Source organism: Cibotium barometz, chromosome 11, assembly GCF_041138505.1.
Source record: "Cibotium barometz isolate CiBa-2024 chromosome 11, ASM4113850v1, whole genome shotgun sequence".
Classification (NCBI taxonomy): domain Eukaryota; kingdom Viridiplantae; phylum Streptophyta; class Polypodiopsida; order Cyatheales; family Cibotiaceae; genus Cibotium; species Cibotium barometz.
Genome location: NC_141056.1, coordinates 30,857,281 through 31,001,459, shown reverse-complemented (window position 1 = coordinate 31,001,459; position 144,179 = coordinate 30,857,281). Strand labels below are relative to the sequence as shown.

The following is a 144,179-nucleotide window of genomic DNA, read 5'->3' as shown; positions in this document are numbered from 1 at the left end:
AATATACAAGTGAATAGGGTGTGTGCGGGAACAAGCGCTTGGCAAGAGGCTGTAAAAGAGAATTTGTAAATGTGAGAGAACCTGTGAAAAGGTGAAAAGTATCTACTGCGAGAGAATAAAGGGTAGCATGAGGAGATTTAGGAGGTGTGGAGATATTCTGGGAGAGGTGGAGAGAATCAAGCAAAAGAGGTGGAGTGAATCAAGGAGAAATTAGTGGGATTGGATGCTTGGATGTAAACTCTATAAATTGAGGCATTGGCCTAATAAGAATTTGCTATTCATGAAATACATAAACTAAAAGCATTAAAAAAAACCATTAATTTGGCCTCCAATTAAACGAGCATAGATTAATCTTGGATTAAGGAAAAGCTTTATGAGAAGCTTCGTTTGGGTTGAGAATAGGTCATGAGAATGACCATTCTTTGAGTGAGAGAGAGAAATTACATAAAAACTATTAAAATTAAGCATAAATAAAAATTTATGTAATTCTTCACTACCATTCATCAATTAACTTCAATAGCATTCAAAAACCATTCTAATTAAGCTTCTCAAGCTTGAGAGGGGTTGAGAAGAGAGAAACATTGAGAATTTATGGAAAAAGATCAAAATTCACACTTTACCGTACAAACTGCTTGATTCTTTGTTCACGGTAGAGGCCCCCAACCAATCAATTGGTTTGGTATGCTGATGGAGCCACCAATGGAGATTGAAGTCAATTTGGAGAGAATTTTAGAGAATAGTAAAAGTTATCATTATTTCAGCATAGTTCTGGTATAGTAAAATTCTCCTATTTTTTTACAAATACTCGGGTTCTATTTATAGGAGAGGGAGGCTCTAACCAAGACCAACTGATTTCTAGAATTTTCTAGATTTCAGTTTGGTTGAATTTGGACCAGATTTGGACCTAGTTTGGTTCCTTTTTGATTTGGTTTGATCCAAGAGAGAGGAGAGATAAAAATATCACATTTTTTTTTGAGCTTAAAACTCATTCAAGCATGTGAAATAGGTGCCTCCTTGAAGGGACTCCCCTTCCTTACACATGTGTCAAAATGGAATCATTATACTCAAAATATCTCATTTTTTTTAGTAATACTCATAGTTTTTTACTAATAAACCTTGTACATAGTCAACTCTTCATCTTATTTGGGCATTTACTCGTTTTTGGGTATTTTTCTTTTACAAATTGGATTTATCTCCTCCCCACACATGGATTGATCTTATTGGCCCATAGGAACCTTAATTGGACCATAATCCAAAAATTTCTGAAAATCTAGACCCTTAGGCTAAGGTCCTTCATACCCATTTCTAATTAATTCCAATTGTACATTGGAAAGTTCTTTTTGAATTTCTGTTTCAGGGGAATTCATTTTAGACACTAGGAGGATTTTTATATCCAAAAATATCTCAATTTGGACTGTCTCTCTCTAGATAATTTCTCTCTCTAGGTCAAAATAGGATAAAACAGAATCTAAATTCTTTTATTTCAGAGAGGGGAATAATTATAAGATCAGAAGGGGAGATTCTTACACCTGCACACCTCAAAAAGCTGGAGGGAGGAATCTTACATCTGCATCTGTGGGGGCTAGTTGAGGGAAGAGATGAATGCCCAGATGTGAGAGAGAAAAATGAGTGGACATAAGATGAAGAGTGGACTAAGGACCAAAGGAAATACCAAAAAAATGAATTTTTGACACCTCTCAAAGTGGGATCCCCCTCATGAAGTAGGCACCTTTTTCCCATCATTACTTTTGAAATTTAAATCAATAAAGTTAGATATTTCATCTCTCCTCTCTCCTAATTCAAAGCTGGATCCAAAAAGTGAACTAAACTGACCCAAAAATAGTCAAAAATTGACCAAACTGATCTGGAAAATTCTAGAATTAGTTTGCTTGGTTAGAAGCTCACTTTTTCCTATAAATAGAAGCCTTCCCCTCTGTAGAAGCTTAATAGTGTTTTATGCACTGTTACTCTACTCCTCCCCAGAACCAAAAACAGTGAATTTATTGATAATTCATTAGTTTTTGGCCATTTCCTCTTCAAAAGAATTGGTGGCCACTCTTCTTGCAAACAAGAGTAGATCCCTCAAACCATCAAGCCAAAGGAAAGCTCACAAAAATTCATGTAAGCTAGAAATCCTTCTTTTTTTTATTTCATTTAATAGTTTTCTAATTTTTATTTTCTTTAAAATAAAAAATGATGTTATGCCTTGTTGGAAAGGCTTTCCCCCTTTCTTCATTCTTGAATTTAGCCTTTCTTTATCTTAGATATGTAATCAAATTGTTAGAATTAAACTTTTCATATTGTTTCTCTTTAAAAAGTGGAATTTGATTAGTTTAGAATGCTTTAAACCATTTGGGATAATTTCTAAGTAACTTGAGAATGAAAAAATTTGAGAAATGGTCAGCCACAGAAAGGAGGTTATGGCAAAATTTTCTTAAATTTTGTGAAATAAGTTTTATCTTTTTATTATTCAAAAAGAGTAATCCCCATCGTTTGTGTATTCTACAAGTGTTATTTTTATTCTATGCATAGAAAAATGTATATTAGAAATATTTTTATTATAAAAGTGTTATTTTCATTAGAATTAATTTCTATGCATAGAAAGATGCATATTGGAGAATTTTTTTTTCATTCTAAAAGTGTTACTTTCATCAAAATTGGTTTTTAGGCATAAATAGATGCATAAAGAATTTTTTTAATTATAAAAGTGTTACTTTCATCAAGATGGATTTTTATGCACAAATAGATGCATAAAAGATTTTTTTTAAATTAAAGAATTTTTTTAATTATAAAAGTGTTACTTTCATCAAAATGGATTTTTATGCATAAATAGATGCATAAAAGGATTTTTTATTATAAAAGTGTTACTTTCATCAAAATGGATTTTTATGCATAAATAGATGCATAAAAGAATTTTTTTTATTATAAAAGTGTTACTTTCATCAAAATTGATTTTTTATGCATAAGGAGATGCATAAAAGAATTTTTTTATTATAAAAGTGTTACTTTCATCAAAATTGATTTTTATGCATAAAAGAATTTTATTATTATAAAAGTGTTACTTTCATCAAAATTGATTTTATGCATAAATAGATGCATAAAAGGATTTTCTTTTATATAAAAGTGTTATTTCCATAGAAGCTGGTTTTTATGCATAAATAGATGCATACAGAATTTTTATATCAAAATAAGAGTTCTCTTTAATCCTATGTTTAAATCCCATGAATATTGATAAATGAATAAGTAAATACTCTGTGAGAGAAAATTCTACCGTTTCATATTCTCTAGGATGGTAATGAGAAAACTCAGAAAAATTATCGAAGTCGGAATTTTAGATAAATGATTAATTTATTCCTCATAGGAATTCGTGATTAGTTTTGAATTCAGTTAAGCAAATACTCAATGAATGAAATTCAGTAAAGTAGTAATTAAAATATTACCCTTCGAGAAAGATAGTTCAAGGAGAACCTTTCCAGACTCAAACCCTGAATCAGACTATGACCAAGACATAACCAGTTTCAAGAAAAGATGATGTGACCAGTTCAGGAAAATTCACTCAAATCACCGACCAAATCTGAAATCAAGTTAAGACCCTTTGATTCGGATCTGAGGATCAAGGTTACAGAATTCATGAAATTCTGTTGGAATTCAGACCTACGATCTAGAAGTATTGGGATACGGATTTAAGATATACTCATTATATTCAAAAGAAAATCAAAAATAAAAACTTGCATAGAAACCTTGTTTTCTATAAGGACTGTCTTACGCCAGAATGCTGGAGGGAGCATTTGGTATATGTGTTTTTCTAAGGGAAGTTCGGTTGCAATAGCTGGCGGGGAGTGTTCAAAGGATGGCTCACACAGCAAAAACCTACCCAGGTCTTGACCAGCCTTCGTATGGTGAAAAATGGTGTGCTTTCGGTACGATATGTAAGGGCCGACGAAGCGGTCCCTGACGTGCCTAGACATCTAAGGAGGATCCTCGAGGGTTTTGACCAGGCGATGCACGGGCTTGCGGTGCTTAGGACACCCATGCGTATGTCTTGGAAGATATATATTATATGATGGACTAATGTTTTTTGTAATCTGTTACTGGATCTCGTTGGCTGGCTAGCTGGTCTCAACGGAAAGTCCAGAGTGATACTGTTTTTTTTGTGAGAAACAAGGATTGAATGGAAATTTTGAGTTATGACATCTATAACCAATAATTGTTTGTCAATGGATTGTTTTATAAGTTAAAGTTTAAAGAGGAGTGTGTGCGTATCTGTATTCTAAAGCAAAAGTTAAGAAAGGCGTTCAATTATGGGTGGGTGAGAAATTGTGTAGTTCTACCAATTCCAGTGGTTAGGCGGTGGCTAACCCATGGGCCGGATGGTAGGCTGGAATCAGTAGAGTTTTAATAATAAAATTGATTAATAGGAATACGTTTAGAACTCGAGTAGTTAAATAAAAGCATGAAGACTTCTCTAATGAATGAATCAATGGCTGTGCCTGATTCAATTAGGGAAAAAGCATTGATCCCTTCAAGTTAAGTCTGTAATAGTTTCCCTTCTATCTGGTTTATTCAGATGAAGGTTAGTTCAGTATCTTGACTTCATTAGAAAAATTCGTTAAGAAAATAAAAAATAGTGGAATCGTCCCCATTTTCCGGGCATGGGAAATTTTCCCGGTTTTGGTTTTCGGAATGACCACCAGCTTAGTCTTGTGCCCAGACATTCGAGGGCGAGGCCCCGAGTGGGAAACCCTTCCCTCGCGCGCATGAGGGAGCTGCTTCCGCTGCTGCCAGCTATTGGGAATACTTTGATGTAATTGGCTATAATTAGAGAAGCAAGATGGCTCTCGTCAGGTTAAAAATTGTGGAAACGGCCAGGGTCGCTTGGAGGAATCACTGCGAGACTAACCGTCTCGACCGGAATACCCAGACCTCGACCGATCTTAAAGCTTACCTCAGAAAGCTTACCTCAGAAAGAGGTTTTGACCTCGGAGCTTCCTAACCATGCCAGTGGTGTAAGTGTGGGGCCTATCCCCCAGGCGGGTCATCAGTGGCCACCGCCTCACTAGACGAGCTCGATATCTCAACACTCCCCCTCGAGCTTAACTCCATCTCATGTACACCAAGAGAAGCCCTGAATCTGCAGAGCTTCTCTGTACCCAATGCTTTGGTGAAGATGTCAGCTACCTGATCCTCTGTGCTTACATAAACAAGGTCAAGGTCTCCTGCCAAGACTTTCTCTCTGACAAAGTGATAGTGGATCTCTATATGCTTCGTACGAGCATGAAAGACTGGGTTCCTGGCCAACTGTATATTGCTAATGTTGTCACAAAAAATGACAACTTGTCTATCCCCACTGATAGACCCAAATCTGCAAGTAGCTTTCTCAACCAAGCTACTTCACATGCTGCCATAGCAGCTCCTCTGTACTCAGCCTCTGTACTCGATAGAGCAACCGTAGGCTGCTTCTTGCTGCTCCAAGTCACAGCAGCACTCCCCAAAGAAAACATGAAGCCACTGGTAGATCTTCTATCTGAGATACTACCAGCCCAATCAGCATCTGTGTACCCATGTACACATATCTTTGTCCCAGTCTCATAGAATAGTCCACAATGCAAAGTAGACCTCACATACCTCAGTATGCGTCTCACTACATCCAAATGTGGTTTCCGTGGAACCTGCATAAACTGACTCACCAACCCAATAGCATAGCTCAAATCTGGTCTGGTGATCGTCATGTAGATCAAACTTCCTACTATGCGCCTATACATAGTAGGATCCTCCAAGATCTCTCCTGAATTTGCACTCAACTTGCCATTCTGATCTAATGGCACGGAAATAGGCTTACAGCCTGTCATACCATACTTGGACAACATGTCCAAGCCATACTGTCTCTGCAGTAATCCAATACCATGTGGTGACCTAATCACCTCAATGCCCAAGAAATATCTGAGCTCCCCCAGATCCTTCATCTCGAACTTCTGTCTAAGCAAGATCTTTACATCAAGGATCTCTGCATCATGGTCCCCCGTAATGATCAAGTCATCTACATAAATGACAACAAGTATAACTCCTCTATCACCATGTCTCACATACAGCGAGAAATCTGCATTGGCTACATGAAAACCAATAGTGACAAGATATTCAGAAATCTTGTCAGACCATGCTCTTGGTGCTTGTTTTAAGCCATACAAGGCTTTCTTCAACCTGCAAACATGCTCGGGGTGACCCAAATCCTCATAACCAGGTGGCTGCAACATATACACCTCTTCTTGCAAATCCCCATGCAAGAATGCATTCTTTACATCCATCTGATGTAAAGACCATTGCTTTGACGCAGCCACTGCTATCACAATTCTCACCGTTGCCATCTTGGCAACGGGCTGAAAGTTTCCTCATAATCAATCCCATATGTCTGCGCATATCCTTTGGCTACCAATCTAGCCTTGTACCTGTTTATGCTTCCATCACTGTTATGTTTAACTTTGTACACCCACTTGCATCCAATGGCTTTCTTGCCTTCTGGCAATTGCACTAAATCCAAGTTTCATTTCCATATAGTGCATCCATCTCCTCATCCATAGCTTTCTCCCAACACACATTTCCAACAGCCTCATCAATGCATGTGGGCTCAACAACCTGCACAACCTTTGCCATATATGCATAGTGATGTGCCACATAACCATCATATGTAAATCTCTGCACAAGGTTCTTCACTCTCCCTGATCTTCGCAGCTTTTCATTCATGGCTTCCATAGCCTTCTTTACACCAGGTGTTCTCATAGCTGGGATCCCAAGCTCCTCATCAAGGCTCATATCTGAGCCACTAGACTCTCCATCAACATGAGAATGCCCTGCAGAAATGTCAGGCATACCAAGGGGCTCAATCACTTTCTCTTTTCCTTTACGTGATGTACTAATCACATTTACAGGACTGGTATTATGACGCAGCCTGCCACTCCATGGTCTATCAACAGATCCACTAGATGAGGACTCTCCTGGTCCACTCAAAGACTGTGATTGCTGACCTGCATTCTGTGCAACCACACTTCCACTCACATCAGCCCCAACAGCTTCTTTTTCAGCAGCATACCAGCTGCTCATCTCATCAAAGACAACATCCCTGCTTACCCTCAACTCACATGTAGCAGGGTTATAACACCTGTATCCCTTTTGCTCAAGGGAATATCCAATAAACACACATTTTTCAGCTTTCGGATCCAGCTTAGTTCTCAGCTCATCTGGCACATGCACATATGCAATGCATCCAAAGACTTTCAGATGAGACAAATCTGGTTTTTTGCCAGTAAACCTCTCCTCTGGAGTCACATCATGTATGGCTACAGTTGGAGTCCTGTTCATGATGTATACTACTGTAGAAACAGCCTCAGCCCAATAGCAATGCGGCATATTCTTCTCTTCCATCAATGCTCGCGCAATCTCAGCAATGTGCCTGTTTTTTCGCTCAGCAACACCATTTTGCTGCGGAGTATATCTGCATGTAAACTGTCTCCGAATACCATTCTTCTTCAAAAATTCAGAGAACTCATTGGAGAAGTATTCTCCCCCTCCATCTGACCTTAGGCACTTGACATATTTCCCTGTTTGCTTTTCAACCAAAACTCTAAAATTCTGAAAGTGAGTGAACACCTCACTCTTCTCTTTCATGAAATATACCCACACTTTCCTTGTGTGGTCATCAATGAAAGTCACATAATACCTGCAACCTCCCATAGATATGGTCTTCGTAGGATCCCATACATCTGAATGCACAACATCTAGTGCATTTTTGCTCACATATCTGTTACGTGGAAATGCATGCTTTGTTTGCTTCCCAAATTGGCATGCTTCACATATTTTCTGCATACCTTCCACTTTAAATTTTGGCAGCCCTGTCACAATTCCTTTTGTCTGCATAGACTTCAATCTTTGCACATTTACATGTCCAATTCTTTTATGCCATATGTCTGTGTCTGCAACAACACCTGAACCATTTGCAAACATCGCAGCACAGCACTCATTTCAGGCATGTCTACATTCAATGTAAACATTCTGCCCACTCTGTTGCCTTTTGCAACCAACCTGCACTTGTCTTTAAAATCTTCAACATAATACCCATTAGGGTTAAACCGAACCTGCAAACCCTGCTCAATCATCTGGCCAACTGAAACTAGATTCTTTGTTATGTTTGGTACATGAAGTACATCTGCAAGGTACTTCACTTTGCCATCCTGCATAGACAATGGCACATCTCCAACATGGGCAATTGGATGAGCAGTGTCATCCCCTGTTTCCACAAAACCTGGTCTTTCTGGGTTTTTCATCTCCTTGAACCACTCCCCATGATGTCATGTGGTTCGAAGCGCCTAAATCCACATACCATACATTATCTTTTTGTGCTGCATCAACATTTTCAGACATGGCATTCACGACATGCTGCATAACAAACAACCTTTCATTGTCCTCATTATTTCTGCTTGAGGAGGATGCATAGTTGTTTTGCTGCACTTTCCCATTTTGCATGTCAGCCTACTTCTTATAACATTCTGCCTGTACATGTCCAGGCTTACCACAATAATAGCATTCACGTGCATCATTATATTGCCTTTGCCAATTTCCACGACCTCTTTGACTCCCCCTGCCTCTAAATTTGCCTCTTCTACCTGTGTGTTGTTGTTGTTGTTGATTTTGGGACTGTTGTTGTTGCTGCTGATGCTGGCCATAATTCTGATTACCTGTTCGGCCACCTCCTTGACCGCGTCCACGGCCTCCTCTACTCGTCCTCTTCTTGAACTCGTGTAGAAGGCCTGTTGCTCTGAACTGTTTTTTCTTTGTGAAGACTGTTGGTCTTCACCCAAGTTATTCTCTTCGATAATCAGCATAGACACCAAATCTGTAAAGTTGGGAATGTTTTCCCGAGTCTGAATAGACGTCTTGAACACCTTGTATTGTGGCCCGAGACCACGTAGACAGACCTCCACCTTATCATCATCATCTACTGACACACCAATAGATGCAAGGGATTCCACAATACCCTTTATCTTCAATGCATAGTCATTCACAGACATGCTCTTTTTCTCCACAGTATGAAGTTCATTCTTCAACTGTATCTTACGTGCCTTGGTATTTGTTTCATAGAGCTTTACCAAGGTGTCCCACGCCTCCTTGGGGGACTTGGCATCCTGAATGTTCCCAATCATAGTGTCCTGTATACTAATGGATAGCCAATACATAACCTTCCTGGCTCCTTGGTTCCGGTCTTTAAACTCTTTCACATCTGCAGCAGTCAGATTTATATCCGGTATCTCCGGTGCCTCTTCATGCTCACCTTCTATGTAGTCCCAATAGCCTTTTCCCATCAGGAAATTCGTCAACCTGAACCTCCAAGCATGGAAGTTATTCTTATCCAGCTTCTCAACCACAATCTGTGTTATGCCATCATTAGACATCTTGCCAAACACACAATTTTACCAGAAACTGCACTCTGGTTTTTCCTGCACAAACTGCTGTATTTTTGCACAGCGGTACTGTAGTACTCTCAAATGTCACAACCAGTGACTTCAATGTGCATACATACACCCAATGGCAACTGTAGACCTCTTTGCAGCACCCACAGTGTCTGCACAGTCAATCTGTCTTCCTGCAGTTCTTAAAACAGAGTTCTGCAGAGAATCGATGACTTACTCGCAGTGCTCGAAATCGCCTGCTTTCTGAAAAACGGAGGTCCAGACACGCCCAAAACGCGTTTTCGGCCTGAAAATCGTAGTCTGATAGGACTGTATAGTTGCCCTATAGGTTTACTCCCGCGAAGAAAGCTCCTCAATCAGAGACCGTTTGCCGGTGCCTCTCGTAGAGTTCTCGACAAGGGTGTAGTCACCAACACAAATAGGGAAGAGTAGTTGAAGCTCTTACCCTCGTACCGCTTCCTGTGGTTCTCTTGCTTGCAACTCAACCCTTAGCACGAACCAGGCTCTGATGCCATGAAATGATGCAGGGGGGAAGAGAGCTTGAGCTCTTGCAAGCACACACACATACTCAAAAAACCCTAATAGAGAACACACAAGTTGAGAGGCTGAAATCTTCTTCTTCTCTACACAACACTCAACACACCATATACAAGAATAAGAGTACACATAATATGAAAGGTACTCAACCAATACATACACGGGTTCTCTATAGTGTGAACCCGACTAAATGAGCTGGCGCTATAACTATGCCAGTCTCTAGAATGGCTGTCACATAGCCTGTCATCCCACTGGCCGCATATCACCCAAGATCTCACCAACCATGCCAGTGGTGTAAGTGTGGGGCCTATCCCCCAGGCGGGTCATCAGTGGCCACCGCCTCACTAGACGAGCTCGATATCTCAACAGGTTTTTCCCTGGGAGGTGCACTCATGCAAGAAGGTCATGTAGTGGCCTATGAATCTCGAAAACTCAGAACGCATGAGAGGAATTATGCTGTCCATGACCTGGAACTACTTTCAGTAGTATATGCCCTGAAGTTATGGAGACATTACCTATTGGGTCAAAGATTCACTTTGATGACAGATCATCAGAGCTTAAAGTGGATCTTCACTCAGAAGGATCTCAACATGCGCCAAAGAAGGTGGATGCAGACCCTGCAGGAATTTGATTTTGAAATCCAGTACCGCCCAGGCAAAGAAAATGTGGTAGCAGATGCCCTTAGCAGAAAAGCCTCCTTGCTTGTATTATTGTAGTGTCAAATCCTTTGATTATTGAAGCAAGAGAGAAGATCATGCAGGATAGATTCTTTGGCCCTATTGCTACCCTACTTATGCAGGAAAGCAAAACTCCACAGGAGTTGAACCGAGTTCAAGGGTATAGCCTGGATGATGGAATTATGTATTATAATTGCAGGCTATGCATTCCCAATGATGAGGGAACTAAGGGTCAAATTCTAAATGAAGCCCATGACAGCCTTATTGCAGGACATCCAGGTTTCATCAAAACCTACATGTCTGTGAAGAAAAGCTTCTTTTGGCCTGTACTAAAAAAGGATGTACTTAATCATGTACGTCGATATCTGACATGTTAGAAAGTCAAAGCCGAGAGAGTAAAAATGCCTGGGAAGTTACATCCATTAGACATCTCCCATATGAAGTGGGAATGCATCAGCATGGATTTTATTACTAGATTACCTTCAGTGCAATCAAGTTACAACTCCATCTTCATGGTAGTTGATAGACCAACCAAAGTTGCCCATCTGATTCCAATAAAAGAAACATACACTGTAGTGAATGTGGCCAGAGTGTTCCTCAAGGAAATCTTCAGATTGCATGGCCTACCCAGAAGAATAGTAAGTGATCGAGACCCCAAATTCACGTCAAGATTTTGGACTGCATTGTTTGAAGCAGTAGGAACCTTCTTGGATCTCAGCATAGCTTACCACCCCAAGACACCAACGGTCAAACAAAAAGGGTAAACCAAGTAATCGAAGATATACTTCGGTCATGCTGTGCCAGGGAACCCAAGAAGTGGCTAAGTTATCTGCACCTAGTCGAGTTCACCTTCAAGTTCACCTTCAATGCTTCTTATCACCGAAGTATTGGGATGAGCCCTTTCAAAGCTCTGTATGGACAAGATTGCTTAACTCCATTAACTTGGTCTGACCCATTGATTAGGGTCGAGATGTCCAGACAGATGCTTGATGACATGGAGCAGTAGATGCAGTCAATTCGCAAAGATATAAAAGTTGCCCAAGATAGACAGAAACTGTATGCAGATAAGAAGAGGACAGACAGAAAATTCAAAGAAGCAGATATGGTCTTCATTCGAGTACGCCCCAAAAGAAGTTCTCTATCTCTTGGGAAGTACAAGAAGTTATCCCCCAGATATTGTGGGCCATATTTGATTACAAAGAAAGTAGGTGACTTAGCCTACGAACTTCTTTTGCCTCCTCATCTCAAAGTACATAATGTATTTCATGTCAGTCTACTTAAAAAGTATGTACCAAGCCCGAATCATGTGCTTGATGATGAAATCTTAACTTCTTCAACCCAAGGGCAGTTGGAACTCCAACCTGAAGAAATCCTTGATGTTCGAGAGAAGGTTCTCAAGAATAGAATTTTGAGAGAATTATTGGTTAAATGGAAGTTCTATCCTTTTAAAGATGCCACCTAGGAGAAAGAAGCCGAACTGTTGTAGGATTAGCTCCAGTTTTTCACGAGATGAGGACATCTGGCGTTTTTCAAGTGAGAGAATGTAAGATTCCTCCCCAGCCTCTCAAGAAGTCCAGTATCTTCCCTTGTAATCAAATCCCTCTTCAAAAATATAAAAGATCTTGTTTCTACCTGTTTTGGTCTAGAGAGCGAAAATCTTCTAGAGAGAGATGATTCAATTTCTAAATATTTTTGGATGAAAAAATATCTCATCTTATTAAAATACATTCCCCCAAAACAGAAGTTCAAAAAGAATTTCAGAAGGTGCATTAGATATAAATTATAATATGTTCAAAAGGCCTTATCCTAAGGGTCCAGATTTTTTGAAAATTTTAAATTAAGGTTCCTATGGACCAAGAATATTAATCCAAATGTAGGTAGGAGGTAAATTGAAGAAATAAAAAAAATCCCCCAAAAATGAGTAAATACTCACATAAGATGAAGAGTGGGGACTAAGGACCAAAGGAAATACTAAAAAAATAAAATTTTGACACCTCAGAGTGGGGATTTCCCCTCATGAAGTAGGCACCTTTTTCCCATCATTGCTTTTGAATTTTAAATCAGTAAAATTAGATATTTCATCTCTCCTCTCTCCTAATTCAAAACTGGATCCAAAAAGTAAACTAAACTGACCCAAAAATGGTAAAAAATTGACCAAACTGATCTGGAAAATTCTAGAATCAGTTTGCTTGGTTAGAAGCTCACTTTTTCCTATAAATAGAATCCTCCCCCTTTGTAGAAGCTTAATAGTGTTTTATGCACTGTTACTCTACTCCTCCCAAGAGCCAAAAAAAAGTGAATTTATTGATAATTCATTAGTTTTTGACCATTTCCTCTTCAAAAGAATTGTTGGCCACTCTTGTTGCAAACAAGAGTAGATCCCTCAAACCATCAAGCCAAAGGAAAGCTCACAAAAATTCATGTAAGCTAGAAATCTTACTTTTTATTTATTCTTTTTTAATGGTTTTCTAATTTTTGTTTTCTTTAAAATGAAAAATGATGTTATGCCTTGTTGGAAAGGCTTTCCCCCTTTATTTATTCTTGAATTTAGCCTTTCTTTATCCTAGATATGTAATCAAATTGTTAGAATTAAACTTTTCATATTGTTTCTCTTTAAAAAGTGGAATTTGATTAGTTTAGAATGCTTTAAACCATTTGGGATAATTTCTAAGTAACTTGAGAATGAAAAAAAATTGAAAAATGGTCAGCCATACAAAGGAGGTTATGGCAAAATTTTCTTAAATTATGTGAAATAAGTTTTATCTTTTATTATTCAAAAAGAGTAATCCCCACCGTTTGTGTATTCTAAAAGTGTTATTTTCATTCTATGCATAGAAAAATGCATATTAGAAATACTTTTATTATAAAAGTGTTATTTCCATTAGAATTAATTTCTATGCATAGAAAGATGCATATTGGAGAATTTTTCTTATTCTACAAGTGTTACTTTCATCAAAATTGATTTTTATGCATAAAAGATTTGTTTTAAATTATAAAAGTGTTACTTTCATCAAAATAGATTTTTATGCATAAATAGATGCATAAAAGAATTTGTTTTTATTATAAAAGTGTTACTTTCATCAAAATTAATTTTTATGCATAAATAGATGCATAAAAGAATTTTTTTAATTATAAAAGTGTTACTTTCATAAAAATATATTTTTATACATAAATAGATGCATAAAAGATTAAAAGTGTTACTTTCATCAAAATGGATTTTTATGCATAAATAGATGCATAATTTTTTTTAAATTATAAAAGTGTTACTTTCATCAAAATTGATTTTCATGCATAAATAGATACATAAAAGAATTTTTTTATTATAAAAGTGTTACTTTCTTCAAAATTAATTTTTATGCATAAATAGATGCATAAAAGATTTTTTTAATTATAAAAGTGTTACTTTCATCAAAATTGATTTTTATGCATAAATAGATGCATAAAAGAATTTTTTTATTATAAAAGTGTTACTTTCATCAAAATTGATTTTTATGCATAAAAGAATTTTTTTATTATAAAAGTGTTACATTCATCAAAATTGATTTTTATGCATAAATAGATGCATAAAAGGATTTTCTTTTATATAAAAGTGTTATTTCCATAGAAGCTGGATTTTATGCATAAATAGATGCATACAGAATTTTTATATCAAAATAAGAGTTCTCTTTAATCCTATGTTTAAATCCCATGAATATTGGTAAATGAATAAGTAAATACTCTGTGAGAGAAAATTCTACCGTTTTATATTCTCTAGGATGGTAATGAGAAAACTCAGAAAAACTATTGAAGTCGTAATTTTAGATAAATGATTAATTTATTCCTCATAGGAATTCGTGATTAGTTTTGAATTCAGTTAAGCAAATACTCAATGAATGAAATTCAGTAAAGTAGTAATTGAAATATTACCCTTTGAGAAAAAAGATAGTTCAGGGAGAACCTTTCCAGACTCAAACGCTGAATCAGACTATGACCAAGACATAACTCCTTCGTCAGTTTCAAGAAAAGACAATGTGACCAGTTCATGAAAATTCACTCAAATCACCCACCGAATCTGAAATCAAGTTAAGACCCTTTGATTCGAATCTGAGGATCAAGGTTACAGAATTCATGAAATTCTGTTGGAATTCAGACCTGCAATCTAGAAGTATTGGGATACGGATTTAAGATATACTCATTATATTCAAAAGAAAATAAAAAATGAAAACTTGCATAGAAACCTTGTTTTCTTGAAGGATTGTCTTACGCCAGAATGCTGGAGGGAGCATTTGGTATATGTGTTTTTCTAAGGGAAGTTCGGTTGTAAATAACAACTGGCAGGGAGTGTTCAAAGGATGGCTCACGAGGCAAAAACTTGCCCAGGTCTTGACCAGCCTCGGTATGGTGAAAAATGGTGTGCTTCTGGTGTACGATGGGCAAGGGCCGACGAAGCTGTCCCTGAGTGAAGTGCCAGGACACCTAAGGAGGATCTTGGAGGGTTCTGACCAGGCGATGCACGGGCTCGCGGTGCTTAGGACACCCATGCGTATGTCGTGGAAGATATATATTATATGATGGACCAATGTTTATTGTAATCTATTACTGGATCTCATTGCTGGCTAGCTGGTCTCAACGGAGAGTCCAGAGTGATACTGGATTGAATGGAAATTTTGAGTTATGACATCTGTAACCAATAATTGTTTGTCAATGGATTGTTTTATAAGTTAAAGTTTGACGAGGAGTGCGTGCGTATCTCTATTCTAAAGCAAAAGCTAAGAAAGGCATTCAATTATGGGTGGGTGAGTACTTGTGTGGTTCTACCAATTCCAGTGGTTGGGCAAATCTCCTCATGCTACCCTTTATTCTCTCCCAGTAGATACTTCTCACCTTTTCACAGGTTCTCTCACATTTATAGATTCTCTTTTATAGCCTCTTGCCAAGGGCTTGTTCCCGCACACACCCTATTCACTTGTATATTTCAACACCTCCCCTCAAGTGAATACTCCTCGCACACCTGGACCCTATACCAAGTTTCCCTCTTACTTGGTAGTCCACGACCAGTGCCTCAAGTCCCGAGACTCATAGTCCTTGACACACACACTCTCTCTCTCTATGTGTCCAAGGCTACTACAAGTGCCTGTGACCTTGACTAAAGTGCTCACACATACATTTACCACATGGCCTACATCATCGGTGGCTCAAAGGTGGTTTTACTCTTTTAGGGCAGGTTACATTGGGTTGTGGGGTCTCTCTCTCTCTCTCTCTCTCTCTCTCTCTCTCTCTCTCTCTCTCTCTCTCTCTCTTAGAAAAGATGATCTGACTCCACTTCCTTAGGAGCCTCCATGAAGTTTGCCGATATCGTTCCTTCTCCACTAGGTTTGTTGTAGCAGTCTCTTGCCATGTGTCGTGGCTTTCCACAGTTGTGGCAAGTGAAGGTCCTTCCTCCTACTCTGCCTCTTCATCGTCCTCCTCCTCGAGAGAATCCTCCTCGGGTGAAGAATGCTTTTTCTTCTCCTGCTGTTGAGTCCAGCCATTTCTTCTCTTTGCCTTTGGTCTCTTGCTCTAGTACAGCTCCTTCTATCTCATGTAGCTTCAATTCAGGTACATTCTTTAGTGTTGCTACAATGTTTTCATATTCACCTTTGTCCACACTCTTCAGAAGCACTGCTAGTGCCTCATCATCTTCTACCTTTTTGCCAATAGCAGCCAGTTGTTGCTTAATGCTTTTATGTTTGTTTAAGTGTGTGATTAAAGGTTCACTTTCCTTCATATCCAATTTGTAAAATTGCTTTAACAGATTTATCTTTAAATTTTTAGCTTGTGTGCCAAATAATTTATTGAGTTCATCCCATGCATCTTTTGCCCACTGTATCCCTGTGATGTGATGAATGATTTTATCATTTAAACTGAGTGCGATAAGTCCCAATGCCTTTTCATTCCTGCTCTTCCACTCATTTTCCCCTCTCACCTCTGGGCATTCATCTCTTCCCTCAACTACCCCCACAAATTTTTCCTCATGAGCAAATACATGGTTTTTGTCTGCCATATATAAAACTGCTCCCCATTAAATTTGGCTATCTCTTGTGCCGTACTCATGATGATGTGAAGGGGGTCTTACCTCTTGATCTAGTTTCAAGATTCAAGGGCAGTGTCTACCCTTTTACAACTCAATCTGGTGTTTAGGTGATGATTACAACAGATAGCATAATTTGACTAGAAATTAAACTAAGGGTAACAAATCTGTACGGAATGGTTGGAGTGTCAAACCATCTTCGAATTATAAGCTCAAGTTATAGGGATCTGTATCAGATACCTAATGGTTAATTTGAAACCTCAATTGCACCAAAAAATAGTGATTAGTGCTAATTAATCACCTATTTACAAATTAATCATCTGTTTTGTGTGCAAAAAACAGAGTATATGGGGAGTCCAGATCTGAGGCCTTAGAGTTCAAATGAGCTCAAATCCTTTCAAGGCCATTTAAAGCAACTATTCTAGTAGGGAGGATTAGCCAAGAAACACAAGATTTGACCAAACATTGAGAATGCTTAATCTCTGTTTTACCAAAGTCACTTGCAGATTTGATGAAGAGCTTGGATCTCACTTCCAAGCATCCAATCCTACTGATTTCTCCTTGATTCACTCCACCTCTTTTGCTTGATTCTCTCCACCTCTCCCAGAATATCTCCACACCTCCTAAATCTCCTCATGCTACCCTTTATTCTCTCCCAGTAGATACTTCTCACCTTTTCACAGGTTCTCTCACATTTACAGATTCTCTTTTACAGCCTCTTTCCCAAGGGCTTGTTCCCGCACACATTCTATTCACTTGTATATTTCAACACCTCCCCTCAAGTGAATACTCCTAGCACACCTAGACCCTATACCAAGTTTCCCTCTTACTTGATAGTTAGTGACCAGTGCCTCAAGTCCCTAGACTCATAGTCCTTGACACACACTCTCTCTCTCTCTATGTGTCCAAGGCTACTACAAGTGCCCGTGACCTTGACTAAAGTGCTCACACATACATTTACCATATGGCCTACATCATCGGTGGCTTAGAGGTGGTTTTACTCTGTTGGGATAGGTTACATTGGGTTGTGGGGTTTCTCTCTCTCTCTCTCTCTCTCTCTCTCTCTCTCTCTCTCTCTCTCTGAAAGGATGATCTGACTCCACTTCCTTAGGAGCCTCCATGAATTTTTCGGATGTCATTCCTTCTCCACTGGGTTTGTTGTAGCAGTCTCTTGCCATGTGTCCTGGCTTTCCACAGTTGTGGGGCAAGTGAAGGTCCTTCCTCCTACTCTGCCTCTTCCTCGTCCTCATCCTCGAGAGAATCCTCCTTGGGTGAAGAATGCTTTTTCTTCTCCTGCTGTTGAGTCCAGCCATTTCTTCTCTTTGCCTCTGGTCTCTTGCTCTAGTAGAGCTCCTTCTATCTCATGTAGCTTCAATTCAGGTACATTCTTTAGTGTTGCTACAATGTTTTCATATTCATCTTTGTCCACACTCTTCAGAAGCACTGCTAGTGCCTCATCATCTTCTACCCAATTAATGCTTTTATATTTGTTCAAGTGTGTGATTAAAGGTTCACTTTCTTTTATATCCAATTTATAGAATTGCATTAATAGATTTATCTTTGAATTTTTAGCTTGTGTGCCAAATAATTTATTGAGTTCATCCCATGCATCTTTTGCCCACTATATCCCTGTGATGTGATGAATGATTTCATCATTTAAACTGAGTGCGATAAGTCCCAATGCTTTTTCATTCCTGCTTTTCGCCGATTTGTAGGCACCATTTTTTTTGAGAAAAAATGAGAGCTTGTCTTCTTCTCCAGTTGCAATGGGTCTAATTCCTCTTAGTCCCAGGGGTTTTCAAGCATGCTCTACAAGCTGGGGAAGTCAGAATTTGATTTGATCAAGTCTACAGTGAGATCCAAGCTCTTCATCAAATCTGCAGGTGACTTTGGTAAAACAGAGATTAAGCATTCAATGTTTCGTCAAATCTTGTGTTTCTTGGCTTAATCCTCTACTAGACTAATTGCTATTGATGGCCTTAAAAGAATTTGAGCTCATTTGAACTCTAAGGCCTCAGATCTGGGCTCCTCTATTTTCTGCACACAATTGTAAAAGGGTAGACACTGCCCTTGAATCTTGAAACTGGATCAAGAGGTAAGACCCCCTTCACATCATCATGATTACATCACAATAGATAGCCAAATTAAATGGGGAGCAATTTTACACATGGCAGACAAAAACCATGTATCTGCTGTGATGAGGAAAAATCTGTGGGGGCTAGTTGAGGGAAGAGATGAATGCCCAGAGGTGAGAGGGGAAAATGAGTGGAAGAGCAGGAATGAAAAAGCATTGGGACTTATTGTAGTCAATTTAAACGAGGAAATCATTCATCACATCACAAGCAAAAGATGCATGGGATGAACTCAATAAATTATTCAGCACACAAGCTAAAAATTCAAAGATAAATCTGTTAATGCAATTCTACAAATTGGATATGAAGGAAAGTGAACCTTTAATCACACACTTGAACAAATATAAAAGCATTAAGCAACAACTGGCAGCTATTGGCAAAAAGGTAGAAGATGATGAGGCACTAGCAGTGCTTCTGCTGAAGAGTGTGGACACAAAGGTGAATATGAAAATATTGTAGCAACACTAAAGAATGTACCTGAATTGAAGCTACACGAGATAGAAGGAGCTCTACTAGAGCAGAGGCAAAGAGAAGAAATGGCTCGACTCAACAGCAGGAGAAGAAAAAGCATTCTTCACCCAAGGAGGATTCTCTCGAGGACGAGAACGAGGAAGAGGCAGAGTAGGAGGAAGGACCTTCACCTGCCACAACTGTGGAAAGCCAGGACACATGGCAAGAGACTGCTACAGCAAACCCAGTGGAGAAGGAATGACATTAGCAAACTTCATGGAGGCTCCTAAGGAAGTAGAGTCGGATCATCTTTTCTGAGAGAGAGAGAGAGAGAGAGAAACCCCACAACCCAATGTAACCTGCCCCAATGAAGTAAAACCACCTCTTAGCACCGATAATGTAGGCCATGTGGTAGATGTATGTGTGAGCACTTTAGTCAAGGTCATGGGCACTTATAGTAGCCTTGGACACATAGAGACAGTGTCAAGGACTATGCGTTTAGGGACTTGAGGCACTGGTCGCGGACTATCAAGTAAGAGGGAAACTTGGTATAGGGTCCAGGTGTGCTAGGAGTATTCACTTGAGGGGAGGTGTTGAAATATACAAGTAAATAGGGTGTGTGCGGGAACAAGCCCTTGGCTAGAGGCTGTAAAAGAGAACGTGTAAATGTGAGAGAACTTGTAAAAAGGTGAGAAGAATCTACTGGGAGAGTATAAAGGGTAGCATGAAGAGATTTAGGAGGTGTGGAGATATTTTGGGAGAGGTGGAGAGAATCAAGCAAAAGAGGTGGAGTGAATGAGAAGAATCTACTGGGAGAGAATAAAGGGTAGCATGAGGAGATTTAGGAGGTGTGGAGATATTTTGGGAGAGGTGGAGTGAATCAAGAAAAAGAGGTGGAGTGAATCAAGGAGAAATCAGTAGGATTAGATGCTTGGATGTAAACTCTATAAATTGAGGCATTGGCCTAATGAGAATTTGCTGGTTTTTGATTATCCATGCCTACATTAAGCTATTAAATAATTACTCACTAATCACGTATCATCTAATCTCTTTGTTAATGATGTTGATTCTAGCATTTGATCCACCATAGCTCATCACATTGCTGTAATTTTAACAGCTAGTCCGTGACCAGTGCCTTAAGTCCCTAGACTCATAGTCCTTGATACTCTCTCTCTCTATATGTGTCTAAGGCTACTACAAGTGCCCATGACCTTGACTAAAGTGCTCACACATACATTTACCACATGGCCTACATCATCGGTGGCTTAGAGGTAGTTTTACTCTGTTGGGGCAAGTTACATTGGGTTGTGGGTTCTCTCTCTCTCTCTCTCTCTCTCTCTCTCTCTCTCTCTCTCTCTGAAAAGATGATCTAACTCCACTTCCTTAGGAGCCTCCATGAAGTTTGCCCTGGTCGCGGACTATCAAGTAAGAGGGAAACTTGGTATAGGGTCCAGGTGTGCTAGGAGTATTCACTTGAGGGGAGGTGTTGAAATATACAAGTGAATAGGGTGTGTGCGGGAACAAGCCCTTGGTAAGAGGCTGTAAAAGAGAATCTATAAATGTGAGAGAACCTGTGAAAAGGTGAGAAGTATCTCCTGGGAGAGAATAAAGGGTAGAATGAGGAGATTTAGAAGGTGTGGAGATATTCTGGGAGAGAATCAAGCAAAAGAGGTGGAGTGAATCAAGGAGAAATCAGTGGGATTGGATGCTTGGATGTAAACTCTATAAATTGAGGCATTCGCCTAATGAGAATTTGCTGGTTTTTGATTGTCCATGCCAATTGCTCACTAATCACATCTTAATTATCATCTAATCTCTTTGTTAATGATGTTGATTCTAACATTTGATCCACCATAGCTCATCACATTGCTGCAAATTTAACATTGTATCAAAGCCTAGCCTAGAATCCATCAATCTTATGAGCCCATTATCTTACTAATCACTTAGCTAATTAGGATTAGTAGATAATTAAGATTTTTACCTCTTTTTCAACAAGCTCTCTGCACCCCCAGCTAGTGGAGGAGCTCTTTCTCCCTTCATACATGAAATTGGCCCAAACCACTTTAGCCGCACATAGCCACAACCCTTGTGCTTCAGCCCATCAAGACAAACAAGCGAACCGCCAACACAAGCAGCATAATTTTGCATTTTTTTCAGTGCCTCTTTTTCTAAAAAAATGGAGATCTTGTATTCCACATATGCAATGGGTCTAATTCCTCTTGGCCCTAGGGGTTTTCAAGGGTGCTCTACAAGCTGGTGAAGATAGATTTTGATTTGATCAAGTCTAGAGTGAGATCCATGCTCTTCATCAAATCTGCAGGTGACTTTGGTAAAACAGAGACTAAGCATACAATGTTTGGTCAAATCTTGTGTTTCTTGGTTGAATCCTCTACTAGAATAATTGCTATTGATGGCGTTGAAAGGATTTGAGCTCATTTGAACTCTAAGGCCTCAGATCTGGACTCCCCGCATACTCTATTTTCTCCACACAAAATAGAGGATTAATTTGCAAATCAGTGATTAATCAGCACTAATCACTATTTTTTGGTGCAAATTATGAGGTTCAAATTAACCATTAGTATCTGATACAAATCCTTATAACTTCAAATTGGAATTCAGAGATGGTTTGACACTCCAACCATTCTGCATAGATTTGTTACCCTTAGTTTAATGTAATTTCTGGTAAAATTATGCTGATAAATCTGTTGATGTAATCATCACCTAAACACAAAATTGAGTTGTAAAAGTGTAGACACTGCCCTTGAATCTTGAAACTGGATCAAGAGGTAAGACCCCCTTCACATCATCATGAGTACGGCACAAGAGATAGCCAACTTTAATGGGGAGCAGTTTTATATATGACAGACAAAAACCATGTATCTGCTCATGAGGAAAAATCTATGGGGGCTAGTTGAGGGAAGAGATGAATGCCCAGAGGTGAGAGGGGAAAATGAGTGGAAGAGTAGGAATGAAAAAGCATTGGGACTTATCGCACTCAGTTTAAATGATGAAATCATTCATCACATCAGAGGGATACAATGGGCAAAAGATGAATGGGATGAACTCAATAAATTATTTGGCACACAAGCAAAAAATTCAAAGATAAATCTATTAATCCAATTCTACAAATTGGATATGAAGGAAAGTGAACCTTTAATCACACGCTTGAACAAATATAAAAGCTTTAATCTTCTCCTGCTCTTGACCACCCATTTCTTTTCTTTGCCTCTGGTCTCTTGCTCTAGTAGAGCTCCTTCTATCTCATGTAGCTTCAATTCAGGTACATTCTTTAGTGTTGCTACAATGTTTTCATATTCACCTTTGTCCACACTCTTCAGAAGCACTGCTAGTGACTCATCATCTTCTACCATTTTTCCAATAGCTGCCAGTTATATTTGTTCAAGTGTGTGATTAAAGGTTCACTTTCCTTCATATCCAATTTGTAGAACTGCATTAACAGATTTATCTTTCCCTCTCACCTTTGGGCATTCATCTCTTCCCTCAACTAGCCCACACAGATTTTTCCTCCTCAGAGCAGATACACGGTTTTTGTCTGCCATGTGTAAAACTGCTCCCCATTAAATTTGGCTATCTCTTGTGCTGTACTCATGATGATGTGAAGGGGGTCTTACCTCTTAATCTAATTTCAAGATTCAAGGACAGTGTCTACCCTTTTACAACTCAATCTGGTGTTTAAGAAATGATTACAACAGATTTATCAGCATAAAATCACCAAAAATTACATTAAATCAAGGGTAACCAATTTGTACGAAATGGTTGGAGTATCAAACCATCTCCAAATTGCAATCTGAAGTTATAGGGATCTATATCAGATACCTAATGGTTAATTTGAACCCTCAATTGCATCAAAATACAGTGATTAGTATTGATTAATCACTGATTAGCAAATTAATCTTCTGTTTTGTGTGCAGAAAACAGAGTATGCGTGGAGCCTAGATCTGAGGCCTTAGAGTTCAAATAAGCTCAAATTCTTTCAAGGCCATCAATAGAAATTAGTCTAGTAGAGGATTAAGCCAACAAACACAAGATTTTACCAAACATTGAATGCTTAATCTCTGTTTTACCAAAGTCACCTGCAGATTTGATGAAGAGCTTGGATCTCACTGTAGACTTGATCAAATCAAATTCTGACTTCACCAGCTTGAAGAGCATGCTTTAAAACCCCTGGGGTTAAGAGGAATTAGACCCATTGCAACTAGAGAAGAAGACAAGATCTCATTTTTCCTTAAAAAAACGGTGCCTGCAAATCAGCAAAAATCAGGAGCTTTGGTAGGCGGTTTGCTGTGTTGACTTGATGGGCTAGAGCACAACTGAGTTAGCTATGTTGGGCCAAAAGCATTTCCCCTAATGTTTCTCCTAGAGGGAGATCAAGCCCCTCCACTGGCTGGCGGTACAGTGAGCTAGTTGAAAAAGAGGTGAAAATATTAATTTTCTACTAATCCTAATTAGCTAGGTGATTAGCAAGATAATGGGCTCACAAAATTGATGGGTTCTAGGCTAGGCTCTGATACCATGTTAATTTTCTACTAATCCTAATTAGCCAGGTGATTAGCAAGATAATGGGCTCACAAAATTGATGGATTCTAGGCTAGGCTCTAATACCATGTTAAAATTACAACAATGTGTGAGCTATGGTGGATCAAATGCTAGAATCAACATCATTAACAAAGAGATTAGATGATAATTAACACGTGATTAGTGAGTAATTAACACGTGATAGCTTAATGTAGGCATGGATAATAAAAAACCAGCAAATTCTCATTAGGCCAATGCCTCAATTTATAGAGTTTACATCTAAGCATCTAATCCCACTGATTTCTCCTTGATTCACTCCACCTCTTTTGCTTGATTCTCTCCACCTCTCCCAGAATATCTTCACACCTCCTAAATCTCCTCATGCTACCCTTTATTCTCTCCTAGTAGATTCTTCTCACCTTTTTATAGGTTCTCTCACATTTACACATTCTCTTTTACAGCCTCTAGCCAAGGGCTTGTTCCCGCACACACCCTATTCACTTGTATATTTCAACACTATCAAGTAAGAGGGAAACTTGGTATAGGGTCCAGGTGTGCTAGGAGTATTCACTTTAGGGGAGGTGTTGAAATATACAAGTGAATAGGGTGTGTGCAGGAACAAGCCCTTGGCAAGAGGTTGTAAAAGAGAATCTGTAAATGTAAGGTGAGAAGTATCTACTGGGAGAGAAAAAAGGGTAGCATGAGGAGGCTTAGGAGGTGTGGAGATATTCTGGGAGAATAAAGGGTAGCATGAGGTTTAGGAGGTGTGGAGATATTCTGGGAGAGGTGGAGAGAATCAAGCAAAAGAGGTGGAGTGAATCAAGGAGAAATCAGTGGGATTGGATGCTTGGATGTAAACTCTATAAATTGAGGCATTGGCCTAATGAGAATTTGCTGGTTTTTGATTATCCATGCCTACATTAAGCTATCAGTTAATTGCTCACTAATTAAAAACAAGGTATCTGCTCATGAGGAAAAATTTGTGGGGGCTAGTTGAGGGAAGAGATGAATGCCCAGAGGTGAGGGGAAAATAAGTGGAAGAGCAGGAATAAAAAAGCATTGGGACTTATCGCACTCAGTGTAAATGATGAAATCATTCATCACATCACAGGGATATAGTGGGCAAAAGATGCATGGGATGAACTCAATAAATTATTTGGCACACAAGCTAAAAATTCAAAGATAAATATGTTATGCAATTCTACAAATTGGATATGAAGGAAAGTGAACCTTTAATCACACACTTGAACAAATATAAAAGCATTAAGCAACAACTAGTAGCTACTACTGGCAAAGAGGTAGAAGATGATGAAGCATTAGTAATGCTTCTGAAGAGTGTGGACAAAGGTGAATATGAAAACATTGTAGCAACACTAAAGAATATACCTAAATTGAAGCTACATGAGATAGAAGGAGCTCTACTAGAGCAAGAGACCGGAGGTAAAGAGAAGAAATGGCTGGACTCAATAGCAGGAGAAGAAAAAGCATTCTTCACCCGAGGAGGATTCTCTCGAGGACGAGGACAAGGAAGAGGCAAAGTAGGAGGAAGGACCTTCACTTGCCACAACTGTGGAAAGCCAGGACACATGGCAAGAGACTGCTACAACAAACCCAGTGGAGAAGGAACGACATCGGCAAACTTCATGGAGGCTCCTAAGGAAGTGGAGTCAGATCATCTTTTCTGAGAGAGAGAGAGAGAGAGAGAGAGAGAGAGAGAGAGAGAGAGAAACCCCACAACCCAATGTAACCTACCCCAACAGAGTTAAACCACCTCTGAGCCACCGGATGATGATGTAGGCCATGTGGTAAATGTATGTGTGAGCAGTTTAGTCAAGGTCATAGGCACTTATAGTAGCCTTGGACACCTTGGCAAGAGGTTGTAAAAGAGAATCTGTAAATGTGAGAGAACCTGTGAAAAGGTGAGAAGTATCTACTGGGAGAGAATAAAGGGTAGCATGAGGAGATTTAGGAGGTGTGGAGATATTCTGGGAGAGGTAGAGAGAATCAAGTAAAAGAGGTGGAGTGAATCAAGGAGAAATTAGTGGGATTGGATGCTTGGATGTAAATCTGTATGCATCTATTTATGCATAAAATCCAACTTCTATGGAAATAACACTTTTATATAAAAGAAAATCCTTTTATGCATCTATTTATGCATAAAAATCAGTTTTGATGAAACTAACACTTTTATAATAAAAATTTTCTTTTATGCATCTATTTATGTATAAAAATCCATTTTGATGAAAGTAACACTTTTATAATTAAAAATTTTCTTTTATGCATAAAAATCAATATTGATGAAAAGTAGCACTTTTATAATAAAAAAATTCTTTTATGCATCTATTTATGCAGAAAAATCAATATTGGAGAAAGTAACACTTATATAATAAAAAAATCTTTTATGCATCTATTTATGCATAAAAATTAATATTGATGAAAGTAACACTTTTATAATTAAAAAAATCTTTTATGCATAAAAATCAATATTGATGAAAGTAACACTTTTATAATTAAAAAAAATCTTTTATGCATCTATTTATGCATAAAAATCAATATTGATAAAAGTAACACTTTTATAATTAAAAAAATTCTTTTATGCATCTATTTATGCATAAAAATCAATATTGATGAAAGTAACACTTTTATATTTAAAAAAATTCTTTTATGCATCTATTTATGCATAAAAATCCATTTTGATGAAAGTATTACTTTTATAATAAAAAAGTTCTTTTATGCATCTATTTATGCATAAACATCAATATTGATGAAAGTAACACTTTTATAATTTTAAAAAAATTCTTTTATGTATCTATTTATGCATAAAAATCAATATTGATGAAAGTAACTCTTTTATGATAAAAAAAAATTCTTTTATGCATCTATTTATGCATAAAATACAATATTGATGAAAGTAACACTTTTATAATAAAAAATTCTTTTATGCATCTATTTATGCATAAAAATCAATATTGATGAAAGTAACACTTTTATAATAATAAAAATTCTTTTATGCATAAAAATCAATATTGGTGAAAGTAACACCTTTATAATTAAAAAAAATATCCAATATGCATCTTTCTATGCATAGAATTTAAATCTAATGAAAATCACTCTTTTATAATAATAAAAAATAACCAATATGCATCTTTCTATGCATAGAATTTAAATCTAATGAAAATCACTCTTTATAATTAAAACAAATAACCAATATGCATCTTTCTATGCATAGAATTTAATTTTAATGGAAATAACACTTTTATAATAAAAATATTTCTACTATGCATTTTTTTATGCCTAGAATGAAAATAACACTTTTAGAATACACAAACGGTGGGGATTACTCTTTTTGAATAATAAAAGATAAAACGTATTTCACAAAATTTAAGAAAATTTTACCATAACCTCCTTTGTATGACTGACCATTTTTTAATTTTTATCCCCAAATGGTTTAAAGCATTCTAAACTAATCAAATTCCACTTTTAAAAGAGAAATAATATGAAAAGTTTAATTTCGACAATTAGATTACTTATCTAGGATAAAGAAAGGCTGAATTTAAGAATGAGAGAGGGGGAAAGCCTTTTCCAACAAGGCATAGCACCATTTTACATTTCAAAGAAAACAAAAATTAGAAAACCATTAAAAAGAATAAAGAAAAAGTAGGATTTCTAGCTTACATGAATTTCTGAGAGCTTTCCTTTGGCTTGATGGTTTGAGGGATCTACTCTTGTTTGCAAAACAGTGGCCACCAATTCTTTAGAAGAGGCAATGTTCAAAAACTAATGAATTATTAAGAAATTCATAGTTTTTGGCTCTAGGGAGGAGTAGAGTAACAATGCATAAAACACTAGTAAGTTTCTACAAAGGGGGAGGCTTCTATTTATAGGAAAAAGTGAGCTTCTAACCAAGCAAACTGATTCTAGAATTTTTTAGATCAGTTTGGTCAATTTTTGACCATTTTTGGGTCAGTTTAGCTTACTTTTTGGAACTAGATTTGAATTAAGAGAGAGGAGAGATGAAATATCTCAATATTTGAGAATTTAAAACTCCACCACACATGTGAAATAGGCGGCTCCTTCATGAGAGGGAATCCCCACTCTAAGGTGTTAAAAATTCATTTTTTTAGTATTTCCTTTGGTCCTTAGTCCACTCTTCATCTTATGTGAGTATTTACTCATTTTTGGGGGGATTTTCTTTATTTTTTATATTTATCTCCTCTCCCTACATTTGGATGAATCTGATTGGCCCCTCAGAACCTTAATTTAAATTTTTTTGAAAATCTAGACCCCTAGGATAAGGCCTTATAAATTGATTTTTAATGCACCTTCCGAAAATCTTTTTGAACTTCTGTTTAGGGGGATTTTATTTTAATAAGAAGAGATATTTTTCCATCCAAAAATATCTAAAATCTGAATAACCTCTCTCTAGAATATTTTCTCTCTCTCTAGGCAAAAACAGGTAGAAACAAGATCTTTTATAATTCTGAAGAGGGATTTGATTCACAAGGGAAGATACTGGACATCTTGAGGAGCTGGGGAGGAATCTTACACCTTGACACACTCTCTCTCTCTCTATGTGTCCAAGGCTACTACAAGTGCCCATGACCTTAACCAATAGATAATGATGGTCATTCATGAGTATCTTGAGTTTTTCACGCCCAAAAAAGTTGCTTCACTAAAGCCCATTATCTTGCTAATCACTTAGCTAATTAGGATTAGTAGATAATTAAGATTTTTTACCTCTTTTCCAACAAGCTCTTTGCACCCCCAGCTAGTGGAGGAGCTCTCTCTCCCTTCATACATAAAATTGGCCCAAACCACTTTAGCCACACATAGCCACAAGCCTTGTGCTTCAGCCCATCAAGACAAACAAGCAAACCGCCAATGCAAGTAGCAGAATTTTGCATTTTTTCTAGCACCTTTTTTTTCTGAAGAAAATGGAGATCTTGTATTCCACAGATGTAATGAGTCTAACTCCTCTTGGCCCTAGGGGTTTTCAAGGGTGCTCTACAAGCTGGTGAAGACAGATTTTGATTTGATCAAGTCTACAGTGAGATCCAAGATCTTCATCAAATCTACAGGTGACTTTGGTAAAAACAGAGATTAAGCATTCAATGTTTCATCAAATCTTGTGTTTCTTGGCTTAATCCTCTGGACTCCCCGCATACTCTGTTTTTTGCACACAAATTAGAGGATTAATTTGCAAATCAATGATGATTAATCAGTACTAATCACTATTTTTTCATGCATTGGCTGGACCAGGAGGGTTGGCTTGGCCTCCCGCCTTGTTACCGAGGGTGGGATTACCAAGGCTAGCTACCATAGGAAGAGGTGGAAGAGGATCCCTAGGTGGTTCATAGTTGAACCTCTTCTGACTATAACAACGTATTGAGAGAGGATTTTTGGATGGGCTGATTGGACTACCACGGGAGCGTGTATTGGGCATGCAGAGAGGACGCAACGCAGAGGGAAGGGTGAGCTAACAAGACTCCCAGTTTCAACAGTCCCACTAGATGTGCTAAATTTTAGTGTACCTATAGTAGCAGGGCTAATTGCCTAGCACACTAAGTGGTGGCTCTTCTTTGGATAGTATATCTGGAGTCCTTGATGCTGACAACGCAACACAGAAGACACTAAGAGCGGAACACAACACAAGAAGAGATAAGACTGCAAAAGGAACAAGAACACTTGCACTACTCCAAGAACACCGATACATGTCCTTCATTGTACTGTGCACACTTAGCAGAGGTCACAGTGAAGAGCACGACACAACTCAAGTTGATAAAACAAGTGACTGTAGAACATGGGGTACAAGTGGTATGAAGGACAAGCATGAAGGACGTCCTTCAAGTGATGGTGAGGGATGAAGGATTTCCTTTAAGAAGATGGTTGAGGGAAGAAGGATGTCCTCCGAGAGTGAAATGTTGGATGTCCTTAAGGATGAGTCGAGGAACTATATATGCCTGAGGCCGAGCGAGTGGCATCTCCTTTCTTTCGTAGATGCCATGAGGTGGCAACTTTTGGTAGAATCTCCTATCTCTGGGAGATGCCCGTTGGGTGTCAGTGTGGTGCCTTCAATGCTGGTGCATGCACCGCTTCTTCTAGATGGTTCCTTTAGGTTGACCCCCTCTAGTGGTATTACAGTGTTACGGTGCGACACTATTCATTAGGTGAATTTTGGACTCAACTTTGGGTCTTTTTTCTCTAGAGAGAGAGAGAGGCTTTCGATAGGAAGAGAGCCACTGTAACGGAACTTTTGATAATTAGATGTTTTTCATATATTCTTTATATGAATATATTGTTATTAAAGAAATACGAAATGCATTTGACCACACTTTATAATGGCATTTCTTTAATATATATGAAAAATAGAGTGTTGTCAGCTCATTTAATAAATCTCAGCTCATTTAATGAATGGTATCTAAAAATTTCCCTCGTTTAGCTCATTTAATAAAAGTGCTTTTTTCCTCTAAAAATTTGAAATGTTCTCTTCAAAGTTCCTATGTCATTTAATGAATGGATTAATGAATGGATTTCCCTCTAAAAATTTCACACGTTTTGGAGGTTATCTCTTTTGCCATCTCATCTTCTTCCATCTTCTTACATGTGCTTTTATTTTCTATTTGCTTCCATGGAAACCAGACGTCCTAGGCGTCCCTGCTCCTCTACTAGAGCTATTATAGTATACAACAGTTTTGAGATAATCAAAGGTGGATTCCTACCACAATCTCTATTGGTAGTTGGATTATGTTGTAGACTAGGAAGCAAAAAAAAACAAAGAATGAGTTCATCGACACTTACAAAGGCAGAGTTCAAGACTACAAACTCTCTGACACAAGTAGGAGCATTAAGGAAGTCCTTATACAACATGCCTACATGCGCTTAGAACTGCGTCTGCAATGTTTGCCTGATGGAATCCCACTCCATAGACCAAACTATAAGTAAATGTTTTTACATTACGTTTATGTAATGTGTTTCATTTCTATACTTATGCTTCTCTTGTATTCGTCTGTATAGATATATATCCTTCAAACTTGGTTGACTGCAGCCTATAGATCGTATTGTGGGAATGTTCAATGTTTTTCATGCATCTATTAGTGAGCAACTATACAAAGAAACATCCAGTAGGAGTTTTCTTTTATAATGAATTTTATACGACACCTCATAGTGTTATAGGTTATGGATCTTTGAAAGCATTACCAGTGCCTTCATTCGCGATAGTCCAGAATGGCCCATACCAACAACAGAAACAAGTGAGTGCTTTAGATTAAAGATATACCAAGACGTGCAAAGGTGTATAAGACCAAATGTAGCAAATCGTCATGTGAAAATCGTTGTCTTTATGCCATTGCATGTTTTTGTCGACTTCTTTTATGAGACGAAGAGGTAAAAAAAACATTGTCAATGTTTATTTGTAAATCAGAGAAATGTTTGGATTTCTTAGGTCAAAATTGGGATGTGAAACCTGCAAAATCCATAGGAAATCTATTGTCTGTAAATATATGATTGGCTCCCAGAATTTTATTTTGGCCTTTCATTATATGAGATGGCATTATGTCAATGGAAAACTTGTAGCAATTGATCAGGACTTGGAGGATGACATTGAAAATCCATTGATGTTAGTAGAGGTATGGTTTGAACATGAGCTCTTGACAGTATTCAATATAAGGTCAAAAATTTGACTGCGTCAAGTGAGAACAGACTTGGCAAATGAGGATGACCTACAAGTGCCTGATGTTTATGTGTTCAAGTGCAACGGCCATAAGGTATGTTATTCAATCTAACCTCGAAAAAGTATTCATTCCAAAACTACGCCATAATCATTATTACTTATATACATAATCATTATTACTTATATACATTACTTTGATTTTTGGAAATAGGTACCAAGGAGAAAAGAAAGGACCATTCAATGTAAAGACATTACAAGGAAGCAAGTTTTCATGGTGCAAATGACCATCACATAGAGATAAATGGAGATAAATGTATTTTTGACAGCATATAGTTACATCAATCATGACAACATTTTGTATTTCTTAGAGCAATAGAAACTAAGACAAATATTCTACATTTTCTTATTGGATGTTTAAAACATTGATAGCATGTTCTCATTTTTTCCTATGAAGCGTGCTATTGTGTGTGGGATGATTCTTGTTGTTGGGGCAGTGAGGCTTGTCGTTGAGGGGGTGCTTGCTCTTCCGGATGCTCTTGGGGTGGTTGCTCTTCCGGATGCTCTTGGGGTGCTTTCTCTTTGGGACGCTCTTGGGGTAGTTGCTCTTCCGGATGCTCTTGGGGTGGTTGCTCTTCCGGAAACAAACCTGCTCGGGGGTACTACCATGGCGGTGGTCCTGGTCGCTCGCGGCCGTGGTGGAGACACAAACGCAATAGGGATATTAGGCGGTCGCCAATCCTTTGTGCGTTAAGCCTTGCGTTGAGCCTTGTGTCACATGAATGACTAGCCTCTGTCACTTCTGTCACCTGTGATCTTAACTTTCTTCGTCAAAGGCGGGATTTCCAAAATTCCCTTCATTCTCTTGTCACTAAGTAGGGGGGCGGGCTCCAGTGCGTACGGTCATATGAACCTGAGCAATGGAATGAGTTCATGTCTTTTGGCATCACAGTGATTCTGTGATGCATGTTCGGCAAGGACATAGCTATCCTGAAAAAACACGACAAGCCAATCTTCCGCAGCCTCTTGCAAACATCCTAGGGCAGAGGCCTGCCAATGCATATTAATGCCAAAATGCTCGCATATGGACCGGACTACACGCTGGAATGGCAACTTCGAAACCGCGAAATGCATATGTTTCTCCACCTTCCTTAGTTCAAGAAGGACGGATCTATGTTAGTCGTATCTGCGTCTCCTCATTGAGCGCAGTGCAGACAATTTCTTTCCCGAACTAGCTTCTCTACCTAATTGAGGATCATCTGTAGATGAGAGTCTTGCAGTCTTCTTCATACATGCCATCTGAAAATAGTCATAATGTTACATGATAAGCTTCTCAATAAATACATAGGACAATAATACAAAAACTACTGAAAAAGTTAACTTGGATAACGAATTAGCTTCAAATCACTACAACGTGATATGGGTACTTCAGACAAAATCTACATCAACTCCTCGCGTTGTATTGATTTCTCAAAGAGACCCTTTCATTTGACAAAACAACACAAGAACAATACACCTAACAACACCTATGATGATAAAATCGGTCCAAATCACTACAACGCAATAGAGGCATATCAGACCTAATCGTCAAACCCTCAACGCGCTGTAGTGATTTCTTACACATAGCGTTTCATTTCACAAAGTAGGTCATGGAAATAAGTAATAGATAACATACACGACACAAAACAATGTAGAGGACAAGAAAGTATGTCCAAAACACTATAACGCGATATGGCTACATCAGAAAAAATCATAGTTCATTCTTCGTGTCGTGGTGACTTGTTAGACATTGCCTTTCGTTTGACCCAATATCTAATGAACGTAGGTAAAACATGATATATATGATTGAATATAACATTTAAGACCAAGAGTAATTGCTTGATAACTTACCAAAGAATTACGCAGGGAAAATGTTGAAGTGATGGACGCTTGCTTAATAAATCACAGAGATGGCGTAGATGAGAGACGGCGGAGGAATACATGCAGCTAACGGAGGCAGAATGAAACGGCGGCAAAAGACAAGGACACTTGACATTTACCGAGGAAGAGTACCACATTTACCAAGGACAAGCATGACACACATGCGAAAGAGCATGTCCACACGTGCCAAAGAGGATCTGGGGCCGTACTCATGATGATTATGATCAATCAAATTTTGACACGTGTCATCATATGTGCGCAGAGCACGCGGTGTGCCATCATGCATGTCTGCCACGTGTACAAACCGTTAGTTTCCGTGGATAAAGGTGACCAACATTCATTATTCGTTGCTTTTTGCTCTCGTGCAATTTTTCTCGCAATCATCACCTTCACCCTGCTTCTTGCTCTCCTACAGTCAGCTTCGTTTGGTTGCTTCTTGCTCTCCTAGTGAATTTTGCAGTATGTTTTTGAATATTTCCATGTTTTAATTTGGCTGAGGTTGTATAATTGTTTTATAAATATTCTATCAAAGATTGCCACTTTTAGATTTTTAAGAATTTAATTTATTTCTCCCAAATATTTCATCAAATCACTACAATGCGAAGAGGGATCTCGGTGAGAACTAACGTACCCATATCACATTGTAGTGATTTTGCCCACAATGGTAATTTGCTTGCATAAATTTCTTGAAAGCACTAAAACGCAAGAAGAGGTCTTGGTGCGAACTCTCTCAAGCATATCGCGTTATAGTGATTTATCCTACTGTCGTTCTTTTTTTACTTTTTAAAAGATTTCATCGTTTAGATTTTTAAGAAATTAATTTTTTTCTTACAAATAATTGATCAAATTACTACTGTGAGAAGAGGGGAGTCGGTGAGAACTCTCCCATCCATATCGCGTTATAGTGATTTGTCCTACTGTCGTCCTTGTAGTGATTTTTCTTACAATCGTCATTGCCTTTGAAATATTGCATCAAATCACTATAACGTGAAGAGAGGGCTACTTGGGAATTCTCCCACACGTATCGTGTTGCAGTGATTTTGGTACTTTTTTTTGCAATTTCATTTTCTTACTAATATTTCATCAAATTACTACAACGCGACTAGAGATGTCGGTGAGGTTTCTCCAATGCTTATCGCGTTATACTGATCTTGGCTAATCCTTTATTATCTTATACAGAACTTTTGTCGTCCTGACATATTTCCTGGCTTGTAGATGGAACCTTTTGGGATTGAGGTTGAGTCTCTAATGCTGGCCTTGAAGAAACCCCAAATGAAAAGTTGTTCGACTTCCTACATAAAGTTTGACAGCATCATCGCTATCTTGAAATCTCATGCATGTTTAATTTCAATTTCTCCATCGATGAAGACATGATTGTTTCTGCTCGTTCGTATCTTGAGGAGAAAGGGAAGCAATTTCAGCATAACACTTTGAGTGGTACAATCATGTTTGACGGCATCCAGTATGTGTACGTGTACGTGAATGATATTGTGCCTTCAACAACCTTGAGACAGAAGTTAAAGAGGGATGTTTTAAAGGTGCCAGATAATAAGAAGAAGACACATAGTAAGTGCCCCATTCACAATCACAAGTGTCATCTCGTTGCTTACCACTATGGATTTATTTGCTACCTGCATGTGCTGCTTGAGGATGAAGAAGTTGCAAATGAAAAAATTGAGGAGAAGCCAGAGGAATCTCCAAGAGTAGAAGATGAAGTTCAAGAGATTGCGGAGGAGATAAACTTGGCTGCAGAGAGAGGGACTTAAGTAAGCAGTTAGATATTGATGCGCTCAGAAGAGAAGACACCTTAGTGGTTACAGGTGACGAGCAGCCCTCTATGATAGAGAAAGCAGGGGACATTCCAACCCCACTACTCCCCACATTTCCTATTGGTAACAAAGAATATTAGTTAATTACAAATATTCAAGCTATCTTTGACATAAGGGAAGACTACTATCTGGCCATCATTGCACAAAATCTTGAGGAAGATGAAGATTTTGTGGATCCAGATTTGGATAAGTATCTCTTATTGGATTCAAATGTCAAGGATAGTGAGTTCCATTCTGCTGTGCCGACACATTATCCATGATGTAGAAGGATGCAAAAAGCTATGAATATAACCTTCCCACTGAAGGGGAATTTCAGGCTATTCAGCAAAGACTTAATATTTCACGCATGGGAAGAGGAGGGGCATCCTCATCGACGGTCCAAGACACTAACTCAACAATCAATATATGGATAAATGATTTACTTGTTAATGACGAAAATCAGGTATGTTTACTTGTTAACTACTTTTTATCGTGCTGGGTAGCTTATTCTATTTGTTGTGTTGGCTCATCGACAATATTGATTTGCAGCTAGTTGTGTTTGAGGATGAGTTTCTTGGTCGCGGAGCAAGCAAACACGTGGGAGGACTCGGAATGGACTCAGCACTGGGAGAGTACATAAACCGATTGAAGTTTCCACAATTCATTATATTCCACAAGAAATTCTCAAAAGACAATGCAAAATTTCCTTTGTTTGCAATCAAGACATTATCCAGATACCTTAGGGCATATCCCGTCAGGTGAAATGCAGACAAAGTCATGCTTTTGGAGAAGTTGTTAGCATTGCGAATCTTTGGACAGGGCCCTAGAGTCTATGCACTGAGTAAATATTACTTAGCCTATACTGCTTATGGATTGGCGTGTGGGATTAAGGATCCCAATATGCTAAGTGATTATAGCAAAAGGGAGCTTCTGAGATTCACAAAACCGAGGGTTCCTCCAGTTTGCCAGTTATAGGATGTTGCAGAGCCATCTTCAAAAAGGGCAAGGCTTCATGCACCCGAGGATGTTAGTGAGCAGGTTAAGGAGTAGTAGTATATTCCTATCTCTTGTAATAATATTCTCTCTCGTCGTGTAATGTCATGAATAGTTTTGTATATGATCATTTTTGAATTTGAAATGTTAATCATGGATCTATGGGTATCCAAATCTTCTCATTTCTTTGTTTTGTTACACGCCATTTTGCATGCTTAATACTTGCATTAGATCTCCTCCATATATCTTGTTTTCTTTCCTTATTCACAAGTTTTACTGCTTGATTAATTTGGGATGCTTTGAACTACTGCTTCTTTTTGGCTTTGTGTACAAGCTTCTTATATGTCCACTAATGTAATTCCTTTAAACTGTTAGCTTTTTCTGCTCCTCCACCATGTCTTGTATGATTGAAGTACCCGGAGCGTGCTTGATAATGTGTTTTCTCCATTCCCTGGGTTGACCATATTAATAAACTACCATACTTCTTTGCAAACCAAGGGGTATGATGGTATATAATATGCTTCAAGAGAATAAAAGAATACATTAGTATATTTTTTAATATACAGTATAAAAATTGGTTCAATGCATAATCAATCTAATACCATATAGTGGGTGATGTGTTGATCCATCCATGCATCAATCATTGATCTCTTGAACTCATCTAGCACTGTTTGAAATATCTCATGGTCCTCCTTCGTCCACACTTTCTTGTCACATAACTTAAACATAGTGTCTAGAGATTTTCACACCTTGGCTTTCCATGTTCTTGCTTGACCATTGTCTGCATGGTCTACTACTGCATTGTGAACGCACTTCCATCTGTTGTATTTTACGATCTGCAATGATCCTCTTCTTCTACGACCTTCTGGTGTTGGTTCAAATAGAAACCTTCTTGCTTTAACACCCCCAATGGAAGGTTTCTTAGGTACATTCTTCCCATCCTTAGACCTTTTTTCATCTTGTCAATTTTTGCATATCCACCATGCAAACCAATGTTTAATAGAACTTTCTCTAGTGCTTTGATGGATGTAACCTTTGCTGTATTGGGCTGTAGAGTCCATGCAAAACATATGTATAAAAACAAGAGTTTTTCAATGATTCTGCAAAGAGCATGCATTGTACAAATGTGGACACTTGACAATGGAATATCGAGAATTGGCTTGAAGTTTGGGTCTTTCAAAGTGCCTATCTGGTGCCTTCTTCCAATATCTCTTATCAAACACCTTTGTACTGCACATGCAATATAAGCAGGGAATTTTGAATTGGCAAGCTTTGACACATTGTGTATACATTTCAGAGTTTTAAGATCACCCACCAAATGCCACTTTTTCTCTACTCGCTGATTATCTCGGGTATCGATGTCTTATGAAAGACCCAATAATGCAGAACATCAAAATTCTGTGATTCTACCTCCAATACATAAGAAACATAGGAATGCAACACCCATTAGTGTTTTTTATATGTAATTCTTTTTTCACAAACATATCCGAGTCTAATAAATTTTACCTCAAACGATCCCAACGACAATATATTGTTTTCAGATTAAACACTAAACCATCTAGGATCATCTTTTAGAATAGATGTATCAAGTGCCCTGCTCATCGGTGTGATGGTAACCCTTTCTAACTTTCTCTCCTTCACAATTTGACACTCATCAAGCTTTAGCACAAATTTGAGGACACCATCACATTAGGAGTAACTTCAAACAACTGAACAGCATATGATTGTAAGGCCTCCAAGTCGTAGAAAATATTATCGTATCTATTGTAGACCACATCTCCTGTTGGTGCAGCATAGGTGTCTTCAATATGAAATGGGGTTCCTAGTGCTTGCAGTACCTCTTCGTTTACTTGTTTGCGTTTTTTTTTTCAAAGAAGGATTTAGCAATAATGATCCTTTCATACTAGAATCCTTCATCTTTTCTTGCAAAGTCTTATAAATGGCTGAGTACCCTCTGTGTGATATACGAGCCTCATCAGTATTGCCTGGATGTCCTATGGATTGAGTTGATTATCTTTGAAAAAGTCATCTATTTTCTTTTTTGAGACCTTCTTATATTTCTTCTCGTTCATCAGTGCTTCTGCATATACTGACAATCTAAAAGAAGACTTAAATGTACGCCAGAAGGTTCTGTCGTTGATTAATGATCTGATATCATATTGAAATGCAAAAATTGATATACATGAACGTATGCAATAATGATTGTTATTCATAAAATATCACAATAGAAACAATAAACCAATTAATAGAAAGGAGCTTACTTGATTGCATGTATTCTCTTCTTGATGCCACCACCTCCTAGCTTCATTTGCTCAATATCCCTTAGTTTTTTTTGTCATTTAATGGAGACCTAATGAGGTCTGCTTATGTCTTAATTCAGACATTTATTTTTCAAGCCCTGAAATGGTTTCCTTGTTGGTTAATAACTTTTGTACACAATGCTCCATGGTTTTCTTCAAATGAATGTTCTCCTTCTCAAACAAATCTCTTTCTAATTTAAGAACATTGCTTGTTGCTTCCAAATGATGTGTATATCCTAGGAGCCCATTATAGCCATCTCCAACAAAGTTAAGCAGAGATGTCGTATTCCTAAATGGGGGTGTGGAGTTTGTAAAAGGATTTTTTGGATATAACCTCCCATCAATCCATAAATCTATGTTTTTCTTCCCTTGCATCCTCAACATTTCTTTAGAAGCAGTACACAAAGTATTAGGTTTATTTCTCTTACTTAGAGGTTCATATTCATGTTCAAGCTCAATGTGCAAGTTGTAAATGTCTCTTTTCTCTGTATTCCTCCTTGCTCTTGATCCCTCTGCCATCCTCTTGATTCTCTCTGTGTTCTCCTTGCTCTTGATTAGTAGAAAAACCTGAATGAAAAGAGAAAGGTGCCAAAATAGTAAAAAGAAGTAAAGAGTCCAACTAATTTGCAAGGAAAACCTTGATTTTAAAGGTACCAATACCTGCAAACTTTGATATGTAATAACTTCGAAATTTGAGGTAAAGTTTCTTGTAGGGAGGGAAGTCGAAAACCTTCGAAATTTGAGGTGAAATTTCTTGCAAGGGAGGAAACTCGAACTATTTTTGGATGATCCTTAGTTCAAATTTTAAGAAATATTTTATTTCGACTTGTACGTAGAGATTTTGAGATATAAGCCATTAAACTTGGAGAATTGACCAATTCATTGTTCACATAGTACATATAGTGCATGAACAGATTGAAGACTTCGAGAACTGGCAATATTCTATCATTTTTATGTACATTTAAGAATAGAAATATATCTTCTATATCTCAAGAAAATGCCAAGGAAAAATACGCCAAAATCAATTTCACCTTATTTTTTTAGGCTTTTTAGATTCTCTCTCTCTAAGCTTAGTTGGTACTTCTTAGGGGCCCAAAGTTGAGTCCAAAATTTCCCTAATGACGATGTGAAATTATCATGGTGTAACATTGTTACAATGTCACAGTGTCGCGGTGTGGACACCTTTAGTGACTACATCTGTTGTTTGATGGAGCCTAAGGCTAGGTGGGTTTGGCTAAGTGTGGCTTGATATAGTACAATTGATTGGATTGCCATTTCCAACAATTAGTATGGATCTTCACATCAAAGGTTTTCTCTTTGGTAGTGCATAAGTTTGAATGGACTGTCATTAGTATTTAGATCAACTTCACATCAAAGGATTTATATTTGGTAGAGCGTAAATCTAAATGGAGTTAGATACGTGTGTTCTACTCAAGTTACAAAAAAATTAATATTTTTTTTAGTTTGAGTTTTTTTATCTCGACTCACAACCTCTAGACTCATGTCTGTCGTTGACTCACATCTGTAGGATCACGTGCGTGGGTTTATGCCTAGTGGACTTATCTTTTTTATATGAAATAGGCTTATACAAGTCTAGTGAGTTGGACTCATGTCATTCATGTTAGGATCACGTGTTGTGGATTCACAACTCTATGGACTCACTCCTGTTAGCTCACATCTAGTGGGCTTACGATTCACATCTGATTAGACTCGTGGACTTTTTTAAAAATGATATAAGCTTATGGTTTTTTTAATAAAATAGACTCATGGTTTTTAATATTTATAAAATATGCTTACTTTGCATGGATTTTGAGTAACATATTGGGGATCCGAGCCTATAATAGGATTGGTGAGAAATTATTAAGCAATAATTATACTTAATACTTCAAAATTATACTTAAATATAATTCTTAGATAATAATTCTACTTAATGCTCCAATAATTGTAAAAATATTTAAAAAAATGTTTGAATTTATTGTTGGTATAGTTTGTATGATAGGCATACCTACCTTTAGACTCATGTTTGTATACTCATGTCTCTAGACTCAAGCACACATATGCAAACTCAACCTCACAGCTCATGTCTTTTTTTGACAAAATTGTGGACTCATGTCGTCTCCCAACCCGAGAGATGGATGGTTTGGTATAGTTTTTAGAGTTTTTTGAGATTTTATGGACTTGATGTAGTGGTTAAAGCTCCTAATCCTAATTAATGATATTTATGCTTGTGATTGTGTTTTTTAATTGATTTTGATTGATTTTAGGTGTTTCTAATCGAGCAATTCCAACAATGCATAACCATCTATAAAATGCATGAATATGTTTTTGGAGTGAATTACACTCTTAATCGCAAATGCTAGGCTTTTTCTTAATTCAATACAACAAAATCAAAGCCTTTTCATGGGCTTCAAAATCATGTAAATCACCAAGGAAATCATGATTTTTCCCTTCCAAGTATGAAAGTAGAATGATTTAATACAAATGAACTTTAAAACAAAGTAAAACACAAGAATTCTTACACATCCAAATCTCCAAAACAATGTTTTTTAGCATGTGACCTCCTAATCAACATTGTGTGATATTGGATGATCCCAAAAGCTTGGAATGAATGAAAAAACAGAGCTTAGCCCTAGGCTAGTCTCTGTTGGTGGTGGCAAATATGTTTACATCGAGAGATTTCCTTAGTGTAATGAAACAAGTGTCATTTAGTCTTGTCTCGAGCCACACATGCAACTTCCTAATGTGGGTGTGCTAGCCGGTTTGTCATCACGTACTCACTTCTTTGTGACACCGAAATGCTCCATGGCTATGGGAGCAAAGGAAGAGCTCTTTTTGCCTAGATGGAGGTAAGAAGAGAATGGTCTTTGTGATGGTTCTCTTACAAGGGGTGGAATGGCATTCAAAAATTTTGGCCATTGTCTAAAATAAACCTTGCCATTTGGTGGGATTGAAGGAAGATTTTAAGCCTAATGCTTATGTCCACTCTTGCAAAGACGTCATTGGAAATGAGCAACTATGGTTCTGTTTCTGTTTCTGTTTTTGCATACAGCAACAATGTCCTGGTTTCATGCCAGTATTATAATTAAGCACTAAAGCATTTAAACCCATGTTTTCAACTGAATTTCACTTTTACAGTTGCGAAGTGCATCATCACGTTCCCCACGCGCCATCAGAGAGAATGCACTGAAAGCTCTGAAAAGCTTGACATACTGTGCCACACTTGAAAGCAAAATCAGGATAAATGAAGTTTGCATGAGTCCCATCACATGAGGCCAATGATCATCCAGCCAAATTTTTAAGGCCCTAAATTATTGCAGCATTAGAAAGTCCATAATTTCCACAACTTGGGGCTAAGATAGATTATGATAGACAGCCATCTCAGCCAACCACGGAGCGTGTAGCAAATTTTCTCATGGTCCATCTGCACTTGTTCCAATACTTGAAAGTTTTGCACTCACACCACTTGTTCCAATACTTGAAAGTCGTTCTAAGGAAAAGAAGACCATGTTACTATGATGCAATTACATCAGCATTTATGTGAAACCCCATAGGAAGCACTCATTTTTAGGAGCATAGAAACCCCTCTTCAATGGTTGTATAACTTGTTTGGTACCAGGCTAAGGTTCACCATCTTTTATAGAGACATTGGATGTTGCTACCACAACTTCGCTCTTTCCAAATAAGATGAGAGAGATTCAGCATGATACATAGAAGGCCCCATACATGTGAGTGGACCAAGTGTATTAGAGGCACCTTCAGGTGTCTGAACGACGCAAGGCCTTAATCCAATCCAGCTGAAGCTTAAAATCTCCTGGCCCAAGGACCGCACCTTCCAGTCCCCCATTCACAGACAGAGCTAAAGCCATACCACAAACACGAGCGCGGTTCATTTCATTCTTTATTTCAATTATTTTTCCTTTCATTGTAGGGAGGTAGCGTTCCAAAGGGATCTGTACATGAGAAGAACACCATGACATGAGCTTTTTTTTGTAATGATATAACAACAATGAAGCATTTGTGCATCGTAGGCAAAATGACTCTTACCATGACTTCAAACCATTCATCTTTGGGTGCGAATATCATTGATTGCCAAATGTTTGAATCCTCAAATGTTCCCCACCAAGATTCCGTGCGTAGCTGAGTAATATTAGATGGAGCGAGGAGATGTTATCACAGGGGGGAAAAAAAGGAACACCAAAACTGTTTACCTTTGATAACATCCAATATTGCAGCAATACATATGCTTGAAGTGACTATTTTTAGGTTTTCTTTAAGTATTTTATTGATCCCATCATGCTCTGGAGAATACTCCAGCTCCTACCAGCCAAAGAAACTGCTTGTAGAGGTTATAACCGGACTTTGCTATGTAACAATGAAAAGTGTACCTACACCTCTCCAAGTACCAAAAAGCTGTGCACGCCTGGAGAGGGGTGTGTGTGGCTCCGATGGAGTCGTCTGCGTGGGGTTAGGTATGTGTAAAACAGTTAGTAATTTGGTCTCATGATGTCAAGAGTAGAACCATTATTTTTTAGAGATTTCATGTACACGGCATTTATCTGACTAATTAGACTTTGGACAACTGGTTGAGAGGTGTAAAAACATTTTTTAACATGCTCAAAGATCTAGAAGGAACCATCTCTTAGCTGAGTGTTTCCAACACCAGGAAGGGAGCATAAGAATAGAAGCTCACATGGTGAACTCCTGTCTTGAAGATGGCAAGCATGAAAGCTTGCGAGGTTAGAAAGGGAAGTCAGAAAACACTGCATTAGAGAAAAAGACACTGGAAAACAGGATGACAATGTAAATGAAGGGAATTCACCTAGTCGGAAGCAATACTAACAGACTTACACATAATTCACCTCATGTACAAGACGGATAATAAACAAAGTATGGCTACACTTTAAGGCTCCAGCTTTATGTATATTTGTAATGATCATCCAACATTAAAAAGTTCAAAATTTTCAATCATATACATGCAATTAAAAATCTTTCACACTCAAGTGCAAGAAGACAAGCCTCAACCGGGGCTTGGGAAAGACAATTAATCTAAAAAATGCAGTCAATCTTTGCAGAAAATGAAAAACTGATGAAACATGCTTCTTACAGTTGAGACATAGCACCGTCCATCACCCTTTACGCGAAATGCAATCGTATCAAAAGGATCCAAGTCAAATCTTCCAGCCGTCTTTTCTCTTGAAGTAAAGCAACCAAACATAACCCGTTACTTTGAGTTGAAGTGAAGAAGATATATTTAGAAGAATGTCCTAACTTCTTCCTGAAAGTTTTCTGGACTTTGAAATCTACAATTTTGAAATGAAAATTCAAATTTCTCTATCAAGGACAACTGAAAGAGAGCATTTAATTGGTCCATGTCTATCTCTAGTTTCAAAGAAGCACACATTTCCTTCCCTCGCCGGCCCAGGTGTGAGAGAGAGATATGAAAGAAGAAAGATTTAAAAGAAGATTTTATTAACGTCTAACAAAAGACCACAAGAGTCTATGAGACAATGGCAGTTCATCAATCATTACATATGCCAAGTGACATAACATGAAAACCAAAAAAACCAAAACTTACAACTATAGATGACAAAGTAGTCATAGAAAGAATGCAAAACTTGAGCCTAGAGTATGCACGTGAGTAAGGGGTATCTTTATATATCCTTTGATGATGAGCCTCAGCCATAAGTACCTCTTTATTAAGGAAATGTGGTGTAACACATCTCCTAGATCCATCCGAAGCATCTTTATATATCCTTTGATGATGAGCCTCAGCCATAAGTACCTCTTTATTAAGGAAATGAGGTGTAACACATCTCCTAGATCCATCCGAAGCATCTGGCTCAGTATCATTCATACCCTCCGTGGACAGTGGGGGAAGCTTCAGGGTGGTTCAAACCACATGCGGAAGCATCGGGAGGCCTTCCTAAGGATATGGCGGCCCGGTCCCTTTCCCATTGACAACAGTGGTAGTGAGCCCACTTGGCAATATAGACCACCTGTGTGGTTGTTTCCCCCTCCCCCCATTGTATGAGATAGCCTTCTCCTCCTACAGCAGCCACCCGGTGGAGAAGAGAATCCTTCCCACTCATTATGTTTCTTGACTCTCGCTCCCCATGTAGAGACGAGTTTGTACTTAGCCATTGAGGCTGTTTTTTCTTGGTAACTAATAGAAGGATCCTTTTCCCAGAACAAAAAACACATCTCCTAGATATAACCATGTAGCCTTTGGTCATGAGCCTCACCAATGAGCCTCACCAATAAGTTCTTCTGGGTCGAGGATAGGCCGTGACGTAGTTGCATGTTGACTTGGAAACCTTATTTTGGGCCCCACGAGCGTTTGGTGCCTATCATTTAGGCAGCATCCTCTATCTTGCTTCAGGACTGCTGTGAAAAAAGGTCTCTAAGGGCGCATGTGAAAGATATTCTCAGATAGCCTAGGTTTGTACTGTTGCCCCACATTGACGTCCTCCTGAACTCACATTGGAAAAAGGAGGTAACGAGTGTCTATGACTGACGAGTGACATGAAATTGTGCCAAAGCCGCTAACCTCAAGAAGGAAGAGGCCAATGCATCGCTGATAAGAATACTGAATTTTCTGATAGAGGCCCAGAATTGGAATAAGCAATGATATCTACCTTGGATCTAATAGAAGACATGGCATTAAACAAGGTAGCGCTCCTCCATTTCACGCTCGCCCCACTTTCACCCATCTCACATAGCTGGAAAATGCTACAAGCACTTTGTGACTATGTATTATAGCTGCAACCCAAAGATGTGCAATATAGAAAGGTCAATGCCAAAAATTGCAAGTCCTGGCATCCGTTGCTCGCTGAAGCTCTCGCCTCCCCCCCCTGCTCGTGCCTTCGTCCCCCCCCCCCCCCCCCCCCCCCCCGTGCCGTGCCCGCCCCCCTTTCGCACCCGTCTGCCCCCCCGCCCCTTCCGCACCCGCCTGCCCCCCCCCCCCCCCCCCCCCCCCCGCGCCCGCCTGCCCCTTCACGCCCGTCTGCCTGCCTGCCCCCCTTTCGCGCCCGCCTGCTCCTGCCCCCTTCACGCCCGCCTGCCCGCCTGCCCTCGCCCTTCCCCCCCCCCCCCCCCCTTCGCGCCCTTCGCGCCCCGCTCCCGCTCCCGCTCCCCCTCGCCTCCCCCCCCCCCCCCCCCCCCCCTTTCATCCGCCCCTCCCCCCCTCGCTTTCGGTCTTTCCCTCCCCGCTCCGCGCTTCCCCCCGTCCCGCTTCGCCCTCGACTCAGCTTCAGACTCTGATGGAGGCCCCTCCCGCCCCACCTCAGAGGGACTCTTTCATAGCCCCCTCGCCCGCCCCTGAGGATACCCCCATCACGCTTTCTCTTTCACCAGAAGAGGAAGCGAGCCTCACCGCAGAGGTGGAACGCCTCCAGGCACATTCCACCATCTGCCGTATAGTTGGCACCCGCCCCAACAGAGGGGAGATCCGGGATCTTCTCCAGGCCCGCCTTCTTGCAGATGTGGGCAAGATCCTGGACGTTCAGTTACTGGGCCGCGGCCATTACCAGATTGAGTTTGAGACAGCCCAGAGCGTGGCCCAGGTCCTAGCCATGAGTCCCCTTGACATCAGGGGCGCTCGGGCCTTCTTCAGACATTGGCAGCATGGCTTCGACCCAGCAGCGGCCGAACAGGGAGAGCGCCTATTCCATGTCACAGTTTGCTTTCCTGGACTTCGCCGCAAGTACCTTCCGCTCCTCTCCAGGATAGGATCATTGGTGGGCTCGGTGCTTGAGACTGGCCCCACAGCAGCTTCAGTGGTGGCTAGAGCAGCGGGCCTGCCTTCAGTCAGAGTTTTGGTTCCTGACATCTCCTCCCTTCCGAAGGTCATTCAGTTACCTAGGATGGGGGGGGGGGGGATGGATTGATCAGAGAGTGGAGTTTTCGGGGCTCCCGAACCAGTGTTTTATATGCAGGCAGGTCGGTCCACCTGGCCAAAGCCTGCCCTCGCAGGAGACCCCAACCTTCACCGCAACAGCAGACCTCCGATGGCCCGTCCACAGATGCGGCTCGGCAGGTAGCCTCCGGGACACCTGTTCAGCCCACAGAGACCTCTGATTGGCAGCCTGGACAGGGGTGCCGTAGAGAGAGACAGCCACAGCAGCATGCCCCAAGACCGACGCAGCAGCAGACACAGCCTCAGCATCATTGGGTTCCAGTGAGGAACAGCTTTGCTCCCCTCCAGGAGGAGACCCCAGCGCAAACTACGGATCAGGAGATGCCAGCGCCCCCCCCTTCACCTCCACCCCCCCCTCCCCTGTCCCCCCCTCCCGCCCCGCTTCCACCTTCGCCTCCTCCCGTTCCCGCTCCCGCATTTTCAGCGTCTCCTTCCCCACCCCCTTCTCCCCCCCCTCCTCCCCCTCCACTCGCCTCAGCTCCCCGGGGGGCACTGGCAGTGCCCTGGCGCTCACCTACAGTCCGGCGAGCACTGAGCACCGACCTTGCTCGTGTACCGCAGAGGAGACCTACCATGCCGATTCGTGCTTCACGGATATCCTCTATCCGCAGTCGGCTGAGTAGTCTCAACACTAGACAGCACTCGGAGGCTTTCGACTACTCCTTTACACGCCTATTTGGAGCGGAGGGCCCCCATGAGCCAGCACCTATCAGAGTTCATGTGGTGATACTTCCGGCCCGAGGGGAGGAGGCACTTCAGTCAGCGGTGGCCTTCTCCTTCCCTCTTTGTGGCACTAGCAACCGGGAGTGGACTCTGGATCTTGCTATTAGTATTTTGCAAACACAGGCAGTTGAGTTTTCTCACCATGTGAGCGATAGGGAGATTACAGACATGGTAGGCCGACTCGGGAGTTGGCACATTTCTTTGATACCGGGAGTGCGGATGTCTCCAGGAATCGACACTTGGTGGTTCGCATAGAGCGAGACCCTGGCTATGTATGCATACATGAGGATTCTTTCTCCAAGCGGGAGGCAGTCGCTATGGGACACAGCCACTGGCGCCTGGTTCGAGACTCTTGCAGCACACCGGGTGGGCAAATTCGTAGTCGCTCGGATGGGGATTACTCTCCATCCAAGCCGCTTGCGAAGGCCCGCCGTATGGCTGAGACAGCCTCCACCTCAGCAGGTCATCCATGAGGATCATCTCATGAAATGTATGTGAGAAAGAAGAGATGAGAGAAAAGACAATGTACTCAAGAACTCATCAATGAACCACTAGCCAACTTGATTAGAAATAAACTACAATGCCTCATATATATAGGAAAGTTCCTCCACCCAAAAATGTGTGTAAATAGGAAAAAATGGAAATGAATGCTATAAATCCCAAAAATGCCTAGAGGCTAAAGAGTGTGCCACTAGCGTGACACCATCTGGAGATGACACCTATCCAACACCTCCTCTTCAAGTCCAGATGGGAGGACCAACGCCAACGCGCTGAAGAAGATAATCCAAGGTAGGTGGAGGAAGAGGCTTAGTAAACAAATCACCAACATTATCTTTCGTAGGACAATACTCAAGCTGAATGTGACCTTCAGAAATCCAATCACGAACAAAATGAAAATGAACATCAATGTGTTTGGATCGTCCTCGAATAACAGGATTTTTGGCTAAAGCAATAGCACTCTGTGAATCTGAGTAGATGAGTGTCAGAGTAGATGAACATCCAAGGTGATTCAGAATTTGCTGAAGCCAAAGTGCTTCAGAAGTGGCATCAAGATATGACTTGTACTCTGCTTCGGTCGATGAAGAAGAAGTAATTCGCTGCTTTTGACATTTCCAAGAAACAAGTCCTTTACCAAGCATAAAACAATAGCCTGACATGGAACGCCTAGTATCAATACACCCTGCCCAATCAGAATCTGAGTAACCAATAAGTGTATCTCCACCTGCATAAGAAATGCCATACTCAAGAGTTCCATGAAGATATCGAAGAACCCTCAAAGCTGCCTGCTAATGAGATCGACGAGACTGTGAAGAGAATTGGCTGAGAATACTCATAGCATAGGAGAGATCTGGCCGAGTGTTAACCAAATAAAGTAGAGAACCAATAAGTTGGCGATACTCTGTAGAATCAACCTAAGGAGAATCATCATCTTTGGATAATTTGGAATTAGGATCCATGGGACAAGTGAGTGATGCACAATCATGCATGCCATATTTCTCAAGCAACCTTAAAGTATACTTCTTTTGACAAAGAAAGATGCCAGAAGCAAATTGCCACACTTCTAAACCAAGAAAATAGTGGAGTAGTCCAAGATCAGTCATGGCAAATGATGTTGTGAGTTGAGTTTGAACCCATTTGAGTAGATCCAAATTAGAGCCAGTGAGTGTCAAATCATCCACATAAAGCACAAGAATGCATATATCATCATCCACAATAAGCACATAAAGATTAGGATCTGCATGAGTCCTCTCAAAATGTAGACTCTAGAGAAAGGAGAAAATTGTCAATCTTCTGATACCAAGCTCGAGGAGCTTGCTTAAGACCATAAAGAGCTTTCTGTAATAAATACACATCATGTTCATGACCCTGTGCAATAAAACCTTCAGGTTGTTCCACATAAACTTCCTCCTCTAAATCTCCATTCAAGAGGGCAGATTTAACATCCATTTGATATATAGGCCAGGCATAGTGAGAAGCAAGAGCAAAAACAACACGAATAGTAGAATATCTGGCAGTAGGAGCAAAAGTTTCATCAAAGTCTTCACCTTCTTTTTGAGCATAACCTTTAGCAACAAGGCGTGCCTTGTACTTATCAACAAGAGTACCATCAGAATGAAACTTGACTTTGAAAATCCACTTAACACCAATGACCTTTTTATGTGAAGGTCGTGGAACTAATTGCCATGTGTTATTAGATTCAATAGAAGAAATTTCTGCTTGCATTGCTTCACACCAATGTGGTAAGGAAAGAGCTTCCTTAACCGTTTCAGGCTCAAACACATCACCAATATGAGACATCAAGGCAATATTTACTGAAGGGAGTGTACGTAAGACAGTGTAGTAGATTGTTGAGCATCTGAAAGTGATATACCTGAATCCTGAAGTAGAGAGCGAACCCATTTTGGAGGACCAGAAGTCCGTGTAGAATCCAATGAAGTAGTAGGTGTCGCAATCGAAATGGATGAAGGGGATGAAGTAGGAACTGATGGTGTAGATGAGGATGAGACTGTAGGGAATGAGAGAGGCCCAAGCTCAAGAGATGGAAATGGATCTAAGAGAGATGTAGAAGGTGGTAACTCATCAAGACCAAAAACATGCTCATCAAAGATGGCATCACGTGAAAGAACAATATCCTCACGAGAAGGATCCCAAAAACGGAACCCTTTGGAGCGAGAAGCATATCCTGTGAATATCATAGGTTTGGACTTGGCATCAAGAGTCCTCCTCTTAGAAGAAGGCACATGCACATGAGCAACACAACCAAATACATGAAAATGAGAAACAGTAGGCTTGTGGCCTGTGAAAGCCTCCTCTGGAGTCATGCCGTCCATTGCTTTCGTAAGAGAGCGATTGAGAAGATAAACTGAAGTAGCTATAGCCTCACCCAAAAGGCGGAAGGTAGCTTCGCATGATGTAAGAGGGAGCGGGCCATTTCCTTCACCGTTCTATTCTTTCTTTCAACCACACCATTCTGCTGAGGAGTGTAGGGTATGGTGGTTTGTCATTGTATGCCTTTTGAAGCTAGAAAATCCTCAAATGCTATAAACTCGCCTCCATTGTCAGTCCTGAGAAAAGATACCTTTTGACTTGCTTGATTCTCCATTTAGGCAAGCCAAACCTTAAAATGAGAAAGAGCATCAGACTTCTTAGGTAAGAAATAAACCCATGATTTGCGAGAGAAGTCATCCACAAGAAGCATATAATACTTGGATCCACCAAGCGATTGTACTTCCATAGGTCCTGCAAGATCAGCATGAATAAGCTCAAGTATGCGTGTGGCCCTGTGAGTAGCCTTCTCTGGAAAAGAAGCCCGATGTTGCTTTCCTTGAGTACAAGAAGAACAAATATGATGGCGAGGTTTCTGAAGCTTTGGTAGACCTGTAACCATGTCATGTGAGACAAGATGTTGCAAAGTAGCAAGAGGAACATGGCCAAAGCGGAAATGCCATAGATCACTATCTTCATTAGAAACAAGTGCTTTAGGAGAAGCAAATAATTGATGAAGATGAGACTCATGTGGTGGCAACTGTGTTGTAAAAGAGCTTATATGATAAAGCCCAGCATTTTGATAACCATGTGCCACACAAGAAAGTGACGGTCTATCAATGATTTCAACCACTTCATCATCAAAGTAAACCCCAAGACCTTTAGAAGTAGCCTTAGAGATAGAAAATAATTTGGCAGACATCTTAGGCACATGCAAAACATCATGTAAGATAGCATCTCCAAAAGAAACATCACCAATACCAATCACTGGGAGAGACGAAGCATCACCAATGTGTACTGATGAAGAGATAGACTTATAGTTTTCCAATAAGGAAGAACTATTCGTCATGTGAGAGGTAGCACCACTGTCGGCAATCCACTCATCCACAGTATGCGTATCAAGATCGTTGATTACCATAAGTGATGTGTCACATGAAGAAGTAGAAGACATAGCAACATATGCAATCTTGGCGTTACCGTCTTCCGTCTTGTCTTTGTTTTTGTCGTGAGAAGATGTTGATGTAGAAGAACCCTTAGATTTGGATTCAAGTTCAGCTTTTACCTTCTTGGATGCCGCCTTCTTAGCAAAACAACGATCCTCCGTATGGCCACTACGACCACAGAAAGTGCACTCCTTGGAAGAATCCTTTGATTTGTCCTATCTTTAGCATTGGAATTAGAGCCTTTGCGTTGATCATTCCCCTTGCCTTTGCCTTTGCCCTTGCCTTGGCTTACAAAAGCCGAGTCCTTTTTGTTTTGCTTGCGAGTAAGGCACTTATCATGAAGAAGACCCATAGTCTCTTCAAAGGAAGGGAAAGGAACTCGAAGAAAGATGTTATCTTTGAACGATTCAAAAGAAGGCGGCAATTTACCAAGTAGCTTGTGGACCGGATTGCTTACCAATGTACCAAACTCTTCAAGTTGCCGCTTGATTCGATTGAATTCTCCAAGCTTCTCCACTATGTTGTCGGATTCAGAGATAGAAAGCTTATCCAAATCTTCTTCCAACTTAGCCATCTTAACCGTTGAAAGTCTTCCATATTGCATTTGTATAGCGTGCCATAATTGTTGAGCCGTACTCCTTGTAGAGAGAAATTGAGAGACAACCGATGTAGACATGCCATGCACAAGTAAAGCTTTGACACGTGCATCCATATAGATATTGAGAAGGCAACATATGAGGAGAAGTGATTATAGACCACACCCCGGCACTTTCCAAAAGAAGTTACATAAACAAGGACCAAGTGTGGTAGTTGTTTGGGATAAGCTTTTGTGAATCGGAAAGACTTGGAAGGCTCAAAGATTGAGTGAATGGGTTAAAGGGCTGATATGATTGAGAAGTAGTAGTGGAAGTAGTAGAAGAAGGAATCATAGTAGATGAAGTTGCCATAAAAGGCATAGATGATGTAGGGAGATATACCATAGAGGACATAGAAGTATGTGGATAGGAAGGCATAAAGGACAAAGAAGAAAGAGAGAAAGGATCCGTAGAAGATAATGGATATGACGGAAAAGAGAAAGTAGAGAAGAAGGAATTGCACCAACTTCCGTTGTAGTAGTTGCCGGTCCAACCGTCGTAGGAGATGTAGGATCCATAGTATCTTCAAGTTTGCCTTTGTTTTTTGGAGTAGAGGACTTCCGAGATCCCATAGGGAGAGGAGGGTGGGAAAACACAAGGGAAGAAGTGTCGTACCTCCAAAAACGCAGCGAATAGATGGGCTGTCCACCAAGGAAGTATCTCCAAAATATGCACAAAGATAGTGCGAAAAAACGCAGCCGATATATGAACCAATAGACTCCGTAGAAATCACCAAAAGAGGGCTGAGAATGTAGCCTTAGGTAGAAGGAGTATGGAGGAGTTGATTGTCCACAAAAACGCAAACACAAAGTGTGTAGCAAAGTGGAATTTTCAGCCAGTAGAAAGGTGTAGAAAAGAGGATGAATATATACCTCAAAACACCATGAAGAGGGCTGAAGTTGATGATGAAAACGCAGCCAAGAAATCTCTCTACAAGAAGCCTCCAAAAAAAAACGCTACCGCATGTAGGGAAAACTAGTTGGCAATGTTTTCACCGCAAGTAGAGTTGGAGGACTCGGATTGAAGCGCTTTAAAAACACACTTGTAGAGGATGGTAAGGGGCTGGTTTGAAGCCTCTTGCATCATTGAATGAGTGCAAGGATGATGAGTAAGGGCTTCTGCAAAAAAACGCAAGCAAAAATTCTGCATGCAGGCAGTCTGCGAAGAATAACTCAAAAACGGTGAGGAACTTGCGAAAACTTTCTTCTGTAAAGTTGTAGACCACGATGATTCCGGTAGGTCACGCGGGCACAATCCTCAAAAACGCATTCGTTTAGCAGAAAATCAAAGAATGAAAAACCGCAATTGAAAGCGGGGTTGTTGAAGAGGACTAGAGGTAGAGAGGAAGTGCGCCAAATGCCTAGAGGCTAAAGAGTGTGCCACTAGCGTGACACCATCTGGAGATGACACCTATCCAACAATCTACAGGGCCTTGGCGGCGCACACTATGTACGTTATCGTGGTTGCTTGAGGCAAGAGCTTCAGAGATGCCTGGTTGGGGGCAGTATTGATATTTTGATGTTGCAGGAGCACCATTTGAGTGAGGGCAGGATTCGGAGATATGGTTCGGTGATGCCTGGTAGATGGGACAATTTTTGGTCTGCAGGTTTTGGCCCCTTGGGAGGGCAGGGAGGAGTATGTATGGTCATTGCGGATGCATGGCGGCAGGCCATTGTGGATCGCACGGTCATTGTGCCTGGTAGAGCGCAGTATGTTATTCTGAGGATGCACGATGAGCACATTGGTGTGCTCAATGTCTATGTGCCCAATCATGCTAGTGCCAGAGCAGAGTTGTGGACCCTTGTTACAGATGCATTGCCCGAGGCCGCACATTGGTGTGTTGGGGGAGACTTCAACATGCTTGAGGACCCGGCCGATAGGGTGGGAGGCAGTCATGTTACAGTGCACGGCACGGAGCTTGCAGCTTGGAAGCGATTTTGTATAACACTGCGGATCACTGATGCATGGCAGCATGAGGCTTTCTCCTATTCTCGGGACAGTCTTAGTTTTTCTCGGTTGGATCGCCGACAAGGAGGGACTAATTTATCACGGATTGACGCTTCTATGTGGGCGACAGGGTCGGGGAGCGTGGTGGCTCCGTTGGCATTCTCGCTGGCACCTCTTTCTCAGACCATGCGCCAGTTATTTTGACTCTTGAGGAGAGGACACGGGAGACCAGCTTGCAGTTGAGGATCCCAGAGAGGATACTTACAGACCCCAGTCTTTTTGAGGACATTGAGAGGATATGGCAGGATAGCCAGAGCTCTGACCTAGATGCAGCAGGCCAGTGTGCCCAGGGGCTCATTGAGCTCAACTCTTTTTTGCACGCTACAGCCTTGATACGGCTAGGAGAGACACGAGAGCGGGAGCGTCGCTTGAGACGTAGCCTTGCTTCGCTTCAACGCCTTCAGGAGCAGCAACCCACATGTGAGTGGGTGGCGTCCCTGCTGAGCCAGGCACGTCAGGAGGTTCGAGAGGCAAAGGAGCAGAGACACGAGTTTTACTATCATCGCCAAGCCTCTCAGTGGACTCAGCTTGGTGATAGAGTGACTGGGAAGTTTTTTGAGATCACCGAACCCCGCCATGCTCGAGCAGGAGTACACCAGCTTACGAGGCAAGACGGATCGTTAACCACTGAGCCCGAGGAGATTAGAGCTATTGCCACTGAGTTCTACAGAGACTTGCTTTTAGCGGAGCCAGCCACGGAGGCACGTGATGCTTGCAGACAGACTGTGTGGACCCATGTGCAGAGGAGGGTCACAGATCGTATGCGCACAGCTTTGGGTGCGCCCCTTTCAGAGGATGAGCTTGTTGAGGCTTTGAGGACCCTCCCGCGTCATAGTTGCCCTGGGGAGGACGGTTTGACGCCTGCCCTTTTTATGCGCTGTTGGGACCTTTTGGGGACAGGCCTCCGCAGGGGTTTTCAGCATCTTTTGGACACTGGGGTGATGCCACGGAGCTTTTCAGAGGGCTTGATCTTTCTTATCCCCAAGGGGGAGGGAGTGTCAGATGATATTCGGTAGTGGAGGCCTATTACGATCCTCAAAACTGTTTACAAGGTCCTAGCCAAGGCCTTGAGTTTGAGGATCCAGCCCTTCCTTGGGGATTTGATTCATGCTACCCAGACAGGCTTTGCCAAGGAGGTGTCAAAAGGTACAATACTCCTAAAGCACATGCCTTTTATAGTCCCAAGGCCCATGTGCCCTAATCCCAAACGTAAATGCCCCTAAGTCCATGTGCCTAGGCCCATCCCGTGTGCATGTGCATCCTAAGAACACTTTGTTACAAACCATCCCCTCCCAACATGATTTCGTCTTCGAAATCAAAGGGTGGTCTTGCACAAAACAAATACGAAGGCTATATACAATGAACCAAATATAAGGAAAACTCATATGTCTATCCTCATGACCATAATGTAACATCCATGGAGTCCACCGAATGTAACCATAAACCATCACACTTGGTCGGAATGAAAAATGGTCCTGGCGCAAAAGAATCATCGTGTAGGCCAAGACAAAGGTGTGTAGTAAGTGTATCTGAATGTCGTGCCACATAATCATTCACCATACATCTCAAGTGGCATAGAATGCACCCAAAGATGAATATCCCAACTCCAAAGATCATAGGATCATGTAGACACCCATGGGAGCCAAATGAACTCATCTCGAAGTCAGCCTCATGTAGAATCAAATGGAAACCCACGCCATCTCCAACCCCTGTAGCTCTACTCGAAGACCTCATGCTCAGGGGTGGTTCGAGGCTTTGAACCTACGGTTGGGTGGTGAGTCACCAGCCACAATCTATAGCTGTCATGTGATGCGTACAATGTCTAGTCTATGAAACCTCGTTAGGGTTTCGGTTCTAGATTTATATAATCCTTGGGCGTGATCTATGGAGACTTTACATTGGTATCAGAGCATGAATCCAACAAGAAACCCGCAAAGCCTCAAGCGATCCAACATGGGAATACACTCTAGCGTCCCACACCACCAGAGCATGGATCCAACAAGAAACCCGCAAAGCCTCAAGCGATCCAACATGGGAATACACTCTAGTGTCCCACACCACCAGAGCACACCCCACATAAAACCCTCATTAAGGTGGAATGGCCAAATTTTCCTCCTACAACCCAACCTTGAAGCAACCAAATTTCTCTCTGAACACCAAGGTCAAACCTTAGGTCAACAGGAGGATCAATCTAATCCATGCAAAGTCAAGAATGAAAGATACCACCATGTTTACACCCGAATCCTTCTCCCTCGCTTCACTAGTCAACGCAACTGGCTGTCTGTAAGTCATCCAAAAATCTCAACCTAGGCATCTTGGATTATGATCGTCACCACAAGATTGCCTAACACGCATATTTAGTGTGCACAAGAAATATATGGAGTCAATGGAGGCACTAATTCAGTGAAGGCATTTGGTAGTAACAAGATGGAGTCAATCGGTGATGTCAACTTTGATCAGTGAAGCCACCGCGAGGGCTAGGATTTTACCTACCACTAGCAATAAGGCTAGAATATAAATCGAAGCGCGTTATCCAGGATCCCCCGAGGTGTTACAAGAAGTGGATGAGCTCAAGGGAAGCAACACGAGATAAGGATTATGTGGAGAGAGAGAAAGCCATGTAGCAAAAAGTTTGTCATGTACTTTAGCTAAAATAAAGGCTTACAAAATGCCTTTCTCCTCTCACACAATATTGAGAGAGAGTTGGCCCCTTTGTAGCTTCTAGGCTAGGGTTTGCTACACACAAATCTTATCTCAAACATGAGATGGTTTGCTACACACACACACACACACACACACACACACCTTATCTCTAACATGAGCATACAATTTCAACACTCCCCCTCAATGCTAACCATGGGACATGGCCACATGGAACATGGGAAGGCATTGGACATACTCATATACCAAAAACAAAGGAAAAAGCCTTTATAACATAGGCTTCCACAAGAATTGGCTTGTGAGTTACAATGTGTGCTTATTACAACACTCCTTTATCATAAGAGTCCATTAGGAGTAGAGGTATTGGATACAAAGTTCCCCGCCTCTTGTTTAGAAGCATGTTGTGGACACCTTGAAGTAGTGTGCCCTTGCTCTCCACACTTACTACATTTGACCTTATGGGGATACCTTTTGAAACATTGATCGGCCGTATGCCCCTTTTTGTTACAATAAGAGCATTTAAGGTTATGCTTCATGACAAGAGCCTCATTTGATGTAGGAGGAGAAGTCGATGTAGATCCTCCATTCTTCACCCGTAGTCATTGATCTTCTTCAAGGAGAGCCACCTCGATGCCTTCAAAGGTAGGGTTGGGACAGTGCTTTAGGGTGGTAACGAGATTGGAGAACTCATCGGGCATCGCCTTAAGAAGAACTGCCACGGTGTCCTCCTCTTCGATTCTTGCATCAATGCTTGCAAGTTGTCCCATTATGCTCTTCATGTTGCTTATAAAGCCTCCAAGGGACTCTCCACTCTTCATTTCAAGGCCAAAAAAATTCACCTTGAGAGAGATACAAGAGTGCTGGCCCTTTGCTCCATATAACTTTGCCATCTCATCCCACATTGCCTTAGCGGTTTTCATGTTGGCCACATGATGGATGAGCTTTTTGTCCATATTTAGAGCTATAATGGACTGAGCTCGTTCATCATCTACCACAACTTCGGAATCATTAAAATCCACCACCTTCATGCCTTTCACCAAAGGCCACAAACCCTTGCCCATGAGAGCATACCGCACTTGGACTTGCCAAGTGCGAAACCCTTCTCCATCAAACTTGTCAATGACATATATATCTTTCGACATGATGATGATGGGGAGATAGGAGAGATCTTACTACTTGCCTTATAGAATGGAAAGAGCAGTGTCTAGCTTCTTTACAAACCAGATGTCCCAGCACGAAAGAAGAAAAACAAGCTTAATGATTACAAAAGTAAATGCTTATGGCAAAACAATATGAAGAATTGCATATGAATAAGGCCTTAAATCCAATCAAGGCATGGGCATGTGAAAAAGGCTTTAGTCATTTTTATTAAGAAATTACCCTTAATGGATAAAGGTTACAACGAGTCCTGCTGCCATGTGGACGCCTGGGGTCGCCGCCTCTTCAACATACAACCAGCTGTGGGACAACAAATTTAGTGGACTCAGCAAGGAGATACAACAGAAGCAGGTCGGTGTCGTTTACAGAGACAATAGGCAGGTCGGTGCTATTGCAAAGACATTAGGCAAAGCAAAGCCTCAGACAGCGTGAGACAACAAGGACAAGGCGGTCGTGCGTTAGCTGGGAGCTGATGCCAAGAGAAGAGGGATACAGCATGGCTAGCGGGCAATGTACACACAGGCACCTGGCAGGGCAACAACACCTAGGCCAAGGCATCCTAGCATTGTTGCATATTGAGCAGCAAGAAAAAACAAGAAGCTGCCATGTTGCAGAATAACTGGCTGTGATACCATGTTACAAGAAGTGGATGAGCTCAAGGGAAGCAACACGAGATAAGGATTATGTGGAGATAAATGAAATGAAATGAAATCTATATTAACGTCTTCGAAAGGCCCAAATGACCTATGAGACCAAAAGTCACAAATAATCTGGTCAGATGAAGTATAAATGTCAGTGGTGTGTAACAGAAAAAAGTGAGAAAAGATCTAAAGATCTATAGATCTAGAGATCAAGAGTAACATGGGAAAATGGGAAACATGAGAAAACATGGGAAAGCTGGGAAGCTACTAAGAGGGGACGAAAGGGTCCACACAGAGACATCTCTGGGCACGTGAGGCTCATGAATGTGTGAGAGAGAGAGCCATGTAGCAAAAAGTTTATCATGTACTTTAGCTAGAATAAAGGCTTACAAAATGCCTTTCTCCTCTCACACAATATTGAGATAGAGTTGGCCCCTTTATAGCTTCTAGGCTAGGGTTTGCTATACACAAACACACAAACCTTATCTCAAACATGAGATGGTTTACTGAACACACACACACACCTTATCTCTAACATGAGCATACAATTTCAACAGGGAGGATAGCGTCGGCAGACCCAAGCTTGATGGGTGCTCCATGCCTTCGCCAACCGATGATCGTGGGGTTGTCAAGTGGTGTTAGGAGGCTTTGGGATTCAAGTTTGAATTCGCACACACATTGGTGGGTCCAAGAATGGCTTAATAGTTTTGACTTCAAAGACCCTAAGTCATGACACTTGTTTTCACATACTTTCTTGTACAACCCCTAATTAATAATTTTTATATTTTCGAGATTATTGCTGAGCTGTGATGGAATCTAGTTTGTTGCATGCTCTTACACTTCCACATGAGTGGATAGTTATTTTTAAAACGGAAAAGAGATCATGAACCCTAGTTTTACCATGAATCCTTGGTATTTAGAGAGAAAATTCAGTTGCTGCAAGATTGGGTTGTAGGGGGAAAAGTTGGCCATTCCACCTATGATCATGCTTAACGGAGGTTTTATGTGGGGTGTGCTCTTGTGGTACACGACACTAGAGTGTATTCCCACGTAGGATCTCTGGAGGCTTCATAGGTTTCTTGTCTAGGACACTCTATGCTTTGGCATAGTTAACCTCTCATAACTCTGAGGAGAGCTACTAGTCTGTGAGTGACAAGAAGATAAGGGACTTTTTTGGTTGTTTGAGCATTGGCATGTCACTCATAGGGTGACAAGTTTATACTCTCTCTCGTGATGGCCGAATGATATTGATGCATAAGGCAGCCTTGGAATTGTACATGAGAGACATGAGAAGTTTGGAACTTCTTGATCTTTAGACTGAATGTCTAGAACAGTTGACAGTTGGACCCTTGATACTCCAGGGTGGATGGTGTTCCACGGGATTAATTCCATTCTAGGACTTTAAAGTCATGTGGATTTCCCACGTGTTCAATGGGATGTAACCATGGTATTAGGAGTGGAATATGTTTTAGCCATTGTCCTTCAAGATCTCTATTAGTGGGATTGCGTGAACCTTTGGTAACCTTGAGTTCATTCCAATTTGGTGGGGTGAAAGGCCTATGTTGTCTTCAGGCTGTTCAAGGACATGGAACATATGCAAAAATTGATGGGGAGTTTTATGCTTGCCCTAAAGTAGACGTGAGTATCTACCGGTTATATGTGAAAACACAATCTCTGTTCAGTCTAAAGAGATCCTAGTGGGTAAGGATAATCTTGTTACTTCTTAGCAACTTGTTGAGGTTGAGGGCTTGTCCTATGTTCCACATGAACCCGAGAGGGTGATAGAATTTAGGGAAAGAGAACTTAGGAACAAGTTCATCCCCGAATATAAGATTAAGTGGAAAGATAGGAGGGAGGAGAACTCAACTTGGGAGTCAGCAACTAGTTTGAGTAAGCGCTTTCCTAATTTCATTTAAGAGTTAATGCTTGAAGGGAAGAAGCATGTTATGTACCTAGACACTAATCTACGGATTAGGGACCTATTCCAATGGGGTTATCGGGCCCTAGGATTAGGTATTAGCAGGCAAATGCTTGGCTAGAGTTCATCATTTGATAAAAAAGGCTTAATGACTATTTATAGCAAGTTAGCGATTTATGGCGGGCCTAGAGACACAATTGTGCGGATGCACCACTTATAAGGTCTGCTTGGACCAAGAGAGCCGACATGCTCATGCCGTGTGCATGGCGAGGCGTGTCGAAGGCCTTCGGGCAGGTTTCAGTGGTATGGGATGCTGGAGTTAGACATGGACCTATGGGATTGTGTAGGAGCCCTAGCCTTGGATCGGGGGAGATCGGCAAATGCCGGTTGTGATTGGGAGGTGAGCTACCCTACTACCTCATGACTTGGTTTGGTACTAATCATGTTTTCAGCTGTGATTAGGGCAGACCTTGGGAAGGACTTTACACCCACAGCCAGAAAGGGGACATATTTCCAATTTATCAATTTACGGTTGGCCATCAAAGGATGGCCGGCACAATGTGTGCGTTGCAGCCAACCCCCTGGAGTCACAATGGCACTGCTTTTGGGACTGTCCCAAAGCCCAATAGGTTTGGCAGAGGATTCTTCGCCTCTACATGACGGTGCGGCGTGCTCCGTACATTATCATATGGGGGCAATAGCCTGGGTAAGAGAGGCCGGGGTCGCCCTCTTCTACGACGAGGCAGCAAGAGGGCAAGCTTTGCGGCTGTCCTATTGTAGGATAGATGCAGTTCCTACTCCTGGCCTGTCTGAAGCGACCTGGTCTTCATGCACTTGTCAGAGATGCATATATGGAGGGCCCGTTGTAGAGCGAGGCCATCGAGGGCAGTCTCAACTCCCCCCCCCCACCCCCAAAGCTAAGTCCATCCGCTTTATTTGGACTGATATCATTCATACCCTCCGCGGCTAGTGGGGGATGCCTCAGGAAGGATCAGATCACACGCGTGAGGATTTTCTGCACACATGGCACCAGGGACAGCGAATTACAGGCCTTTTGTATGAGGTAGTTTCCCTCTGAGAGCGGCCAGCCATGGAGGGAACCACCCTCCCCAGCTATTCTCTTCGCCTCTTTTGAGGACCCTGAACATTTACATCTAGCCTTTGGCTACTTGATTCTTAAGTTATTTTTTCCGGGGGCAAGGGGGGGGAAGGGGGGGTGGGGGAAGAAGAAACAAAAAAAAATAGTATGATTGACACAAAACAATCAGATAATGGAGAAGAATTAGGACCTGAATTGTTCGCATACCCGAAAAACCACTACGCACAATCTTTCCATATCCAGGTTCCCTTAAATCTTCCGACAAACTGCCAGAAAAAGTAGCTGCAAAAGAGCAGAAACTAATTGATGCTGCTGATGAAGTTAACATACAGAAAAAAACAAGAAAAACTTTCCAAATGGAAGGCAAGCTACCAGTTGGATTGACATCACCATTCAAATCCAAACACGCACTAGAAAGACCTGCAAGCATTCCATGGTTATTAGTTTGGGGCCATTCTCTAAATCAGGTGTGGCATCAAGCTTGTCTTTCCTTTTTTATGGCTGTCCTGGAAATGTCAAGAATCATGTCATCACACATAAACGATAACATTAGAAGCTCGATTAGGGATAAAATTGTCCTTCGCAAAAAATCATCTTCATAGCTACTTTGTTACATGATGGGCAACCATTGTCTCATAGACCCTTGTGGTCCTTAGTTCAATAATACCATCTCTTCCTAGATTGGATTTTATGGAGTGCCACTTCTTTGATGTGTGCCTTGCTTTTTGAAATACTACCCTGATGCATCAACGCATCCCCTAGGTTAACCTAGTCCCAAGCTAGACCTATCAACTAGCCTTGGGCTCGGGATATAAGAATTATGGTTAGACTTAAGCATAAGAATTAGACCACATTGTGAGCCCTAATATATAAAGGGACAGGCCCCCAGAACGAGAAACAGTAGGCTGCGCACCAAAGCATGAATGAAGAGGCCAAAACCAACCCTAACAGCTAGGTTATGAGGTAGAGAGCAAGAGGCAAGAAGTAGAATCAATATGAGCTGAAATTGCATGTGTAGGAGACGGAATAAAGTTCTTGACAAGTGTTCTCCCTTGTGTGCTCAGACATGCTAGTTGACATGTGGTGGGCTGCCCAAACTCATACATGGCCACTGTTTGGGGCATTCCACATTTCATTAATGAAAAGGCCCCCAACTTATAAGTTGTCCACTCTGTTTATTGTTTGTCCTCGGATTTTTAGTGAAACGTGAACCTGCCTTGTTCACATTAGTTATAAAATAGCTGACTTTAATAAATGGACCAAAACCAATACTTAGCACTTGCAAAACACATTAGATACACTATGTCAAGCTCAAACGGGATTATGCACACACACGACTACAGGCTTCCAAGCATCCCCAGTCTCGTGGACATTGGAGAACAAGTTCACACGTGCAAAGCATATGCCAAACAGCATGCACAATGCAATTGTGTTTCGGGTAATCCAGCTCCTCAGGTATGAGACCCAGGTATGACACCCTCCCTGGAAGGGTGGCCAAATGACTCGTAGTCATTATTCATAAGATTGACGTGCACAATTATCCATACTTGTGAATACATCATGTCGATAATTAGTCAAGCATGGGATTCATGCACATACATAATTATCTATATTTGTGAATAATATAATTAGCCAAATTGGTGACAGGCATTTGCAATGTGCAGGGAGCATAGTTGACAAAAAACATCTTTCATACCTTAGCAAAACGTTTCAAATGTTTTTTGGAAGTTTTTTTTTTAGGTTTAAAAAAAACACCACTCTTGATAGCAACCCATGTTAACCCGCAAAAAAAAACGTACATGCTCACAACATGGCGCCATCCTCTCCTACAACGTACTACAACTGTTTTTTGCCTGAAATATGTGCCCCACATCAGCCCCAGGCCTTGTGCACCTTGCTTTTTAGGTCAGTGACCAGCTCTAAGCTGCAGGCTGCCTGCCTGCCTGGAATCAATTAAACTTTGCTATGTTGTAAAGGCTAAAGATATGCATGTTGTGGAACACTGTATGTTTTGACATTCTACACATCTTAGTGTATAAGAGCCAAATTTGGCATAATTTTGATTGACATGTAACCCCCCCTTCCCCTGGATATGAAACGTTTTTTATACTTCCCCAAACTGTATGGAACATTTTTTGAAACATTTCAAAAATGTTTTTGAGACGCATTTAAAAATTTATGCCAGCCACTATGGTAGGGCAGGGCCCAAGTTGGATGACGAATTTCAAAAACCTTCAACACGAGGACCCGCATCGAATAGCGGTGCAAAACAGGGCACGGCCCAAGTTGGAGCCGTTGTTCAACATTTTAAAAGATTAGGAATTCTTGCAAATAGAACAGTGTCCAAAGTGCCACACGAATGAGCTTGTGTGCAAAGGATGGTGGGGTTGGCCCCCTAACCTCAGCCTAAGGCCACATAGCTGCAGCCTCCACCATGAAGAAGACAAAGACCCAAGTAGCCTTTCACCTAGAAACCAATGAAGTTCAGCTGAATATTAGGTCAAAGATTTTGTGTTGGGTCCAAATCTCACCAAGCTTAATGTCCTAGCTAATTCACATCACAATCAAAGGGGGGAAATGGTGAAAAATATGGTCCTCCTGATGGTAACAGTTAGATAATTACATCACAAGAGAGGAGCATGTGGGAGAAAAGGGGTGTGGAAAAAGACAATGTATTTTGCTGGACAAAGGATTTGAAGAAAATGGATTTTTTAGCTCATTGGAATCTTGAAGAAGAAATTGCTCATTAAAAGGCGCTAAAGAGCTGCAGTCCTTTTTTGGGCTCGAGTACCTTGGGAGCAGGTTGAGTCTTTGCAAATCTTATTCCCTGAGGGGAGAGGTAGATATGTCTTTGCAAAAGAAGGAAATAAAATCTAGAGATACTTCACAATGGGCAGGTCTTGTTTGTGTGGATAAGGAACAAGTGGCACTTGCAAAATTTTCATCGGGCAAGGGCAATGAATTCCCAATCTCGGTGGGTAACAAAGTCTCTAGGTGATGCCTCAAGGAGGTGAAAAATAGAGGCAATCCTCACTAAGGACGCTTCCAAAGGAGTGCGTGTCTTTTGCTGCAATAAGAAAAGTGACAGCAAGTGACATGATTTCAAGAATTTTGATTGACACATTCTATGAGAGGACAAGTCTAGTAGAGAGGGAGAACTTTCTGTGCATTGTGAATGGAAGAGAAATGCAAAAATACAGGTTCTTAACTGGGTACAATTTTCTCTAGAACCAAAAAGTTAAAGGGGAAAAACTCTTTTCTTGATACATTCTTCTTGCTTAATTTGAGGATTTGGAAATAGCAGGTACGAGAATTTTCTTTGCTTGACATAAGAACCAAACCATCCACTAGTAACCCTTTTAGTCTTTAGGACAATCAACTTTCCAGGCCAAAGACAACCTCTTACCACCATGCTCTGAATCAGAGTATACGATCCACTTCTTCAAATCATCCTGACTTGCAAAGTTGAATAAAGTCAACTCCCGAGGCGGTTTTAAATCATCAAGGTTCCATGCTACAGCTGCACTAGAAAAAAATTAAATTGATTAGAATTGATATAATATCACTTTGTCATGTTTCAAATACAATGTTACATTTCAGCTCATGTTTTGGAAAGAAACAATGTTGTGCATTAATGCTCTAGCTAAGTTTTAAATTAGATAGGCCCTTGCTTGAGTGGCTATGGCACTCTGCTACTTAGAAGGGGCTGTGAGTTCAAACCATGACACTTATGCATGTACATGCGTACATACATATATATGTATGCAGGTATTATCCTATGTATGATGTATGTTTTAATTATATACATATGTATGTACTTACATACCTATATATGTATGTAGGTATGATCCTATGTATAATGTATGTTTTAATTATCTATATGTGTGTGTGTACATGCTTACGCACATGCACACATATACATGAAACAGAAAAATTACATAAAAACAAAAGGTAACCATAAAAGTTTTAAAAATTGAAAGCCTATTAAGAATTACTATATTCAAAGACCCAAACTAAGATCATGAGAATGTCCAATGAGAGCCGCCTTGTGAGTTGTTAATGACCATAATAGGCAATCAGACTGAGTTAATTATGTTAAAATTTCTAGATTTTAACACCAAATTAGTGTTGAAATCTATGCATTTAAACCACCAAAGTAGCTGATTTGTGACTCAAATCAATTAATTTACCAAGCTGCTCACAGAATTGGGCACATCCTTCAAAGATAAATGTTTAGAATGCAACCTGTGTGAAGGGCACAAGGAAAAGGTTTGTTCTATTGGTGTCATGCGATCCCAAATGTGCAGATGCCCTAGAATCAAGCTCTGCAAACCTTGATCTCCCATACATGAATGACCCTCGACCTACCCTTCTCTGTAGTCATCCTCACGGCTAGTTGGCTGTGGCCGAATGCTGATCGGCCAGCTGGAAAAACCCACCACTAGAATAAAAGTGCATAAGGTTGTCCACACATGGCTGGTCCATGGGCGTTTGGTCTGTACACACTTAGGCTGCCCAGGCCCCAAGCATGCCATACTCGCCCCCAGACACAGACACTGCCTAAGAGGTTGCTGCAGCAATGAGTAATGTCCATGTGCATCCAGGCTAAGGCATGCACATGACATCCCCTTCTACTAAACTTGCAGCAATCGGGCACATCCACTGGAATCATATACTCCCCAATGATGGGCTCATCACACCTGTCTGCGGGAACTAAAGTGACCATACATGAGGGATCAAAAAGCAACATACCAACTATCACATGTCCGGTGGAACATTGATCATGACTAAAAATGTTGTGAGCGTGTTTAACAAAGAGCCAGAAGTACAGAGAAGATTCACAAACACAAGCATTCACTAATAGTCCTAACGCTTATTTGTATTATGTACACTGAATGAGATACAACTGAATTATTCAAAGTACAAATGAAAATCAATTTTGTTGATCTAAGTCCGTGTTGCAAAAGAATCTATCTGGTCTCATGCACATGCCAGCTGCTAGATCTTCTCCTTGCCCCTTCAACTGCTTGTGGACTTGCATGATGCCTTGAGTCTTAATTCTTTTAGGCAAATTCATGTCCTGTCGGCCAGCCTTTTATGAGATTGAAGCGGTTTTGAAGCCTTCAAGCTTTGCTAATCACATCCATGGCTTCCAATTAAGAAGAGGGTTTAAAAATTGAAAAGGATTGAAGAAATTAAAGGCAAGTTGAAGAGTAGATGTTTTGGTGACCATTGGTCAATAACCAAAGGGCAAAGGAAGGTGAAAAACCATCTTGTAAATCCAATACCACTCAAAAACTGAAAACCACCTTGATACCACTGACACAAGGATCCCCATCTAGGAATTTACGGAAGACAATATCTCAAGAAAAATAATTATTCAACCATTCAACTTAAGCTATTGCTACAAATTCAACATGAATCAAGCTTTAGAAATCAAGCTATTGCTACAAATTCAACATGAATCAAGCTTTAGAAATCAACAAATGAAAATACTTAGCTCTTGTACGACACACAATCTTCCGCCCTCATATGTGTGGCCTAGAGACCATAGCCTCAATGTTTCAACGTACTAGGTTCCTTTGGGGGGCAACACATCTATAGTGGCAAGCACATGCATCCAATTTTCACTAAAATCCAGAGGTGGAAGCGACGCATACATTTCGGCCTCTTCCTCTTCTCGTGAATTCTCCTCAATTGGTTGGTAGACTTGTAAGGATGTGGTTCGCTATGTGGTGACCGAATCATTTCCAAACAATTGTCCTTCCATAGGGTGTGCCTTCCACATATGGAGATCCATTTTTAGAATCTGCGAATCCTTTCGAACATACACTTGATCTAACAGAGATGGACCAAATGGTGACACTGTCAGCAATTGATACGTCTTGTCGATACCAAGACGAGCTGCATAAGGAACCTCATGATGTTCCTTTACCAAGATTTTATGCATACTTGTGGTATGAGGGACACAAATGCGATCATGATAATAAAGTAATCCATCAATGAGAGAATATGTTAAATAAATCTTCAAATCAGAAGGACTAGACTGTGGAGTCATAATCACTCGAAAAGCATTTGCAAAGTCTCAATCGTCTGCATATTGACCAATAAAAGTTGTTGGAATATCGATTTGAACTATAGAAATAGCCATTGCTTAGACCTAAGGCATTCTGCTAAGAGCATCGGCAACCACATTTGAAAGATTAGGAACATATTCAATAGCCATATGGAAGTTCGCCAAATACTCCACCCATCTACCTAATCATGCATTCATAACTGGTTGAGTGAAAATATACTTAAAGAAATGATGATATGTCTTCACAATAGAATCTGCTCCCAAGAGATAATGTTTCCAGACTCAATAAGCATGAATAATTGCCAAGAACTACTTATCATATACTAGATAACGTGTTTGAATTGTTGAGTGCTTGTGAATGTTAAAAGCGATGGCTCAGCCTTGTTGTACAAGAACTTCTCCAATTGCAATGTCAAAAGCATCTGTCATGACTTCAAAAGGAAGATTGGGATCTGCAATTGCCATTACTAGGATTGTTGCCAAAGCAACCTTTAGCTTATCAAAGATGTGAGACGCATCATCTGTCCATCGAAAAGCGGATGCTGACTTTAAAACCTCTCTCAATGGTGCTGCAATCTCTAAAAACTTATTAACCTTTGCATGATAAAAATTGGCAAGACCCAAGGACGATCTAACATTATGAAAATTCTGCGACATCCGCCAATCCTTAATAACTTGCATCTTCTTAGGATCAACGGAAACACCATCAGTTGAAATAATGTGCCCCAAGATACTCTAGTGATGCCTTGAAAAAATCATTTTTCTGTGGATTGATAAAAAGTGCATTGTCGCGCAATATTTGAAAAACTTGATGTAGATGCCTCTTGTGCTCATCGATTGAAGCACTAAAAACCAAGACATCGTCGAGATAAATTATCACGAACTTGTCCAAAAATGGTCGAAAAAGGTCATTCATGAGACTCATAAAAGTTGCCGAGGCATTGGTTAACCCGAAAGGCATGACCAAATACTCATAATGTCCATACTTCATGCAGAAGGTAATTTTGTACTCATCACCTTCACAAATACGGATCTGATGATATCCGGACTTTAAATCAATCACTTTGGCATGAAGCAACTGATCAAATAATTCACCAATCCAAGGAAGAGGATATTTATTCTTGATAGTGAGTTTGTTGAGGACACAATAATCAATGCAAAGCCGCATTGACTTATCTTTCTTTTTCACGAGTAGAATTGGTGCACCAAAAGGACTCTTGTTGGGACGAATGTGATTCAGTAAAAGAGACTTGATAAAGAGCACGAGTATGTGGCGAATTGCCAGAAGTAGATCAATTGCATGACCCACTGGTTGTCCGAGAGGCAAAACTCGGGATAATTCAGCAAGAAAGAGATCCAAATGTGGGGCAAAGGAGGACTGAGCTAAATATGCCACTTTGGAATTATGGTAAGGCACCGTCTCCTCTATGGAATAAACCATTAAAAGTGTCGAAGAACAACCTGCCTTTCAAACCCACCGCTTTGCTTGTAGTGCGGACAAGATTGGTGCGGAGAGTTAATTGTGAACGCCTTGGAGATGGATGTCCATGCCATTTTTGACAAACTATAAGGTGTGGCTACGAAAACTGATGAGAGAGTCGTACTGATATAACAATTGCTGAGCCAAGATCATGTCGTATCTAGATATGGGCATAACCTCAAAGTCCATCTTATCACGATATTGGTGAATGCAAAAGGAAAGTCGAGGAGCCATGGTGTTGCACTTGAATCCAAACCCGTCTGCCAACTCTATCTCATAAGTGTGGGGGCTACGCGAGTGGTGCGTATTTTCAAACGCTGAACCATCGTCGTGGCCACAAAGTTGTGAGAACATCCACTGTCGATTAGAACACTAATTGGGCAACCAGAAATTGAGCCAATAATTGTCAACATGTGTGAACACCGAGGCCGGAATTGTAGAGGTAGCATGTGCTTGTTTCACTGAGGTAATTACACATGCCTATGCATGCTGAGAGAGGACCATAGCACGCTTGCCTTTGGAATTTCCCGAACACTAAACCTGGGACCCATCCGTCGAGGTGGAAGGTTCCACCGTTGGAGTTTTGCCGATTATTGGGAGACTTAGGGCACTCGAACCAACGATGGTTGCCCGAACAGATGCTACATAATCCTGATTTGTGTTGACCTTGAGGGGAAGTTTGAGAGTTTGGCTTAAAATGGCAAGGTTGGTCACGTCCAAAGTCACGGCCACGGTCTGATCTTTGTGGTTGAGAGGATTGTGGTCGCCATGAGTGATCGGAGGAGGAACCTTCTTGACGGCGAAACTTTTCTCAGAATTGAATCGATTTGAAGCACCGCCAAAGGAAGGGGTATTGAGACTTCTGTCGTAGGGGCTAGGACTTTTGCCTGGGGTTGAAAATGCTGGACGTCCTAGCTGAGGAGGAGGTCCCCAGGAGGTGTTGGTAAGATATGCTATGCGTTCCGCACATGCAATTGTTGATGTACTGTCAACGAGGTTGTACTTTTGCACGTCCACACAAAGATTGGGATTAAGACCTCCACAAAGGCATGTAGCCTATCATCAGGGGTTATGGAAGAGATCTCCAGTTCACACTAGTGAACTATGAGATATACGAGGCCAATGATCCAATTTGGGTCAAATGATGTAAACGAGATCATGCTTTGGAAATCTGCATTGGCAGGTATAAATTGCGTAAGGATGGCATGCTCAAACTTATCCCAAGTCGTGATGGACTTGCCATCAGTTAACCGTCATTGCCACCACAAAAGGGCAGTATCTTTGAGTAAGGAGGCCGCAAAAGTCACTTTCTTCCTGTCGGAGAGATTGAAGTTCTCAAAATACAAATGATGCTAGCATAGCCACCACTGATATAAACTACGTTTGTTGCGTTGGCCTTTGAATGCTTCAAGGGGTTTTATGTCCAACTTCTTAGAATGATTTGCATGAAGTAAACAATTAAGGACTTTACGTTCAACGTCATCTACCTCTGCGGGTATGTCATCGAGAACTAGAGTCGTTGCATCTCCATTATGAGTGTCACCAATGTCGACTGGAGTTGAGCTTGCATAGCCTCCATTTGGGATTGCATGTTCTGTTGCCAAGGGGAGAGAACTGGTGCATCTTCGAGAATCTGTTCTTCTTCCATGGTGACTGAATGTCATGGCCCTGTGAAAGTGGAACAGCATAAGTGTGGGCATGGTGGTCAGTGAGCAAGATAATTTTTTTTTTTTTAAAGATGCATACTTGGGTGTCCGGACAAAAAGGTAACAGGTGTGGACAACCCCAGGTGTGAAGGGGGACCAAGGTAATTAACTTTATAAGGTTTATAAACCTTGGGTGGCCCTTAGAAAGTTTAATAAACTTTAAAGGACCACTAAGATAATTATGGAGGGAGAGTTACTCTACTTTTAGAGAATACGCCTCCCTCTCCATCTCTCCCTCTCTTGCTTTTTGAAAGTGGCGAGTCGGCTGGCTGCATGGAGAGAACTACTGGGCTGGCTGCGCTGCGTGGAGGGAGACTGGTACAGGTCGCCTGCAGGGAAACCGTACACATGTGTGCTGCAGGTACAGTTCTATACGGACAGGTACAGGCGGGTACTGAACTGCTGTAGAGAAGCCGTACACACGTGTGCTGCAGGTATAGGTATAGGCGGGTACAATCAGTACAGTCCATCTGGTACAGGCGGCGCATCACATAGGCGGCTGCCTGCAGATTTGCTGACGCAGGCGGCTGCAGGTACAGTTTGGTACGGACAAGTACAGTTGGCTGATGCAGAATTGCTGACACAGGGGGCTGTGGGTACAGACTGGTACGGTCAGTCCGACTGGAGCAGAACTGTGCATAACAGTTGGCAGAACAGTTGGTATACACTGAACACTTCTTTCTCTCTCTCTCTTTCCACTGGCTAATGACTGCTTCATAGTTGTTTCTTCTGGCCCTTTGTGAGAGAAGGGGTGTGGCAGTTTGAAGGGTGGAAACAAAGTTGGACAATGGATTTGTTCTTTGGCTGAGTTTGAAGCCATGAACATGGAACAGCCAGATGCGTGCTCAAGGCTACCCTGTTGTATTGTCTTGGTTGATTAGAGGAGACCACAGTGTGTTGCTTCTATGGGACTCAGATCTGTATGTGAATCCTCTATGCTAAGAGGTCTTGAGGGCTGCCAGATTGGACATGCAGGTTTACTTTCCTTGACTGGCTTTGTTGTACTCAGTTAAACTTTTCCATTGAATTTAAATAAAGAAATACCGAGAGGGGCGCCAAGCTTTGGGGCCAACAGGTGTCGTTTTTCCTTTCTGTTCTGGAGCATTCTAGCTCTCATTCATTTGCTATTTGTTTCGACTACAAGTGGATAGGTGACTGCTAGTCTACCGCACTTTGGTTTCTACCAGAGGCCGGTTTCAAGGTTCCGTTGCCGGGACAATCATCAACTTAAGGGTGTGAGCTCGTGGTTGTCTCGAGGAAAGCCATTGCTGAAAAATTCAGCAACATGTCAGACACAGAAGATGAATATTTTTATGATGAAGAGGAAGAGCAAGAGGCCTCTCCTAAGAGAAATGAATCTGATGATATTCTTGCAAGAGAACCGGCTACAGAAGATGCACAATATGAGGATGTAACACAGGCAGAAGATATGCCTAGTAAAGAGGAAGATGATGCTCAGTTTAAAAATCGTTTGGCAAGGGTAATGGATGTGTTTATGCAACTCACTCAAAGTGAGAAGTTTGCTGAAGTTATGAGATCCCGTTCTCAGCCTGAGAAGAAGAAGAAAGTGCATTCTAGGAACCCACCTCAGGGCAATAGTGGTGCCTTCCCACAAGATCCTTCTTTTGGACAATTTCCGAACATGCAAAGCCCTTTTGGTGCAAACTCACAGAGTTCTTTTTTCAGACAGCCACCTATTCCACATCAGTCTATGCATCCAGGCTATTTTGGTGGTGGCTCTGCATTCCAATCTATGACTGGGGGTTACCCTCAGGGAGGCATGGGGATGCAAGGGAATTTTGGAGCTAATTTTTAGCCTGGTATGCAAGGGAATATGTATGGTGGTATGCAGCCCGGAATGCAAGGAAACATGTATGGGGGCATGCAGCCCGGAATGCAAGGAAACATGTATGGGGGCATGCAGCCCGGTATGCATAATGGTATGTTTGGAAACATGGGAGGAATGTATGGAATGCCAGGTGTGGGAACTGGCAATGTTGACCCTATGATGGGCATGAATGCTGGGGGTAGCAATCTTGTGAAGCCACTTCCTTACGATAATCTAACGCCTATGGGTAAGGCCAAGGATTATAAGGAAGAGGGAGCTCCAGTGAAATTTGACACGTTTAGCGGGACCAAAGATAAGCTAAAGGCACTTACCTTTTTACAGCAATTTGATGCTGCTTTTTTTGGTGGAAATTACACGGAATCCTCTAAGGTGAGAAAAGCTGCGACTTTTCTCAAGGGCAATGCATTGCAGTGGTGGTCCACTCTTCTTTTGCAAGGCATAGCACCATCTACTTGGATACAGTTTAAACAGGTGTTCTCTTCCGTGTGGCTCACATCTACTTTTGAGGTGGATGTAATGACAGCATGGCACAAGTTGGATGCATCGAAGTGTGAAAATCTTGAGGATTATAATAAGAAGTTTTGGGAAGCTTTACTCCCAGTTACTTCTTATCGTGCAGTGCCTTTGTCTGAGCAAGTGGAGTAGTATTGTTGTGGGCTGCCCAAGGAAGTGCGTGACTATTGCATAAAGACTCAAGTAACAAATATGTCACAGATGATAGAGAATGCTATGACGGCAAATGCGTTGCTCACTGGAGTCTCATCTGGATTTAAAGGAAGTAAAAGCTCAAGCAAGAAATCCGAAAAGTCAGGGCATGCATCGCGTGATGCAAAAGGGTCTATAGAGAAGTGGAATAAGAAGTTACCAATGCCCAAGAGAACTCCTGAGAAGAGACAGGCTTTGATGGATGCTCGGAAGTGCTTTTACTGTACTGAGGAGGGACATATGTCTTTTAATTGTCCCAAGCGTACGTCCCAAAAGGACACTAAAGGGGAGCCCAAGACTAAGAAACCAAAACCTTCTGCAGGGTTAGTTCCTGATCTTGTTGGGGAACAGCCAGGTGGTGAAGAGACTGAATTGTGCAGGGCATGGGGCAAAGTGAGAGATCAGAATGCCTTGATTTTCTTTGACACAGGTGCTAGAGCCAACTTTATCTCACCGGATTTGGCTGGCCGATTGGGGATCAATGCAGAGGAGATGGGGCCTTTATATGAGGCTAATATGGCTTGTCCTGGGTATGCAGAACCCGTTACCCCTATTATTGGGAACCTCAGGCTTCATGTGCAAGGTTATGTGGACAGTGAGGAGTTCTTTATCATGCCACTTGATGGGTGTGATGTGTTGTTGGGTATGCCATGGTGCCATAGAGTACATGCGGTGGTGGATACGTATAACAGGAAGATTACTTTAACTCATAGAGGGAAAGAGCATATTTTGGATGTAAAACTTAAAGGGAAATCTGCTCCTATTATATCAGCTTCGGCAATTTCATCGGTAATGAAAAAGCATCTTTCCGCGTACTTGGTTTTTGTAAAAGATGCAAAAGATGATGAATCTAAATCTAATTTGTCTATGTTAGATAAAGACAGGACTGATTTCTTACGTGAGTTCCAAGATTGTTTTTCCGAGTCATTGCCAGGAGAACTTCCTCCAGAAAGGCCAGAAGATCATGCTATTGATCCAATCCCAGGGAGTGCCCCACCAAATAGACCGCCGTACCGTGTTAGTGCAGCCCAACAAGAGGAAATTATGAGCCAAGTGTACAGGAGTTGTTAAAAAAGGGATTGATCCAACCTTGCTCACCTGTGCTCTTAGTGCAAAAGAAAGATGGTTCTTGGCGCATGTGTATAGATTACAAGGCGCTAAACAAGAACACCATCAAGAATCGATTTCCTATTCCGAGGATCGATGACATACTGGACCGCTTACAGGGCTCCACAGTCTTTAGTCGGATAGACTTGAAAAGCGGGTATCATCAGATACGCATTAGACCCGAGGATGTGCATAAGACAGCATTTCGAACCACTTTTGGGCTATATGAGTTCTTAGTTATGCCCTTTGGTTTGACAAATGCTCCTGCCACATTTAACAGGATGATGGACAGGATTTTCCGGCCTCATAGAGTGTTTGTGAGCACATTCTTTGATGATATGATTGTGCATTCACGCACAGAGGAGGAGCATAGGAAGCATTTGGCCATTGTGTTTGAAAAACTCCGAAAGCATAGACTGGTCATTAATGGCAAGAAGAGTGAGTTCTTCTTGGAAGAGATACACTTCTTAGGACATATCGTGTCTAAACATGAAGTCCGTATGGATCCTTCGAAAGTGGAAGCAATTCTCAATTAGCCAAATTTGAGGACCGTGCATGATGTACGCAGCTTTTTGGGATTGTGTTCCTATTACAGGCGGTACATACGGTATTTTGCTGAGATTGCTTCGCCCCTTCATGCTTTAACTAAGAAGGCAACTCCGTTTAGATGGGCTGATCGGGAAATTACAGCCTTTAGAAAGCTTAAAGAAAAGCTTACTTCGGATCCCGTATTGGTATTACCGGATCTCCGAAAGGCTTTTGTTGTCCAGTGTGATGCATGTGGAAACAGCATTGGGGCAGTTCTCATGCAGGAAGGACATGTGATAGCCTATGAGAGTCGTATATTACAGAATGCCGAGAAGCATTTGCAGGTTTATGAGAAAGAGATGTTGGCTGTAATTCATGCTCTTTCTACATGGAAACACTATTTACATGGGGCTGATTTCACTGTGCAGACAGATCATCAGACCTTGCGTTATTTCCTCACGCAAACTAAACTTTTTGAGAAGCATATAAGATGGGCAAACTTTTTGTCTATGTTCCACTTTCAGATTGTACATGTGAAAGGCAAAAAGAATGTTGTGGCAGATGCTTTGTCACGCAAGCCACAAGTCTCAGCAGTTTCACTTGCTTATCATCGTGAGCTTGATGAGATGAAAGAGCAGTATGCCCACAATGAGGATTTTGGAAGGCTCTATGATCAGATGTCTGAGGGTCAACAGCATGATCATTATACTCTCAGGGATGGTTTTTTGTTGATGCATGGTAGACTATGTGTTACCAGGCAGTTACGACTCAAAGTTATGATTGAAAGTCATGCTCCACCGTCTGCAGGTCATAGAGGTATTAACGCCACAGTAAAGGCAGTTGAGACTTTCTTTTATTGGCCGATCTTGAGAAGAGATGTTGATGCTTTTGTTAGGCAATGCATCATATGTTAGAAGGTGAAGTTTGACCGTCAAAAGACACCAGGGTTACTTCAGCCTTTACCTATTCCAGATAGACCATGGGAGAGCATTGCCATGGATTTTATATTTCATCTTCCGAGGACGCAAACGGGGAATGATGGCATTTGGACTATCATATGCAGGTTCAGTAAGCAGGCTCATTTTATTCCCGTCCGTAAAACGATCAAAGTTGATCATATGGTGAAGTTGTTCATGGCGAACATCTTCAAGTATCATGGCTTGCCTTCATCTATCATTAGTGACCGTGATCCACGGATGACGAGTTTATTTTGGAGAGGGTTGTTTGACAACATGGGTACAACTCTCAAGTTTTCATCATCATTTCATCCACAAACAGATGGTCAATCGAAAGAGGCAAATTCTACAATGTTAGATCTTCTTAAGTGTTATGTGTCAGAGCACAAGCAACAATGGGAAAAGTATCTTCCTTTGGTGGAGTTTGCTTATAACAACACCGTCCATACCTCAACGGGCAAGACGCCTTTTGAGATTGTGGAAGGAGGGAAGAAGGTACCACCTATTTTGCACACAAAGGATAAGATTTTTGAGGCTGACGAGTATGTGGAGAACATGGATGAAGTTAAATTGGCACTCCAGAAAACTCAACAAAAGCAAAAGAAAGCAGCAGACCATCACAGACGTGCATTAGAGTTTGCATTGGGTGATTGGGTTCTTTTGCGATTTGAGAAAGCTAGGCTCATAAAGATGAAGGGTAAACAGCGCTTATTCCCTAAGTTGAGCATGCGCTATTATGGACCTTTTCAGGTATTGGAAAAGATTGGTGAGGTGGCCTATCGCTTGAAGCTACCAGATCATTGGAGGATTCACAATGCATTTCATGTGAGTCTACTTAGACCTTTCCATGGGGATGTGCCTTATCAGATGAGGCTCAGCCGGAAGTAGAGGAACTTGATGAAGTTCTTATTCCAGGGCAGATACTGGCACATAAGGAAAGAAAGGTACGAGGTAAAGTTTCTCGTCGCTATCTTGTGAAGTTTAAGAACTATTCACCGATGGATGCGAAGTGGATGGAGGAAGGTGACTTAACAGATTCACCTCAACTATTGCAGCTTTATCTCGATGCCTTTGAGTTGGAGCTGACTCTTGTTACGGCTCATTCAGGTTCAGCAGAGCATGGGTCTGGAGCATTGCCTGATGCTCAAGAGGGGGGTAGCACCTCCACTCCCTTGATACAGACAGGCTCAGATGACATCTAGAGGTCGCTTGGTGCAGCTTTTATCTCACCCGAAGGTACTGATGGCTGACAGTACATCTGTTTATGAGACCTCTATGATATATGTGTACTAGTCACATTGGATATTGCGGTTATGCATGGTTCACATTGGTATACAACTTGAACTACTACTACACCATTAGTTTGCAGTGAATGTTGTTACATATGCATGGATTAGACAGATTGGGATGTTGATCTTGCCATATTGTACTTTTCACTTTGGATATTTTGTTGTATCACCAGATTGCAATCGAGGACGCTTGCCATTTTTCAAGAGGGGGGTATGTCATGGCCTTGTGAAAGTGGAACAGCCTAAGTGTGGGCATGGTGGTCGGTGAGCAAGATTTTTTTTTTTTTTTAAGATGCATACTTGGGTGTCCGGACAAAAAGGTAACAGGTGTGGACAACCCCAGGTGTGAAGGGGGACCAAGGTAATTAAATTTATAAGGTTTATAAACCTTGGGTGGCCCTTAGAAAGTTTAATAAACTTTAAAGGGCCACTAAGATAATTATGGAGGGAGAGTTACTCTACTTTTAGAGTATACGCCACCCTCTCCGTCTCTCTCTCTCTTGCTTTTTGAAAGTGGCGAGTCGGCTGGCTGCGTGGAGAGAACTACTGGGCTGGCTGCACTGCGTGGAGGGAGACTGGTACAGGTCGCCTGCAAGGAAACCGTACACATGTGTGCTGCAGGTACAGTTCTGTACGGACAGGTACAAGCGGGTACTGAACTGCTGTAGAGAAGCCATACACACGTGTGCTGCAGGTACAGGTACACGCGGGTACAATCAGTAGTCCATCTGGTACAGGCGGCGCATCACATAGGCGGCTGCTTTCTGCAGATTTGCTGACGCAGGCGGCTGCAGGTACAGTTTGGTACGAACAAGTACAGTCGGCTGATGCAGAATTGCTGACACATGCGGCTGCAGGTACAGACTGGTACGGTTAGTCCAACTGGAGCAGAACTGTAACAGTTGGCAGAGCAGTTGGTATACACTGAACACTTCTTTCTCTCTCTCTTTCCAGTGGCTAATGACTGCTTCAGAGTTGTTTCTTCTGGCCCTTTGTGAGAGGAGGGGTGTGGCAGTTTGAAGGGTGGAAACAAAGTTGGACAGTGGATTTGTTCTTTGGCTGAGTTTGAAGCCATGAACATGGAACAGCCAGATGCGTGCTCAAGGCTGCCCTGTTGTAGTGTCTTGGTTGATTAGAGGAGACCACAGTGTGTTGCTTCTGTGGGACACAGATCTGTATGTGAATCCTCTATGCTAAGAGGTCTTGAGGGCTGCCAGATTGGACATGCAGGTTTACTTTCCTTGACTGGCTTTGTTGTACTTAGTTAAACTTTTCCATTGAATTTAAATAAAGAAATACCGAGAGGGGCGCCAAGCTTTGGGGCCAACAGGTGTCGTTTTTCCTTTCTGTTCTGGAGCATTCTAGCTCTCGTTCATTTGCTATTTGTCTGGACTACAAGTGGATAGGTGACTGCTAGTCTACCGCACTTTGGTTTCTACCAATCATCTCCGCTGCGTATTTTGACATGGTATCAGAGTCCTATGCTCTTGAAAGATCTTGGTAGTTTTCTGAGCAAGAGGGGGATTGTTGCATTGCTGATTGGTAGATTGTTAGGGACTATTCGGGAAGAGAAGAAGCAAGAGGAAGGCGGGCTGAGTTGCTGAACAGCCACTTGCAAGTTTAAAGTTTTCTTTCCCCCCCCCACCCACCCTTTTTCAGTTACATCCCCGTGATGGCAGATTTGTTCGAGATGGCTGAGAAGCATGTGAAGATCCCAACTCTCCCCACGTTCCCAGTGGACCGTCAGTTGGACGAGAACAATTACGACATCTGGAAGGTTATGATGGAGTCTGTGCTCGAGTCATATGACCTTACTAATTTCATCGTTATCGGGGTTCCATGGCCGGAAGAAGAGGAAGGGAAGTTACAGTCAACGAGGAAGGACCGCGAGCCACAGGCACAGATGTAGGATCATGTCATCGCCAGGGTCCGTTCATTTATCTTCCTCAACTGCACACCGCAAGTAATCAATCACGTAAAGCGTATGAAGTTGGCCAGAGGCATATGGCAGCACTTGGCTTCTCTTTATAACAAGGTATCGCCCATGAAGAGGATTTCCTTGGAAGTACAGATGCAAGTTATGAACCCTACAAAGTCGTCGACGATGCGGGAGCACATTAACAAGTCGCAGGCCCTTCAGCAGGAAGTCCTCCAGGCTAGGAAAGAGATATCATCAGAAGATATGGCCATTACTTTGCTGTCCCACTTGCCTGCACAGTATTCCGCTTTCTACTCTTCTTTGATTACTTGTGGCAGGCTCAGCACCATTACCTGGGAGGAGCTTGTGCCCATGGTCTTGGACCAGGAGGAACGATTCACGAACCCTCCCCACAGCGGAGGTTCGGAGGCCTTAACTGGCCAACGGCCGAAAGGCCGGAATAACAACAAGGGCAAAGGGAAGGCTTCACCAGAGAAGTCTTCTGAAAAGAACCCTGACACAGATCGAGAGAAACTAAAGGCCGAGAGGTCCTACAATGATTGTGGCAAGAAAGGCCACTATTGGAGGAAGTGTCCTAAGCGGACTGGGAAGAGTGTTGATTCTTCAGCCTGAGCTGCAAAGACTCCTGCATTTGTGCACTTAGAGATGATGGACTCAGATGCTTCATCGTCTTCGAGCAAGGAGGCAGTTGGCTTCACCGCAAAGGATACCCGGGAATGGATTCTTGACAGTGGTGCTTCCAGGCACATGACTCCGTCCCGAGACTTCTTTTTGGATCTAAAACGGCTGTCAGGTCGCATTTTCATTGGCGACAACTCCACCATTCCGATACACAGTGAGGGCTGGATGGAGATTATTCCCGACGGAAAGGGAGGCAAGCATGCCTCCCGTGTTCTTTATGTCCCTACTCTTGGTTTTCATCTTCTATTAGTGCATGAAGTATGCAAGACTGGCTTTCGGGTGGAATTTGAGGAGCATTCAGTTGCTCTACGGGACCATGAGACTGGCCAAGTTGTTTGGGAAGGCGGTGTGGAGAATGGTATCTACAAGCTCTCTGCACTCTCCTCATTGACAGGTTCTCAGGTCGGAGATCTGTGGCACTTTCGTTATGGCCACTTAAATGTGGATGCACTGCGGCGAGCTTTCCGAGACCAAATGGTGGTTGGCTTGCCAGATGTTGGCAGCAGGCAAGGACGTTGTAGTTCTTGCATACGTGGTAAGCAGCACAGGGAATCCTTTCCAAAGCAGGCTTCCAGGCGGGCTTCAAAACCATTGGAGTTGATTCTCACTGACTTGTGTGGACCTCAGCAGACACCATCATTGGGAGGAATTCTCTATTTCATGCTGCTTGTTGATGACTGTACCAGATTCACATGGGTCTACTTTCTTTCACAAAAGGACCAAGCTTTTGCACGGTTCAAGGATTGGCACGTGATGGTGGAAAAAGAGTTTGGATTGCAGGTAAAGACTCTCAAGGCTGACAAAGGGGGTGAATTCTCCTCGAATGTTTTTCTCATATTTTGTGCAGACCATGGCATCAAGAGGGAACTGGCCAATACAGGATCGCCTTCAGAGAATGGAGTTGTAGAACGCAAAAACAGGACTGTGGTGGAGATGGCGAGGACCATGCTGGAGCATCGTGATCTTCCTCGTCCACTTTGGGGGGAGAGGTTGTGGCAACGGCTGTCCATACCCTCAACCGGTCTCCAAGGACTTCAGTACCTAATATGACTCCATTTGAGGCATGCTTTGGCAGGAAACCTGATGTCTCCCACTTCCGTGTTTTTGGGAGTGATGCGTATGCAGAGGGGGAAGCTTGACTCCAAATCCCGCAAGCTTATATTTGTGGGGTATAATTCTCTTTCCAAGGGATACAGATTGTATGATCCAGAGAGGAATGAGATTGTTGTCAGCCGAGATGTGGTCTTTGATGAGCATGTTCCAATATCCACTATCGAGGAGCCGCCACTCTTGGAGATCCAAAGGAGTCTGATGATGATTCCCAGACCATTGTTCCAGTTGATCAACCTCAGTCAGTACAGGAGGTTGAGCCCGCAACTAGAGTAGAGCCCCCGCAACGGCAGGAGGCTCCACGATCTGTTCAAGTACCCAGGTGGTTGATGAACACCCTTCGGGAGTCAGGTGTCACGGAGCTACCCTCCGAGTGGACCACAGAGGACGGCCCTCGAAGATCGCACAGAGTCCGCGACAAAAGCAATACAGCGGAGCTTCTTCACGTAAACTATGCTTTGATGTCTCGTATTATGCGGGACAAGGAGCCCACTTCCGTTAAGGAAGCCCTTTCACAGGATACTTGGAGGAAGCCATGCAGGTGGAACTTGATACCATCGAGAAGAACAACACATAGAAGTTAGTACTGAGGCCGTCGAAACAGTCAATCATTAGTGTCAAATGGGTCTTTAAGACCAAATATGCGTCATATGGGTCGGTGGACAAACACAAAGCCAGACTCATGGCTAAAGGTTATGCTCAGCGGCCAGGCATCGACTACAAGAATACCTTTGCACCAACAACAAGGATGACCACGATTCGGACCGTTCTTGCCCTTGCTTCTTCTCAAAGGTGGCCTGTGTATCAAGTGGATGTAAAATCTGCGTTCCTTAATGGTGACCTGCAGGAGGAGGTGTATGTTGAGTAGACTCCAGGCTTTGTTGTTCCAGGATCAGAAGGGATGGTTTACAGGTTACGTAAGGCTTTGTATGGTCTTAAGCAGGCTCCCAGGGCTTGGAATCAGAAGATTGATTCCTTCTTTGTTCGGACTGTTTTCAGAGATCGGTTGCAGATCCCAACCTGTATCTCTTTCACGAACACGGCATGGTTACGATTATCATCCTTTATGTGGATGATCTCATTCTCACCGGCGGTCATGTGGAGCAAATTGGCGTGACGAAGGCTGCCTTGTCAAAGGAGTTTGAGATGACCGACCTAGGCTTACTCCACTTCTTTTTGGGATTGGAGATCTGGCAGACCTAGAGGGGGTTTTTTGTCTCTCAACAGCAATATGTTCATGAGTTGCTTGAGGCCTTTGGGATGGAGAACTACAAGCCTATTACTTCGCCGATGGACCCAAATATAAAGTTAACTGTTAATGATCCTTGTGAGCCAGTTGATGCCTCGCAGTATCGGAAGTTGGTTGGTTCATTGATATGGTTGCTGAACACCAGATTGGACTTGAGCTTCTCCATGGGGCTGTTGAGCTCTTTTATGCAGACGCCATTGAAGTCTCATTGGGACGCAGGATTGCGGATCTTGCGATATCTGCAAAGTACGAAGGATCTAGGACTCTTTTACATAGGAGGGGATGGAGTCAGACTCCAAGGTTGGAGTAACTCAAATTGGGGAGGAGATCCAGACACGAGGAGATCTACTTCAAGTTATGATTTTACCCTTGGCTCAGGAGCAGTTTCTTGGAGCAGTAAGAGGCAGCCAACTATTGCCCTATCTTCAACAGAGGCAGAGTACTGGGCTGCTTGTGGTGCTGCTTGCAAGTTGTGTGGCTGCGGAGGCTGCTAGGCGAGATTGGGGTTCCACAGAAGGAGCCCACAGTCATCCAGTGTGATAACCAGAGTTGTATAGCTATTGCTCGGAACCCGGTCTTCCATGCCCAGACCAAGCACATCGAGATACAGTATCACTTTGTACGTGAGAAGATCTTGACTGGTGACATCTTGCTACTTTATTGTTCGACAAAGGACAATGCGGCGGACCTCTTCACCAAGTCTCTACCTCAAGCTACGCTCAGGCGGCACTCCAGCTCCCTAGGGTTGATTTCACAGCCAGAAGCTGAGAGGGAGTGTTAGAAGTCATCTCCTGTCTTTATTAGACACCAAGGCCTCTATTGTGGGTGTGCCTGCCCTTTGTAGGTGTTTTCTCATTTTTCCTCACTCCCCGTATTTTTTCCCCATTTTTCCCTATTTTTACCAGGTGTGGGAGGCAGTTTTTTGCACCCTAGCTGATCCAGATACTGGCCGACTGCTGGTCAGGAGGTTCTAGATACTGGCCGACTGCCCCTTCTGGTCCCCAACCTCTCATGCATGCTGGCCGACTGTGTATAGCTGGCCGACTGGTGGATGGAGCTGGTCGTGGACATGTAGGCCCAGTCGGCTGCCTTTTCAACAGGCCGACTGCATGTATGGGGCCATATAAAATGGCCCCATGGCCCCCACACCATTGTATCTTGTTTTCATTTCGGGATCTTGTGTATAGAGAAGAGTTACACGCCTATCTCTCTCCTTCTCTTGTGCTGTCTATTTTCTGCACTCTACTTGCTCTTGTGGTCTCAGATTTGCTTATCATCTCCGCTGCGTATTTTGACATTCTCTTGTATAGAAAGTCCACATGTTGCTTTATGAATGTTTGAACTTAGAAAAGCTATGTTGAAAAGATCACACCTAGGGAATGCATTGAAACAAGGCAGGAAACACGTGCAAGCCCGTGGGATTCGCATGTTGCAAAGAGGCCATCAGCTGGTGAGCAACATCGTCATGGGCATCTTTGTGGGAATCTGTTGTGTGCATTGTTTTCGAAGCTGCAGTTTGGTAATCACCAGATCGGCGTTGCTTCATAATCGTTACGATGCTTCTTCTTGCATTGGTGCTTGGTTGTGCGCTGGTCAGTAGAAGGGAGGGGAGGTTGGGTTTGCCACGTGGCTTTTATCAAAGCCAACTTAATGTGTATGAGGTGTAACACCTTAATGCTGTGTTTTTTCTATTAATTTAAAAAAAAACGTGATGTGTCGTGGCATGAATAATAGTGGGGCTTTTCACAGAGAGGTTGCGACGCTTGCAAACGGCCGATTCAGCCTGAAGGGGCATGATCAGTGGAAAAGAGAAGAGGATCCTAAGCCGGCATTGTTCAAGGCTACAGACACCTGATGAGGCTACAACTTGCCATCGTTTTTTTTTTTTTCGAAGGGGCCAAAATTGAATGGGGCATTCTCTCTTGCTCTTCCATGCAAACCCTGCTGAGGCTAATTTTAGGGTTAAGGCTGGCTGATTTTTAGGATTAGGATTTTTTGTTTTTTATGGTTAGGGTTTCGTTGTGGGCATCCTACAGGTTGGAGTTTGTTTGCTCTAATACCACTGTAAGGACTTCTCAGCCTATTAGTGATTTATAAGACATAACACTGAAAGTAAGATGCTTCGAGCGGAAAGCTGCGAGTTGTTGCATTGAGACACAAGGTCTTGTTAAATAGGGCTTGAAGAGGTACTATGAGATACGGGGGAGATTCCATTGCCTCTTCCGAGAGGGATTCGGACCACTCACACGGGTGACACAGTTTGAGGATCAGAGGTGCTTGGGCATGTACTTGATGGAGCTCGGACGACACTCACACGGGTGACGCAGTTTGAGGATCAGAGGTGCTTGGGCATGTACTTGATGGAGCTCGGGACGACACAGGGATGTAGTGTTGAGGCAGCATGCTGAGAGACAGGACACCTCACAGAGAGCCATCACAGATTTCTTTGTGGTACATACATCCACATCGGAATCTACTGCCCACAACAGTTCCTCTACTACGACATCAAAGCCCACCACCCATACCCACGCCCCAGCTCCATGCCCCAAAGGAGTTCTTAGTGAGAGAGCTCGATCCATTCTACGAGCCAAACATCCCCGACCAAGAGCATTAGGACCCTCCACCACACAAAGACGGATTCGTGAGGTTCTCCGCCGACATGTCACGCTCCCATCACAGAGGCCTGACATTCACTCCACCATCAAATCGGTTCTGGCCGAGGCAGGTATCGATATTAGCTGATCACAACATATCTCACTCTACATAGGATCACCTGTTGATCACATGTATTGTCAGATGTTTTCATTTTACTTTTTCTTTCAGTTTTCCATGGCTCAGTATATCCATGGTACCATTGTATTACTTTTGTCTCATAGGCCCTTGGGGTCTTCCGTAGACGTTAATATAACTCTCTCTCTCTCTCTCTTCCGTAGCCGTGATGAGAGCGCCAGGCAAATGTGGGTCAAAGTGAGGGCAGATGAGGGTAGACCCCTATACATTGCTATATGTTACTTTCCACCCAGCACATCTCATTATGCAGCGCCCAAGGGGCAATCTCCATATATAATTCTAGATGAGAGACATATGGCAGTTCTCCAGGGAGGGAGATGTTATCATACTTGGGGACTTTGATGCTCAAACGGCTCAGTACCAGACCTCCTTCTTTGACACTTCGGAGGAGATGTTGAGAGAGAGAGATGTGGAGGAGATGTGTTTGACCCAGAGATCACACGATGAGGTGGAGTGTACCAAGTATGGGAGATACCTCTTGGAGATGGGGACTGCACATGGGCTGGCCATCTTGCCAGTGGCTTTACTTGCTTTCCACATAGACATGGGGCCAGCACAGTGGATTATGTTTTGGCCTCGCCAGCCTTCATCCCGAGTATCCAAGATTTTGCGATTGGCCCCAAGCCCATCGGAGTTACGGTGGATCATGCACTTCTCTCCTTTACGGTGGGTTTCCACTACAGTACACGCCAGGTTGGGCAGTTCTCCTATCACCCGAGATATACCTTCTGTAGAGAGATTGATGGAGTATACACTCCAGAGATCTACAGCTTGTTGAGTGCAGAGGATCCACAGAGGCCATTAGCAGAGCTCACACAGATCCTGACAGAGGCTTTACATACAGCTGTAGCGACTGCCCAAGGTTATGGTGTTTAATACTACAGCTCAGTGGGTCTGGAGATCAGCTCACATATGGGCAAGAGACAGTGGAGTATGTTGACTCATACACATATCTTGGAGTGGTGTTCACTAGGCCCACATTTTCCATGAGGGGGGCAGTAGAGGCCAGACTGACTAGAGGATATGCAGCACTAGGAGGTCTAGAGAGGATGTGCTCACAGGTACAGTTTCAGGAGCCATGCTCTAAGCTGTGGCTTTTTGACACGCTGGTCACATCAGCGATGCTATATGGAGTGCAGATCTGGGGGCCTAGCCTAGATCGTCACAGTCGATCAGGACGCACATACGATGGATGGAGATCGATGGAGAGACCACTTGTGTCCATGATCTCCAGGATGATTCGGGCTAAGGCCTCGGTACCCCATGAGATTATCAGAGCCGAGATGGGAGCACCACCGATCGTAGTCAAGGCTCTTTGCCAGATCAATGTCCTTCATTCATAGCACCTGGGAGCTTCCCCGACACCGGTATGCACGACTTGCTTTAGAGTCCTCTCATCAGCTAGCCATGGAGGGAGACACTTCATGTTGGTATGCGTAGATAGCATCCTCGTTTGAGCTCCATGGGTTCAGTTTAGATAGACTTCAACCCTTCCAGTACTCTCTGAAGACACCCTCTCTCACCTTGACACATTCTGAGATTAGTAGAGTCATCAGACAAGACCTCATTCAGTTGGACACTAGGAGGACATGGGTAGAGCCCTCACAGGAGTTGGGGAATGAGACCATCTTCTCCGCACCACTGAGGATGGCTTTATACTTAGACCGAGCTACATGGATACCCATCTGTCTCATGGATTGAGGTGCGCCATTGGGCAGATCCACACCTCTTCACATCAGTTAGAGATAGAGACAGGCAGATTTAGAGGCATACCTCCAAGGGACATGTCACCAGCCTGGACATTTCCCAGTATGAAAGGAGTCTGGTGGACTCCAGGATGTCTAAATATTTGGAAAGTACAAGCTTTGGAAATGGGGGATTATCCTAGAATACAAAGGACCACACTCCTAAAATTTAGGAGAGTTGCTATTTTTGGCCCGACTCCGATGGAAATTCTGTTCGTGTCATTACATCTGGAGTTGAGCAGATACCAAGAGTTGGCAAAGTGCCTATGATAGAATGTCTACTAGTAGGGATATTTTTAGAGGTAAAGATTATGGAAGGACCCATCTTTTAGATTGGAACATGTGGCAAGAAAGTGGACCAAAGTGAGACAAGTGGCCTGACACTTGTTAGAAAGTGGATCAAAGTGAGACAAGTGGCCTCACACTTGTCACTTTAGCTATTGTGTGGCTCTCCACTTGTCATCGTAACCTTCTCTTGCCATTTTAGCTCATGGGAGGCCCAAATCTATAAATTGGAGCCCTCTCTCTTCATTAATGGAGGCTCTCTTGCTCCACACTAGCCTCTACCACCGTTACAGGTTGCCCTAATGATGGCTACTCTCTTTCTCTCTCACTTGAAGGCTGCCCATGAAGAATACCGGCTGTTGGGGACTGTTTTGGAGGCTTCCACCGCGAAGAAATACTGAAGGCAAGGGTATTTAATCATTTAATATGATTTTTAGCCATTGTACTTGTTGTACCAGCATTTGTACTTGCTGTACCTATTGTACCAATCACCGTACCGGTTGTACCAACTTCTGTACTTGCTGCACCAGCCACTGTACCTACTGTACTAGTCACTATACATGCTGTGCTAGCATTTGTACTTGTTGTACCTGCTGTACCAGCCACCGTACCTACTGTACCAGCCACCGTACCTACTGTACCAGCCACTGTACCTGTTGTACCAGCCACTGTACCTGTTGTACCAGCCACTATATCGGCTGTACCAACCATTGTACCTACTGTACCGGCTGAATGGAGAGTTGTACTTGCTGTACCAACTCTATTGCATGAAGACCCGTGGTTTTTGGGGAAGAATCAGTACCCACACGGAGGTATATGGATTATGTTGTCGGCTCGGCATTTCTACAGCCTATGTTCCGACTCGGTTGCCTCGTGTTGGGCTGTGTTATGGCATTTGTATATGGATAATCCGGCATCTCCCGTGGGGAGAGTAAGGCCCTCAAAGCTTGTACATGATATTATTGGCCCATTCCGGCCTCTGCGTCACACGTGCAAGCTCCATTTTCAGCATTTCTGGATGTTTTGTCCAGCTTTATGTTTTATGCAAAGTGATGATGGATATGTGTTAAGGTTGTGGCCATGTTTAATGTTTAATATGCTTTAATGGTATCAACAAGTGTGTCAAAGGCCCTAGTCCCCCGGGCACCCGCCGTGAGTTTCATTGGTATCAGAGCATAGGCTTTCTTGGTATCAAAGGCTTTCTTCTATCAATAAGGAAGAGAAAAGATCTCAAGTGGGGACCACACTTACCATCATTGCTGTTAAGCATGGCCAGCCATTTCATAGCTTATGAAGCAAGAGCATGAGCAGTAGACAGCTTGTTGATCTAAGGATTTATGAATTCACAAAATTTTATCTTGGAAGTGTGGAGTTGGCTTTATGTGCACACGTTTAGCACTCTTTCCATATGGATATTGTGGATTATATTATCAAGCTTATAGGCAAGCTATATGGAGATATATCTCGGGATATCTTAAGGATATGGTGAGGAGATATTTCTTTTGGCTTCATGACCAACCTGGCAAAGAAAAGCTAAGTATACTTTGAGTTTGCAAAGTTGGTGCTTTGGCTATTTACTATGAAGTGTTTTTGATGTTCACTAACCCTTGTATAGCCATGCAAGGAGAAAGGTGGTGTTGTTTGCCTTGGGATGGTTTCAGGGAAACATTGTTTATGGCTCCCTTTATTGGGATGGATTATATCTATGGAGATTTCTTTCTTGGACAAGAGTATGGACGAATCAGTCCCAGTTTATAGAGAAGAAATCTTTGGATATCTCATCGATATGATGCTTTTATGGATAAAGTCCACCTCTACTCCAAGGTGTGTGGTTAGCACGGAGTATGTGGTAAGAGTTATGGTATACAAGGATTATGGTATACAAGTCTATAGATTCCTGGACTTCTTTTGTAGGGATTTGGATCCATCCTCAGGTTTATCGATTATGTTTATGACTCCCTTTTACCGGGATGGATTATTCTTCATGGCTCCCTTTATTTGGGATGCATTGGACTTATGAAACTCATGGTTCACATACCCTGTGTAGTGTTCTCTTGTCCTACGTGCTCTCTTGAAGATTGTTTCTACCATGTGTGGGTGGAACAATAGAGAGCAGATGGAAGGGAACATGGGCACTTCAAAGGGTAGTGTCGAGCACAACATGCTGTGTGTAGTGTTCTCTTGGCCTATGTGCTCTCTTGAAGATTGTTTCTACCATATCTCGGAGGTAGAACAATAGAGAGAAGATGGAAGGGAACATGGGCACTTGAGAGGGTAGTGTGAGTTGGTGGCCGAAATGCCTATAAACTATGTGTAGCAGAAATGCTTATGGAACACAAGGCTATCTATGCCTGCGAGTGATTGTTTTATCTTGTTACTTGAGCCCACCTCTCATCCAAGGTCTGTGGTCAGAGTACCAACACGGAGTGCAAGTGGTAAAGTGGACATGATACCTGGTTGGCACAGGACTTATGTCTATGCCAAGGGTCATGTGGACCGCTGCCTTGTTGGCAGGAGACTTATTATGTCTCGCCCATTTACTTGGGACATGATTTTGATATTGGTATTATGGAGACTTGTTTAGTCTCACCCATTTCTTTGGGACATGGATTCTTCAGTTATATTGGATTTTTGAGACTGTCTTGTTTCGCCCACTTGATGGGACATGATTATATCTTGAATATATGGCGTGAAGCTTAAAGTTGCGGACAACTTTTAAGAAGTTGGGGAGGATGTCACCAGCCTGGACATTTCCCAGTATGAAAGGAGTCTGGTGGACTCCAGGATGTCTAAATATTTGGAAAGTACAAGCTTTGGGAATGGGGGATTATCCTAGAATACAAAGGACCACACTCCTAAAATTAAGGAGAGTTGCTATTTTTGGCCCGACTCCGATGGAAATTCTCTTCGCGTCATTACATCTGGAATTGAGCAGATACCAAGAGTTGGCAAAGTGCCTATGACAGAATGTCTACTAGTTGGGATATTTTTAGAGGTAAATATTATGGAAGGACCCATCTTTTAGATTGGGACATGTGGCAAGAAAGTGGACCAAAGTGAGACAAGTGGCCTCACACTTGTCACTTTAGCTATTGTGTGGCTCTCCACTTGTCATTGTAGCCTTCTCTTGCCATTTTAGCTCATGGGAGGCCCAAATCTATAAATTGGAGCCCTCTCTCTTCATTAATAGAGGCTCTCTTGCTGCACACTAGCCTCTACCACCATTACAAGCTGCCCTAATGATGGCTACTCTCTTTCTCTCTCTCCTGAAGGCTGCCCATGAAGAATACCGGCTGTTGGGGACTGTTTTGGAGGCTCCCATCGCGAAGAAATACTGAAGGCAAGGGTATTTAATCATTTATTATGATTTCTAGCCATTAAACTTGTTGTACCAGCATTTGTACTTGTTGTACCTATTGTACCAACCACCGTACCAGCTGTACCAGCCACTGTATCGGTTGTACTAGCTTCTGTACCTGCTGTACCCGTACCTACTGTACCAGCCACTATACCTGTTGTACCAACCATTGTATCTGCTCTACCGGCTGAATGGAGAGTTGTACTTGCTGTACCAGCTCTATTGCATGAAGACCCGTGGATTTTGGGGAAGAATCAGTACCCACACGGAGGTATATGGATTATGTTGTCGGCTCGGCATTTCTACAGCCTATGTTCCGGCTCGGTTGCCTCGTGTTGGGCTGTGTTATGGCATTTGTATATGGATAATCCGGCATCTCCCGTGGGAAGAGTAAGGCCCTCAAAGCTTGTACATGATATTATTCTCCTTGGGTAATAAAATACTCCAAGGGGGGGGGGGGGGGGGGGGGTCGGCCCATTCCGGCCTCTATGCGGTGTCACACGTGCAAGCTCCATTTTCAGCATTTCTAGATGTTTTGTCCAGCTTTATGTTTTATGCAAAGTGATGATGGATATGTGTTAAAGTTGTGGCCATGTTTAAATGTTTAATATGCTTTAATGGTATCAACAAGCGTGTCAAAGGCGATCTAGAGGGACCGCTCGCTGAAGCTTCCGCTCCCCCCTGCTCGCGCTGCAGCTAGCACACACCCCCCCTCCTTGCCTCCTGTCTGCCTTCGCTCCCCCCGCCTCTGCTCATTAGCGCCCCCCCGTCTCTCTGCTCATTCGCCGCCTCTTCATATTCGTGCCCCCCGCCTGTGCTCTTTCATGCCAACCCCCCCTCCCCCTCACCTCTGCTCATTCGCGCCAGTCCCCCCCCCCCCCCCCGCGCCTCTGCTCTTTCGCGCCAGCACCCCCCCCCTGCTCCGTCTCCTTCGTCCCCCCCCTTTTTTTCGTTTTTTTTCACCCCCCCCCCCCTCGCCTCTGCTCATTCGCGCCAATCCCCCCCCCCCCCCCCCCCTGCTCTTTCGCGCCAGCACCCCCCTGCTCCGTCTCCTTCGTCCCCCCCCCCTTTTTTTCATTTTTTTTCACCCGCCCCCACCCCCCCGGCCTTTGTTTTAATCCTTCCCTCTTTTTCTTTCCGCCCCCCCATTGCTCTTCCGCCCCCTCCCCGCTCCGCCTCTTGTGCAGCTTGGTTCTTGCAGGACTTTCCGCCTCGCTTCGCCTTCGACAAAGCTTCAAACTCTGATGGAGGCTCCTCCCGCCCCACCTCAGAGGGACTCTTCCGCAGCCCCCTCGCCCGCCCCTGAGGATACCCCCATCAGGCTTTCTCTTTCGCCAGAAGAGGAAGCGAGCCTCGCCGCAGAGGTGGAACGCCTTCAAGCACATTCCACCATCTGCCGTATAGTCGGCACTCGCCCCAGCAGAGGGGAGATCCGGGATCTTCGCCAGGCCCGCCTTCTTGCAGATGTGGGCAAGATCCTAGACGTTCAGCTACTGGGCCGCGGACACTACCAGATTGAGTTCGAGACAGCCCAGAGCGTGGCCCAGGTCCTAGCTATGAGTCCCCTTGACATCAGGGGCGCTCGGGCCTTCTTCAGACCTTGGCAGCATGGCTTCGACCCAGCAGCAGCCGAGCAGGGAGAGCGCCTATTTCATGTCACAGTTTGCTTCCCTAGACTCCGCCGCGAGTACCTTCCGCTCCTTTCTAGGATAGGAGCATTGGTGGGTTCGGTGCTTGAGACTGGCCCCACAGCAGCTTCAGTGGTGGGGCTAGAGCAGTTGGCCTGCCTTCGGTCAAAGTTCTGGTTCCTGACATCTCCTCTCTTCCTCCGAAGGTCATTCAGTTACCTAGGATAGGGGGGGGGATGGATCGATCAGAGAGTGGAGTTCTCGAGGCTCCTGAACCAGTGTTTTATATGCAGGCAGGTCGGCCACCTGGCCAAGGCCTGCCCTCGCAAGAGACCCCGACCTTCACCGCAGCAGCAGCAGGCCCCCGAAGGCCCGCCCATAGATGCGGCTCGGCAAGCAGCCTCCGGGACACCTGCTCAACCCACAGAGACCTCGGATTGGCAACCTGGACAGGGGCGCCGTCGAGGGAGACAGCCACAGCAGCAGGCCCAGAGGCCGATGCAGCAGCAGTCACAGCCTCAGCACCACTGGGTTCCAGTGAGGAACAGCTTTGCTCCCCTCCAGGAGGAGACCCCAGCGCAGACTAAGGATTTGGAGATGCCAGCACCCCCTCCTTCGCCCCCCCCCCTCCCCCGTCCCCCCCTCCCGCCTCGCTTCCGCCTTCACCTCCTCCCGTTCCCGTTCCCGTTTTGTCAGCGGCTCCTTCCCCACCCCCTTCTCCCCTCCCCCCCTCCCCCTCCGCTCCCCTCAGCTCCTCGGGAAGCCCTGGCAGTACCCTGGCGCTCACCTGCTGTCCGGCGGGCACTGAGCACCGACCTTGCGCGAGCACCGCAGAGGAGACCTACCATGCCGATTCGGGCTTCACGGATATCCTCTATCCGTAGTCGGCTGAGTAGGCTCGACATTAGTCAGCGCTCGGAGGCTTTTGATTACTCCTTCACATGGCTTTTTGGAGCGGAGGGCCCCCATGAGCCAGCACCCATCAGAGTGCATGTGGTGATACCTCCGGCCCGAGGGGAGGAGGCACTTGATTCAGCAGTGGCCTTCTCCTTTCCTCTCTGTGGCACTAGTGACAAGGAGTGGACTTTGGATCTCGCTCTTAGCATACTGAAGACTCAGGCAGTTGAGTTTTCTCATCGTGTGAGCGATCTGGAGGTGACAGACGTGATAGGCCGACTCTGGGAGCTGGCTCACTTTTCTGATTCCGAGAGTGCGGATGCCTCCGGGGTTCGCCACTTGGTGTTTCGTATAGTAGCGGACCTAGCACGCGACCCTGGATATGTATGTATACACGAGGTTGCTCTCTCTGAGCAGGAGGCAGTCGCCATGGGACACAGCCACTGGCGCCTGATCCGAGATTCTTGCAGCATACCGGGTGGACAGATTCGTAGCCGCTTGGATGGGGACTATTCTCCATCCAAGCTGCTTGCGAAGGCCCGCCGTATGGCTGACGCAGCCTCCACCTCAGCTGTAACTTGGTTGAACACAATGCTAATCAATACACTTAAATACACTAAGATTTGAAGGACACTTGCTCATATACAAGAAGTAAATTTCTGAATTGCCAAGAGACACACAATGAGCCGGAACGGCCGACCTCTCCCTTGAGTAAATTGTATTACTATTGGAGAAATTCAATACATAGCTTCACGGGCATCCATTGCCAAATCCTCCATTCCAATGCATATGAAATTCAGCATTTAGGAAACAATGGTATATCGATGTAGATCACCAAGGAGCTGCCTTGATGCCCGGCCCGACTTCAGTGCCCATATTCTCTACCATTGGCTCTATGTTCGACCAAGCAAGGTAGCAACATCTTCAAGAGCACATAGGACAAGAGAAATACTACACAGGGCGGCTAAACAAGGAGTCCTACCCTTCTACTGAATAAGTAATGACAACACATTGTCCACTTAGCTTACCAGTCTTCATAGAAGTTGTTGCAAGCGGAAGCCTTCGCGTTGGAAGCTTTAGAAGTGTTGATATCTTCGATTTGCCGCAATCCTTCGCGACAAAAGTCTTCAAGAGGCTGAAGGGAACCTTGGGAAAGCTTCCCCTATGGTTCAACTTGAGAAAGGAAGGCTGAAATTAGGGTTTTCAGCAAAAAGACCAGAAATTACAGCAAAAATGAGAGCTGTTTTGCTGAATTTCGGTCATTGGGAGTGAGTAGGAGAGTGATTAGCACTTGGAAACACTCTTAGAAGCTTGGAAAACACCCTAGCAAGTTGGGTATGACTATGGAGAGCTTGGAAATGGAGAAAAATGGTGGAAAAACAGAGTTTTCAGCCTCCAAAAATCCTCATGAAGAGAAAACACGAATTTTCTCTTAATAAGTAAGTGAATTGGGGTCAAATCAGGTGAAGGGACATGGGGAGATGCCCATTTATGAGTAAAAAGGGAGGATCGGGTCCTGGACATTGAGTCTTGTCCGCCTCGAGACTTCAGTGAGTGTGAACTTGGAAGTGATCATAATTTATAAGTGACTTTTGGGCGCCCAAACTTTAATGAAGTGGAAACGCACTCACTTATAAATATTGGCTAAGTCCTAAGGGCTATTTGAGCCTAGGTTGGGTAATACTTACCACCTGTTCACATGCCACACAACCATGTCAGCAAACAGTTTCACACGCACGGTTCACGGGTGGGCGTCCCCTAGCCCGGAACTACACATAGGTCATGCAGGCATGAAAACAGCATGCAATTTCATTTGCAGGCAAGCACATAAAGATGCTATGCAATGCAGCATTGACATGAGTAATTTCCGTTCATGAAACCATATAAGACCAAGCGTTTCCAAGCAAGTATATGCGATACCAGACCCAGTGGAAAGCCAATCCTCCAGGCGTTTCCGGGCATGTACACAAAGGCATAAGTCCCAGCGGAAAGCCAAGTCCTCCAGATATTCTGGGCATGATAACGTCAAGTCCCAGCGGAATATCATATCCAACTATACGGCATGACACGTGTCAATCACATGCATAGGCACATTCCATAAGAGCCATGGACACCAATCCAATATGCATATAGTGTGAAAGCAAGAGTGAACCATTCGGGTGGCCAAATGGTGACATCCCCCCCCGCTTCTAAACAGTTGTCCGCAACTGAAATGCATCCAAATATGCCTGTAGTAACTGTGGGCAATCTCCAAAGAACTCTTCATCTACCCATTTAGCATCAATGGGAAGATAGTTCTTAAACTTCACAAGGTAACGCCTCACAACTTTGCCTGCAACAAGCTTGCGTTCCTTGTGATACACAATCTGCTCTGGCTGCAAGATCTCCTCAAGCTCATCCACTTTTGGTGGATCCTCAATGACCATTTCACTGGGCTCCGGCCCCACATACTTGCGAAGGAGACTCACATGAAAAGCATCGTGTATGTGCCAATGACTAGGTAATGTCAATCTAAAAGCCACTTCATTGATCTTCTCGATCACTCGAAAAGGCCCATAGTACCTGGTTGCAAGCTTAGGATATGCACCCTCTTTGCCAGGCCTCTTTGCAAGTCTTGCTTTCTCAAATTTCAACAATACCCAATCATTCTCTTTAACATCTAATTGCCTTCTATGCTTGTCGGCAGCCTTTTTATGCTTGTCTTGTGACCTTGCAATGGCTGTCCGCACCTGAGCAAAAGCAATATCCAAGTCTCTTACATACTCATCAGCTGCATCCTTTGTGCGAAGGATGGGTGGCAAAACCACCTTACCATAAACAATCTCAAACGGGGCCTTTCCCGTAGATGCATGCACTGTGTTGTTGTATGCAAATTCCACAAGCGGTAAGTACTTCTCCCAAGAAGACATCTGATCCACCACATAACATTTCAAGAGATCCAACACAGCTGAATTTGCAGCCTCACTTTGCCCATCCGTTTGAGGGTGATAAGCTGATGAGAAGTCCAATTTGGTGCCCATATTATCAAATAAGGCCCGCCAAAAGAGACTTGTAGTCCTGGGATCTCTATCCCCCACAATGGACTTCGGCATTCCATGATGTTTGAACACTTGGGCAAGATATATTTTAACCATATGCTCAGCTTTGATGGTCTTTTTGACCGGCAAGAAATGAGCTTGCTTACTAAACCTGTCCACAATTGTCCAAATTGCATCATTACCCTCTTGGGTACGTGGCAAGTCCATAATGAAATCCATTGTAATACTTTCCCATGGCTGCGTGGGAATAGGCAATGGCTAAAGCAAACCTGGTGCGTTTTGCCTATCAAATTTGACCTTTTGACAGGTGATGCATGCACGTACATGTGCCTCTATGTCCTTCCGCATACCTGGCCAAAAGAAATACCGCTCAATCATGTGCGTAGTAGGCATTATGCCTCTATGACCAGCATATGGAGGACTCATCCAAAACCTTTTGCCTCATGTCAGACACCACACATAGGCAATTATCTTTCATGAGATAACCCTCTTTGATCACATATGAGGCATGTGCATGACCAGCCATCAAATCAGCCCAAATAGTGGCAAAATCAGCATCCGTATGATACAAATCACACATGGTAGACAAGTCCCCATGAATATGCATATAGTGTGAAAGCAAGAGTGAACCATTCGGGTGGCCAAATGGTGACATCAGCAGGTCATCCATGAGGATCATCTCATGGAATGTACAGGGCCTTGGCGGTGCACACTATGTATGCTATCGGGGATGCTTGAGGCAGGAGCTTCAGAGATGCCTGGTTGGGGGCAGTATTGATATTCTGATGATGCAGGAGCACCATTTGGGTGAGAGCAGGATTCGGAGATATGGTTCCGTGATGCCTGGCCGATGGGACACATTTTGGTCTGCAGGGTTTGGCCCCTTGGGTGGGCAGGGTGGAGTATGTATGGTCATTGCAGATGCATGGCGGCAGGCCATTGTGGATCGCGGGGTCATTGTGCCTGGTAGAGCACAATATGTTATTCTGAGGATGCACGATGAGCTCTTTGGCGTGCTCAATGTCTATGCGCCCAACCATGCTAGTGCCAGAGCAGAGTTCTGGACCCTTGTTACAGATGCATTGCCCGAGGCCGCACATTGGTGTGTCGGAGGAGACTTCAACATGCTTGAGGACCCGGCCGATAGGGTGGGAGGCAGTCATGTTACAGTGCACGGCACGGAGCTTGCAGCCTGGGAGCGATTTTGCATGACACTGCGGATTACTGATGCATGGCAGCATGAGGCTTTCTCCCGCTCTCAGGACAGTCTTAGTTTTTCTCGGTCGGATCGTCGGGGCAGGGAGGGACTAATCTATCACGAATTGATCGCTTCTATGTGGGCGATAGGTTCGGGGAGCGTGGGGGCTCCGTTGGCATTCTCACTGGCACTTCTTTTTCAGACCATGCGCCAGTTATTTTGACACTTGAGGAGGGGACACGGGAGACCAGCTTGCAGTTGAGGATCCCAGAGAGGATACTTACTGATTCCAATCTTTCTGAGGACATTGAGAGGATATGGCATGATAGTCAGAGCTCTGACTTGGATGCGGCAGGCCAGTGTGCCCAGGGACTCGTCGAGCTCAGCTCTTTTTTGCACGCAGTAGCCTTGACACGGCTGGGAGAGACATGAGAGCGGGAGCGCCGCTTGAGACGCAGCCTTGCCTCGCTCCAGCGCCTTCAGGAGCAGCAGCCTACATGTGAGTGGGTGGCGTCCCAGCTGAGCCAGGCACGCCAAGAGGTTAGAGAGGCAGAGGAGCAGAGACATGAGTTCTACTATCATTGCCAGGCCTCACAGTGGACGCAGCTTGGGGATAGAGTGACTGGGGAGTTCTTTGAGATTACCGAACCCCGCCATGCTCGAGCAGGTGTACGCCAGCTCAGGAGACCGGACGGCTCGTTAGCCACTGAGCCCGGGGAGATTAGAGCCATTGCCACTCAGTTCTATCGAGACCTGCTCTCAGCGGAGCCAGCCCACGGAGGCACGTGATGCTTGCAGACCGACTGTGTGGGCCCATGTACAGAGGAGAGTCACAGATCGTATGCGCACAGTTCTGGGTGAGCCTCTTTCAGAGGATGAGCTTGTTGAGGCTTTGAGGGTCCTTCCGCGCCATAGCTGCCCTGGGGAGGACAGATTGACGCCTGCCTTTTTTAACGCTATTGGGACATTTTGGGGCCAAGCCTCCGCAGGGGCTTTCAGTATGTTTTGGACACAGGGGTGATGCCACAGAGCTTTTCAAAGGGCTTGATCTTTCTTATCCCCAAGGGGGAGGGAGTGTCTGATGATATTCGGCAGTGGAGACCTATCACGATCCTCAACACTGTCTACAAAGTCCTGGCCAAGGCCTTGAGTTTGAGGATCCAGCCCTCCTTGGGGAGTTGATTCATGCTACCCAAACAAGATTCGTCAAGGAGCGTAGTATCCTTGACAACATTTTCACTTTCTGGGAGGCGACGGCCCGAGCTAGATTTCTCGGCGAGGACCTGGTCGTTACTGCAGGCTAGGGCTCCTCCAGCAGGGGGCACTTGGGTACCAGAGATACGATGGATCTTCATAGAGATGAGCAGGACAGGCCTCAGTAGAGGATGGGAGGACAGATTTGCCTTGAGCATCCTGCGAGCTTGGGAGCTGCTGAGACCGGGGCTTTCTCAGAGACCTCCTACTTGTGATGAGGAGCGAGCCAGACAGCCGCTCATCTGGAGCCCCGCGGTACGCACTGAGCAAGGTCATATGCTGGGTTCTCGGCCTCGTCTAGCCTGGGGACCATTGGCGGCAGGCCCAGCACACAATTTTGGAGACTGGCAGGCCTTCTGCAGTCTCCCAGAGGCAGTCCAAGTGGAGAGGCTGAGTCACTTCAGAGGGGGGCTGATTATGAGGGATGACATTCAGGAGGCACTCACTGAGGAGTGGTTCACGCCTTTCGAGCCAGCGGCCCCACGGTGGATGGGAGCCTTTACACAGATGGAGATCCTGATTGCTGTCAGAGCTTGCACTGAGGATGGCAGATGCCTCTACTATGAGATCCAGGATGAGGGCAGACTTCAGAGAGTGGAGGCGGAGTCGCCTTTGGTTGCAGAGTGCATCTTTCTGAGGATACGGTTAGTGGCCGCCGCTTCCCGGAAGTGGCATATTGATCCAGACCCTGCAGATGTGGACTCTGATTGGCGCATTTGGGCATATGCTGTGCGCCCCTTGGCCCGGCTCCAATGGGACCCTGGCGAGTATGAGTGGCATGATCCTTATGCGTCCCCCGAGGCCACCGAGATTACCTTTTTCCAGTACACTGTTCGGTTGGGGAGGCATATTTTGACTGCGAGGAGAATGGTCTCTCCAGCCGCAGCGGAGCATTGGCGGCTACAAGGACACTCACAGGAGTTCCTGGAGGATTTTTGGGCCAAGCTCTGGGCTAGTCGACAGGCACGCAGGATCTTGACTTTTCAATGGCCGGTTGCCCATAGGGGCTCTGCAGTTGGCACCTGGCTTGTCTACAGTGGTCTTCCGGCGGCCTGTGTCCGATGCAGCCACCCATTGGAGACACAGAGACACTGCCTATGGGACTGTCCACAGGCGCAGCAGATTTGGCTAAGGATGCTGCGCATTTTGGCCCCCCTCTCTCCAGAGGGCATGTATACGTGGGGTGCCGCTGCTTGGTCGACATCGTCAAGGCCTGCTCTGGGATACGAGACGGAGCAGGACAGCCAGGCCATCAAATTCATTAGGGGCCAGCCTCGCCTTGTTCCTTCACCGGATTTCTCGTTTGTCGTCTGGACACAGGAGATGGATTTACGATGGGAGCTCCTCAGCAGCCTCACCATCTGGTTCACCGATATATATGGTACTTGACTTCATCTGCAGGCTCCTGTCCACATGGCTGACTGCTATCCTGATCAAGTCAGGCTGCTTTTGCATATATCTGAGCCTGGCTAGTGCCCTAATCTATTGTTTACCTGTTTCCCATCAGGGATTAGCCTTGGATTAAACATGTCCATGTGCGTGCACATGACACTAACCAAGTAGTTGCCATCTTCTCATTACCAAAGAAAGTTCCAAATTAGCTGTTAAATCTGGCTGATACAACAACGTAAGAAGGACCAACAAGACATAATGTACCACATCATGGCTAGGAGAACCTAGTTGACCACCATAGCCCGGTTAGCCAAAGAAAGACGCCTTGAGCTCTAATAGAGAAACTTCTTGAGAAAATTTGCAAGAGGGGGAGCGACAAACTGCTTTGAAGAAACATCAATGCGCACATGGCATTCAAGATAGCAGAGCCAAGTGCCCACCAAAAAACCGACCTCGTTTTCCCAAGTACGAGTCGTCATGCTCACCCAGAATCTGCAAAACTTGTTCCAATTGACCTTCACTACCAAGGCTAAGCAAAAGACCTCAATGGCGACTACAAATATCTTCATGTTCCCCTCTGTGCTGGCTAAGTAGGTGAGTGTGTCATCCACAAACTCCAAGCCAAGGAGCTTCTCAAGAGGGCGGATGGGGAGGCGTACACCCTTGCATGCCCATATCCTAGGGTGAAAAAGAAGTTGGCTCTTGCCACGAACAACAGAAGGTATGGGGCGGAGGGGAACCTTGGCATAAATAATGGGTAACCTCTTGCACCCCTTCGATGAGGACCTGGTTGTGAGCTGCTAAGCAGAGAACTGAGACTCCACACACCTAAACTGTTGAGAAGCCCATCTACTTTGTCATAAGCCGCCTCAAAATCCAGGAGAAGCACTACCAAGTCTTTGTCCACAAGTCTCATCTGCTGTTCTAACAACCTCAAGGATGATTATTTTGAAGCATTCTCAGACGTGCGAATCCAACAGAATTTCCTAGTAGTATTCTGAGTTTCCGTGTGACTTCATTTTTTCATGGATACTTTGGGGGCTCCGATTAGTCAAAGCCATGGGAAGCGTAAGTATTGAACATTGACAAGACCGATTCACTGATGAGATTTTTTTCTATTGATGGCTACTGATTTCCACTTAAGTAGTTGCCATGTGATAGCTGGACACTTATCATGATTTTGAGGATGGATCTTAGTGTTACCTGGGTATCCTTGGAGTGCACTAGTTTACTGGTAGTCTTACTGGTAGTTTCGAAATGTGTGGTTAAGGTTATGCAAAATAGATATCCCTCCCGAGAGCCGGTCCGCGTGATAAACTGCAAGCTGTGGTTGATCTTACAAAGTTAGCTTGCGCGCTGGTCTTTCACACAATTAAGGAAAATGTCTTAACATAGTGTTGAGCACACAAGTAGGCCATTATCTGATTTCCACATATAGGAGAGTGCAACTCATGCTAGTTATTCTAACAGAGGGTATAGGAGAGTGCAACTCATGCTAGTTATTCTAACAGAGGGATCAGGATAGAAGACATTTTTGGCCTGATAGGAGCATTCTTCGGGGAGCACTACCCGAGATGAGGATGCTTGTACATACTCATGTATTGAAATACCTGATAGTTCTGGAATTTTGTGAGCAAGGAAGTATGTAATGTTTTCCCCTAGGTACTGTGATTATACCACATCCAAATGTGGATAGGTAATTTAACTAGGACTGACTTATAGAAGTTAATTCAATTTTCCACAGGTGTTGACTCAAGGAAAGACTAGATTGGCGATCGATCTGAGCTGAGTCGTGAGCTTGCGCTGCTGATTTTCCTGCCCCCCGCCTGCCCCTCTGCTGCCCCCCGCCTGCCCCTGTGCTGCCCTCGCTTGCCCTTCTACAGCCCCCGCCAGCCCTCCTGCTGCTCCCGCCTGCCCCTCTGAAGCCCCCGCCAGCCCTTCTGCTGCCCCTGCCTCCCCATCTGCTGGCCCTCCTGCCCATCTGCTGCCCCCGCCTGCCCCACTGCTTTTGCTACCCCAGCTGCTCCCGCCTTAGCCCCCCTCTTCTACACCCGCCTCTTTATCAGGAACAATTTTACCTGGATTCAAGTCGGCCGCCCATTTTTTTGATTGGCTTTATGGCTTCTTCTGCCGCAGCCAATCTTTCAGCACCCCCATTGGCTGGGAGAATCATCAATTTTTCACAAGATGAGCTCACCTCTCTTCAGCACGACATTGACCTTGAGGTCCAGACCACCCTTGTTGCGAGAGTTTGTGGTTCCCAGCCCCCTCGCTCGCAGGCCCGTGAATGGCTTCTAGCAGCTCTCCCTTCGGAATTGATTGTGCACTTCCAGGAAACTCGTTTGTTTGGTCAAGGCTTCTTCCAAGTGGACTTTCATTCTTCAGAAGCTACTTCTCAGGTTTTGGCTGGCAGCCCCTTCCTCTTGGTCCTAGGAAGATTTTATTCTTTCAGTACCAGGTGGGCTTTGATCCTGTGGCATGGCACAGGATTGGCGCCTTACCCCAGTCTCACTACGGTTCCCTGCTCTTCCTCGGTCCTATTGGAAGCTTTTAGCTTCCATAGGGGCATCCTTTGGCCAAGTTCTAGAGGCACCAGTCCGTTCGAGCTTTCCCGCCTCAGCTTCCGCGGCCGTTACCGCCACTCTTGATGGTGTACCCCGGGTCCTTGTGCTTGTTCCTGATCCATCGATTACTGATGATCATGTTATGCTTCAGAGACCTAACGGATCTCATTTCCGCCAGAGGATGGAGATTGCAGGCAGACCTGACCAGTGTCGGATTCGTCGTCGACAGGGTCACATTGCTAGAGATTGTCCCAGATCGAGGGGCTATGCTAGGAGGCGGCATGATCCTGCCCATCAGAGGCCTTCTGCAGTTGTTGAGACTCCAGTTGCTCCTTTGCCACAACATACCACACAACGTCGGGTTGTGGTTAGGGATGGCAGGCACCCTCGGACCCCCGTACCTGCCCCTTCACCCACACCCTTTATGGAGCACCCTAACCCCTATGCAGCTCTTGCCTCACAGGATGTCGATCCTTCTTTGGAGGATGAGGCTTTGCAGGCACATGATCTGGATCCTTCACAAGAGGATGCTGCATTACAGTTACAGGATGATTGTACCCTTGAGGATGATGTTGCGCATTCGCATTGTCATGGTACCTCTCCAGTTCTGAGGACTAGCCCTGGCTTTTCCCCGGAGTGGGAGAGAGAGGTAAGGTTTACATCGTCAGATTTTCCCTCCCTTACCTATGCGAGACGTACTTCCACCTCTAAAGGGGGTCCTTCGTTGACCACGAGATCTGGTCGCTCCTACTCTCAGTCCTTCTGAGGATTGTCTCTTGGAACATTCAGGGTCTTGGGGGTTTTTTCCGCATCGGCGAATTGTAAAAACCCAGCTTCATTGTGCAGTCACAAATGGACCTATGGATGTATTGCTCTTGCAAGAGCATAAACTGGATGCTAGCCAGGGTGGGAGATCAGGCAAGCTTCTCTCGGGACACACCTTTTGGTCACTGTCTGTATCTCTATTTCAGCTTTGATCTTGCCTTGCATCAGTGGACATGGTGTCATTTTGCCTGCGAGAGCGCAGTGGATCCTTCTTATGCAAGGTACTACACATTGGTATTCTCAACCTCTATGCTCCTAACCATAGAGGTGAGAGGATTGCCTTTTGGAAATCTCTCACTACACTGATGCCTCTTGCCGACCATTGGATTATTGGTGGGTATTTTAACATGGTTGAGATGCCAACGGATAAAAGAGGTGGACATGAGGGCTTGGTGCATCCTCTTGAAAGAGCGTCTTGGGAGAGATTTATACTCTCCATTCATGGCACAGATTGTTGGCATAAGGATGACATTTTGAGGAGTCCATCCAATCTTCTTTATTCATGGTCTAAAAGGAGAAGAGATGCAGGATGTATCTAGGCACGGTTAGACAGATTTTATGTGGATGATTGGGTGCTTGATAGAGGTGGGCATACTTTTATTGCTACAAGCACCTCTAAATCGGATCATTGCCCAGTGGTTTTATGTATTAGAGATCCAAATTGCCATGGATCAGCACCCCATGTACGCATCCCTGATCATTTGTTTTCAGATGCAAAGCTGTCGCGTCATATGCTTGATATTTGGAGATCTCATGATTTCTTACAGGCCCCTCAAAGCCTGGCCTCTGCTCTGTGATATTAGTGACTTTTATCACACATGTGCCCTGTCTAAGAGGCGAGAGGCCTTGGATTTAGAAAGGGCTATTAGACGTAGAGTGGGCTATTAGACGCAGAGTGGCTGCCTTGCAGAAAGAGCACGAGAAACATCCTCATGCTCAATGGGTTGCAGATTCTTTATGTATTGTTAGGGCAGAACTTCATCACTCCCTTGAGCAGCGTGCGGAGTACCGTTTCCATGCCCAGGAATCCTTTTGGACACAGATGGGTGGCAGATGTAACAAACATTTCTTTGCTACTCACGGCCCATTTCATGCCAGAGATAGTGTTAGGCAGTTGCAGGATTCACATGGCACTCTTCCCTCAGATCCACTTATGGTTAGACAGATTGCCACTGATTTCTATCGCCAGCTTCTTAGTGCTGAGCCGCACTCTGCTTTGAGACATAGGGCAGAGAGGAAGGTTTGGAATGCATTGCCACATTTGATCACTGAGGAGATGTGTGCCGCTCTGGATGCCCCTTTCTCTATGCAGGAGTTCAGTCATGCTCTTCATGCCTTACCTCATGGTAAGTGTCCAGGGGAGGATGGCCTCTCCCCTGTTTTTTTTTAATTACTTTTTGGGATGAGATTGGGGCTGAGATCACATTGGCTCTGCAAGAGATGTGGGACACATGCTCTATGCCTTCTTCTCTCACTGAGGGGCTTATTTATCTTATTCCTAAGAGTGGGGATAAGACATTGATTGGCCAGTGGAGACCTATCACCTTACTTGGGACTGCCTATAAGATTCTTGCTAAGGCAGTGAGCATCAGATTGGAGCTAATTTTGCAGGATGTCATTCATGATACTCCGAATGGATTCTTACACGACAGGAGCATCTTTGATAACATTTTCTCGTTTTGGGAGGCCGTCGAATGGGCTAAAGCGAGCAATCAAAAGAACTCACAAGCCTCCGGTAGTACTATGTACTATCCTCAAATATGGGAGAGTAGAATCTTCTCAGGAAAGCTTGGAGTTAGGATCCATCAGATAGGAAAGAGGATGGCACTTTGTCATCCCAAATGTCTCCACGAGCTGCTGTAGATATCTATACTAGCTAAAGAAAACTCCGTCAAGATTCTGATAGACCTCCATACCAAGAAAGTAGCGGAGAAGTCCTAAATCAGTCATCTCAAAAGTGAGAGCTAAATCTGACCGGGGCTGTTCAATCTTGGCAAGATGAGAGCTAGTGATCAACAAATCATCAACATATAAGACCATCAAACATATCAAAGCATCCTAAGCAAAGACATAGAGATTGTTGTCTGCAAAGCATTTCTGGAAGCCAAGGAAAAGAAAGAATGTATCAATCTTATCATACCATGCCTTGGGTGCCTAATTCAATGTAACATGCAGCGGAAGTATTCATAATCAAGGATCATGTCACACAAGTCTCACACCACCTTCTGTATCCTGAGTTTCGCGAATTTAGCAATCCACTTTTATGACTTCAAACTTTAAAAGATTTAGAGAAAGAGAGAGAGAGAGAGAGAAACTTCACACCAGATTGGACCCCGAATCATCCACTAAAGGACATCCTATCCCGTTACTGGAATAGTATTTGCTTTATTACTTTGAAGAGAATGACTTTGGACTGACGATAAGCCAAACGCAAGATCTCGGAGGACCAAGAGTCGGGCTGAACTGTACACAGCTGTAGAAGCACCAATAATGACCAATCTCCAACCTATGCACTCTTCTCAATGGAATAAGGGAAGGCTGCAAATCTGAGGCTGAGGTATGGGCTGTTTGGGACTGTTCTAAGCCATGTATGAATGCTGAAAATGAATGAATGAATGCGGGTTACCTGCACCGAAGTGCTGTAGCAAAACAATGATATGTATGCTGAAAACTGCTCCTATGCAGAAAACGCAGGTCTTCTGATGGGCTGAATGCTACGAACTGATGCGTTTTGTAGATGGAGGCTGAGTGCACATGCGTAGATGCTCCTAGATGCTATAGGATGAAATGCTGGCTGAAAACGCTGAGGACTGAAGTGCTCTAGATGCTGAATGGTCTATCGTTGATACTCCTTAGGCTGAAGGCTCCAACGCTTGATGCTTGACTGCTGAATTATGAGATGATGGAAGAAATGGTGCAAAGCAAGCCTATTTATACTAACTATGAGCTGGTCAGTTGGCATTAATGCTGGCCGACTGTAGCATAAATTGCTACACGACTTGCTTAACATGGATAATGATATTAAATGCTGGAAAATATGGAAAAAAATGCCAGATAAATGCTATTAAATATCCTAAAAATACCAGATGCTATTTCAAGGCTTGTGCAATGGTCTATGTGCAACGGATGAATGATATGCAATACGCAGAATGCTTTCTAATGCAAACCCTAAGATTTCTACTAACTTTACATGCATGAATGATTCTCTCCAAGTGGGTTAAGGGACTTGACTAACTCATTGACTCACTATGGCTCTGAGGAATGACCTACGTAGCTCGTGCCTAACATATCCTGGACTGAGGATTACAATGGGGTCATGGCGTTAGACAAATATCATCCTGAAGGGTTCTAATACTGAACAATGTTGCACTGATCATGATGAGCCATCTTGTCACCATGCACTACAGTGCAGAGCGCATGTGACATTCAAACCATAAAGGGCTTTGTGCAATCTTTACACCTTACCCTCATGTCCAGGAACCTGAAAACCTGGAGACTGTTCAACATAGACCTCCTCATGCAAGTCGCCATTGAGAAAGGCAAACTCGACATCCATCTAATAAACCGGATAGTGGTGTATCTGACAGTAGGGGCAAAAGTTTCCTCATAGTCAATACCCTCAATCTGAGAATACCCCTTTGCAACCAATCTGGCTTTGTGTTTGTCCAAAGAACCATCAACATGAAACTTGGTCTTATAGACCCACTTGACTCCAATGAGCTGCCTATGTAAAGGTTGGTCCACAAGCTCCCATGTACCATTCCTTTCAATGGAATCAATCTTGGCCTCCATGGCTGCCTACCACTCAAGAGCCTCTTTAGCTGTAGTAGGCTCATATGACTGCACCACTTTACTCATCAAGGCGAGGTTGCAAGAATGACGAAGCTGTTGTAATCTCCGTGCACGTGTCAAAGGTGTTGCTGACTAGTCTGCATGCTAATTATGATCAACATCTGAGAGATGAGAGTCACGAACAGTGGCTTCTAGCCACCGGAGAATCCTAGGGGCAATCCTCTGTCACACAGAAGCAAGAGGAGTAGGAGAAGCTCGGGGTAGAGAAGCTGAGGAGGGTGGGGTGCCGAGAAAGAAGAGGAAGAAGCAGGAGGATGAGGAACCTCTATGGTAAGCTCGACGTGAGACCGGGAATCATCGACGAGGGTTCAACAAAGTGAACATCGCTAGAAATCACTAAGGCTTCTTCTCCGGATCCCATAATCTGTAAGCTTTGGATTGAGAGCTATAACCAAGGAATTTGCACTTCCTGGATTTGGGTTCAAATTTGGACCTGGCAGAATCAAGGATATGAGCATAGGCATCACAGCCAAAAACCCTGAGATGTGGAACTGAAGGTTTCTATCGTGTAAAAGCCTCCTTCGGTGTCACATTAGCAACCGCCTTTGTGGAAGAACGGTTGACGATGTAGACATTGGACAATAGTGATCACGGCTTCTCCCCAGAAAGAGCGAGGAAGATTGGAAGAAGAAACCATGGTACGGGCCATCTCCTAAACAGTCTTTTTTTTGCGTTCAACCACACCATTTTGCTGTGGAGTGCCAGGTGTGGAGAACCGATGGCCGATACCTTTCTAGGAACAAAAGTTGTGGAAGGATTTGGGGATGAATTCTACTTCATTGTCCGAACGGACTTGTCAAACCTTTTGTGTGGTCGCATTCTCAACCAGAGCCACCCACTCTTGAAAGTAGGAGAAAGCCTGAGATTTTTCTGCACCAAGAGATATACCCAAACTTTACATGAGAAATCATCAATAATAAGCATGAAGTATTTGGCACCACCTTGGGTCGTAGTCCACATGGGACCACACAAGTCCATATGTATAAGCTTTAGGATGTGAAAAGCCCGATGAGTAGCCTTGTGAGGGAAAGGCTCTCTGTGTTGCTTATCATGCAAACAAGCCACACAAGTAGAGTGTTAGGGTTTGAACTACGGAAGACCCTCAATCATCTACTGAGAAGACAGCTGCTAAAGAGACGCATAGTTAAAGTGCCCGTAGCGAGCATGCCACAAAGTTGTATCCACCTGAGCTACCAAGGCATGATAGCTTTGAAGAAGTTCTTGCAAGTGAGACTGTGACTCATTCAAAGAGCCACCAAAGTCCTTCGACCTGTAAAGACCGCCTTCCTATACACCTATGGCAACAATTTGCAAGAGAGGCCAAGAGGAGTGTCAATCCCTTTCTCTACTCTCAATCCTCTTCTTGCAACAGTCAGGTTGAATGTGACCTTTGTGACCACAATAATGGCAAGTAAGATCCTTATGAGTAGGATTGTTAGCAAGTTTAGGGTCAACTTTGTTGCTGGTGGAACCCTTAGACTGCCATTTTAACTTGAAGAAGGGTCTCAAAAGCACCCTGGCTTGTTTTCTTCCTCATAGCTGTATCCTAAAGCATGCCAACAACAATATGCAGATCGGGAGTAGAGGGAAGAAGTGAAATAGTATCACAAAAAGATGAGAAAGTTTCACGCAATTTGGTGAGGACCTGATGAACAAAATCTTCATCAGTAGCCTTGCACCCCAAAGAGACTACTGCTTCTCGATGGTAACAAACTCCATGATGGAATCCATGATGTAGGCAATATCGGAGATCTTCAGGTTGGCAAGTTGATCTTCTGAGTAGAGTTCTCTCTATGATACCTCCATCCCACAATTCTTCTGCGGTCTCATCATTATTGTCTCATCAAATTGACGAGCAACAAATGGTGAGCTAGCCTCAAAACCCTATAGGAGTCTATATAGACACCAACATTTATCCCATTTATTGCACTATTGTTGGATAAATGTTGGAATTATATCTAAGGAAGCTCCTTCAATCCCATTCATACAGACTGTGTTTATCTCCAACATTTATTCCATTTATTGCACTATTTATGGGGCATATTTATGAAACGCATTTTCCTCAGTTGTGACTTATACCTAATTGATCACCTTGTTAAATTAAAGCTAAAAATGCGAGGAGTTATATCTAAGGAAAAGTGCCTAAAAATGTGGGAAAAAATATCCCTTATTGATCAATTAAAATTGAATTGTGCATTACCAGTCCATCTATCCTCGATCAACATGCCAAAATGCATAAGCAATGGCCACCTAAATAGAGGTGCCTTGCATGAAAAACTCTAGGATATTATATATATGCCTTGCATGGAGATCAATAAACCAAGGATGGAATTTAAGTTTCCAAAGCTAGAACATGTCATGATTTTCTCATTTTTCTGTCAATAAATATTTCCTTTTCATTAGATATTAGATACCCCCTTTAAAAAGACTGTTAATACTACCATTGCACCCACCAAGAATGACTCAATTACATAACTCTATAGCCATATCATCCCACACAAAACCCAAAAAAAAAACGTTTTTTTTACAATAAGCTGCAGAACCCTTTCTTTCATCATGACTTGGCGTTTTAAAAGATTTCTGATGGATTTATTTACAACCATCCAAAATCCATTACACAGAAGGCGTCAGTTAGTTTGAATGCTTGAGTTCTGTGCACGCGCGCGCGTGTGTGTTTTGCTACCAAGAGACTTAAGGCAAATTGATGCAAACTAAGCTAGAAAAACAACAGAAGTTGTATTATCTGAATTAGGTCAAAACATACTGTTTACTTTCGAAAAAATACAAAGCTCATGATTCTTTAGAAGGATCAATACATCAGATTTATTGACAGCATGTACCTCGACGAGCTGCATCAGTTGTAGCGCGTACAAGAGCTCGAAACATGGTCTTCAAATGCCAGCTTTTCACGGTTGATTCAAGTGTTCTAGATTGTAAATTTTAATGGGAGATTTCATGACGAGTTTGCCTTTAATTTATTTTTATTAGGGTAATAAATTCTGTAATTTTTTTAAATTTAAAAAACAGAAGTATTTCTGAAGGGAGGTCGTGGGTTCCGTCACTAAAGAAACTAGATGTGGGAAATAAATTTAAATTGAAATTGGCGCAAGTTGGGACATCCAAAGCAAAAATGCTCACAATGAGCGAAATGATAACACCTCTTGAGAGTCGAATGGATCTTCCTTGTGTAGTATCACTCGGCTATACCATGGGCCCAACCCACCAACTATACCATGAGCGAAATGGTAACACCTCCTGTGAGCCCGTGGATCTTACTTTTGTAGTATCACCCGACTATACCATAAACTAACCCACATCTTCTAGCTCACAAGGCCATCCATGGACTTAAGAGCATACTACCATGAGCTTCACATTCTTAGAGCCTAGAGTTGTAGGACACTGCTAGTGCATTACCTCATCCAATATGGTAAGCACCACACCACCAACTATGGCACCTATGAGACTACCGCATCATTATTACCTTTGACCCACATGCCCACGATTACCACGGTAGCACCACGACTTTACACATAGACCCCATTGCGCTTAGTATATCTAGTATTGCCATTCCAAGAGAGGTAACATCTCATTCTAGTGCACCCACGACACATCCCTTCCCTAGAGTGAGTGTGCTACCAATTACTGCTACGAGACTGACTGCACTTAATTCCCACATGACTAAAGCACCTATTGGGGCACCAATAGGACACATGCCTTATGTTGCGCATCCACCCCCACCTCGATTTAGACCAATGCATCCTCATGTAGTGCTACGTGTTGCACCTACACTTACTCCTATCATTGCTCCTCTTACGCCAACACCAACTCTACCCACAGACCTAGTTACTTTTGCACAAGCCCTAAGAAGAGCGGGAGCAGAGAGCATAGCGCCTGTTGTGAGAGATGGCGGTCAACATAGCCATGGAAAGGCTGCCCAGATAGCCAAGCTAACTCATGAATTCGTTGGAGATGGTAATCCTAGGAGACGTTTGGAGGTATTTGATCAAGTGTGTGAGGCACTAGGAGAACATAATGAGGTTTCCAAGACTAATGCCTTTAGTCTAACATTAGACGATAAGATTGGGGTTTGGTATAGAACTCTCAAGGTCGAGGAACGCTTGAACTGCACCGCTCTCAGGAGATTGTTCTTGAAGCAATTTGTGCATGAAGGAGTCTTATGGGGTGTACACAAAGCTGAGAGAGAAGAAGAGGAGTCGATTCGAGATTTGATTAGCCAACTCAAGCATTTGAACTCTCATTGCCTTCTGCATATGAACAATATTCGAATAATTAGCTGCTTGATAGATTCATCCATGGGCTTAAACACGAAGTGATATATAATGGCTTAGTCATTAGAGGGATCACTACATGGGGATGAAGTCACAACAAATGCCATCCAACTATAAGATAATCTAATGGTCAAGGGAGCCAAAGCATTAGATTCAAATATGTTACCTCCGAAGTCATAGGACATAACACTTCTATAGTCAACCCATCGCTAAAGGTAACACTTTAGTAGAGATAAATTTCACAGATTTCATGAGAACACTCCAAGAGGGAATGAAGGCCAATAAAGCTCCAAAAAACATGCATATGTATCTAAGGAGAGAGCTTCGATGGTGCTCAATCTGCCAACAAGGGCATTCGACTAGTGAGTGTTCAGACTATGGGCATGCTATAATGGGAATTATACTTTTTGTGGACATTATGGTCATGAGGCTTCACAGTGTCGCACGTGATTTTACGAACCCTTACTAATGCTTCTAGACCTTAGCAGCTGGCTTTACGAGCTCCATCACAACCACAAGCCATAATGCCTACTGCAATACCTCAACCAATGCAAAGCAAACTGCATAGCAACTTATTGCAAAGGGGATTTTATAATGCACAAAATGTGTTGTTACCTCCACCAGTTTTGGGACTTCAACCTCCACACCCGAGGATCACACCATTGAACCAAATAGGTTTCGATGAATCTTTTGAGTATCCAAAATATAAGGTTGACTTGGATATTGCATCACATGTCGCTGAGAACTCCACAAAGCTTTATCCAAACTACTATGTAGTCGATACAAGACGTGGAGTCAAACCAGTATACCAGCTAGTCGTCATAGGAAGAGGTCAAGACATCAACAACTCTATTGTCAAGAGAATGCCTCTTCAATGGTATCATTGTTAGGGACCACACCGAGTCTCTAAGTGTCCCATTAGAAACCAACCAATCATCCAAGTTGCATCTTGTAGCATGCCACTTGTAACCTGTAATTGTTGTGGCATAGATCATTGGATCAAACATTGCCCAATGAAAGTGGTAGTTGCAAATTAGCATAATGGTTCTACCATCACATCTCTCAACGTGATTAGAGTGGGTGGTCAAACTCAGAGATCAATTTTGAGAAACCCTAACCCACCTGTGAATGCAATAACAAGACTCATGGCTCAAAACACACCTGATGTGGAGAAGAAAATAGAAACCAGGCTACTTTAGTAGAGCAGGATCCAAAAAGAAGAGAGGGGCCGTAGAAGAAATCTGTAAAAGGGAAAAAATTGAGCCTGAGAACACCCAATGAGCTTGTCTACATGAATGATATTGATGAGGATTCTGATTTAGTTAGTTCTAAGCAAACTAGAGACACTCAAACAAAAACCAAGGAGACCAAAAAGGAAAGGATGCATGCCATCAAGAAACCAAACAAAGAGAAACTTAGTTCATACCTTGACCTTGTAAAAGAATTGATACAACTTCATGAGCTCACGGATATGGGCACACATACTCAAGAGGAGTTAGAACCAAGACCAAAACAAGAAAACATCTTTGACACTGTTCATCCAAACAACCTAAAGGCTGGTAACCCATAAACCATTGGATATACTAGTGTCATCCTTGAGACCAGTGAAAACTCACTTGTTCCACAAGCATGGATTCTAAACTCTTTAGGAGAATGTTTGAGTATGAGAACCCTGAACCCATTCAAGAGGTGGAGATTCCAATCTCACCAGCACCCTCATTTAGTAGAGAGGTTATGGGTACTCCATTGAACATCCCTAAGTTGATGGAATTCATGGCTTTAAAAACTAAGACCACAATCACTGTACATCTATGTAGAGACCCTAAACTCTTTGCTGCATTGAAAGCTCTTCTTAATGGGGAACTTAATGTTAGGCTACTGCCCTTTGTAGACATACATAAATGACATCCTTCATATGAGACTACACCAGAGCCTCAAATGGATGAGGACAGCACCAAGTTTGTGGTAGAAATACCATTGAACAAATTGGGACAATACCAAGTCTGTGGTCAAAATACCATTAAGAGTGATGAGACTGATGCAACCCTCTCCGTCTCACTACCAAGGGAATCAGTAATGGGAGTCCTAGATGGTGGTGTGGGAGTGAGTTTGATCACCAAAAAGTGTTGAGAAAACCTGGGTAAACCTTGTCTTATTAAAGTGTCTAACATTGTTGTCAAGATGGCAGATGGAACAATTCCCAAGCCTATTGGGATATTACGAGATCTTAGGATCAAGGTGTTGAAACATTAGGTGAAGCATACCTTGATTGTAATGGATTTCTCCAAACAACTAGACTAATATGAGATGATCCTAGGAAGACCATTTATGTGCGAAGCTAAAATGGTCCATGATTGGGCAAGGAGCCATGCCTACTTGTAGTTCGATGATTCAATCCTTAGAGTAGACCTTGTGACGTGTCATGTACATCCTATGGGTAGTGATGGACTTTTTCGGCAATCAATCGGATACCACCATTAATTATGCTCCATTACAATATTGCTTCACATACAAAACGGACATCGATATACGAACCACGGACCATCCCAATCAAAGGTCATAGATGAAGGTGATGATTTAAATTAGATTCAAATGATGGCCACCATAGACACTTGGGGTAGGCAAGGATCAACATGGGTAACACTGTGGATGCAAAGGAACTCCCCAAAGTTGTACCATTGCGAATGATAAGTGCCATGTACTCAGACAATGAGGGAATCAGGGAGTATAGTGAGCTTGAATCCACATGAAAAAAAGACTCTGATTTGCACACTTCTAACTCTTACACCTCTGTTGAGGAGTCTAGAAATGAGACGAAGACAAAACTAGCAAACCCGAGTGAGTGGAACCAAACCAAGCAAAATTGAGATAAGTGACACAGAAATAGAATCAGATGAAGAAGCTTCTTACCAAAGCAAAAGAACACTAAAGAAATAAGATAAACAAAAGCATTATAAGATAAACATGCATAAGAGGTTGCAAGAAAGAACAACCATGACCCAATGGCTACAGTACATTGGTATTGTAGATGTTCATTGAAAGGGAAGAAGAGTTACAAAAAATCATGTATTATGGGCCACCCCCTACTGATATAGCCTAGGTGGAAGTCTCTATCCAACCCAAACTTAGTCATTCGCTCCTCAAAGGAACAAAAATTGTGCGTTAGCCCAAAAGGAATGAGAGGTTGAGGCTAAGGCTGTCAAGGCAACTGAGGAAGAGAAAGAACAAGAACCTGACTTACGCTTGGTATCGGAGCATTACAAATCATACACTATAGGGGATCAGAAGTTAGTGTTTGATAACGTAAAACGAGGACCTATGAGTGAGGAGAGCAGAGTCTATGAGATGGACCTGCTGATGTGAAGGAGGTAGACTTGGCAGAATCTGGTGAAGATTCTAGGCCAGTTTACATCGCTAAAGAGCTCACCAAGGAAGAGGAAGTCAAGCTCATTGCTCTCCTCAAGAAGTATAGGGATTGCTTTGCATGGACATACCATGACATGAAGGGATTTCCCGCAAAGAGGTGATACAACACACCATTCCCATGGTACCCGATGCTAAACCAATCCAACATCGACCTTGTCCAATGAATCCCAAATATGCAAACATTTTAAGGAAGGGATTGATAAACTCATTGAGTGTGGATTCATCTATGAGATTGAACACTCATAATGGGTCTCACCCATTGTGGTTGTGCCCAAGAAGAATAGAAAACTCAGAGTGTGTGTATTGATCTTAAGAAAGCAAATGCTGCCACATACAAGGATCACTACCCCTTGCCATATTCAGAACATGTGCTTGAACAAGTTGCAGGCAAGGAGGCTTATAGCTTTTTGGATGGATACTCAAGCTACAATCAAATTTCGATTGCACCTGAGGACCAAGCCAAAATAGCTTTTCTCTTAAGCATGGTGTGTATGCTTACAGAGTTGTGCCATTCAGTCTAACCAACACACTAGCCACATTCCAAAGACTTATAAATATTGCTTTTTTTAAGGACTTCTTGAGAAAGTTTCTTGAAGCTTTCATGGATGATTTATGCATTCATTTCAGAAAGAGCACCTAGTGTGCCTAAAAAGGGTGTTTGAAAGGTGTCGATTTTATCGCATATCCTTAAACCCTTATAAATGCCAATTTTGGGTAAAGCATGGACTTATTCTTGGGCATATAGTGTCCAAAAATGGGATTTCTGCTGATGAGAGTAAAATCAAGGTCATTCTAGAATTACCCCCACCAACAAACTATAATAAGGAAGTCTAGAGATTCATGGGTCATGTCGGCTATTACCGTCGAATTATTCTTTTCTATGTAGAAATAGCTCATCCTTTGTACAAGCTATTAATTGTATTTGTATGGACTGAGGAGTGTCAACAAAATTATGATGCATTGAAGCAAGCCTTGGCAAGTGCTCCAATCTTATGAGCACCTAACTGGGATGTAATCTTCCACGTGTACATTGATGCCTCCAATTTTGCAATTGGATGTGTGCTAGCACAGCCAAGAGAACACAAGTTGGACTATCCCATTAGTTTTGCATATCGACAATTGGACAAGCTTGAAGTAAATTACACCACCACTGAGCATGAAGGGTTAGCAATGGTTTATGCTGTAAAGAAATTTTGGCATTATCTTCTTGCTAACAAATTTGTTTTCTATTTCGATTATCAAGCCTTGTCATATATGGTGAACAAACCATGCTCCATGGGAAGGATCACAAGGTGGTTGTGTTGATTCTTCCTGAGTTTGATTTTACAGTAGTTGTGAGGCCTAACAAGAAACATGTCATGTCAAATTGTCTATCTCTCATACCTAATGGTGAAGCACCAATTGGAGTTGATAATGAGTTACCAGATGCTACACTATTCAAGGTGGAGGCTATTCTAGAGTGGAACGTTGACTTTTGAGCTAATAGTTTTCCAAAAGGAAAGGAACTAAGAAAAGATTTAGCAAGAAAGTTACTAAAAGAGAGTGAGCATTACCAACTTATTGTCGGAACTCTTTATATAAGACTTTATATAAGAGGTAAGAATGACATTCTTAGACGTTGTCCTGGGAGAACGAATACCTCATGATCATGGAACAAGCACACTAGAGGGTAGCAGGTGGACATTTTGTGGACAGAAATTACGGCTAGGAAAATACTCCACTCGGGGTAGCGGCCAACGCTTTTTAAGGACTACACACTATTTGTAAAAGTTTGTGATGAGTGCCAATGTTGTGCCAAGCCGCTATTAAGGCTCACCCTAACCCTCCTTGAAACACATCCAAAAAGAGATTACTTGGTGAACCGCAACTGTCGTGAGGATCTTTCCAATGGCCGAGCTCATAACCCTCGTGGTCTCCAAGCTCTACAACTCCTTAAGAAGCAATTCCACCACGTCTCCCGCGAGCGTTGTCACACCGTCGCGTTGTACCACGGGTCCTCGTCCCTCCTCTCACCTCACTTCACTCACACACACTCACTAGCATGCATTAGGGAGAGAGATTAGCAAGAGCAAGACTCATTTGCACAATGGGAGAGTATATTGTATTATGAGAGAAATTTACTTATATAAATGGCCAAAAGTGTTCACACTCACTTAAATTGTGGCCGGCTGGGCACTTTAGGCTCGTAAGAGGCCTAATGCTATTACAATGACTACTCTCATGATATATCCATGAAGTATATCCCTTAGAACTTCATCCTAACTTGCTACCACACGCTCTTGAAGCGAATATTGCCATAAAATACTCTGGCACACCATTACGAGCGCCCGTCCAAGTTGTAGCTTTGGACACTATTACTTTATATCATGAATGTATGACCCGTTGGTGTATCTATCGTGACTCCTTGATGTAAGATAATGGCGGTAGCTCTTATTAATCCATAATTGGATTAGCATTCCCCCCTTCTTGATAATGATTACGTCCTCGTGATCGTGTTAAAGACCTTTGTGTGGGGAGAATGAACAAGCTTTGTCGATGGCTTTGATGTTGAATGACATTCAATGGTCTTTGTTCCTTTGGAAGGAATAAGAAAGGCTAGTCAATGAATGAAGAGGTTAGTTGTGTATTGGGAATTCCTAACGGGGTGGGGGGTTTTTGCGAATGATTGCATTTTTATATTTGTGTGAGTTTTTTTGCGAATGATTGGATTTTTATATTTGTGTGAGTTTTTTTTTCACTTTGTTTTTTGCAATCATCGACAAGGTTACACATGATTTTTGTTAGTGGGTAAACTAAGAGATATTAATAATGGGAGAGAAGAGAGAGAAGGATCCGGAGGAATGTAGACTTAATCATCAGAATGAGATGGTGATTCTCAGTTCCTCATTTGATTCATTGAAGCGACATTCATCATTTGAAGTAATTGGCTTGTGTGATGATGTCCCTTTGTGTAGGAGGATTCTTGTCAAATGTTATTGAGTAGGACCTGATCCTGTTTTCTTCTGCACATGTGCTTTCTATGTTTTTATGTATATTTAAGTGCTCTTAAAAGAAAATTTACATGAAGTCCAAGAATTGAGTCATACAGACTCTTATTGAACTGCTCTGTGTTGAAGTAGCCACTTGTTGGTGAGGATTGAAAGAATTACGTTGACTTGCGAGGCTAATATAGAGATCCTCACTAGGGATGGAAAATCATTAAGTTATGAAGATTGTGGCATCTTTTGGAGAGGTTTGTAATTTGAAGAAAAATTCCAGCTCATGGGTTGTACCATTGACCAGGCTTCCACCCACCATGTGCCCCCCATCCAGAGATGTACCTGGAAGTTGTTGATGTGGTGAGGCATTGGTGCAAATGTTATCCAGTGCATGAGTATGGATTTGTACTCATGGAGCAGCTATACTACATTAATTTAGCCAAAAGAATAGTAATCAATAAGCTTTACAAATATATAGTGGCTATTGTGTGATATGGCTTAATCCGTGATGAGACTTAAATCGTGAAAGTGCAGGTTCTTAAGCCTTGAGATGGAACTCCTTGAATTTATAAATTTTGACCTCATTTTTTTTTCTCCACGTGAATTGCTAAGACGTGAAACACTGAGATGTGAAAGACCATACGTGAATGTCATGACGATGTGAAATAGCAGACGTTAAAGCAGACGTGAAATTACTGACGTCCGTGAAAGTCATGAAGTGAAAGAGCAGACATGAAAGTGCAGGGACTGACATGGGCCGTGACTTTACAACTGTGTTTACACTTTCTTAGGATGGATCATTTATCATTTCGAGAGGGGTGACAAGAGCATTGTTATTTTGTTCTTGATGTGCTCTTAAGTCTCCCTATTTGATCTTGAATTTGTGCTGAAATGATGTCGAGGCAATAGGGAAGACTGCTGATTGTTTACTTGAACAGACAAGCTCTTGTGTTGGTGTTGGATGCACGAGAGTGATTGAGGGATTTGCTTGATGTTTCTTGGGCCTCCATTTTTGTTGAACTATAGGTGAAGTTGTTTGGGGTTGAAGTTGGTGGTGAGATTTTCTTCACATTGTTCGATTTTGGGAACCATATGATGGAATTACCATCATGGTATCCTTGTTGTTGAAGTATATGCACAGGCACCCATCTTTGATGAACACTGTAATTTGGTTGCCGATGTGCTTGGTGTTGAGGCTTCCTTCTTTGTGTGAGCTTAGGGGACTTTGTGATGTGCTTGGGGACCCAAGCTTTGGTATTTCTTTGGTAGTACCCTTGTGCTTGCAGCAATGTTTTGGTACCCACACTTGTTGCATTGGTGGAGTTTTTTGCGAAACTCACATAGGCTTTTGTGGACGGTGTTGTGGAGTACTTTTATTCTTCCTTGGCTTTCGAGTGTTACGTTGAGGAAGAGGTTTTGACTGTCGAGGCACCCAAATTTGATTAGTACCTTCATAGTAGCCTTGAGCTACAAGTAGCTTCTTTTCCACCCACATTTTGATACTATTAAGATATCTTGATTGTGGTTGTCGTGGTGGAGTTTTCTTTTGGGGTGATGTGGAAGGTTTGGGGCCCTCCTTGGCTTTGGTTGGCGCAGAGGCTATAGGTCTCATGGGCATTGTTGATGATGATGAGGTTAGAGTCTCTTGTTGTTGAGTGGCTGTCTCAATGACGAGGCCTTTGAGCATGTGGTTGTCTCCTTTGATGAGGTTTGTCGATTAAGATGCATAGGATCCGGGGCCTTTCCTTTGAGTTTCCTATTAGAGATAGATGGTTTGGATGTGGGAATTTCTTCAGGAATAGATGTCGATTGCAAGGTCTTAGCATTGAACTTCGTAAGTGAGGATGGGATTAAAGGAGTAGAGGCTTTATCGGAGACTTTCATTGATGCAGATGGTAGGTCATGGTGTAGAGGGGCTTTTGTGGAAGAGGCTCCTTTTGCGTTCACCATCATAGATATCTATTAAAGTTGGATCTTCTTCCTTGCAGTATGGTAGGTCATGGTGTAGAGAGGCTTTTGTGGAAGAGGCTTGTATCCTTTTGCGTTCACCATCATAGATATCTATTAAAGTTGGATCTTCTTCCTTGCAGTATGGTACTATCAACTTTTTGTCGTTGACCATCATGATGCCTCTACCGCTAGCAAAGCATAGTGGTGCTTGGGCATCAATAATCCATTTATGCCCCAAGATCATATCGGCTTCCAACACATACTCAACCACAAAAAACTTGCAAGTGAGGGGGTTAGTTTCAATATACATTGTATGTTCAAAGTACCCCAAACATGGCATGTTCAAGTCTTGTGTAAAGTTAATCCTTTCAGGATGTGCCATGAGTGTTGGTTGACCTAACAAATCCCATAGTGCGAGAGTCGTGAGATTGTTTTCTCGTGTTGGATAAAGCTGTGCTTGATCTGTGGTGATTTTATTTGTGAAAGGTAAATTCCATATCGCCATCGATTGTTTGAGTAGTGTATCTAAAGTAACCTGGAACTTCAATGTTTTGTTTACAAGACTATTGCTTATCGGGGTGAGTTCAAGTTGTCCCAATGACACATAAGTGTCTATTGTCATGTTGTTATGACTTGCTCGAGGGCTAATCAATGCGCGTTTGCGCATTGAATATCATTGCCTGTCAGGGTGAGTTTAGGTTGTCCCAATGACACATAAGTGTCTATTGTCATGATGTTAGGGCTAATCAATGCGCGATTGCGCTGAATATCATTGCCTGTAGGGAAATCCAACCATATCATGATAAAATCTTCCAAAGGAACCATGGGTGTTTCAGTTAGTGTTTCTTCAGATCTTGTGTCTGTTTCATATTCCCATTCACTTTCATCCTCTATTTGGGTCTCAGCTTTTTCAAAAGTACCCAATATGCGTACAATAGCACACTTGGCCCTCTGACAATTCTTAATGAGGGCTGTTTGGAAACTTGTGAATCTTGACATTCATGGTTTATGTAGTTCGTTATGTCCTTGTATAACTCAGATTGAGCCATGAAAGGTGCAAGTGTTGATGTGATTTTGGCTTTATCATCAGAGAAGAGCATTGAGGTTTTGAGAGATTGTTTTAATCTTATAAGGGAATTATCGAATTCCTTACGTGCTTTCGCAAGCCTATAGTTCGTACAATCTATCTCCATGGACTCTTATGTAGAGAGTATGTCTTCCTCTTGAAAGTGAAAGTGGTACTCCTCTAGGCTTTGTATCTTGGTTGCTGGTTTAGGTTTGGCATTATGAGGCTCAATCACAACCGGTGACCCTGTAAGACATTCAACCATGCTAAGCATGCACTCTTGAGCTCGTTTGTTACGTTCTGCATATGTCATGTGATCATTATTATGCATTTGGGGTGGTTGGGTGGGTTCTAGTTTCTTGATTGGTCTATGTGGTGCACTGAGCGAAGAGTAAGCACTTGTCTCATCCTCACTTAGTGATGTACTAGAACTTGTTTCATTCTCTGACTTCCTTTGGTTTGTCAGTTTTTCACCATGTTTACCCATGCGACGAGATCAAATTTTCTTTTGGGTTTTTGAATCCTGTGTCGCATATATGGGTGTTGAAGTTTGTGTGGTAGTCTTTGATGTGGATCCTTCTGCATCATGTATAGCTTTTGGCTCTGTCTTGTTTATGTCCCATTTTGGGTTTACTTCTACCAACTCCTTTTCCCTGTCTTTTACTTAGACCTTGGTTTTGACAGTTTGTTGTCCTTTGTTTTTCTTGGGTTTAGAAGGTTTTGTTTTCTCTTTTGGGTTTTGTTTTAAAGCATGTTCTTCTACCCTTGTTGAGGTATTGTCTTTTACGTTCTTTTTTGACTGTTTGTCATGCCTTGGATTGTAAACATGTAAGCACATTCAATGGCACTGTGGCCAGTTGCCCATTTTGTACGCTTAAGATGTTAAGAGTTATATTTTGTGAGACAAGTTGCATTGAAGCAACTTGTCTTGGGCAATCTTGGAACATGTGATCAATGCCACACTATTCACACATTGGTCGTCGCAAGGTGTCAGTGACTATGGGCATGGAAGTATTCCAAACTGTGCAGTCTGCCACCTTGTGAAGTCCACGATAATAGAAACACTGAAGTCTCCGATTAACTGCCTCCTGAGCAGTTTCTACCCTTTGGACTGTTTTTGTTTTGTGCATGGGAGGTTTTAAGTCCATTGTGGATGAAGCAGGACACTTTTTAGTATCATGTGGTCAAAGGTTTTACAATAGATGCAATATAGAAAAACAGGTGCCTTGTATGCACAATGAGAATTGGGGTGGTCATAGTGATTGCATTCAACACATGGCATTTCGCTCGGCATTAAGGATGTCTGGTTTTGAAGGTTTTCATCCTCTCTTCGAGATGTTGGCTGTAAGGTTTTAAGCAAGGCTGCATAAAATTTTGGAAATGTCAATTCCAAGATCGATCTTTCTTTTGCCATTGCTTTACTTGGTTTAGATGAGGAACATCTCGTAGCATGATCATCTTTTAGCATGTTGTCATCTAAACATATTGCTTCTTTGCAACATTGATCAAATGTTTCCGGATTGGATACAATGATCAAATGTTTCCAGATTGGATACAATGATCAAGTTGTAAGCTGTTATTCTTTAAGTCCATCATGAAACATCTCCTCAATTGAACATCATTTAATTTTTTCCATGACTCACAACGTGAGTCCAAGAGTTTTATTCGAAGGATAAAATCTCTAATGGATTCATTTGGTTGACGTTCAATTGAATAGAGTTCTGTTGTTACACTCCACCGACGATCACCTTGTTTGGAAAAGCCATGCATAAAGGCTGATTTCAAGGTTTTGAAGTTGGTCTTGATCACTGGCATCAATATGCGATGAACCATCGATTAGCTTTTCCTTCTAATGGGGATAAGTTCAATGCATGTACCTTAAGTGGGGCAGTTGGGATTTCCAAAGGCTTCACATCTTTGTTCAAACATTTGAATGAATTGAACAAGGTCTGTTGTTCCGTCGTATTTGCCCATAATTTTGAAAATTTGTACGGCCGTATTTCTGTATGAGTCATTGAGACCATATGTGAGTGCTCTTGTTGGAAGAGACTCACTGAGTCCTTGGGCCACCCCCCTTCCTAGACTAGTCAGTATGTCCAAGGTGTGGGCATCCAGGAAAGGGTTGGTACTTATAGAATTTGCAGGAATGTTAGGCGAGGGACCAAAGCCTGGTGGAATCGAAGTGACAGGGGGTGTAAAACCCGATGACACGCTTGTTATAGGCATGGTCAATGGCATGTGGAGGTGAATTGGCGGCATGGATCTCAATGGCTCGAAGATGTCAGCCATTGGGTTCAGTCCTTGTGTAATTACAGGCAATCCCTCTATTGTGGCCATGTCAGAGTGCCTAAATGCTCCTTAATGAGCAATCACAGTTTTTTTTTCTTTTTATACTTTCCCACAGCACGTTATACAGCCTTAAGAGGCTTGGCGTACTCTTCGTTGGATCAAACAGGTGTGCATTTGCCCTAATTAGCTTAGGCGCTATGCGCACATGAACGACCTCTGACATTTTTACAGAAAAAGCGTATGCTAGGAACTTCCCAGATGGAAGAGAAGGTTCTAAAACCTATTTTCCATCATTGTCTCAAGACGAAAAAAATTTCAAGAATTTTTTCCTTGTTTCGCAACATGTTTTTAAGGGTGTACAAAAGGCATTTTAAAAAACTTTGTATGAGAGAGTTGTAGTATTTTTGGAGTACTACAACTTTGTTCCCCTGATTTGTATGTGATTTTATCGTTTAGACCCTCAAAAATTAGCCCGAATATGGCTCGTTGTCATTTTCGCGCTGTTTTTTGTGATCTTTCGTGGTTTTTGAAATGTTTTTTGTCTAGATTTTTGGGTCAAATTTTGAGGCTGCTAGTCGGAGGCCAAAATGATCGATTATGACTTTGGATGACAGTCCAAAGTCAAAGAGCTCGATGTCAGCTTTCTGATGAGCCCTAGAGCGCCTTCATCGGATATACGGTTTAAGAGATACGGGCCTCCAAACAGGGGTGGTTTCCAGAGAGTTTTTTTTCCTGCATCATGAACTGTTTCACGCCTTCATGCATGAACCAGACTTCACGTGGAAATTAAATTTCCATTTTTTTTGCACCGCATGAACTTCTATTTCACGCCGTGAAACACTCTTCACGAGTGAATCGGACTTCACGTGGATTTTTTATTTTTTGATTTTTTATTTTTTTACGCCGTGTGAACTTCTGTTTCACGCTGTGAAACACTCTTCATGCGTGAACCGGACTTCACGTGGAAATTAAATTTCCTTTTTTTTGTTGCATCGAATTTTCGTTCACGTGAGATTTCCATTCATGTCATATTTTCGTTCACGTGAGAATTCCATTCATATCAAATTTCCATTCACGTCATTTTTTCGTTCACGTGATATTTTTTTATTTTATTTATTTATTTTATTATTATTAATATTATTTTGGAGTCTAGTGAGAAATATGAATTTTTTTTTTGGGGGGAATATTTTTGAATTTAGAATGAAAGGGATATGGGCATTTTTCCAAAAAAGGTAAATGGAATAAAAAAAGTCAACCCTTTAATGACACACCTTACACCCTCATAAATGACTCCCAAAATGGACAAATTGACAACTCATGAGTATCTTCTCATTGAATGCTCATTAGCCTTAATGAGTTATGTAAAAAGGTAATTAAAGATTAATCCAAGATTAATCCTTTCACAAATCTTTCCCTCTTTTACACTAATCAAGGACTCTAATTAACTACTAATCCTTAATTAATTCATACAATTGAGCACATCATTGGATAGAGCAAGGAAAAACTAATCTATGTGCATCAACAATTGTATAAATTAATCTAAATTAAGGGATTAATTATCTAAATTAGGAGATTAATCACATCAAATGTCAAGGATGGACATGCCAAACTTATGTAAAAACAAGCCATGACGCAATGGTGTCCAAATCTCAAACTTGGATGGGCATCCATAAAGTTTTGATGGATAATTATGGTGTTTCCCACTCCAAGAGCATGTAGTGGTGAGCTAGAATTTTCTCCCTAGAGTTGTAATACATCAATGTATTATGAGATAAAGCAATGTACAAGCAATAGACCAAATAGAAGCTTTCGATGCCTTCCGGGCCATAGTTTTAGTGTGTGTGAACACTTATGGCCATGTATGTAAGATAATTTCTCTTGTAATGCAAGTACAATCTCCCATTGTGCAATTGAGCTAAAATTGAGTTTTTTCTCTTGCTAAACATCTCTCTAATCTTCTCTCTAATGTATGCTAGTGAGTGTATGTGAGCGATTTGAGGTAAAAGGAGGGAGTAGTGCTTGTAGTGTAATGCGATGGTGTGACAACGCTTACAAGGCAAATGGTAAGCTACCCATGGCAATGTTAAGCTTGGAGACCTCAAGGGTTAAAGCTCAACCATCGACCAATGACATGTGGAGGTGAGTAAAGGTGAGTGGTTCCCTAAAAGCTATCTCTTAGCATTTTTGGCACTGGTGCTTAGCTTTATCATTTGTTTTTCTCTAATTTATAGTTTACCCATTGCTCACACTCTTGAACGGTGGAGTGCCACAAATGAGAGTGGATTTGATGGAGATTTATATAGAAATTGTGTGGTTCTTGCTTTTTCTTTTTTGCTCTCTTTTATGTGTTAACATAGAGCCTAGATGCTTAATTTTTGCATGTTAACTAGGTTCTTTATTGTTGCAATTGATTACATTAGCATGTCAAGGTTTCTTATTATAAATGATTATCTTAGTATGTTAGCATTCATACTAGGTAGCTTAATCAACAAAAACTTTCATAAAAAGTAAAACAAAACTCTTGATTTTTTGCTAATTTTTACTAATACACTAATTTTCAATTACTGAAGTCAAGAGATGAAAATCATTGAAAAATTAGAGATTAGAGGGTAGATTGGGTTCCATTAAATACACATTCATGATTTTTATGCCTAGGAGACCCATACTAGATAATTTGGTCAAGAAAAAACATTAAAAACTTCCCATTAATCACATATTCGTGATCTTCATGCTTAGGAGACTCATACTGGACAATTTGGTCAAGTAAAAACATTAAAAACTTTTTAAAAATTATTATTTTTTAAAACAAAATCATATGTGGTTAAAACCTATAAAATCACGGTTGTGATCATGCCCGTGATTATCTTCCCAAGATTCTTGTTATTATTTTTGGGTAAAACCTATAAAATCATGGTCGTGATATGGTCATGATTATCTTCCCAAGATTCTTCTTGTGATTTTTGGGATTACGACGCCAAGAATAGCAAACCTTATCTTATCCCATCAGTACGATTTTACAATCACGTCAAAAATCAATGTGATTCTATAATCACAATAAAAATTGATGTGATTTTATAATCACAGTGAAACTGACATGATTTTATAATCACGACCATATAACCATAATCATGGTGTATACGAGCAATGTTTTTACAATCAACGATGAAACTAGCATGATTCTACAATCACCATAACGAGTGATGTGGTTCTATAGTCATGGCAAAAATGGGCATGATTCTATAGTCATGGCAAAAATCACGATGTATAACTAGAATCATGGTGTACGAGCAAACCTGTAGAATCATGGTCATGAAAACTGAAAGCTACAAAATCACGATGCAAGAACAAGGTTAAAAGAAGGAAGATAGAGCCAAAAATAGCAAAAGGGAGTGGGGAGAAGCTTTTGAGAAGCTAGGAGCTTACACTTTGGCTCAAGAATCCCAACCTATCTTTTGAAAGCTTCAAGAGTCCTTGTTTTGCACCCAAAGGTCTAATTTTTATCATCTAGGGGTCCAAATTAACCGTCTCAATGAGTGCTAAACTTCTAAATTACTTGCAGTTGTGTTTTCTATGAAATATTAATGAAAATTTTATTTTGAACTCTGTCACCTAGAGGTATCTAAAAGTCATATGTGACTTTTAAAGACTAAGGGGTCCCATATACTAGAAACCTAAGAGAAAAGGGAGCTCCTTAGCTCTAAGAGACTTGAAAGAACAAGGTCAAAAGAGAAAGAATAGCTAGTTTAGGAGGTCAAATCTTATCCTTACACATGTAGATTTTTGATTTAGACCTTGAAGCTAGCCTCGATCTCATTGAGACCTACGCCACACATTAAGGCCTCATATCCTTTAGGACTTTATATTTGCATTGGACCAACACTATAAACATGAGTGCTCCATGGGGTTTCACCAAACCTATAGTAACTCCAATTTTGCCAATTCGCACAAGTCCCTTGCATAATACTAATTCTCAATCCCCTTTATACTTTAGTGAAACAAACTCTTTCCATGCTTAACAATTTAGGAAGGGGAGTCACACATGGATTGAAAGATGTCTTAAGCCAATAAAGAACTACACATAGCTCAAGGGATACCCTTAAACTTGTTGCCTAGGAAATATCTAAATATATGAATATATTTGATGGTGCCCGTAGTGTTAGAAATAGGATTGCAGGAATGCACACACACACACACACACACACACACACACACACAAAGTGGAGCTCAAGGGAGCACACAATGAGATGATAGATAGATAATGTACAAAGATGGTAAGTATACCCCAAGATGGGTGTATACTAGCATGGGGGAAAAATTCTCCTAAAGAGGGAAAAAGTGCCTTGGCTAGTCTTAGTGTGTTCACAAACATCACTACCAAATATGGCTATAAATTCCCCCTAGAGTGATGATGTGAACAAGGGGTGAGCTAGCACTAAAAGTACAAACATGTGCCAGGCTCTTTGGACTGTGATGATAGGGAGCCCAGACTAGTCCCCAAAAGGAAGTAAGTTTTATAGCTGTGTGAAAAGCTTCAAACTTCTCTCGTGGGAGAGCCTTCGTGAACAAATCTGCCAAGTTTTCCTATGTCGGCACATAAGCCAAGCTAATTTCCCCTATAGGGCATCTCTCCCTGACATAATGATAGTGCACCTCAATGTGCTTTGTGCAAGCATGAAAAACTAAATTCCTCACAATTGCCATAGTGCTCTAACTGAAGATGATAGTGGCTGAGGACTCGCTAATACCCAAATCAGCAAATCAAGCGCATGATCCAAATGTTCCCTTTTTCCACATTTTCCTCATAAATAGGCTGATCTATGGACTGAAAAACATGCTGATTTGTAACCTGTGTGGGCTAATTTTCAATAATCCTTTGAGTACCCAAATGCTCTATGTCAATGTGTCCTACATTGAACAATGGAAGGAGAGTGTCAAATATGTCCTCAAAATATACGTTTTGCTGTTTTTTACACAAAAGCAAGGGCTCAATTGCATCTTCCTCAAATACAACATCTCTACTCACACAAGAATCTACTTGGTAGCAGGATGATAGAGATGGTAACCTTTACTTTTCGAGTTGTACCCTACAAAAATATATTTAACGGCCTTATCTTCAAGCTTGCTACAAATTTGCTCATGCACAAGTGTACACGCAAGACAACCAAAAATGAGTAAGTGAGCCACCACGAAGGGATTTTTGCCATTTCAAGCTTCAAAAGGCATAATTGTATGTAAAGCCTTTGTAGGACACCTATTCAAAACATATGTTGCACACATGACTGCTTCTAGCTAGAAACCATGAGGCAAATCCTAACTTTTGACCATACAACATGCCATCTCCATGAGATACCTATTTTTTCGTTCAGCTACATCATTTTGTTGAGGTGTATAAGGAATAGTATATTGATGTTTTATCCCATGGTCAGCCATGTATGCATGAAACTCCTTAGACATATAATCCCCCCTTGATCAATTATACAGGGTACTAATCTTACATATAGAAATATTTTCAACCATAGAAAGCACATAAAAACCTCTAATTTTTGTTTCAATGGATATACCCAGGTATGCCTGGAATAATCATCAATGAATGTGACAAAATAGAGGTAGCCCCCAATAAATGGTGTCCTCATAGAACCGCATACATCAATTTATATAAGCTGTAATTTTTGGACAGCTCTAACTGAACCATCTTTGGGAAATGATGCCCATTGCATTTTTCCAAGAATACAAGCCTCACAAACATGTTTGATAGGGGCTTTAAGATGTGGCAGCTCAAACACCATGTCATCTTTATGCAAATGCAAATGCAACAATTGCTAAAGTTCAAGTGACCAAAGCGTGCATGCCACAACTTAGCATCACCTATTGCCTTTGTGACGACAGAAACTATATATATAGCATGCCTTTTTCTTTCATATGCATCTAGCCTATAAAGGACACGAGACAAAATACCAGAAGTACCGATTGTCTTGTTGTCACTGCGATCATGAGAACAATACATCTGTCATCCATATACTGAACCACTAAGCCAACCTTAGTAATGGGTGGCAGAGACAGATAACAAGTTCTTCTTAATCCCTAGTACATATAATACATCTCAAAGCATTATTATTCCACCATTTGCAGCTACGAGAATAATTTTACCAACTCCTTTTACATGATATGAGGAGTTGTTTGCACATGTTACAATGCTTCCATGTGGAGAAGATTCAATTGATGTGAGAACAAACTATGATGAGAAGTAATGTGCTTTTTATTAGCACCACTATCAAAATACTAGACATGTAGTGAAGGGTCATAACTACATTGCACAATGAAAGCCCAATCATCATGTGCATAGTTTGCAGATTCTTTATCTTCTACATTAGATGCTGATGCATCAGCTAGCCATACCTGAGTCTTTCCATTTCTCCTTCTCTATCCATTTCTTGCACTCATTAATGTAGTGACCAGGTTACCTACAATAGTTGCATTTGTCCTTTTTCTTTGGCTTGTCACCTTCCTTGTCTCTGTAGGCTTTCCTGATGACTTTGATTTTAGCTTATAACTACCCTGAGAAAAGGATTCACCTTTACCTTTTTGTTAGCTCACAGCAAAAGCTTGATCTCTTGTACGCATGACAAATATATTTTGCCTTGATTTCTCTTCTTGCAAAGCATAAAAACCAACTCCTCAAACTTCAAAGCATAAAAACCAACTTCAAACTTCAAAGCATTTGGATTGCCTTTCATCTCATGAGTCTAATGGTAGAAGCAGAACCTTGATATGAGTCCGCCCAACGCATTCAAAACAGTAGGCACCAATGAACTGTCAAGATATACTTCATCAACACTCGCCAACTGCTCCTTAAAGTTCTTGATTTTTTAAAGAAAACTATCCATGGAGTCTCTGTCATCCATATGCTATGGACCATAACCGGTAGTTAGTCTCGTTAAGCTTATCCTTAGCAATAACAGATAACATCCAAAATAAATCACTATCTGCCATTTTTTATAATACCCAAGCAAGTAATCACGTACCAAGTGCTAAGTACTACTTTGTTATAACCAAGGTGACTGCAAATAAGGCCACTTATAATGGAGACTTGCAGTTTGTATGAAAGAAATGTAGAGCAAAGTGAGTAGAAATTTTACTCGTAAGATGTAGAGATCAATGTCATTGAAGTGTAGCTTGTAGACAAGATCCAGCGTGGTGAGTGTCTCTTGATTCTTTCTTGTGTATTTGCACACGTGTCTTCTGTAGTGGATTTGATAACACTACTCCAGAATTTGATGAAGAACAGTGCAAATTTAATCCCTGTAGATGTCTACAAAATATGCCCAAAATGAAAATTTGATCGTACGACTTCAGTACAAAGTATACACTTCATGGTCCTCTTTCTTCTCCAAGAAGAGCTCCTTGATATCCGACTCAAGAAGACTGGTAACTCAAGTTGAAGGATAGGCAACATCACAGGGGCAAGGAGCGTATGCTCTGATACTAAATGTTGGAAATAGGATTACAGGAATGCACACACACATACACACACACACATAGAGTGGAGAAGCTCAAGGGAGCACACAATAAGATGATATGTAGATAATGAATGTGTGCTATACAAAGATGATAAGTATACCCCAAGAATGCACACACACACACACACACACACACACACACACACAAAGTGGAGAAGCTCAAGGGAGCACACAATAAGATGATAGATAGATAATGCATGTGTGCTATACAAAGATGATAAGTATACCACAAGATGGGTATAAACTAGCACGGGGGAAAAACCTCCTAAAGAGGGAAAAAGTGGCCCGGTTGGTCCTAGTGTGTTCACACACTATTACTACCAAATATGGCTACACACGGACCCATATAAGTTCATGCAAGTGTTTGACATCATTGTGATGCTTTTGGAGCTATTGACTGGCCATCTAAAGTTTAAGCTTTCAAAGGATTCTTAACGAGCAAAGCTAGATGATGGTTTTACCACACTACGGCCCGAGATAAAAAAAAGCTCGATCAAAGTGAACTTTAGAACTTTGACGGTAGCTTTCATCTATGGTTCTAGGTAGGGTCATTGGTGGCAGTCACATGAACTTTACTTAATTGAGCAAAAAACTAATGAAACGATATGAGATTTTATCCTTTGGATTCACAGTGAAGAAGATGGGGATGCAAAGTTGTAATAGTGGTTACCAAGTCTTCGCTAACACAAAAAAAAAAGAGTAAGGATTTTGACTCTTCAAATCAAAAGAAAAAGGCTAAGTTCTTCTACTATAACAATAAATGGCATGACTTTACCAAAATGCAAGAAAAAAATAAGCACAGATGCTAAGAATAGCACTCTCAAGACATAAACAGTTATATGGTAGAAATAGAGATGTTTGATGCCAATTAAAGGACTGTGGAGGAGTGAGATAGCTAATGTTGTAGCACATGATGCAGTAGGGCTTCTAGGCATATGCCTAGTCACAAGGATTGGTATTCCTCCCTAAAGCCTATGGGAGTTATTCTTGATAGGGGACGATAAGGTCATTACAAAAGGTATTTAGAAGAACGAAGCAACTTGTATGAGCTTTTGGCATTTTTAGTCGAGGCCAATTTGGATATAGTAACAAACTATGGCATGAGAGATATAGACATCTCAATATGAAAACTCTTTCAAAGATGTAGAAAAGTAAGCCAGGTGAGCATTTGCCACTAATTTTGTATAGTTTGAATGTATGTGAAGCTTACTAGAGGAGGATCTTCATGCCTCTAGTAACTCCTTTGGTACCATCCACCTCGAGGTTATTGAATGGTGGATCTTTTATTGCTTGTCTCTTGGATAGGTTCTAAGATTTTATCAATGATATTTAATAGCAGTATTACGCTCGTGGTGGCCTTGAGAGCTACTAACCAACCAGCTCTATCATAAGCTAGGGCTATTTATCTACAAAAAATCAAATTCAAGATTTTATAGGCGGAACCCATCAAATCCAAAGCAAAGCAAACAAAGGAAGAGGTATACTTGATCAAGGAAAGCTTCACACAAATAAGCCCACATGCAAAGGCTAAGGAAGTTGGATTCACAACCTCTACCTACAGCAATATCCTTTCAAGTGCAAGGCCCTCTCTCTCTCTCTCTCTCACACACACACACACACACACACACACACACACATGTTTCATGTTGTTTTTTGTTGAAGTCTTATCTACATTCACGGAGACTCTTTTATTCAACTTTTTTCTAGCCGTGTAGAAATGTTGCTCAACACTATTGTGTCCATGCCTTTTAGATGCCACCTTGAAGTTGTAAATTTGTTACACATGTTGAGTAAATCTATATGGTTTCCATAATCACTTTCTATCACGAGTGTAGGCGTCGTGCATGCATATATGTGACCCTAGAAACACCGCCTAAAATACTACCTTCTACTTGGGCCTCCTCGGTGTATAGCTAGTAGCAAATATTTGCCCCATCAACAACTGTCATTATCTTACCATTAATGGTAACTACTCCAAAACAAGAGAGATGTTGAGATATCAAGCTTAACTTGTGTGGATATGGATGATATGTCAAGATGATACCTTCGCACTTATGCCACTTACCTCTACTTACAACCAAGGTAATAGTGTGGGGGGGTTACCTTCGCACTTATGCAACTTAACCTTGCTTACAACCAAGGTAATAGTGTGGGGGGATGACCAACTGCCTAGGTCACCTCATAAAACTTCTACAACCTAGAGTGGTTTTCCTGACTTGACTAAATATTGCTAAAACAATAGTGAGAAACTACAACTACGAAGGGGTGAGTAGTGGTTTACATATTTTATAATAATCACTTAGTTTACTAGAGTTATGGGCATAGTTATAGTGCTAGCTTATATAGTCAAGTTTTTACACTGTGGACCTGGTATATGTTTTAGTAGTAGAGTACTTTCCCTTAGAGTATGTACTCTTATCTCCATGTTATGGTTGTAGAGAAGTGAAGAAGAAAGAAGTAAATCCAGCCATCCATTTCTCTATTGTGTAGTTGTCTACTCTTGTTTGTGTGTGTGTGAAGAATTTTACTCACAAGGAGTTCAAACTCAGCCCACTACCTTGCATTCTTTTCATGGTATCAAAGTTCTGATGTTTTGCATAACGAGATCAAGAGGCAAGCAAAGAAAGTAGTACACGGGTTACGATAACTCTATCTCTTTTCCTTTGATTCATACATAAATCTCTACAAGTAGTTGTTAATCAAGGACAACAACAATAAGCATAGTAGGAGGGGGCACTGTCATATCTTGGGGAGTCCTCTTCATGAAGCCAAAGTATAGTGTATATTATATTTTAAGCCCAAATGGCCTTCCTATAAATATTTTTACCATCCGAAGTCATTTTAGACCCCATTTTTTTGCCTAGTAAGGTTTTTTCAGACACTCTACAAACATGTCGACAATGACAGTTTTGATAATGGAGTGTTTATATGTATGTTTCACATAGATAGTTGTACACAGTGGTTGATTTAAAGTGCCTACCAAGATTTTGGGATCTACACATGTATGATGGCAAATGTAAGTTAATGTGATTGGTTCACATAAGGTGGCTGCATAACAAGTTTACAGAATCATTAGTAATTGTGTATGTATCTAGTGGCTATATAATAGGTTTACAAAACCATTGGGGTAATTGTGTATGTTTCTATCAGGTAGATTATTGGAGAATGGAAATTTTTTATGAATGTATAATCTTCTACAAGTTCTATCTGCCCTATAGAGTACCACATTTGGTGTGGGTGAAAGATAGTGCAAGTATGAATATCTCATAGTCTATCTCAGGCTATAAGCGAGAAGCTAGACAAGAACAACTTCTAAGTACTAATGTCTCATAGTATATCTCAGGTTGTGAGCAAGAAGTTGAATAAGCATAACTTCCAGGAACCATATGGAAGTTCAAGATAACAAACTTCCTCATGGGAAAAAGGATATTGGGAGTTAATTATAGGTGACGAGAAGGAGCTCAAGCTTCTAGAAGAAAATCCCCCACAATAGATACAGGCTTTCAAGGCATGGCATGAGAGGGCCAACAAAGTTATGTATTGGTTCTATGTTAGTGTGCCTGGTTCTATTATTGGTTATATATAAGATGTCATGACACCTAAAGATGTATGGAATACCTTATAAGATGTACATCACAAGTACTAAGGCTAGGAAGATACAATTAAAGCAAGAGGCTACATAATGTGCAAAGGAATTAGCTATGTATCACAATGATTACTCATTGAAGATTAAAGTGCTTGAAAATGCCGTTGCTTCTATTGGAGCACCAGTAGTTGATGATTATGACTTGGTGTCAGGTCACTTTGAAAAAGACTATGATCAATTTTAGACATATATCCAAACTCAAGAACTTTTAGGATGACTTGGTGTCGGTCACTTTAAATGGGCTTGAAAAAGACTATGATTAGTTACAGATATATATCCAAACTCGAGAAAGTTCCCTAGACTTCCAAGACTTTGTAGCCTTTTTTGAGAAGATAAATGTCATGAGTAAATCATCCTCTTATAGTAATATGTAGAAGAAGACCTTCTAGTCTAACACAGGTAGAGGTAGAGGCAAATCTTCATCTAGAGGCTGAGGTGCAGTTTAATATGGAAACAAGAATCATGGACAACATGATTCTCAACCATAAACATGTGAAAAAGGCTACTCTAGAGGCAGGGGAGCTAGAGAGGTCAAGGTGAATGGCAAAGAAACCAGAGTGGAAATAGCATGGACTACTATTATTATGGAATACCGAGGCATATAGTAAAGGACTATTATAAAAATTCGAATGCTATAAAGAGTGGGAAGTTAAAGTAAGGAAACTATGCATCTTCAAGTAAGTAAGCTGAAGATAGAAGTGAGAACATATTTATGATACAATATGTGCTTATTTGTATGACTATAGATGCATCATCAAATTTAGGAGATGTATGGTATGTTGATTTGGGTACCTCTAACCACATGACCATCCATGGTGGCTGGTTTAGAGAATTAAGGGATTTGGAAAACCCAAGCTATGTAGAAATAGGTTGTAAGATTCCTCCCTCCAGCTTTTGAGGTGTAAAGGTGTAAGAACCTCCCCTTCTATTCTTGTAATTATTCCCCTCTCTGAAATAAAAGAAAGATCTTGTTTTACCTCGTTTTGGCCTAGAGAGAGAAAATATCTAGAGAGAGATAATTCAATATTGAGATATTTTTGGATAAACTAATTCTCCAAATATCGAAAATATATTTTCCCAAAACAGAAGTTCAAAATAAATTCTCCAAAGTGCATTAGGAATCAATTAAAAATGATTTAAAAGACCTTAGCCTAAGGGTCAAGATTTTCTAAAAATTTTAGATTATGGTCCAATTAAGGTTTGTATGGGCCAATAAGATTAATCCAAGTGTTTGGATGAGATAAATCCAAAGAATAAAAGAAAAAACCCAAAAATAAGTAAATGCTCACATAAGATGAAGAGTTGACTGAGAACAAGGTTTATTACTTAAAAACTATGAGATATTACTAAAAAAATGAGATATTTTAGAATAATGATACATTTTTGACACCTTGGTAAGGAGGGGGGAGACTTTAAGGTAGGTTCCTATTTCACACATGTGGATGAGTTTTTAAATCAAAAAAATTGTGATATTTTTATCTCTCCTCTCTCCTAGATCAAACTAGATCCAAATGGGAGCTAAACTGGTCCAAATCTTGTCTCCTTGTCCAAATCTAGCCAAACTGAAGCTGGAAAATTCTAGAACTTAGTTGAACTCAATTAGTGGCCTCCCTCACCTATAAATAGACCCTCATTCTTTTGTATTCTCATCTTTGAGCTATACTATGAGAGTATTACATTAAAATACTCATATTTTTTATTATTCCTTAAAAATCCTCTACTTTTGGAGAGAGTGGAGCTTCTCTCTCTCTTCAACCATCCTTGGAGCTTTCCTCTCAACACACTAACCAATTGATTAGTTGGGGGATTCTTCTAAGATAGAGAGGCAGGAAAAAACAAGAGAGTGGAGCTTCTCTCTCTTTTCAACCATCCTTGGAGCTTTCCTCTCAACACACTAACCAATTGATTAGTTGGGGGCTTCTTCTAAGATAGAGAGGCAAGCAAAAACAAGAGGTAAAGTGTAATTTTATGGTTTTTCTCTACTATTCTCAATGTTTTCACTTCTCAACCCCTCTCAAGCTTGAGAAGTTTCTAAATTAAGTGTTTATAATGCAAATCAAGCTTTTCTTAAGAGTTGTAATGAATAATTAAGAAAAGTTTATATTTATGCTTAATTAGGATGCTTTTATGTTTATATCTCTCTCCCAAAAGAATGGTCATTCCTATGACCAATTCTCTATTCAAATGATGCTTCTCATTGATAAATTCTCAATTCACAAATCAAACTCTAGGCTTGTGAAGCTTAAGAAAGTGGCTTTTTATACTTTTATGCTTCTAAAATTATGATAATCTTATTATTTAAATCCATAAATTGGATTTAAGTTTAGAAGATAGTTATACTATCATAATTGTATTAATAAGTTTACTCTTTTCAAAAATATTAAAAATTATCAGTAATAGCAATGCAACTATGGCAAATTTTTTAAGAAATTGATACATAATTCATTCTTATACATAACATGAAAAGAGGACTTCCTACCATATTCTAGGATTGGTCATCCTATGCTAAAAGAATGATTTTCATCACATTCAATGGAAAACTAATTTTTAAGGTTTATGCATAGTTAAATAATTAAGAAAAGAGAAAATTATGATAATTTTATTTAAATGATAAAAGAGAAATTTGAAATTCAATCATTTAAATATTAAAAGTGGAATTCTTGGCATATTGAATTAATGGATATTTTTATTAAAGAAAAGAGAAATTTTAGATTAATTTATTTGATGATAAAAGAGGAATTTCCATGACATTTAGAATTCAATCAATTAAATGTAAAAAGAGGAATTCCCATGATATTTGAGATCCAAGAAATTAAATGGGAAAGAGAGAAATTTTTAGCATAATTCAAATTAGGAGTATTTATCAAAAGTGAAATTTTGAGCATTATTGGGAAATATGGGTAGAATTGATTTTTGTAAATCCCATGAATCTTTTACTAAAAAAGAAGAATATTGGATATATTTCACTTGAGAAAATTAAGAAAAAATATGAAAATATCCGTTGAGAAAAAGAACCTTTACCTAGGCCAAGCAATTTTGGCAGAAATATTAGAAAGGTCCCATCGGTATCAAAAATAGAAAATGTTACTAAATGTGAAATGGATGTGGATGTAAAAGAAGAGATGAGAATGAGATGTGAGGATATGTGAAAGGATGTGATATAAATGAATGTGGATGTGAATGAAAAGATGAGAATAAGATGTGAGAAAATACGAAAGGATGTGATATGAATGGATGTGGATATGAATGAAGAGATGAGAATGAGATGTGAGAATATGTGAAAGGATGTGATGTAAATGAATGTGGATGTGGATGTGATAGAAAGTGATGTGATGTAAATGAATGTGGATGTGGATGTGATAGGAAGTGATGTGATGTAAATGGATGTGGATGTGAAAGGATGTGGATGTGGATGTGGATGTGGATGTGAAAGGATGTGATGTGATGTAAATGAATGTGGATGTGGATGTGAAAGGATGTGATGTGATGTGGATGTGGATGTGGATGAGATGTGATGTAAAGGGATGTGGATGTGAATGTGATGAGATGTGGATGAAATGTGATGTGATGTGAATATATGTGGATATGAATGTGAATGAATGGATGGATGCGGATAGACATGCATGTGAATGACTGAATGGATGTGAATGTAATGTGGATGGAATGAATGAGATATGATGTGGATAGATGTGGACGTGATGTAATGTGGATAGAATGTATGTGATGGGATGGTGATGAGAATGAATGTGATGGATATGAATGGATGTGATGTGATGGATGTGAATGGATGTGATGTAAATGAATGTGAATGGATGTGATGTGAATTGGGATAGATGTGAATAAATGAGATGTGATGTGAATCAGGATATAGATGTGAATGAATGAGATGTGATGTGAAATGAGGATATAGATGTGAATGAATGAGATGTGATGTGAAATGAATGTGATGTGAATCGGGATAGATGTGAATGAATGAGATGTGATGTGAAATGAATGTGATGTGAATAAGGATAGATGTGAATGGATGAGGTGTGATGTGATGTGAATTGGGATAGATGTGAATGAATGAGATGTGATGTGAAATGGATGTGATGTGGATCGGGGTAGATATGAATGGATGAAATGTGAATGAATGTGATGTGATGAGATGTGGATATGGGTAGATGCAAATGGATGAGATGTGATGAGGATAAATGTGGATAGATGTGATGAGATGGAATATGATGTGATTGGATGAGAATGGATGAAGGACGATGGGAATATATATGATTGGACGTGGATTAAGTAATGTGGATTGATGTGAAACAATGTGGAAAGACAAGAGTTCGTTTGTTATAGAAACTATATTTATGACCTGTTTTTAAATGACTGTGTCAAGAATGCTGGGGAAGCATTTTGACCGTCTTGTAAATGAGGTCATGGAGACCGTCTTGTAAATGAGGTCGTGGGGAGACCTAAGTGATAAAGTTGCAACAGCTGACGGAGAGTCAACGGAAGACGTCTCGCGTAACAAGGTCAACCGAGGTCTTGACCAGCCTCGGTTCGATTTAAATGGTGAGCTTCCAGACGGTGGATGAGGGACCAAGGAAGCGGCCTATGAGTGAAGCGCTAGGTGACCTGCGAAGGATCCTAGAGGGTGCTGACCATATATGGTGCTCGGGCTCTGGGTCGCCTAAGATACCCATACATGCGTCGAGGAAGAAAATGGAACAAGGTGTTAGAGTTGTTTTCTGAACTCGGGCATGGATCTGGTTGATTGACCTTGCTGGTCTTCAACGAATGAGTCCATAGCTCTTTTATATGGATCTGTTGGTTGATCTTGTTGATCTTCAATGGAAAGTCCATCTGGATTTTTATAAGTGAATACATTTCCGGGTACTATGAGTTAGGAACTATTGAAAAGGTCCCTAAGTGGACAGGTGGTGAGTGTTCTAGTTGCCAATGATGCCATAGGTATACTGATGAAGGAATGATTGGAAATTATAATTCAACCGGATATTTTGGAGGATTATGATCAGTGATATTATGGTTTCATTAAAAGATTGTTTTAAAGACAGCTGAATCTGTGAAAAAGGCAATTTCATATTGGGTGTTGGTGTGTAAGTGGTGTGACTATCTTGAACTTTACTTGAAGCACCGGCTAGGGGGCCTAGGAACTCTTTTCCCTGGTATGCGGGACAAAACATAACCAAATTCCTAAATGGATCCTATCCCTACAGTGGTTGGGCGGTTCGCTAACCCATAGGACTAGATGGGGTTAGGCCGGACTGATGGATCCCTAAAATGAGACTCAACTCGGTTACGGTATGATAGATGAAGTAAATCCTGGATAGTCCTTGTTCTATGGAAAAGAATCAATGGCTGTGCCTCTCGATGAGGAAAAAAGCGTTGGTCTCTATGATCTAAGTGCAAGTCTTTTCCTTGATCTGACCATATGACTTACTGGTTTGATCGGATCAATTTGGTTAGTTGAGGCTCTTGACTACGTTAGAATAAAAATATCCTGGAGGAATCGCCCGTGCTTTTTGGGCGAGGGAAGTTTTTTCGGGTTCGGTTTTGGAACAAACCGAGGGATTAGTCTCTTGTCTGAATATCCGCGGCGGGCGAGGCCCCGAGTGAGAGGCTCTGCCTTGCGCAAGAAGTGCTACTTCCACTGCTAGCACCCTTGAATTTGTTGCGCGGAGGGGGCAGGGATCTTTCATAGGTGATGGCGCCCTATTATGCATGTTAGAAATGTCTCTTTGTCTATGTAAGATGGAAAAATGAAGTATCTTGTTGATGTGCTTTATGTGCCGAACATAATTAAAAAAATCGTTTCTATTGAACAAGGTCTACAAGTGAGGTTCAGCCCTCATGGATGTTATGTGAAAGATTTCAATAACAAGCAGCACTTGGTTGCATAGTGAAATAGAGTTAACAGAATGTTTACAATCAATGTAAGCATGCCTGAAGTGAAAGCTCTAATGTTTGCACATAGTACATAGTACATGTGCAAACATTGATATTTGATGAAGTATATGTGTGGTTTGTAGACATTGACATAGTACATGTGTGATTGACAAACATTGACATAGTACATGTGTGCATTACAGACATTGATATTTAAGATAGTACACGTGTGATTGCATTAATATTTGACATAAAGGCATTGGACACATTAATATTCAGCGGGTGAAGAATATGTCAGCCCAAAGTATCGTTATAGGTTTGTTAGAGTTCAAAGTGGATGGAATGCACAGAGTATATGAATCATGTTGATTGGGTAAGTAGGCTAAGCATGCTTTTCCACATGCTAAGTAGCATGCAACTTAAAGACCTTTGGATTTGGTGCATTTTGATATTTGGGAACCAACAAATACATCATTAATCAAAGGATTTCATTATTACATATCTTTTATTGATGACGGTGTGAGGAGAATCTTGAGTCCAATCTCCGCATGGTTTATAGGAAGATGAAAGGTACACAAGATGGTGTATGGTGGATTTTAGGTGGCAAAAATGGTGTGGCAACCAAGAGGATTTGCACAGGTGTAAGAGCGAAAAAAGGAAAGTGCACGGGTGAACGAAGGAAACAGGGGGCGCAAAATTTTGGAAGAAAGCAAGGCGGCGACGAGTTAAAGAAGGAGAATTGGGAAGTTGTTGCAGAGGGGACTCTCCAAGAGGGTGTGGCTAGGGAGACCACCAGGGAGGAGAGTAAGAGAGAGACTGCAGTGGAGAGGTCTCTTGCAGGTAGGTTTTCTTGGTTGAGGTTATAGGCTAGAGGACCTAGTGTTTTTTTTCAAGTTTGCAGAAGAGAAGACCAGCGCAGTGTGAGAAGGTTTATTTAGGTTAGAGCAGAGGGTGTGCTGAAGACCACAGAGTCGGCTAGGATGTGTGTGCCCTAGGTTCTCTGTGCAGCATCTCTGCTAGAGACTTGACTCAATCCCGTTCTTACTCAAACTGTAGCTACTGAGAGTGGTAGCTGAATGCTCATTTTTTATCTTTGTGTGAGAAGGATATAGTACTTGTGGCAATGAATTCAAAGAGATTTAAAGCCATGGTTGAAGATGGTTTAGTGGAGAGTTGTTGATGGGGTCTACTTGTGGGGGATCCTTGAGCTTTTTGGTGTTTTCTTCTTATGTTTGTGCCCATGTCTTAGGGCTGTTGAGACGCTGATGTGTTTTTATCTATATGAAGAAGTCAACGAGTTTGGCTTTGTTAGTTATGAATGGATTCCATTCATCCTAACTTACTACCACACGCTCTTGAAGTGGGAATTTCCATAAACACTCCGTTACACCATTACGGGCGCCCGTCGTCCAAGTTGTAGCTTTGGACACTATTGCTTTATATCTTGAATGTATGACCCTTTGGTGTATCTATCGTAACTCCTTGATGTAAGGTAATGGCGGTAGATCTCGTTAACTATAGGAATGGGTTAACACATAGCTTTGAAGCTCTAAAAGTGAGTAAACACTTTACAACCACACTTTCCTAGTGCCGTTGTGAGGTTGTTCGATGATGGCCTCTATAACACCACCAACACACACACAAGAAGAAAACGTAAAGGGATCAGAACTAGGGGACACTAAGATCCCAGTTGCAAGGGCACCAATCAACTTTGCACCTATCCTTAACCCTTTAACTGACACAATCATACACCTCCACACCTTCCAATTTGACCTAATGGACTCCACCAGATGTCCTCCCAAGTCGATTTTGACCTCCAACACCTTTGATCTTCCACCTATATAGCCTAGCTGACCTCCTTTGATAACTAGTTGACTTGAATCCTCCCCAGCTAACACACAACTATACTGTAAACCAAATCAGATGGCCGATGCTGACTCTAGTCCAATATGAGCTCTCGAGGCTCTCATATTATCCTCTAGCATTAGCTAACCGTAAATCCACAACCCCAGGACCTCACTGAACCTTTTTTGCTGATGCTCTGCTGTGCTGACCTTCTTTTTACACCGATTTGATTGAATTGATTGAAAACTGATTGAGTCTCCTCCAGCATCAGCTAACCTTAGATCCTTAACCCCAGGACCTCACTGAACTCTTTGCTGATGCTCTGATGACTTTCTGCTGACATCGGTTTGACTAAATTGGTTGAAAACTAAAACAGACTCAGCTGATTTAGCCGACTCAACTGAATAAAAAACCTTCCTTTCACGTGTCTTTTGACTCTTCCTGACTCTCAGGTTGCTCTAATCTTGAAGAGATATCACACTAAAGACTCTCTTGTTTGATAGCAGCAAATCCCAAGTTGACTCAAATCTGACTGTGCTGACCAAATTGACCTACCTGATTTCGTTGGATCAGATTTCCTCTCTTTTGTGTTCTTTCACACTTTTAATCCCTCAAAACACTCAAATCTCATAAGGATCCAACACTTTGGACACTCAACTGACAAGAGATGACTCACAGCTAACTCAGAACCATCATTCAACCCACAAACCTGTCTGACTACTGAAAGAACTAACCGTCAGATCTACTCAACGCAGATAAACCAACCCAAGCCGTCTACACGTTCAGCTGATGATATCTGATGCTTAACTGATCTTATATGACCCTGTACCTTCTCATGTGATTTTGATTAAGTCAACACTGACTTAGCAACCAGACTGACACACACAGGTGCTTCATTTCCATAAACTCAATCAAAACAACACATACACCACAACTAAAATATCAAATCAGAAAAACGTGGCATCCATTCATAACTGACAAATCCAAACTTGTTGACTTCTTCATATAGACAAAAACACATCAACATCTCAACAGCCCTGAGAAATGGGCACAAACATAAGAAGAAAACACCAAAAAGATCAAGGATCCCCCACAGGTAGACCCCAGCAACAACTCTCCACTAAACTATCTTTAACCACGACTTTAAATCTCTCCGAATTCACTATCACAAGCAATATATTCTTCTCACACACAGATACAAAACCAGTATTCAGCTGCCACTCTCAACATCTACAGTTTGAGTAGGAACTGGACTGAGTCAACTCTCTCTAACAGAGATGCTGCACAGAGAACCGAGGGCACACACATCCTAGCTGACTCTCTGGTCTTCAGCACACCCTATGCTCTGACCCAAACAAACCTTATCACACTACACATTGGGCTTCTCTTTTGCAAACTTGAAAAAAAAACACCAGGTCCTCCAGCCTGTAACCTCAACCAAGAAAATAGACTTGCAGGAGAGCCCTCCATTGCAGTCTCTCTCTTACTCTCCTCCCTGGTGGTCTCCCTAGCCACACCCTCTTGGAGAGTCCCCTCCCGTAACAACTTCCCAATTCTCCTTCTTTAACTCGTTGCCGCCTTGCTTTCTTCCAGAATGTTGCACCGTTCGTTTCCTTTGTTCACCCATACACTTTCCTTTGTTTTCTCTCACCATTGTGCAAATCCATTTGGTTGCCATGTCGTTTTTGAAACCTAGGATCCACCATATACCATCTTATGTGCATTTCATCTTCCTATACACCATGTGGGGATCGGGCTTAGGATTCTCCTCACATATGCCCACTTCCTAGGTGAAACACTTTCAAGTGCTTCACTGTCTCCTTTGTGCTTTAAACTATTTTCTTCCACAAACCACTCTATACAACTTCATTGATAGCAATAGAAGGCATAATCTAACATTTCAATGCAGTCTTGGATCAAAAGGATGTATCTCCATCCTCTAAAACCATCCAGCTGAATTGATCCACCCACCTGGATCAAATGGCATCATATTTCCAAACTGAAGCACAAATCCTTGTAAAAAACACCTGAATCTTCCTCTTCATCATGACCAATTAGTTATTCTTTTTGTACTTGCAAATCCTTATAAGTACTTACACCACCAACACCATTGTATGCATTACCATTATTAAAAAAAAACAAATCCTTTGTAAGATCCCAGACCCCATTGCGCAACGAATTCTGGGGTGCTAGCAGCGGAAGTAGCACTTCTTGCACGGGGCAGGGTCCCACACTCGGGGCCTCGCCCACCACGGATATCCGGACAAGAGACTAATCCATCGGTTTTTCCAAAACCGAACCCGAAAAACTTCCTTTGCCCGGAAAGCACAGGCGATTCCACCAGGATAACTTTTTCCTAACGTAGTCAAAAGCCTTAACTAACTGAACTGATCTGATCGAACTCGTAAGTTCCATAGTCAGATCAAGGAACAGATTGCACTTGGATCATAGAGACCAACACTTTTTTTCTCATCGAGAGGCACAGCCGTTGATCCTTTTTCCATAGAACAATTTTTGTCTAGGATTTACTTCATCTATCGAACTAAACAGAAATTGAGTCTTGATTTACGA

General features: G+C 42.1%; 1 protein-coding gene across 2 annotated transcripts; it reads right to left on the bottom strand.

Moving 5' to 3' along the window:
• Positions 1-41,621: 41,621 nt before the first annotated feature.
• LOC147634052 (putative complex I intermediate-associated protein 30) lies at positions 41,622-109,691 on the bottom strand. 2 transcript variants are annotated; one of them, XM_086805152.1, is made up of 7 exons: positions 109,554-109,690; positions 64,619-64,732; positions 61,585-61,632; positions 61,403-61,494; positions 43,631-43,711; positions 42,571-42,663; positions 41,622-42,476 (listed from the first exon to the last, which is right to left on the bottom strand). In XM_086805152.1, the coding sequence occupies exons 1-7, from the start codon at positions 109,597-109,599 to the stop codon at positions 42,282-42,284; spliced, it is 669 nt and encodes a 222-aa protein (XP_086661278.1). In that variant the 5' UTR covers positions 109,600-109,690; the 3' UTR covers positions 41,622-42,281. The 2 variants fall into 2 exon arrangements, with proteins under 2 accessions (XP_086661278.1, XP_086661279.1); XM_086805153.1 differs by lacking the exon at positions 43,631-43,711 and having other exon boundaries at positions 109,554-109,691.
• Between the last annotated feature and the right edge of the window lie 34,488 nt (positions 109,692-144,179).

Coding starts and splice junctions, on each gene's coding strand:
- LOC147634052 (XM_086805152.1), bottom strand. CDS start 109,599: ATGTTTCGAGCTCTTGTACGCGCTACAACTGATGCAGCTCGTCGAG. Junction 64,733..109,553: donor AACTGATGCAGCTCGTCGAG/GTACATGCTGTC, acceptor TTTCTAGTGCAG/CTGTAGCATGGAACCTTGAT. Junction 43,712..61,402: donor CGGGTATGCGAACAATTCAG/GTCCTAATTCTT, acceptor TCAAGAGAAAAG/ACGGCTGGAAGATTTGACTT.